Here is a 114,256-nt window from a genome sequence, read left to right on the forward strand (position 1 = left end):
TCTTAGCTCCATCCCTCCCCCTCCTGTCTTCTCCTATCATTTCAGATCTCCCCTCCCTCTCCCACTTTCAAATCTCTTACTATCTCTTCTTTCAGTTAGTCCTGATGAAGGGTCTCGGCCCGAAATGTCAACAGTACTTCTTCCTATAGATGCTGCCTAGCCTGCTGTGTTCACCAGCATTTTTTTGTGTGTGTGACTTATGTTATGTTGTTGTTAGTCTGTGCAGTTTTATGTCAAATATTTTGTAAACCTACATAAACTGTCCCATGTGCGCATTCAGTGCGTACATACTTTTGTCACAGGAAAAGAATTTGCACGTAAGATTTTTGCACTCACTGACTACTAAAAATTAGAGGGAACATTGTTGGCAGCTCATCTAGGTGAAGGAAAACTCTGATCTCAAACCTCTGCTGCCTTGAGGCTATACCCACTCATGAGGAAGGCTTCGGGAGCAAACCTCGAAAGGAAAGTCCAAAGCGGGAGTCCCAAAGCAGCCCTACCTTGAGTTCAACGCTGACTGGCCTCTCCTGCGACACTGGTTGTATCAAACTGTATTGGTCTCTGCTGTTCATTTGGGTTCATCAGTTGCGTGGAGAGGGAAAGCTTGCTAAATGGGCAACAGCTTGCTCTCCATATCGTACTGCCCAGGCTTGCGTATCTAGACAGCTAGGACACAATATCCATGGTTAACTCTGACCGACAGGGGCCTCAGATTTACCAACAAATCTCACCGTAAAATAATCTGCATACGATTAAAATAATGTTGCATAGGATCCAAGTGGTTTTACGAAGCATACTTAATTTTCTGTGCCTAAACTGATTTAAAATCGCGTTAAATTTTAACATACGTCATAATGAAATAGATCTTTAAAATACTATTAAACATTTATGATAAAGTACTGTTCAAGGTGGCAGAGAAAACTTACCAGGATGCCACCTGGAATGGAGCATTCCAGTTATGAGGAGAGATTGGAGTGGAAGTAGTTCGGAGAGACTTGACTGGCGTAAACAAAATTATGAGGGGTATGAGGGTCTTCACAGCTCCCCCTCCGAGTTTCACCCATCACCTTGTGTTTCTCCCTCCCCTCCTCTCACCTTTTAACTCTACTCCTCGTCTTTTTTCTCCAGTCCTGCTGAAGGGTCTCGGCCTGAAACATTGACTGTTTATGCTTTTCCGCAGATGCTGCCTGGCCTGCTGAGTTCCTCCAGCATTTTGTGTGTGTTGCTTATTGAGGGGTATGGGTAGGTAAACTGCAGGAAACTATTCCCATGTCAGAGGTAGATAAAGCTAATTGAGAGATTTAGGGCAAGGGTCAAAAGATTTAAAGGGGATTTGAAGCAGACCATTTTCCACCCAGAGAAGATCTGGAATACACTGCTGGAGAGTGGCTGAAGCAGGGTTACTAACAGTTGTTCAATGGAGAGTTATTAGTCATATATCTGCAATGGGTGAATTGTCACATGAGAAAAGGTTGGACAGCTTGCATCTGCTATAATTGAGAAAAGTAAAAGATTCATTAAAACGTTTACGATCTGAGGATTCTTAACTCATTGGATGTGGAAAGGATATTTCCTCCTCTGTAAGAACCTAAAGATCACTGTCTAGCACTTAAATTGTCTAGACAAAAGGCTATGAGCTAATTGCTGGGATTAATATGGTAGGTGCTGACTGGTGGCCTAATTCTATATTGCAGCTTCCCACTTAGCCCAGCGTTTTTTTCAATTTTATTGCTTTACAAGGTGTTTAAAGTATTAGTTGAAAATTATGCTTTTTTTCTTTCCTGGCTTGCATCTGAAAGAACTTGTTCAAGTAGTTGGTTTCAGATTGTTTAATGAAAACACAGTTGTTGAACGTATGAATTAGGAACAGGAGTCAGCCTCTCAGCCCTTCAAATGTGCTCCATCTCATGGTAAGATTCCAGCTACAAATCTGCATTCCAGTCACCTTTTATCCCTTTGCTCAACAAGAATCTGTTGCCAGCTGCCTTGGCAATATTCAAAGACCAAGCAGGAGTCCAAAGACTCTCAATCTCAGAAAAAAAAATTATCTCTTCGCCCCTTATCTTTAAAGAGTACCCCAAGATTCTTCCAATGAGGAAGGTACCTTTCCTCGTGGAGTAAATGGAATAAAGGGAAGATGATGAGGAAATCGAAGGGGAGGTGGTGAAGGCGGGGAAGGAGGAGGCCAGCAAAATGGAGGAAAACAAAAAAGGGTGGGCAGCAGGGGAGAACAGTCACTGGAAGTCAGAGAAAAGGACATTCATGCCATCAATTTGGAAACTACCCAGACAGAATATGAGGTGTGCTCCTGGGGTGGTTGTTGAAAATTGTGCTTTTTCCTTGCCTCGCAAGAGGAATGAAAGAGATTCTTGGAACATGGAGAGAATAGAAAGATACTCAAGTTCAAGTTTATTGTCATCTAACTGTACACATGAACAATCAAACAGAACATCTTTCCAGACCACAGTGCACCCACACACAGAATATAAAACAAAATATTACCAGAAGTAAGTGCATAAAATATATCTCAAAATGCTTGTAGTGCCCAGGACGGGTAAACTACAAACAGTACAGTAAATAGCTCGCTGTCTTAGTGACGAGACCTCGGTGTGGCAGGGTATTCATTAGTCAGCCTAAGGGAAGAATCTACTGTCCAGTCTGGCAGTCCGAGTCCTGATGCTCTTCCTGACAATAGTAGGTCAAAGGGATTGTGCGATAGGTGGTAGGGATCTTCAACAATGACACAGGGTAGGCAGAAAGGATTAGTTTCATTGGGAGTTTAACCAGTTCTGCACAACGCAATAGGCCAAAGGGCCTGTTCCTGTGCTGTAATGATCTGCGTTTAATTAAGACAAGAATAAAAGAATAGTGCAATGATTGTAGTGCAGTCGGGTAGCACATTCCAAATACTTACCACTCATGTAAAAAAAGCCTGCCCCACACATCTTCATTGAACTTAGCCTCCTCCCCACCCCACCCCGCCTCCATCTTAAACGCATGTTATTACACATTTCGATCCTGGGAAAAAGATACAAGTAGCCTACTTTATCTATGTCTCTCAGTCTTATAAACTTCCCCTTAGCTTCCACCATTCGAGAGAAAAGAACCCAAGTTGGTCCAACCTCCCTTTAAACCATCATCCCGAGTCTTCTCCAAAGCCCTCACATCCTTCCTATAATAGGACAAACGGAACTAAATGCATTTCTTCAGAATATTGTATAACCAGAGATTGGGTCTGAGGAGAGCCAAGTGTGAATGCAAGGAACGACCCAGGAACAGCATGGTTGGTAAGTTATTGGCTGTGGAGTGTGTTGCATTATAATATACAATGAGGATATCGGCGAGCTTCTGGTTCAGTAGCAGTGGAGTATGTTCTGCTGATAATTGCTCGCATCGTATTCTTTAGACTGGGCAAACTTCTCCACCAAGCCACCTCTAGCTGAGTGGTACAGTGCAGACACGATAAGTGTTATTCCATTAATTTCCAGGAATGATTGGAACTGTTCCCCCACAAGCTGTGGTCCATTGTCACTGACTGAGTATTCGGGAACAGCAGTCCTTGCGAAGAGGCTTCTCAACACACCAGCAGTGTGCAAAGCTGCAGTGGATGCCATTGGACACACTCCTAGCCGCTTTGTAGCTGCATCCACTACTACTGAGAAACATGCCCATGAACAGTCAGGCAAAATCCATGTGAATCTTCTGCCAGGAGAATGCAGGTCATTCTCAGGGATGGAGAAGTGCTGCTCTTGGCATCTTCTGGACGTGTTGGCATCCTACACAGTGCATAGCAAGCTGCTTGATCTGTTGATCTACTCCAGGCCACTAGATAAAGCTTCGAGCCAACACTTTCATTTTAACCACACATAGAAGGCCAGCATGCAACTCCTCCAACACTTTGGCCCTCAGCTTGGATGGTACAACAACTCTCAATCCCCACATAAAACAACCTCCACCAAAGGTTCATCTCAGCACTGGTAAACATGGGAAAACAGGAGTGTCTGTTGCACATTCCAGCCATTTTCAGTAGTAATGAAGACCCGAGACAGTGTGGAATCTTTTCTAGTTTCTCTTTGGATCATCTCTGTCGTAATAGGGAGACTTTTGATTTGCATTAGGGGAATACGTCAAGAGGAGTGTCTTTTTTAGTAAATATTTCTGGTACTTCCTTTTCCAAGGTAAACAGGACAATCCATCAGCATTTCCATGATTAGTTGTCCTGTTGAATTCAATCTTGTAATTGTATCCTCCAGGAAACAGAGCCCATCTCTGCATTTGTGCTGCTGCTGTTCGTGGAACACCCTTCTGTGGAGTGAAAATGGACACTCGTGGTTGATGATCAGTGATGAGGGTAAATTCTCTTTCATACAAGTACTGGTTGAAACATCTTATACTCCAAACCAGACTCAAGGTCGTTCTGTCAATCCGTGTGTAATTTTTCTCTGCAGCGGTAAGGAACCATAATGCAAAGGCCATAGGGTGTTCACTTCCACCACTCTTGACACGTGACATGACTGCACCTATAATATAAGAGAGGTGTCACAGGAAAGCTTCACTGGATGATGTGATCATAATGTGTCAATACAGCATATGACATTATCATTTCCTTACCTTTTTGAAAAACATCTCACAGTGTTTTGCCCATTGTCATTTCTTCCCAGTCTGCAGTAATGAATTTAAGAAGTGGAGCATAAGAGCTGGGTTTGGCAGGAACTTGTTATTGTAGTTGACAGATCCCAAAAAGGACCACAACTGTGCCATGTCCTTTGGCTTTGGGGCATCCAGCACTGCTTGAATTTTCTCAGCACACTTGTCTAACGCTTGTGCATCAATCATGAGACTATAGTAAGTGATAGTTGGTTTAAAGAATTCACACTCGTCGCGTCGTGCTCTAAACCAATAATCTTTAATCTTCTTTTAAACACTGTCTTGAGGTTTTGGAGATCGTCCTTGTCATCCTTACTGGTAATGAAGATGTCAGCCTGGTAACACTGAGTGCCTGGGCAGCCTTACAGCACCTGGTCCATAGCCTTCTGTCAGGGTGCCAGTGCAGGTGCTACTCCAAAAATAAGCCTATTGTACCAAGAAAGCTCTTTGTGAGAATTTAAGGAGAGAAACCTTTTGGACTCTTGCTCTATCTCCATCTGCAAGTAGGCCTCAGCTAAGTTCACTTTGCTGAAGTGTTTTCCTCCAGAAAGGTTTGAAAAGATATCCTCTATACTGGGCAGAGGGCATTGATTTACTTGCAGTACTGCGTTGATGGTGACCTTAAAATCAACCACAGATCCTGACAGACTCATTCTTCTTGGCAATTTGGACCACTGGCATTGCCGATGGGCTCCATTCAACCAGGAAATAATTCCTTCAGCCTCCATGTGCTCTAACTCACTGGCTACTTTATCACGGATGGTATAAGGAACAGGACAGGCTTTCCAAAACTTGGGTGCAGCATCTTCAGTTAACGCTATTTTAGGCTCGATATGCTTGTGATTTCCAATGCCAGCCTTGAACACTGCTGTGGCATTGTCCAGTATCTTTCTTAATTCACTTTTATATGGCTTCATTACAAGGGATGTGGCATGTAAGTTACAAATGTTATTCTCACAGGAGTTATCTTTTCTCCAGTACAAGCTCTTAGTTGGATATCTGAAGGCTTCAGTTTAATATCTTTGAAATGACCTTCAATCTCACTTTGTGGATGACTGAAACAACTCAGCCGCTGTCCAATTCCATTTTAATTAATTTGCCGTTCCCTCTGGTGTAAACCATATTGCTTGTTCATTGTTAATTTTCACACTGTACGTTTGCAGGTTACACAGTCCTGCGCCACTGGTATCATTATCAGATTTTTCATCAACAGTGTGCAGATCAGTGCTGTCTTTGAAATGCAACTTGACTTTTAGCTTTTTCTCTTCCCTGAGCAGTCCATTCATTTTTGTCTGCCCAACTCACTCTGTGCGTGTGTCCTATTTTGTTGCATTTTCTGCAAATTTCACCTTTAAATCTGCATTTGTTTGGTCTATGTGAGCCCCTGCCATAAAGGTAGCACAATTTGTTCAGCCAGGCTGGTTCCTGTTTAGATGTTGCAATTTTATCCAGGCTCATTTTCATTCCTGACTGCAACTCAATTGCCTCTCCCTCTGCAGTTTCCATTGAAACAGTGATTTTAAAAACTCTTTTAAATGTAAGTTGTGCTTCAGTTAGGAGTCATTTTTGAATGCTTTCTTTTAAGATTCCACAAGCTAGATGATCTCTCAGTGCATCATTAAGCCCATCACTGAACTGACAATGCTCAGACAATCCTTCAATCCAGCCACGTACACTGAAATGGTCTCCCCTTCCTTTTGAATCTGCTTATGAAACCTAAAGCATTCTGCAATCAACAATGCCTTTGTTTCCAAGAGTTCCTGCACTACTTTTACAATATAAGTAAAGCTGATTTCTGCAGATTTATTTGGGGCAGTCAAACTTCGAAGCATGCTGTATGCTTTTAAACCCGAGGCACTTAGCAAAATTGGCACTCGCTTCTCCTTGGCTATTTCACTTGCTTCAAAATAATGTTCCAATATCTCAGTATACATGAGCCAACTACCCATTGTTTAATCAAACATGACAATCCTTCCAATGTAGCCAGCCATTTCTGATTTTTTTAATAATTATTATCTCTGGGTACTTATAGTTTATGAACCCTGAATTCTTCTATTTATGGCCCTTTTTTTTTACTTGACATCTCTGCACATGCTGGGCTGCGTTTTTTACTTGCTGTGTTCTTTAAAGTTCAAACGTCTCGCTGCACTTGAATGGGTCAGTAGCTGTCTCGAGTTCGTTTTAAAAATACCTCATCGCCAATGTCAATGTTTTGTAACTTCAACGCATTAAACTGATTCGAGGAATACACATGAGTCCGAAATGCAGGTCTAACTTCGAGTTTACTTCAAATAAGGCGTGGTAGCGTGATAATGTATGCAATTCACATATTTATATATATAACCCATAATGAATTATTTAAACAAACAGGAAAACTTAATCAAACATATATATATATATATACACAAGATCGCTCAAATATAACTGAAATAGTAAATACACAACAGTCCCAGTACAGATTCCTGCAGCACGCCACTAGTCAGAAACCTGCAGCCAGAATATGTTCCAATGAGTATCTCCCTCTGTCTTCAAACCTATTCTGAATTAACCAGGCAAGTCACCCTGGATCCCATGTATTTAAATTGTTATTTTTATTACTTTAATGTACATGATTTATTCTGTGGGCTTTGTGGAAGCAAGGAATTTCACTGCATTCTGGTTTATATGACAATAAACTGAATCTGAAGCAACACTCTCAAAATGTTGGAGGTACTCAGCAAGTCAGACAGAAGGGAGTAAAAGTCGAAGCTTCAGACAGAAACCCTTCATTCAGAATCTGAAACTGGACTATGAATGACTGGTAAGTTAGAGAGAGTTACTGCATTTGCAGAGCACTTAATTGTTCAGTGACTACGTTCACCGCAAGAAAATAAGTTTAAATATGTAAGCTCCATTATTCAACTATCAATAATTTCTACAGTTACCAAATATTTACGTAGTGTTTGGTGATCCTGCCATAGAGTTTAAAGGCATTGTTGACTTATGCACTTCAGCATTTGTGTCGGAGTGTTTGTTTTACGGAAGCTAACATCTGTTTCACTATGAATCCACCTGCAAAAAGGGATGACAAAAGATTGATTGGTGTGAGTAGTCAATGAGTAGTCATTTGCACAATGGTAAAAGGTAAATTGGATGGACTTTGATCGTTCCAAATTCAACAACTCCTACCTTTTTATTCTTCGTCCCTTAACAATTTTGCTTTCTTTATTGTCTCTGCCCAGCCCTACCTTTAAATAAATTAGAAATGCAAAGTTATCCACATATAAAAAGAACATTTAGATGGGTAAAAAATATTAATACATTTCGAAGGCCTAGCAAGAAGAGTTTAGGACCTTTTGTTCATCTCCTACACAAGGACAATGTATGGCTTTGCACTATGATATACTTCACTCCAATATTCAGGGATATCCACTGCAAATGCACCTGTAGAGATATCTGGTTTGCAATCAATATGCAATGAAATAATCTATTAGTTTGAATTGGCAAAACTCAAAGAGCTTCTTGGTTGAGCAATGAGAGATCATAATCTGTAGAACCCCTGTACTTCTTGACTATCAAAGTTCAAAGTACATTTTATAATCAAAGAATGTTTAAATTATACAACCTTGAGATTTGTTTGTTTACAGGTAGCCACAAAGCAAGAAACTGGAAAGAATCCAATTTAAAAGAAAATAATAAAATAAAGACCAACACCCAATGCACAGAGAAATGGGGGGGGGGGGACACAAATCATAGAAACAATAGAAGCAAGCAACAACATTCCGAAACAAAATGAGTCCTTAGACCTGAACCCTGGAGCAGCGCGGGTTAAGTCCAAGCCTCGGTATCAGTCCGTCATCTTAGCAAGTACGGAGCACCACGGCCGGGGGTAGTCTTCATAACCTCCGCGCCATAGAGAGAGAGAGAGAGGAGTGAGCCTCGCGAGTGAAATTGATTCTCATCTCCGATCCCAACGCCCTGCCCTTCCAGTATAGTTTAAATCATTAATATAATACACTTGCAGAATAGAGATGAATTAGGTGTAACTGTTACCAAAATCAGAAAGGAAATATTTAACCGTGCGTTCAGAGGAGATGATACAAAAATTGCAATTTGTGGTAGAGGACGATGATTTCAGAGTGAATGGCTGAGATGTGGGAGGGAGCTAGTGGGGTATTATTTACTGGGGGAAACCAAGGAAGCCAGTCATAAGAGTACAGCACACATATTGGAACAAAGCTTGGAAAATGAGCCATGTTATAGAGAAGCATATTCAGTAGAATGAAACAATAGTTGTGAGCCAGTCATTGGGAGTATGGTTCCTTGGATTTCTTCCTCAATAGATCTGTAAAAGTTATCTTTATTCCTCCATTCCTTGCTATATTGGTTTAAAGAAAACATTTCTCCATATCTTCAAAGTCAGTAGTGCTTAATGGCATGAGTCAATTTAAGGTCATTATATTAATTTCAAATTACAAAACATTGGTTCCATTTTACATTTTGAATGAGTGGTTCTCTAATCAATTAACCTTTGCAACTTCGTAAAATCTACTCCAAATCTTCCCCATGGAAATTCCAAAAATATCGATTAATTGAAGTGACCAAAGTCAATCATTGCGAAAAATTGTGTTAACCAAGGAAGTTGGTGTCATGGCACACAATGGTATTCTTAATGCTAACAACGCTAACGTATTGGCAGTAGCAGTTACCATGGGAAAATGCACGTTGGTTCAAGACTTTGCTACTTACTGAAAGCAACAAACAATTACAGCATTTTAAAAAGCCTTACTTAGAAGAGGAATGACTTTACTAATAGGAATCCAGCTCACCAAGCACAAGTGCTAAAAATCAGTGGTACACTGAATTTTTTTCTGAAGCCTCTTAACATTATATTAAGGAAGCTGCTGGAGGCTTCATTGTAATAAGTCAAATACAAATGGCTATAGGTGTGGCTTCTCACCTGTAATACAAACATTGGATCTCAACCTAAAATATCCACTTTATTTCCCTCCATAGATGCTGCTTGACACTCTGAAATCCTCCAGCATTTTGTGTATGTTGCTCAATATTTCCAGCAACTGCAGAATCTCGTACGCTTATGGACATACTCTCCTCTGATACTCAAACATCAGAGAAGGACACACTATGAGTGAACAGTGCACTGACGATGTCTCCTCGTATGGTGACGAACCTCTTGCAACTGGATTGCCAAGGTTGGCGAGCAACTCAACCCAACCATATTCTCACCTCATTTCTCAAAAACTGTAAATGTATTGTCCACATATGTAACACTGGCATCTCAACTACCTTGTTTTTAAGTATGTAATAGACATTTTTCCCCCTCCAAATAAATGTTAAATTACACATAGAAGCTCAAACTGAAATATTTTTAGTGTATATCTGTTTCTGAAGATATCCTATTAAATCGGCTGCTATTATACAGTCAGATCATGAAGCACTTTAAGCAGAAATAATCACCTTACAAGGTGCCCCATTTCTGAATTGTGTAGCAGGGTGGGAATATTTTTAATATGAGAATAAATCATAAATTACTGGCCAGGATAAGTTAAACTAATGCAATGGAAATATGTAATTAAAGACAGTACATTATTATTGAGCCTATGCTCTAGCTCTGTAAATTGGTCATTTCCATTGGCTGGCTGGACTATTCTAATATAATATGTTCTTTGTAAAATAAATAATCAACTAACTAAGAGTAAGGATGATTGCTTAATATGTGGGGCAATATGCTAGACAAACTGACATTCCCAAAATTAAAGGTTAATATGGTTTTAAAACAGATTACTCATTTGATCATTTCAAAACAAAAACTGGTATTATTGATAAATTGAAGAAACTTGGGGCGAGGCTGGGGAGTTGAACACAAGTAAAGCAGTGGTGATAAAAACAATTCTTAGGAAAGTGACTCAAAAGCAGACTTTAAACTGGAATGGTTGGGGGGGGGTGGGAATCAAATTAAAGAGACTTGGAGAGAGGAGGTTAGGTCACAAATAGAGAAAGCTAGTAGGCAGTGTGTGAGGGAGGATAGGCAGGGGACAGAGATCAGGAGCACTCAGACCAAAGATGTAGGGGACAAGGAAGAAAAAGATAACAAAGTTGATTGCTCCATTAAAGATAAACAGAGAGTAAGAGGTGGAGAGTTTCTTAAATGCATCTATTTTAATGCTAGGAGCATTGTAAGAAAGGTAGCTGAGCTTAGAGCATGGATTGATACCTGTAAATATGATGTTGTAGCTATTAGTGAAACATGGTTGCAGGAGGGGTGTGATTGGCAACTAAATATTCCAGGATTTCATTGCTTCAGGTGTGATAGAATAGGAGGGGCAAGAGGGGGAGGTGTTGCATTGCTTGTCAGAGAAAATATAACAGCGGTGCTGTGGCAGGATAGATTAGTGGACTCATCTAGGGAGGCTATTTGGGTGGAATTGAGGAATAGGAAAGGTGTAGTGACGCTTATAGGGGTGTATTATAGACAACCTAATGGGGACCGAGAACTGGAGGAGCAAATTTGTAAGGAGATAGCAGATATTTGTAGTAAGCACAAGGTTGTGATTGTGGGAGATTTTAATTTTCCACACATAAACTGGAAAGCCCATTCTGTAAAAGGGCTGGATGGTTTGGAGTTTGTCAAATGTGTGCAAGATAGTTTTTTGCAGCAATACATAGAGGTACCAACTAGAGAAGGGGCAGTGTTGGATCTCCTGTTAGGGAATGAGGTAGGGCAGGTGACGGAGGTGTGTGTTGGGGAGCACTTTGGATCCAGTGATCACAATACCATTAGTTTCAATATAATTATGGAGAAGGATAGAACTGGACCCAGGGTTGAGATTTTTCATTGGAGAAAGGCTAACTTTGAGGTGATGTGAAAGGATTTAGAAGGAGTGGATTGGGACAATTTGTTTTATGGGAAGGATGTAATAGAGAAATGGAGGTCATTTAAAGGTGAAATTTTGAGGGTACAGGATCTTTATGTTCCTGTTAGATTGAAAGGAAAGGTTAAAAGTTTGAGAGAGCCATGGCTTTCAAGGGATATTGGAAGCTTGGTTCGGAAAAAGAGAGGGATCTACAAAAAATATAGGCAGCTTGGAGTTAATGAGGTGCTTGAGGAATATAAAGAATGTAAAAAGTATCTTAAGGAAGAAATTAGAAAAGCTAAAAGAAGATACGAGGCTGCTTTGGCAAGTAAGGTGAAAATAAATCCAAAGGGTTTCTACAGTTATATTAATAGCAGAAGGATAGTGAGGGATAAAATTGGTCCCTTGGAGAATCAGAGTGGACAGCTATGTGCGGAGCCAAAAGAGATGGGGGAGATTTTGAACAATTTCTTTTCTTCGGTATTCACTAAGGAGAAGGATATTGAATTGTGTAAGGTAAAGGAAACAAGAAGGGTAGTTATGGAAGGTATGACAATTAAAGGAGAGGAAGTACTGGCGCTTTTAAGGAATATAAAAGTGGATAAGTCTCTGGGTCCGGACAAGATATTCCCTAGGACCTTGAGGAAAGAGCCCCTGACAGAAATATTTCAAATGTCATTAGAAACAGGGATGGTGCCGGAGGATTGGCGTATTGCTCATGTAGTTCCATTGCTTAAAAAGAGTAAACCTAGCAATTATCGGCCTGTGAGTTTGACGTCAGTGGTGGGTAAATTGATGGAAAGTATTCTTAGAGATGGTATATATAATTACCTGGATAGACAGGGTCTGATTAGGAACAGTCAACATGGATTTGTGCGTGAAAGGTCATGTTTGACAAATCTTATTGAATTTTTTGATGAGGTTACTAGGAAAGTTCATGAGGGTAAAACGGTGGATGTTGTCTGTATGGACTTCAGTAAGCCCTTTGACAAGGTTCCACATGGAAGGTTAGTTAGGAAGGTTCAATCGTTAGGCATTAATATCGAAGTAGTAAAATGGATTCAGCAGTGGCTGGATGGGAGACGCCACAGAGTAGTGGTGGATAACCGTGTGTCAGATTGGAGGACGGTGTGTAATGGTGTGCCTCAGGGATTTGTACTGCGTCCAATGTTGTTTATCATATATATTAATGATCTGGATGATGGGATGGTAAATTGGATTAGTAAGTATGCAGATGATACTAAGATAGGTGGTGTTGTGGACAATGATGTAGGTTTTCAAAGCTTGCAGGGAGATTTAGGCCAGTTAGAAGAGCGGGCTGAAAGAGGCAGATGGAGTTTGATGCTGAAAAATGTGAGGTGCTACCCTTTGGTAGGACTAATCAAAATAGGACATACATGGTAAATGGTAGGGCATTGCAGAACAGAGGGATCTAGGAATAATGGTGCATAGTTCCCTGAAGGTGGAATCTCATGTAGATAGGGTGGTGAAGAAAGCTTTTAGTATACTGGCCTTTATTAATCAGAGCATTGAGTATAGGAGTTGGGATGTAATGTTGATGAAATTGTTTAAGACATTGGTAAGGCCAAATTTGGAGAATTGTGTACAGTTCTGGTCACCGAATTATAGGAAAGATGTCAATAAAATTGAGAGAATACAGAGGAGATTTACTAAAATGTTGCCTGGGTTTCATCTCCTAAGTTACAGGGAAAGGTTGAACAAGTTAGGTCTTTATTCTTTGGAGCGTAGAATGTTGAGGGGGGGGCTTGATAGAGGTGTTTAAAATTATGAGGGGGATTGATAGAGTTGACGTGGATAGGCTTTTTCCATTGAGAGTGGGGGAGATTCAAACAAGAGAACATGAGTTGAGAGTTAAAGGGTAAAAATTTAGGGGTAACATGAGGGGGAACTTCTTTACTCAGAGAGTGGTAACTGTGTGGAACGAGCTTCCAGCAGAAGTGGTTCGAGGCAGGTTCCATGTTGTCGTTTAAAGTTAAATTGGATAGCTATATGGACAGGAAAGGAATGGAGGGTTATCAGCTGAGTGCAGGTCGGTGGGACTAGGTGAGAGTAGCGTTCGGCACGGACTAGAAGAGCCGAGATGGCCTGTTTCCGTGCTGTAATTGTTATATGGTTATAAAACAACTAACTGCTGCAAAGTATTTTTTAGTAGCCATTGCTCTGTATGTGTGCTTGAACGTACGTGAGCAGAAATAACATGGATTAGTTAGGTTTAATGTCTTTAAAAGATGAATAGTTTGCAGTTATTGCTTATATTCACATGTGGAAAACATACCCAGGCTTAGCAGTGAATAACTGGTGAAGGCCAAGAATGAGCATCACCGTACTGTGAGAACCACTAAGCAAAAGCATAATTTTTCATTCTACAATTAAAACATTCGTATGTTATCTCTAGACCTTTGGGCAACCAGAATCAACCAGTTCTTCACAAACAAGAGAAAATCTGCAGATGTTGGAAATCTAAGCAACACATCCAAAATGCTGGAGGAATTCAGCAGGACAGGCAGCACCTATGGAAAAAAGTAGCCAACATTTTGGACAAAGACCCTTCAGCAGGACTGGAAAAAGATGAGGAGTAGATTTAAAAGGTGGAGGGAGGGCAGGGAGGAACACAAGGTGATAGGTGAAACTGGGAGGGGGAGGGGGAGGGGTGAAGTAAAGAGTTGAAAAGTTGATTATTGGAAGAGCTACAAGGCTGGAGAAGGGGGAATAAGATGGGAGAGGACAGAAGGCCATGGAAAAAAGAAAAGTGGATAGGAGCACCAGATGCAGACAATAAGCAGGCAATGAGATAAAGTTTAGAGAGGGAAAAGGGGATGGGGAATGGTGAAGGGGGGGGTCAATACAGGAAGTTCAAGAAATCGATGTTTATGCCATCAGGTTGGAGGCTACCTAGACAAAATATAAGCTTACCGATTTTGGCTATTATAAACCCATGGACTCTCACAGCTAGCTGGACTACACCTCATCCCACCCTGTTACTTATAAATATGCCATTCCCGTCTCTGCTGCATCTGCTCTCAGGAAAAGGCTCTTCATTCCAGAACGAGGGAGATGTCCTCTTTCTTTCAAGAAAGGGACTTCACTTCCTCCACCATCAATGCTGACATTAATCATATCTCTTTCATTTCACGCATGTCTACTCTCACCCCATCCTCCCGCCACCCTACCAGGGATAGGGTTCCTCTTGTCCTCACCTACCACCCCACCAGCCTCCGTGTCCAACACACAATTCTCCGGAACTTCCGCCATCTCCTACGGGATCCCACCACCAACCACAATCTCCAATGGGATACCACTCACTCTCTGTTTTCTGCAGGGACCGCTCCCTACATGACTCCCTTGTCCATTTGTTCCTCCCCACTGATCTTCCTCCTGGCACTTATCCTTGCAAGTGGAACAAGTGCCATACCTCCTCCCTCACTACCATTCAGGGCCCCAAACAGTCTTTCCTGGTGAGGCAACCACTTCACCTGATAGTTTGCTGGGGTCATATACTGTGTCCAGTGCTTCCACTGTGACCTCCTGTATATTGGTGAGACCCAACGTAAATTGGAAGACCACTTCACTAAGTACCTACGCTCTGTGTGCCAGAAGAAGCAGGATTTCCCAGTGGCCATCCATTTTAATTCCACTTTCCATTCCCATTCTGATATGTCCATCCATGGCCTCCTCTACTGTTGTGATGAGCCCACACTTAGGTTGGAGGAGCAACACCTTGTATTCCATCTGGGTAGCCTCCAACCTGATGGCATGAATATTGACTTCTCGAACTTCCAGTAACGTTCCCCCCCCCCCTCACCATTCCCCATCCCCTTTTCCCTCTCTCACTTTATCTCCTTGCCTGCCCATTGCTTCCTTCTGGTGCTCCTCCCCCCTTTTCTTTCTTCCATAGCCTTCTGTCCTCTCCTATTAGATCCCCATTCTCCAGCCTTTTATCTCTTTCACCAATCAACTTCCCAGCACTTTATGTCATCCCCCAATGCCCCCCCCAATTTCACCTGTCACCTAGTGGTTCTTTCTCCTTCCTCCCCTCACCCCACCTTTTAAATCTAATCCTCATCTTTCTTTCCCTCCATTGACTATACTCTTTTCAATGGATGCTGCCTGGCCTGCTGAGATGCTCCAGCATTTTGTGTGTGTTGCCAACAATCAATTAGACCATAAGACAAATGAGCAGAAGTCGGCCATTTGGCCCATCGAGTCTGCTCCGCCATTTTATCATGAGCTGATCCATTCTCCCATTTAGTCCCACTCCCACGCCTTCTCACCATAACCTTTGATGCCCTGGCTGCTCAGATACCTATCAATCTCTGCCTTAAATACACCCAATGACTTGGCCTCCACTGCCACCCGTGGCAACAAATTCCATAGATTTACCACCCTCTGGCTAAAAAAATTTCTTCGCATTTCTGTTCTGAATGGGCTCCCTTCAATCCTTAAGTCATGCCCTCTCGTACTAGACTCCTCCATCATGGGAAACAACTTTGCCATATCCATTCTGTCCATGCCTTTCAACATTCGAAATGTTTCAATGAGGTCTCCCCTCATTCTTCTAAACTCCAAGGGATACAGTCCAAGAGCCGACAAACGTTCCTCATATGTTAACCCTCTCATTCCCGGAATCATTCTAGTGAATCTTCTCTGTTCCCTCTCCAACGTCAGCACATCCTTTCTTAAATAAGGAGACCGAAACTGCCCACAGTACTCCAAGTGAGGTCTCACCAGTGCCTTATAGAGCCTCAACGTCACATCCCTGCTCCTATACTCTATTCCTCTAGAAATGAATGCCAACATTGCATTTGCCTTCTTCACCACCGACTCAACCTGGAGGTTAACCATAAGGGTATCTTGTACGAGGACTCCCAAGTCCCGTTGCATCTCAGAACTTTGAATTCTTTCCCCATTTAAATAATAGTCTGCCCATTTATTTCTTCTGCCAAAGTGCAAAACCATACACTTTCCAACATTGTATTTCATTTGCTACTTCTCTGCCCATTCTTCCAATCTATCCAAGTCGATCTGCAGACTCTCCTTTTCCTCAGCACTACCGGCCCCTCCACCTATCTTCGTATCGTCAGCAAGCTTAGCCACAAAGCCATCTATTCCATAATCCAAATCGTTGATGTACAATGTAAAAAGGAGCGGCCCCAACATGGACCCCTGTGGAACACCACTGGTAACCGGCAGCCAACCAGAATAGGATCCCTTTATTCCCACTCTCTGTTTCCTGCCAATCAACCAACGGTCTATCCACGTATGTAACTTTCCCGTAATTCCATGGGCTCTTATCTTGTTAAGTAGCCTCATGTGTGGCACCTTGTCAAAGGCCTTCTGAAAATCCAAATATACAACATCCAGTGCATCTCCCTTGTCTAGCCTACTGGTAATTTCCTCAAAAAATTGTAATAGGTTTGTCAGGCAGGATTTTCCTTTAAGGAATCCATGCTGAGTTCTGCCTATCTTGTCATATGCCTCCAGGTACTCTGTAACCTCATCCTTGACAATCGACTCCAACAACTTCCCAACCACAGATGTCAAGCTAACAGGTCTATAATTTCCTTTTTGCTTCCTCGCCCCCTTCTTAAGTAGCGGAGAGTCATTTGCAATCTTCCAGTCCTCCGGAACCATGCCAGAATCTATCGACTTTTGAAAGATCATTGCTAATTGTCATGTACCCCGTGACGGGGATAAAGAAACCAGAAATAGAAACTACTTTGGAGTCTAGTATTGCTATAAACTAATAATATTTATTAGTAACTACGCAATACAGTAATATAAAAGTGAATAAATCACACAGGTTAGCAATGATTATATATAAAAGTAAGTGTGGAATATATATGTATGAAAAAACCAAGCTTCTTTAAGTCAAGGGGTAAAAAGATACAGTCTTATGATGTTGAGTAAAGTTCGGTTCAGTTCGTGGTATTTAGTTGAGTAGTGATGGGGAGAGAGGGAGGGAGGGAGAGAGGGAGAGAGGGAGGGAGGGAGGGAGGGAGGGAGGGAGGGAGGGAGGGAGGGAGGGAGGGAGGGAGGGAGGGAGGGAGGGAGAGAGGGAGGGAGGGAGAGAGGGAGAGAGGGAGAGAGGGAGAGAGGGAGAGAGGGAGAGAGGGAGAGAGGGAGAGAGGGAGAGAGGGAGAGAGGGAGAGAGGGAGAGAGGGAGAGAGGGAGAGAGGGAGAGAGGGAGAGAGGGAGAGAGGGAGAGAGGGAGAGAGGGAGAGAGGGAGAGAGGGAGAGAGGGAGAGAGGGAGAGAGGGAGAGAGGGAGAGAGGGAGAGAGGGAGAGAGGGAGAGAGGGAGAGAGGGAGAGAGGGAGAGAGGGAGAGAGGGAGAGAGGGAGAGAGGGAGAGAGGGAGAGAGGGAGAGAGGGAGAGAGGGAGAGAGGGAGAGAGGGAGAGAGGGAGAGAGGGAGAGAGGGAGAGAGGGAGAGAGGGAGAGAGGGAGAGAGGGAGAGAGGGAGAGAGGGAGAGAGGGAGAGAGGGAGAGAGGGAGAGAGGGAGAGAGGGAGAGAGGGAGAGAGGGAGAGAGGGAGAGAGGGAGAGAGGGAGAGAGGGAGAGAGGGAGAGAGGGAGAGAGGGAGGGAGGGAGAGAGGGAGAGAGGGAGAGAGGGAGAGAGGGAGAGAGGGAGAGAGGGAGTTATGAGTCTTCAGGTGAGCTGATGCCGTCGATCTTCGCGTCATCCTCCGAAATCCTTTACAAGTCACTGACTGTGACTTTAACCAGGGGGACCGGTTTTCCTGTGGTGGAGCTATTACCCTGGCAAGGGTGGACACATAGACAACTCCCCACCAGTAAACCCCTTCTTCACAGGTGGAATAGCAAATTGGATCGATCCGCCTGATCGATCCTCCAAAACCCACTTTCTCTGCAGGCACAACAATGCTCATTCAGTGTCCAGATCATGTGTCTGAGGTCTGTATCATCTGACCTCCTATTTATCTCACCAGGCTGAGCATCACCTGTCATTCAAAGAGTCCCTCCTTCCTTTGTCTGTAAAGGAGTGCACAAATAGGCAACAAGTCCTTGAAGAAATATCAACAATCTGCTGAAAATCATAACATCGAGTGTCCATTAAATAACACTGCCTTTGGTCACCATAGCAACTTTCGAGCTGCTTGGTACTGTCTCCAACTCCAAACTCAGTAGAAATCCAAAGTTACTTCCAATGCCTTAAAGTGACAGTCCAACTGTTAATCTTCGTCTCTCTCTCCTTTCCAAGCAAACCATCAATGACAAATGTCTCTCTCTGTCTCTCTTCAAACAGTTAATAGGGGCACTCCTGGATCCCCTCACACTAATGCCTCCGCAATCTCCACAGCTACTTCCTCCAGAACACGAGGGTGCATTCCATCTGGTCTGGGAGATTTATCTATCTTTAGACTATTCAACTTCCTGAGTACTTTCTCTGTCGTTACTGTGACTGTGCACACTTCTCTTCCCTGCCACCCTTGAGTGTCCGGTTACTGCTGATGTCTTCCTCAGTGAAGACTGATGCAAAATACTTGTTCAGTTCCCCTGCCATCTCTTTATCTCCCATTACAATTTCTCCAGCATCATTTTCTATTGGTCCTATATCTACTCTCACCTGTCTTGTACTCTTTATATACATGAAAAAGCTTTTAGTATCCTCTTTGATATTATTTGCTAGCTTCCTTTCATAGTTTATCTTTTCCCTCTTAATGACCTTCTTAGTTTCCTCTGGTAAGCTTTTAAAAAACTTTCCAATCCTCTGTCTTCCCACTAATTTTTGCTTCCTTGTATGCCCTCTCCTTTGCTTTAACTTTGGCTTTGACTTCTCTTGTCAGCCACGGTTGCATCCTTTTTCCATTCAAAAATTACTTCCTTTTTGGAATATACCTGTCTTGCACCTTCCTCACTTCTCGCATAAACTCCAGCCACTGCTGCTCTGCCGTCCTTCCCACCAGTGTCCATTTCCAGTCAACTTTGGCCAGTTCCTCTCTTATGCCACTATAATTTCCTTTACTCCACTGAAATACCGACACATCAGATTTCGGCTTCTCTTTTTCAAATTTCACAGTGAACTCAATCATGTTATGATCACTGCCTCCTAAGGGTTCCTTCACCTCAATCTCTCTAATCACCTCCGGTTCATTACACAGTACCCAATCCATTGCAGCCGATCCCCCAGTGGGCTCAACAACAAGCTGTTCTAAAAAGCCATCTCGCAGACATTCTACAAATTCTCTCTCTTGAGATCCAGAGCCGACCTGATTTTCCCAATCCAATTCTTGCTGACATTTTTCATTGAGGAATCACTAAGCTTCCTCTGTTGTGAAGTGGTTGTAACAGATTTTCTAAGACTCGATCTTAGCCAAACAACTGACAGAATTTAAACAGATAGCATGATCACAGGAAATCTGTTGGTAAGCTGATTGGAAAACACTGCAATATTAAGTCATACAGAATAGAATATGGTTAATTTTCAGGGTGCAAGAGCAATAAAATGAAAGAAAAGAGACAAAGAGCACCAAGTAAAAACAACAATAAAGCATTCAGAGAGACGGATATCAGTGTTACCAGATTAAATGCAAGGTTCCTTTAGCGTACTACTGAAACTTTTTTCCCCTCTATTTTCACACCCAGCATGGACTGGGAAATATATACACATTTTCAAAAAGCATAAACAAGGATGCCAGTCTAAGAAAAATGGTTTAAGATCAAATTCAGCTTTTATTTTTCCTTTGGAGTCAAGGATCTCAAGTAGCAGAAGGTAAAAAAATGTGAACAGATACCTTCAAATAAATCTAAGCATATCTGCATTTGTTTAGGGACATGGAAGCCAGACATTACAAGATCTCCCTAAGTGCAACACCTCATGCTTGCCCAAATGAAACTCTACATGCCATTTCTCTGTCCATATCAGTAACTGATCTATAACCCACTATAATTGTTGATAGTTCTTTACACTCTCCACAACTCCACCAATTTTGGCATCATCTGCAAACTTGCTAAAATACTCATTAGATATTTTAAACCAAGGTTCTGATAAACATCACAGAGGTCACAACACTGATCCTTATGGGACACCACCGTTCAAGAACCCTCATCCAGGATAACAGCGTGATCTAGCTTCTATGGCCAATTTTTAATAAGTAATTTTTAGCACTTAACTGTATTTTAAAAGAAATTTGTGTTAAGTTAATTTAAAAATTTTAAGTCTCCACAATGACATTTAAAAATTTTTCAAAGGCTATCAAAGTCAGCAGAGTAACTGGATCTTTAGCTAGGGCTCCTGGAGGAATAGACTGAGAAAGGCAAGTGCAGCTTTGGGAAAAATGTGGGTTGTGGGGGATGCAAAGGGGTCAGCTGGCCAGATTATGCGCAATCCAGTCCAATACTAGATGTCAGCAATAATGGGCACCATCTAACATTTATAATCCCATATTTTGTCCTCTCCCTTTCTTAAATAATTGTGTCACAAGAAGCGAGAAGAGAGCACAGCCTGGATGGTGGGGTTCCTTGATGATGAATGCTGCTTTCCTTGTAGATGTGCTCAATGGTGGGAGGGCTTTCCATATTACTATTTAACTATTTATGGTTTTATTACTATTTAATTATTTATGGTGCAACTGTAATGAAAACCAATTTCCCCCGGGATCAATAAAGTATGACCATAACAAATCTGCGCAAATGTCTAAGGAAGTAGTGGCACTGTTGTGCCTTTGCTGTGATGGCACGTGCGTGCTAGTCCCAGGACATCCACTGCCTCTCCTTTGTCCACCCTGCTTGTTACTTCCTTGAAAAACTCTAATAGATTTGTCAGGCAAGATTTTCCTTTACAGAAACCATGCTGACTTTGACCTATTTTATCATTAGTCTCAAAGTACCTCGTGTTGTTGCATGAACGAAGTCACTGGAAAAAATTACTGGTTGATACAAAGCAGCTTCTTTATTTGACAAAGCAAGGTACAGTTGGCATCATATGGAGACGCTTTCAGTGGAAAGGTCTGCTGGCCCAACATGGGGCTCTATATTTTATAAAAGGACAACTCCATATTTACAACGTATGGACAACGCTTTCTTTGAAACTACATACAACCTTCACACCTCCTGATCCACATCCACACACAGATACCCAAATGAATTGTAATCAGCATTATCTGGATTAGGATTCACAGCTTTTAGGAACCCATTGTTTAGAGCTGTACTCCAAATTAAATCCACAATACATTTTCAGAAGTGAAGACTGGTAGCCGAGGTCAATTGTTAAATGCATATGCCCTAAACCCAAATATCACTCCAACACCTCGAAGCCTCATCCTTAATAATTTCTTTCCCTAGTTTATTAAATCTCATATGATCACTTGACTTCATTCCCCTCCAATGCAGAAGGCAATAAATATCACAAAATGAAAAAAAGTATTCTATTCGTAATTGAAAAGCTGCATATATGGAGGAGGAAAGCGTTACCACAGATCAATGATCAATCAGTGCTGACAAAGTGATAAAGTAAGCACATTTTAACTTGCAGAGGAGAATAGACAAAGAGAAAAGGAATATCTGCAATGGCTCTGGAGATGAAGTTTGTCTAGATGACACCGTGTGAAGGGTAGTGAATGAGTGTTCACCACAGCAAGTCCGTATGCAAGAATGCAAATGGTGAGATGAATGAAGCCAGAAGAGAAACCTAAACTAACAATGTTGAATCTGAGATGAAGGTACATAGCAAGCTTACACTGGGTGACATGGAATAGTGGGAAGAAATCAGGTGGAATGCAGGGTTATAAGGGGCAGGCAAACTGCATCTGGTTTCTCAAGTGTGAAGAAAACTGCATACAAACAAAATTTGAAGTCCAAGTGAAGCCATACCATTTGAAATGCTAAAAATGAGGGGAAAGGTATACAGATCTGTTGTTTTTCCCTTCCCACTTTTTTCTTTCCAACTTGTACTTATTTTCTCACTTTCCCAATTCTGATGTGGAGTCATTGTCCTAACATGCTGCATTCCTGGCACTTTCAGTATTAGTTAAATCTCTGGTTGAAAAGCAAAACAGACACTGACAATCCCTGCAAAGCAGAAGGAAAGGAAAGAAATAAGAAAAGTGAAGTAATGCTTAAGTCTAGTCTTCTTGTTGGTATTGAGTTCAATGCCTTTTGTGCTTGCTTTGACAAACAAAACATGAAGGCAACTTCACAAACACCCAAAGCCCCTAATGACCCTATGACCTGTCTCTGAGTCTGATATGAGATTATCCTTCAAGAGGGTGACTCCACAAAAAGTATCTGGCCCAGCTAGTGTATCTGACTGAGTCCTGAAGACATGTGCTAATCATCGGGCATCTTCGACCAGTAGTACTAGCATCCACCGTAATGAAGTGTTTTGAGAAGTTGGTCATAAGACATAGGAGCAGAATTAGGCAATTTGGCCCATCGAGTCTGTTCTGCCATTCAATCACAGCTGATCCTTTTTTTTTCTCCTCCTCAACCCCATTTCCTGGCCTTCTCCCCGTAACCTTCCATCCCACATCCAATCAAGAACCTATCAATCTCTGCCTTAAATACACCCGATGACCTAGCTTCCACAGCTGCATATGGTAACAAATTCCACAAATTCACTACCCTTTGGCTAAAAAATTTCTCTGCATCTTTATATTGAGGTTGTGCCCTCTTGTCCCAGACTCTTGCAGCATGGGAAACATCCTTTCCACATCTACCAAGTCTAGGCCTTTCAACATTTGAAAGGTTTCAATAAGACCCCCACTCATCCTTCTGAATTCCAGCAAGTACAGACCCAGGGCCATCAAACATTCTTCATAAAATAACCCTTTCATTCCTGGAATCATCCTTGTGAACCTCCTCAGGACCCTCCCCAATGCCAACACATCTTTTCTAAGATGAGGGGCCCAAAACTGTTCACAATACTCAAGGTGAGGTCTTGCCAGTGCATTATAAAGGCTCAGCATCACATCCTTGCTCTTGCATTCTAGACCTCTTGAAATGAATGCTAACATGGCATTTGCCTTCCTCATCGTGAAGCATATCATCTCTTGCCTGAGGAGTGATTTTGGATACACTACAGTTTACCATTACAAAAGTCAACAGCAGGTGCCATTTCATTTCTCAGTTCTGAAACACCTTGAAAATAAGGATGCAAACAGTATGTCAACACTATCATCCTCTCGAAACTCATCACTAAGCTCCAAAGCCTGGCCCTCGGTACCTCCCTGTGAAACTGAATCCTTAATTTCCTCAACCATGGATTGGGTGCTACAGTAGCACAATGCTATTACAGCTTAGGGTATTCCAGAGTTCGGAGATCAATTCCGGCATCATTCTACAAGGAATCTCTATACTCCTCCTTGTAGAATACATGGGTTATGTCCAGGTCCTCCACTTTCCTCCCACAGTCCAGATATACTATTCATTGGTCATTGTAAATTGTCCCGTGATTAGATTAGGGCTAATTAGCTTTGTCAGGGGTTGCTGGGGTAGCATGTCTCGAAGGGCTGGAAAGGCCTACTACGCACAGTATCACTGGATAAACAAACGTTTTTTCTGCCACCATCTTCAATATAGGTGACAAAAAGGCTGTGTATTTAGCCCCCTGCTCAACTTTATGATTGTGTGGATAAGTACATCTCCAATACTGTATTTAAGTTTGCTGGCAACACCACTGCTGTTGGCTGATTCAAAAGTGACAATGAATCAACATGTAGGAGGGAGAATGAAAATCTGGTTGAGTGGTGTCACAACAACCTCTCACTCAATGTCAGCAAAACCAAACAGCTGATTATCAGCTATAGAAGGAAGAAGCCCAAGGTCCATAAGCCAGTCCTCATTAGGCAAATGGCAATGGAGAGGGTAGTAGCTTTAAATTTCTTGGTGTTAACATATTAGAGGATCTGTCCTGGGATCAGCATGTAAGTGCAATTACAAAGGCACGGCAGCTTCTCTACTTTCTTGGAAGTTTGCATCAATTCAGCATACCACCAAAAACATTCAAAGCTCTATAGATGCACAGTGGAGAGTACCTCAACCGATTTCATCAGAGCTTCACATGGAAACATCAACAGAAAAGGCAACAGAAATGGGTGGATACAGCCCAGATCATCATAGGCAAAGCCCTCCCCACCATTGAGTACATTTACACGGAGCACTGTGTCATCAAATATCTCCTCCATTGAGGTTATGCCTTCTTCTCACTACTATTATCAGGCAGGAGGTATATGAGCCATAGGACCCAAACCACCATGTTCAGAAAACTTATTACCCTGCAACCATCAGGGTTCCTGAACAGGTATGGATAACTATAATCACTATTCTTCTGAACCGATTCTATGATCTACAGAAGCACTTTCAAGTACTCCCAGGCAGGATAAGGAGAAAATAAATTTGAATAACATTATCCATACAATTCTTTACTCGAGATACCAGTCAACAAGGTGGTGGTTTTTTTCACCTTTTTTTCTGCTTTTTTTTTGGAGACAATGATGAAACCATTCTAAAATAGAATATCATTGAGAGATGGTACTACAGGATTTCACATGAACCATCTGATGAAACAAAGAAAATTTTACTCATCAGTGCATGTACAAAGGGCTGAACACAGCCTTTTTCATGTTCCAACTAACATTGAATAGCATGAGGTCAGTGTACTGGAGCAAGGAGTTTGTGACAAACTATAGACAGTGTGGTTGCAAATTAATGACGAATTGTTGACAGATGTCCAATTGCCTATCAGAACCTAATCTTGAAATTTGTAAAGATTCTGCACATCTAAAACTTTGAAAAACCTCTATAAATGTGTGGTGGAGAGTATGCTGACCGGTTGCATCACAGCCTGGTATGGAAACACCAATGCCCTCGATTGAAAAATCCTACAAAAAGTAGTGAATACAACCCAGTCCATCATGGATAAAGCTCTCTCCACCACTGAGTTCATCCACACAGAACATTGTCACAGGAAAACATCCATTATCAGGGACCTCCACCACCCAGGTGATGCTCTCTTCTCGCTGCTGCCATTAGGAAGGTGGTACAGAGGCCTCAGGACCCACAGTTTTACCCATCAGCCATCAGGCTCTTGAACCAGAGAGGACAACTTCACTTCCCCCTCACCGAACTGTTCCCACAACCTATGAATAAATTTCAAGGACTCTTCATCTCATGTTTTCCACATTTATTGCTTATTTATTTATTTTCCTTTCTTTCTGTATTTGCAGTTTGTTGTCTTTTGCACATTAGTTGTCCATCCATTTAAGTGTGCTCTTTCATTGATCCTATCCTTTCATTGATCCAATTAGTAAATGAATAATACTCATTTATTGAGTATGCCTGCGAGAAAACTAATCTCAGGGTTGTATATGCTGACATAGATTAAATTTGATAATAAATTTACTTTGAACTTCAAACTGAATTGGGAAGCAATTTTCAACAGTATATCAATTACAAGAGGTGCTAAATAATGGCAACTTTCCAAATCCACTGCGGAGATGCTACAAGGAATCCCAAGAATACCCCTGGAGGAAAAAAAAACAATAATTTTCTCACTTATTTGTAATGGTCCCTGATCCAATATTCAATAAACGTGCCCAACTAACAATTATCCAAATATTAAATTTGAGAGTTGTACTTTAAAATGCACACTCCAACCCAGTTTCCTCGTTCACTGCCCTGCCATATCTAATAACGTTTAAGTTTATTGCACAAGTGCATGCAATCAAAACTTGATAATTACTGATAAACACATTTGAAGTAAAATAATGACCCCAGACTATTTATTCAATTGTTGATCTCATGTAAATATTTAAAGAGAACACAAAGGGCGAGGTTTTCAAATATATAAATATTTGCTGTTCATGGTTATACAGTAACTAAATTTTCAATTTATATTTCAATGTGAAATCATCTACAATTTCACTGCCTTTCAGACCCAGGTGCAATGTGTAGTACAAATGAGGAAATTATCACCAAACAGATGCACAGTTATCATAGAAACATAGAAAATAGGTGCAGGAGTAGGCCATTCGGCCCTTCAAGCCTGCACCGCCATTTATTATGATCATGGCTGATCATCCAACTCAGAACCCTACCCCAGCCTTCCCTCCATACCCCCTGATCCCCGTAGCCACAAGGGCCATATCTAACTCCCTCTTAAATATAGCTAATGTACTGGCCTCAACTGCTTCCTGTGGCAGAGAATTCCACAGATTCACCACTCTCTGAGTGAAGAAGTTTTTCCTAATCTCGGTCCTAAAAGGCTTCCCCTTTATCCTCAAACTGTGACCCCTTGTTCTGGACTTCCCCAACATCGGGAACAATCTTCCTACATCTAGCCTGTCCAATCCCTTTAGGATTTTATACGTTTCAATCAGATCCCCCCTCAATCTTCTAAATTCCAACGAGTACAAGCCCAGTTCATCCAGTCTTTCTTCATATCAAGTCATCAAAATGTCTGTGAGGATTCATCGCCAGCTAAAATATAACTAGAATTTTAAAAGAATTTTCAGATACTACTAGGATTCTTACTACACTGTCAGAAAATAAATCTGACATCAACAAGAAAAATAACTGTTCAGTTTGGAAAAACAGAAAAGCTTGAACTTCAAAGCAATTATTTCACTATGATAACATGAAATAAATACAAATATGAAGTAGTTATGACAGCAATCAAGTCAGAAAATTAACCATCGCAAGTATTATGGTTTAATCTTGAGCTCCTCTCCCAAATTTGAGAAACTACCAAAGTATCATAGCTATGCGATGTTCTACAATTTAAATATACAGGTACTCAGCATCTTCATATGAAAATGGTGATAATTAATGTGTTTCCACCACCTAGTGGCAAAGCACTTAAAACATCTGCAGATTTAACACTGCAGACAATATCTGTACAGTATTTCAGAATTGCTTATTTTCACTGTAATAACACACAAACCACCATCTATTGGCTAAGTCCATCATATAAAAATTGCCATGAACAAAGATGAACAAATATGCAATACAATTTGGTTCAGTGGCAGAGCAATGCCAAACAATGGGTCTCATTTCCTCAAATGGCCTCAACCAGGTCTTCTAAATGCCTTTAAACAAATTATTTTTTCAAATAATGAGCTACATTCTTTTTATTTATTGATAAATTTACAAACTCACATGTCACATTCAACATGATACAACCAGGAGCAATATTATCACTGATCTTAATTCTTGGATTTGATTAAGCATAAAAAAGTATGTAGAGCAACACATACCAAATGCTGGAGGAACTCCACAGGTCAGGCTGTTTACTCTTTTCCATTGATGCTGCCTGACCTGCTGAGTTCCTCCAGAACTTTCTGTGTGTTGCTTTGAATTTCCAACATCTGCAGATTTTCTTGTGTTTCTGAAAAATGTATAGACTTGGAACGGAGTAGGAACAGATTAAATGTGCCAGATTTCCTATCTCTATGTCCAATAAATAGAAGCTCAAGTCTGTTTAACACGTAACAATTGTGACCAAAACTGGCTTTAATTTACAAATATTTAACTTCCTTCTTTTACCAATAGCCTGAAAGTTCTTCATCCAAAAATTATTGGATGATTACAGGAAAAGTACTTTCTTAACACACTGCAGCAAAGAGAACTTTGTTACAACATGGGGTAACAAAAATAGTGTACACATACTTATTAAATACTACACTCATTCAAATATAATTGAATTTCTATAAAGGAATCATACAGTAACACAGCTAGTGACGTTTGTTTTTCCAAATTTACTTTCCCAATAGTCAACCTAGATTTTTCCTTGACTCTTAGCAGATTGCTCAGCCAGCTGGTGGAGATGTGAGGGTACTATGAAATGCTTGCCCTCCCTGTCAGTTCAAAGTGTTCAAGTTAAATAGAGAAAAGACAAAGTGATCTTTCAGAATAACACAAGTGAAAATAATAAGGGGAGAAGGTAGGAGACAGGGGTTGGGAGGAAAAATGGATCAGTCATGATGAAATGGCGGAGCAGACTCAATGGGCGAAATGGTCGAATTCTGCTCCTATATCTTATGGTCTTAAAATGCTGTACTCAGCAGCCAGGTTTCAGAGGGCATAGGTATGACAAAGGGAATCTCTCAGATAGAGTGAGATTTCACAACCTCCACAACACAAAATCAATTCGCTCTCCCTTTCCCAGTTCCAGCAAAGGATATACAACCTGAAAAATTTAACCATTTCTCTTTTTGCAAATGGTTTCTGACCCGCTAAGTGATCCTAGCACTTCACATAAAAGCTGCTGGTGAACACAGCAGGCCAGGCAGCATCTCTAGGAAGAGGTGCAGTCGACGTTTCAGGCCGAGACCCTTCATCAGGACTGCTGCGTTCACCAGCAACTTTTATGTGTGTTGCTTGAATTTCCAGCATCTGCAGAATTCCTGTTGTTTGCGATCCTAGCACTTTCTGCTTTTATTTCAGATTTCCAGCATCTACCATCATTTTTAATTTTCATGGTAAAACAAAGTCTACTTAGGAAAGGGCAATATATACAAAGACAACCATGTACAACCAATTAGAGGCAGCAGGAAAAAAATGAACAAAGACCAATATAATTGCTGTTCATCCGAATGTGTGCAGCATTCAAAAGATAGTTGAATTTATAGCACAAACAGAAATAAATAGGTTCGAAAAAACATTGCAAACTGTGATGACAAAGTAACCAAATTTGTGAAATAAACGTTAAGAGTATATTTAATGGACTGCAGATACTGGGATCTGGAGCAAAAATAAACTGTTCAAAGACTCAAGTGGTCAAACAGCATCATTGGAGGCAAAGAGAGACTTGATATTTTGGCTCAACTCCAAACATCTAATATCATTTTGCCTTTACAGAAGCTGCTTGACCGATTGAGTTTTTCCAGCAGTGTTTTCTCCCTCACAACAGGATATCTAAAAAAGAAGAAAATTGAGAACCAGGAAGGGCAATCCTGATATAATGGATAAAGGAGGGATCGCAACAAGCAGCAGTGGGGGGGGGGGGGGGGGAGAGACTACCTAAAAAAAATTGCAAGGAGCTGAAAACATTGGTGGTAGCTGAAAATAATCCCCCAAATAGTAATAACACTGAGCATAGTACCTGCTAGGAATTTAGAAATGCATTTAATAAGGATTATGCAATACTCATGGGAGATTTTAACCTATGTGGAGACTGGGCTAACCAGATTATTAGTTGTGTGGAGGATGAATTCATGGAATATCTCAAGCATGGTTTCCTACATCTGTATGTGAACAAACAACCACACTATAGCTCACCTAACAGCGAGACCATGGATCGTGCCTGAAAAGTCTTCACTCTCCAGGGCGCAGGCCTGGGCAAGGTTGTATGGAAGACTGGCAGTTGCCCATGCTGCAAGTCTCCCCTCTCCACGACACCGATGTTGTCCAAGGGAAGGGCATTAGGACCCATATAGCTTGGCAACAGTGTCGTCGCAGAGTGCTGTGTGATTAAGTGCCTTGCTCAACAACACAACTCACTGCCTCGGCTGGGGCTCGAACTCACGACCTTCAGATTGCTAGTCGAACGCCTTAACCACTTGGCCACGTGCCCACATCACCTAACAGCAGTATCAAGGAAAACACCTCTATTAGGGAAGTGATAAGCGGGCACATAGTGGATAATAATAAGATTGGACAAAGTCAACTTGGAGTCACATGATGAAAACATGTTTGACTAAATTGTTGGGACTTGGTGCTTCTAACTCGCAGAAAAGGATAAACCGGTTTTCATACTTGTTTTATTAAATTCCAAAAAGCTTTGGTTAAATATCAAATGAATATTAAACATGTTATAGGGTAACACCCTGAACCTGTCTGACAACTAAGACAAAACAGAAAGCTGCAACCAGAAGGGTACCACATGAAACCCTGCATTAAAGCTGGTCACATGACCTTTCCTGCATTACAGCAATCAGCAAATGATGCAGAGTCCACCACTTAGTCAGCCTGCCACCACTAGAGTCTGCTCCACCATCTCATCCATTTCCCTCTCAACCCCAGACTCCAGCCTTCTCCCCATATCGCTTCATGCCTTGACTAATTAAGAATCTATCAACCTCTGCCTTAAATATACCCAATGAATTGGCCTCCACAGCCATTATGGCCGTGAATTCTATTGATTCACCATTCTCTGGCTAAAGAAATTCCTCCTCACCTAAATCTTAAACAGACGTCCCTCTATTCTGAGGTTGTGTCCTCTGGTCTTAGACTCCCACACCATAGGAATCAGCCTCTTCACATCCACGCTAATAAGGCCTTTCAACATTTGAAAGGTTTCAATGAACTCAAGACTGGCAGTACTGTGGACATTTACTTAAGCAGCAAATACTGTGCGTTGCAAATTTATGAATGGGTGAACATTAGTTAGGTTATCTGGACTTGTACTTTGGATAAAGTTGGTATTTTACAAATATACACATTAAGTAATATCAATAGTTTATGTAAGCCAAAGAAGGTTCCTTTGAAGCAATTTCTTACTATTTTGTAGATTAGTAAGTTAGGAAGGGCAGTGGCATCAGCACTGAACTTCGAGGCGAATGGTCCCAAATTCAAATCTGTCCGGCTCCTTGCACACTTTCCATCCATGCTGGGTTGAGTGTCAAGCTAGCAACATGGCCTCATAAAAAAAGTCAAAACGCTATGGAAATGGTAAAAATGCGACCCAATGGACAAGGCATGAAAAGGAACAACACAACAAATTAGGCTTCTATCACAAGCCTACAGTTTTGAACCCTACAGTTTTGAACCCTACACTTTTGTATAGAACCTATTCCAAGATCAGAAAGAATGAAAGTAGTATGGGAACAGTGAGCTGAAGAGTTGCTCCTCTACCATTAAGTTCTAACAGACACATCCTTACAAAATCAAAAGACATCTAATGGAATCTCTCTTTTGGTCCTCCTATTCAGTAATAATTGCAGAGGTCCAAGTACATTTTATTATTGATCCTACAAAACACAATGTGGAGGATATTAAAGTTGAAAAAGAAATAATCATTCTCAAATGATACAAGCAATTCCTATTGAGCAACTTCATTTGCTGCGGTACATTTAAGAATAATTCACAAATACCATTTAAGTATATTAGAAACAAAGCTAAAATTGAAAACAAAAATTCAGCAGGTCAAATACCAGAATTCTCCTCAGCAATGATTCTGATGAAGCTCCATGAATCCATAGCATCAAAGCTGTTGAACCTACTGTGCATTTTGATACTTCATTTGCATTTCAGATCTCTAACATTTACATTTTTTTAATACAGTAACTTCTAAGTGTATAAATCTAAAAAGCATTACTAATTTCAGATGATTAAATAATTTTACTATGTAAAAAAACTGTACACACAACCTCCTCACCCCGATCTCATTTCATTATCACTTTTGTAAATCATCCAAATCAAAGGAAAAGGGTCGATCGTAACCCATAAGGTGATTATAATCATTTGGATGCCAGAAAAGCACTGGATTTACTAACATTGACTTCTTATTTGCATAGAATGTGGTGAACATCTTGCTGACTCCAGGAACTTCTATATCCTTTTGATGGAAAATGGTTTTCTTCTGTTGGAGGAGGGTGTTGTAAGTGACTGCAGTGTAATTGTCAGTTTCCGCATTGTGATATAGGCGAATCACGTAACCTTTAGTGAGGAGATGCAATACCACAGGATTTAAAAAAGTAAAGAATCCAATTATGCCACAGAATGCTGCTTGTAATGCAGGGCTCTGAATTCCAAGGCCAGAGTGCAGAATGACATAAGGCATCGTACAACAACTAAAAATGCTGGTGGAGTAAGAGAAGAACTTCACACCTGGAAAAATGAAAGTTATATATTTAAATGTTTAAGCAAGTTTACAATTTTAGTAGAAGGCTAAAAACATTTCTGCACAATCATACTGAACCATTTCAGCAAATCATAAACACAAGAAATTATACTGTTTTACATTTATTGAATGACCAAATACTTGAAATTAATTTGAGCAGGAAAGTTGTTACAAACTTTGAGAAAAATACAGGTAGCAAAAGAACTGAGTGATAGGCAGGAGGCAAAGAGTGGGCACAAAGGGAGCCTTTTTGGATTGGCTGCCGGTTTCTAGTGGTGTTCCACAGAAGTCTGTGTTGCGACCACTACTTTGTACATTATAGGTCAATGATTTGGATGATGGAATTGATGGCCTTGTGGCTAAGTTTGTGGAAGATACGAAGATAGGTGGAAGGGCAGGTAGGGTTTAGAAAGCAGAGAAGCTGCAGAAAGACTAAGACAGAAGTGGCAGATGAGATACAGTGTCGGGAAGTGTTTGGACATGCGCTTTGTTTGTTGTAGACGCAAATGATTATGATACAGTGAAAGATGCTGTGCTTAAGGTTTACAAGTTGGTTCCAGAGGCACACAGGCTTTCCAAGGCCAATCTTACTGTAAACCTCGCTAAAAGTAAGTTTGGACATGCTACTGTTACATATCTTGACTACGTAGTAGGCCAGGACCAACGGGCTCCTGTGCAGGCCAAGGTGCAAGCTATTCCTGAGGTTCCTGATCCGACTGGTAAGAAAGCTTTAAGAAGGTTTTCAGAAATGGTTGGGTATTATCGTAAGTTTTGTAAGAATTTCGCTGATATCACTCCCCCCCCTAATGAAACTACTAGGGAAGAGTGAAAGATTTGTATGGAGTGAGCTTCGCCAGGAAGCCTTTGAATGACTAAAAACTATTCTGTGTTACCAACCTGTGCTCAAAGCACCTGATTTTTCAAAACCATTCTCTATAGTGACAGATGCTAGTGACGAAGTTGCCAGGGCAGTACTGTTACAGAAGGTTAAGGATGACATGAACATCCTGTAGCTTATTTCAAAGAAATTTAATGTGCACCAGAAAAATTATTCCACTGTTGAAAAGGAGCTGCTATCAATTATTCTGGCTTTACAACATTCTGAAGTCTATGTTTGTCCTGCCCAGAAACCACTGGTGATTTACACAGATCACAATCCATTAGTGTTTCTAACTAAAATGAAGGATAAGAATAGTTAAGCTGGAGTCTGATCTTGCAAGAATATGACCTGAAAATAAAATATGTAAAAGTTACTGACAACATTATAGCCAATCGTTTATCCAGATGTTAAGTTAGAAGTTGTACACGTTTTGCTCTGTTATCTGATAATTATACATGTATTGTTTCAAACTTTGTAATCTACTGTTAGACAAAAACCTTGCTCGTTAGACAGACACACAGACACACATGGTTTTGGACACTGGATGAGCTTTGTTGTGCCCACAAAAAGGTGGGTTTTTGGAGGATCGATCAGTGGCTCTCGTAGTGCGGAAAAGGAGTGACCGGTGGGAAGTTATCAGTGTGTCCAATCCTTGCCTGGGTTGATAACTTAACCACAGAAGACGGTCTCCTTTTTGTGGTCACATTCAATGACTTTAAAGGATTTCGGAGGACAACAGAGGATTGACGGCAACGAACCATACCTCTCTCTCTCATCCCAACCATACTCAACTCAATCTCACAAACTGAACTGACCTCGCTTACCTACCACTATAAGACTGTATCAATTACCACCGGAGCTTGGAAGAACTTAAGTCCTATATTTCCATATATATATATATATATATATATATATATATATATATATATATAAATAATTGCTAACCTGTTTGATTTACCTGATTTTTCATTACTGTATTGTGTAGTTACTAATAAATTAACTTTAGTAAGTAGCAATACCAGACTCCAGCTGTTTTCCATTTCTGCCGGTTTTTTAACCAGTTACGGGGTACGTAACAGTAGTGAGGAAGGCAAATGCAATGTCAGCACTCACTTTGAGAGGGCTAGAATATAAAAGCAATGATGCAATGCTGAGGCTGTAAAAGGCACTGGCAAGGCCTGACGGAGTACTGTGAGCAGTTTTGGGCCCTTTATCTTAGGAAGAATGTGCTGAAATTGGGAGAAGGTTCAAAGGAAGTTCATGAAAATGTTTCCAGGATTAAAAGGCATTTGATGTCTCTCGGCCAGTACTAACTGGAATTCAGAAGAATGGGGGGTGTTGAAAAGCCTCACCTGTGCAGAGGTTGTTTCCTATGGTAGGGAAGTCTAAGACCAGAGGACACAACCTCAGAATACAAGGATGTCCATTTAAAACAGAGATGAGGAGGAATTCCTTTAGCCAGAGAGTGGTGAATCTGTGGAATTCACTGGCACAGGCAGCTGTGGAGACCAAGTCATCGGGTATATTAAATGGAGAGGTTGATAGATTCTTGATTAGCCAGGGCATAAAGGGTTACATGGGGCTGAGGGGGAAATGGACCAGCCTTCATGAAATAGCAGAGCAAACTAGTTGGGCCAAATGGCCTAGTTTTGCTCCCATCTCTAATGGATTTATGGTCTTAAAATGTTCTTATTCATATACACAATTGCAGGTATTCCTCCTATTCCAATAATTTGTCATCAACAATAATCAGCAAGTAAAGCTACCCCTTACTAAATACTGCCTTGGCCAAGTTTCCAGTGTAAATCAGTCGCTCCTCCCCAGTGCTTCCATCTGAACCAAAATGTTGACTGCATGTAAGGTTAACCTGCAAAAGAAAAGAAAAATTCCTACAGTATGAAATAGAATCAAACCATGTCAAACACAATAGCCAAGACCTTTCAGCTAGAAAACAAATAAGTGTGGATGCTGGAGAAAGAGTTAGCATTTAAAATTCATTCCAAAGAAAATGTCATTGGCCCGAAGAGTTAATGTTTATTTTTCATAAATGCTGCCTGAGCTCCTAAGATTTTCCAGGATTTTCCAGTTTTATTGAGGATCCCTTTAATTTCTTTAATTTACGTAACAGCAGTAAGTTACAAAAGTATTTAGAACTGCTTTTAACTAAATAGTATATGCTAGGAAACAGAATTTTAAGTCGTTACTCTCAACAGATATTCACAGGCTAACTCTAAAAAGGGAAATCTCCCCTTTTCCTTTAACATAGCCTCATTCTCAAATCAGAATGTCTTACCCATCAAGCTCAAAGTGAGTTGGCTATGTCTTTCAAGGTCCTGCCCAGAGTGAGTTTCTGATCTCAATTTCTCCTGCTCTACATGAACATATTTTTCCTTAGCTCAGCATCAATATTAAAATTAAAGAGCATGTTTACTTAGAATATTAGCATCAATATACCCTATTTAAGGTACAAGAGAGAAGGTTCTTGGGCGACTGAAAGGTCTGAAGCTGGATAGGTCACCTGGACCAGATGGTATACACTCCAGAGTTTTGAAAGAGGAGGCTGAAGAGATCGTGGAGGCATTAGAAGTGATCTTATACTTAATTGTCGCCAAACAATTGGTACTAGAACGTACAATTATCACAGCGATATTTGATTCTGCGCTTCACACTCCCTGGATTACAAATATTAAATATTAAAGATATTAAAAATAGTTTAAATTAGTAAATATTTAAATTATAAATCATAAATAGAAAATAGAAAAATGGGAAGTAAGGTAGTGCAAAAAAAAAAACTGAGAGGCAGGTCCGGATATTTGGAGGCGATGGCCCAGATCTGATTCATGATCTTTCATGAATCACTAGATTCAGGGAGTCAGGAAAATTGCAAAAGTCACTCCACTCTTCAAGAAGGGAGAGAAGCAGAAGAAAGGAAACTTTAGTCAGTCATTAAAGATGACTATAAAAAATCATTAAAGATAACTATTAAAAATCATCGTTAAAGATAAGGTCTCAGTACGTGGAGGCACATGATAAAATAGGCCATAGTCATCATGGCTTCCTCAAGGGAATCTGTTGGAATTCTTGAATGAAATAACAAGATAGACAAAAGGAAATCGGTTGATGATGTGTACTTTAATTTTCAGAAGGCCTTTGACAAGGTGCCACATGAGGCTGCTTAACAAGCTAGGAGCCCATGGTATGACAAGAAAGATAAAGCAGCAGCTGATTGCGGGAGGTAGAGTGGGAATAAAGGGAGCCTTCTCTGGTTAGCTGCCAATGACCAGTTGTGTTCCACAGGGGTCTGAGATAGGACCGATTCTTTTTACATTATATGTCAATGATTTGGATGATGGGATTGATGGCTTTGTTACAAAGTTTTCAGACGATATGAAGACAGGTGGTGGGGTAGGTAGTTTTGAGGAAGTAGAGAGACTATAGAAAGACAGACAGATTAGGAGAATGGGCAAAGAAATGGCAGATGGAATACAGTGTCGAGAAGTGTCATGCATTTGGGTAGAAGAAATTAAAGTGTTGACTATTTTGTAAATGGAGAGAAAATAAAAAACTGAGGTGCAAAGGGACACGGGAGTCCTTGTGCAGGATTCCCTAAAGGTTAATTTGCAGGTTGAGTCTGTGGTGAGGAAGGCATTAGCATTCATTTCAAGAGGACTAAAATATAAAAGAAGGATTTAATGTTGAGACTTTATAAAGCAGTGGTGAGCAGATTTGGGCCCCTTAGAAAGGATGTGTTGTAACACGAAAATGATTCCAGGATTGAATGGTTTGTCATATGAAGAGCATTTGACGGTCCTGGGCCTGTATTCACTAGAATTCAGAAGAATAAGGGATGAAAGGCCTTGATAAAGTGGATGTGGAGAGGATGTTTCCTATGATGGGAGAGTCTAAGACCAGAGGACACGGCCTCAGAATAGAATGGCATCTGTTTAAAAAGGAGACGAGGAGGAATTTCTTTAGCCAGAGTGGCGAATCTGTGGAATGCTTTGTCACCAATGCCTTTATGTATATTTAAGGCATGAAGGGATAGGGGGAGAAGGCAGGAAACTGGGGCCAAGGGGAAAATGGCAGAGCAGACTCGATGGGCCTAATGGCCCAATTCTGCTCCTTTTTCTTATGGTCTTAATGGTATTGCAATAGGGTAATTTACGTACAAATTATGTCACTGACATTACAGAAGTATTCACACAGGTCTTTTAGTTTGCATGCCCTGGCCAGCTCTTTGCGCACATATTCCAAGCATCCCTGTAGCCTTAAAATCATGTTCTGTTCTCAAACCTGCCCTCATTTAAGAAGCTCTTAAACAAGGGAAGCTGTATTAAAGTTCAGGACTGCAACTCTGGAGATATGGACCCATCCAGCTGTAGGCACTCTGCACTGGGAATACTAAACTAAGTCAGGAATATGCAAGGAACAAGAATACATCAGAATCAGTAATATCAGAGCTGAAATATTGACAGAGGAGAGATTTGTGAACAATGATTCAAAGATCAACAAGTGCAGGCGAGCAGAACTTTGCAGCGGTTAACCTCCATAGTAAGTCCAGCTCAAATGTAGTGGTAACAAACAATAAATGGCACTTGTACAAAGCTTTTAAATAACTAAAATATCCTTATGCACAGTTAAGACACCAGCTTTAAGGAATACCTTCACAAAGTGATGGACAGGTTTATGGATCCCCTCAGCAATTCCCCATGCAATCCCATCCCTGTATTTTGGCAATTGCCAATGATTCATCTGCAATATCTTCTTTTCCCCCTTCCGTCCTTTAACTTTAGAAATCCTCCAAAGATCTACTCTGGGACACATAAAAACATAGAAACATAGAAAACAGGTGCAGGAGTAGGCCATTCGGCCCTTCGAGCCTGCACCGCCATTCAGTACGATCATGGCTGATCATCCAACTCAGAACCCTGTACCAGCCTTCTCTCCATATCCCCTGATCCCTTTAGCCACAAGGGCCATATCTAACTCCCTCTTAAATATAGCCAATGAACTGGCCTCAACTGTTTACTGTGGCAGAGAATTCCACAGATTCACCACTCTCTGAGTGAAGAAGTTTTTCCTCATCTCAGTTCTAAAAGGCTTCCCCTTTATCCTCAAACTGTGACCCCTCGTTCTGGACTTCCCCAACATCGAGAACAATCTTCCTGCATCTAGCCTGCCCAATCCCTTTAGGATTTTATGTTTCAATAAGATCCCCCCTCAATCTTCTAAATTCCAACGTGTATAAGCCTAGTCAATCCAGTCTTTCATCATATGAAAGCCCTGCCATCCCAGGAATCAATCTGGTGAACCTTCTTTGTACTCCCTCTATGGCAAGGATGCCTTTCCTCAGATTAGGGGACCAAAACTGCACACAATTCTCCAGGTGTGGTCTCACCAAGGCCTTGTACAACTGCAGTAGTACCTCCCTGCTCCTGTACTCGAATCCTTTTGCTATGAATGCCAGCATACCATTCGCCTTTTTCACCGCCTGCTGTACCTGCATGCCCACTTTCAATGACTGGTGTATAATGACACCCAGATCTCATTGCACCTCCCCTTTTCCTAATCGGCCACCATTCAGATAATAATCTGTTTTCCTGTTTTTGCCACCAAAGTGGATAACCTCACATTTATCCACATTAAATTGCATCTGCCATGAATTTGCCCACTCACCTAACCTATCCAAGTCACCCTGCATCCTCTTAGCATCCTCCTCACAGCTAACACTGCCGCCTAGCTTCGTGTCATCCGCAGACTTGGAGATGCTGCATTTAATTCCCTCATCTAAGTCATTAATATATATTGTAAACAACTGGGGTCCCAGCACTGAGCCTTGCGGTACCCCACTAGTCACTGCCTGCCATTCTGAAAAGGTCCCGTTTATTCCCACTCTTTGCTTCCTGTCTGCTAACCAATTCTCTATCCACATCAAGACCTTACTCCCAATACTGTGTGCTTTAAGTTTGCACACTAATCTCCTATGTGGGACCTTGTCAAAAGCCTTTTGAAAATCCAAATATAGCACATCCACTGGTTCTCCCCTATCCACTCTACTAGTTACACCCTCAAAAAATTCTATGAGATTCGTTAGACATGATTTTCCTTTCAAAAATCCATGCTGACTTTGTCCGATGATTTCACCGCTTTCCAAATGTGCTGTTATCACATCTTTGATAACTGACTCTAGCATTTTCCCCACCACTGATGTCAGGCTAACCAGTCTATAATTCCCCGGTTTCTCTCTCCTTCCTTTTTTAAAAAGTGGGGTTACATTAGCCACCCTCCAATCCTCAGGAACTAGTCCAGAATCTAAAGAGTTTTGAAAAATTATCACTAATGCATCCACTATTTCTTGGGCTACTTCCTTAAGCACTCTGGGATGCAGACCATCTGGCCCTGGGGATTTATCTGCCTTTAATCCCTTCAATTTATCTAACACCACTTCCCTACTAACATGCATTTCCCTCAGTTCCTCCATCTCACTGGACCCTCAGTCTCCTACTATTTCCGGAAGATTATTTATGTCCTCCTTAGTGAAGACAGAACCAAAGTAGTTATTCAGTTGGTCTGCCATGTCCTTGTTCCCCATAATCAATTCACTTGTTTCTGTCTGTAGGAGACCTACATTTGTCTTAACCAATCTTTTTCTTTTCACATATCTATAAAAGCTTTTACAGTCAGTTTTTATGTTCCCTGCCAGTTTTCTCTCATAATCTTTTTTCCCCTTCCTAATTAAGCCCTTTGTCCTCCTCTGCTGGACTCTGAATTTCTCTCAGTCCTCAAGTGAGCCATTTTTTCTGGCTAATTTGTATGCTCCTTCTTTGGAATTGATACTATCCCTAATTTCCCTTGTCAGCCACGGGTGCACTACCTTCCTTGATTTATTCTTTTGCCAAACTGGGATGAACAATTGTTGTAGTTCACCCATGCGATCTTTAAATGTTTGCCATTGCATATCCACCGTCAACCTTTTAAGTGTCATTTGCCAGTCTACCTTAGCTAATTCACGTCTCATACCTTCAAAGTTACCCTTCTTTAAGTTCAGAACCTTTGTCTCTGAATTAACTATGTCACTCTCCATCTTAATGAAGAATTCCACCATATTATGGTCACTCTTACCCAAGGGGCGCCTCACAACAAGATTGCTAATTAACCCTTCCTCATTGCTCAATACCCAGTCTAGAATAGCCTGCTCTCTAGTTGGTTCCTCGACATGTTGGTTCAAAAAACCATCCCGCATACATTCCAAGAAATCTTCTTCCTCAGCACCCTTACCAATTTGGTTCACCCAATCTATATGTAGATTGAAGTCACCCATTATAACTGCTGTTCCTTTATTGCACACATTTCTAATTTCCTGTTTAATAACATCCCCAACCTCACTACTACTGTTAGGTAGCCTGTACACAACCCCCAACAGCGTTTTCTGCCCCTTAGTGTTATGCAGCTCTACCCATATCAATTCCACATCCTCCCGGCTAATGTCCTTCCTTTCTATTGCGTTAATCTCCTCTCTAACCAGCAATGCTACCCCATACTGTTAGGTGTATGTGTCTCTCTGGTGCTTCCTGCTCCCTGCCCTTTCCCTTGCCGTTTTCCCAATCATGATTCCCCTCTCCCTGCCCTATTTCCACTCTCAGTCCAATAGAGACTAATATCAGAATCAGGTTTATCATCACTCACATACATCATGAAACTAGTTTTTTTGCAGCAGCAGCAGTACAATACATAAATTACTACATAATCATGCAAAAGTCTTAAACACACCAGCTGCAGGTGTCCCCCGCTTTTCGAACGTTCGCTTTACGAAACCTCACTGTTATGAAAGACCTACATTAGTACCCTGTTTTCGCTAACAGGTTACTGTTACGAAAAAATCAGCGCACGCCCCGAGCAGCCGCTCTCCCCCGGATTCGGAACTGCAATCTCGCTGGCATTGCTTAAACATGTACCTGTGAGCAGCCGTTTGCAAGATGAGTTCTATGGTAACGGAAAAGCCTGAAAGAGCTCGTAAGGGTGTTACACTTAGCGTAAAACTAGACATAATCTGGTGAAGGAAGTAAGGACCAAGTGAGTTTGGCTTGTGGAAGCTGACGAAGAAGATATTGAAGAGGTTTTGGCATCCCATGACCAAGAACTGATAGTTGAAGAGCTGATGCAATTGGAAGAGGAAAGGATAACAATCGAAACCAAATGAGTAATGATAAAGTACGACTTTAATTTTGAAAGAGTACGTCGGTTTAGGGGATATTTGCAGGATGGTTTGAGTGCTTACAAAGAACTGTATGAGAGAAAAATGCACAAGGCTCAGCAGTCAAGCAAGCCTTCCACATCAGCCACAGCAGACGACGAACCTCGACCTTCGACATCGAGGCGGGCAGTCATAGGAGAAGATGAGCTGCCTGCCCTAATGGAAACAGACGACGAGATGACACCCCAGTGTCCCACCACTCCAACCTCCAGGCCGCGGACAGATATCGATTCGCAGAGAATGCAGCAGTAGCCGGGAGACACACAGCACATCTTTAAGAAAAAAGCCAAAATAAACATGCTAATTAATTAGGTGCCACCCAACACGTAATTGTCGGCCCAGATCAGAGCCGATGCAATCGGCATTGATCTGGGCTGACAATTACGCACCGGGCGGCACTTAATTAATTAGCATGTTTATTTCGGCTTTTTCCTTAAAGATGTGCTGTGTGCGTCCCAGCTACCGCTGGACCCCTGCATGCTTCGCGGCAATGTATCGGGTTGCTGCCCAGAAGGTGGGGACCACTGCACCACCTCAACCTCCGACTCAGCCTAACACACCATCATCAGTGTGCTCGGCGCTGTCCCAATTCCGGTAAGTGATACTACACTGTACGTACATTATTTCTACTTTATATCGTAAGTGTATTTTTAGGTGTTATTTGGTATGATTTGGCAGCTTCATAGCTTAAAGGTTACTGGAGAACGCTTGCGCCGTGTTTTTTGCTGACGGCGCTTGCATGAGATTTTCGCTACGGAGAACAGTTCAGGCAATGATTGTGGAAAAGTATTTCTACTTTATATAAGCTGTGTATTTATCATATCATTTCTGCTTTTACTATATGTTACTGTTATTTTAGGTTTTGAGTTATTTGGCATGATTTGGTAGGTTATTTTTGGGTCTGCAAACACTCACAAATTTTTCCCATATAAATAAATGGTAATTGCTTCTTCGCTTTACGACATTCCGGCTTACCAACCATTACCTTCGGATGGCAGGGGAAACCTGTATTTATATATGTGCTGAAGACTTTTGCACAGCACTGCAGGTCAGAGAGTACAGGAATAATGATTGAAAGAAACACGTTGTGAGTTGGATTACAACCTGCAGAATTTTGACTAAGAAACTTATGGAGAATGGAAGGTTTGCCAGCCCTGCAAAAGAATATAGCATTATAATCATTTCAGCAAGAAAAGTAGAGGGGTTAGTGATAGCAAAGCTCTCTCAGGCTCAACACCAACCAAAAGCCGCAACCTCAAGCAGTTGCCAGAAGATGTAGTTAAGAATGAAGTAATTGGAGTGCTAGGAAGAGATGGTAGACAAAAAGCAATGACATCAGCCTTCCCAACATGCAAGTGGCAAAATCTATTTAAGCTCTGAGACTATCTGAAAGTGTAGTATATCTTTGGAGGATTTCTAAAGTTATAGGATGGAAGGGGGAAAAGTAGATATTGCAGATGAATCATTGACAATTGCCAAAATACAGGGATGGGATTGCATGGAGAGTTGCTGAGGGGATTTACCACAGTTGTGCCTGGTTTGGAACATTTCAGCTACAAGGAAAGACTGGAGAGGCTGGGTTTGATTTTCCTGAAAATGAAGACAGTTGAAGAATGTTCTGACAGACACAAAATTATCAAGGCAGATAATCAAAATCGTTTCCCCCACAGATGCAGTGTGTAAACGTCACACAGAAAGGCTTTGACCAAATGCAGGAAACTGAATTAGGATAGATGAGAACAACGATTGGCACTGATACACTGGGTCAAAGAGCCAAATTCGGTGCTGTAAGTCTGGATAACTATGCATAAGGATGGAGACAGATAACAAGAGTACACAAAGCAGTGACAAAAAAAAGAAAATGTAGTCAACATTAAGACGCACAAAGATGAACAAGGCGAAAGGTGGTGACAGGCATAAAGCATATAATTTGCGCCAATATGTAACTAGAATGGTTCAGATAAATGCTCAGCACGCTGTGTTCTAACCTACAAATATACATCGTCAACTATGCCAAATGTTGATTGTAACCTCCAAAGATCAATGGTTCACCAGGCGTTAACGGGTGCTGAGTGAGACCCAGAACGGAACCGTGACCAGGACTCCTTTCTAACCTCTTTTACCTGGGCACCAATGCGGCTGGCTGCGACTTGGGGCCTTCCCAAACCCTCCGACCGCCCTCTGTCCAGGAGCCGGTGAATAGAGCGGTTTTTGTTGCCACTGATGACATAGAAGGATCTGGCGGCTGAGTACGCACATCCCGCCGTCGTCGTTCTCCCCGTAAAACCTGCACCAAACCGCAAAACCAGACCTAACGCCGCCATGCTCCCGCTGCCTCCAAGCACGCCACCACAGGATTGGCTACCGGTAATCACCAACCACGGGTTAGTTTACAGCAGTAGCTCCGCCCCCTCCCATTCAGACTATTTGGTGGAACGGGATCCAGCTTGCTCTCTTTCCACCACTACCGCCTCGGATCATCAAGCGGGAGAGTGTACGAATAAATTGGGATTAATGTAGTTAACTGAATGTATGCTATTTTGTACTGAGGTTAATTTACTTTCTCACATAAAGCAGTTTACATTCCACCTCAGGCCAATGTCAAGTAGGCTTTAGGTGATCTGAGTAATGGGACCAACAGGCACGAAACAGCGCATCCTAACGCCTTCACATCGTTTGGGGAGATTTTAACCAGGCCAGTCTGAAAATATCACTAAGCAATTACCAGCAACAGATTACTTGCAATACGAGAGGAACTAAACACTGGACCACTACTACACTATCATCAAGAATGCCTACCGTACTATTTCACACCCTCACTTCGGGAAGTCTGATCACCTGGCTGTACTCCTACTCCCTGAGAAAAGGCAGAGACTGAAGACTGCAACACCAGCAGTGAGGACCAAGAAGGTATGGACAAGGAAAGCACAGGAGCTCCTACAGGACTGCTTTGAATCGGTGGACTGGACGGTATTCAGGGATTCATCTTCGACCTTGGATGAGTATGCTGCAGTTGTTACCGACTTCATTAAATCTTGTGTGGATGAGTGTGTGCCAACAAAGACTTACTGTACATTCCCAAACCAAAAGCTGTGGATGAATCAGGAGGTACGTTGTCTGCTGAAGGCTAGATCTGTGGCATTCAAGTCTGGCAACCCAGGCCTGTACCAGAAAACCAGGTATGATTTGCGGAGGGCTATTTCAGGGGTGAAGAGAAAATTTTGAATGAGGTTGGAGGTGACATCGGATGCACGGCAACTCTGGCAGGGTCTGCAAAACATTACTTCCTCCAAAGCAAAACCCAATAGCATGAACGGCAGCGATGCTTCATTACCAGATAACCTCAACGCCTTATATACAAACTTTGAAAGGGAGAACGCAACTACAGCTGTGAAGATCCCTGCTACACCTGATGACCCTGTGATCACTGTCTCAGAGGTCGATGTTAGGCCGTCTTTAAAGAGAGTGAACTCTCGCAAGGCAGAAGGTCCCGATGGAGTTCTTGGTAAGGCTCTGAAACCCTGTGCCAACCAACTAGCGGGAGTATTCGAGGACATTTTCAACCTCTCTGTGGAAGTTCCCACTTGCTTCAAAAAGGCAACAATTATACCAGTGCCTAAGAAGAAGAATGTGGGCAGCCTTAATGACTATCATCCAGTAGCACTCATATCGACAGTGATGAAATGCTTTGAGAGATTGGACAAGACTAGACTGAATTCCAGCCTCCAAGGACCCGGACCCATCGCAATTTGCCTATCGCCATAATAGCTCAATGACAGATGCAATCTCAATGGCTCTCCACACGGCTTTAGACCACCTGGACAACACAAATACCTACCCCAGGATGCTGTTCATCGACTACAGCTCAGCATTTAATACCATCATTCCCACAATCCTGATTGAGAAGTTGCAGAACCTGGGCCTCTGTTCCTCCCTCTGCAATTGGATCCCTGACTGAGGAGTTGAACCAGAAGACCATAATCTGTGCAGATTGGTGATAACATCACCTCCTCGTGGATGATCAACACTGGCGCACCTCAGGGGTGTGTGCTTAGCCCACTGCATCAGTGGAATCTCTTGAGTTTACTTTCACTCCATTTCTGTGAGTTCAGACTGACTGATGGAGCCAATGTGTGAACCACAGACACTGCTGCAGTGGGTCAGGACTGCACGGGGTGGGCTCTATCATGCTCCTTCCACCACGTGTGCCTGCTGTCAACACATAGCCTTATAGTTCTCCACTTTTATGCTAGGCATTCTCAGAACCTACAATGATGTCTTATGTTTTCAAAGAGGCTTTCAGATTCTTAAATAAATCTTTTCCTGTCTACTCTTTGACAGAACTTGATAACAGACTATCCATTTGGTATTAGGCATGCCTGAGAATGATTTGAACCAATGCTAGGGCATTGGTCCAAAAAACTACATTGATATTGATTTTCTTATCCTGCAAGTGGATTTGAAGAATTTTGTGCCAACAGGGGTAGAATCTTTGAGATAAATATTTTTGGTAGTGTAATGTTCAGATGCATATAGGAATGCGGGGATTATTATAGCCTGGTAGATGGTGAGTTTTGTGCCCAATTTGATGACTTGAATACACTTTGTGTCAGATTACTAAAAGCTGGCACATTGAAAGTGATGATGAATTTCATCATCTGTGTTTGCTTTATGAACCAACAGCTCTTCAGCAGAGCCAATCTCGGAGCATACCAGTCTGAAGCAAAACTCAATCATTTCTCTGAGAGACCCTTTTTCATTCTCTTTTGCCTGAGTACTGCACTTCACCTCCAACAAACTTCCAGTTAACAGGAACTATTCTGGAGCACTATTGAGAAGCTGTTGAACTAGCTTCACCTTCACTCTGGATTCAATGTCAGCCAAAGTACTGTATGCAGACAATGCCTCTATGTGAGCACCTTTAAAGAGTGACACGCCGTAAACTCATCATGTAAATTTATTACCAAAGTACATACATGTCACCATATACAACCCTGAGATTCATTTTCTTGCAGTAAATACAAGAAACACAATAGAATCAATGAAAGGCCGCCCCCAACAAGACAGTCAAAGAACCAATATGCAAAAGACAACAGACTGTGCAAATACAAAAAGAAATAATAATAATTAATAAATAAGCAATAAATATTGAGAACATGAGATGAAGAGTCCATAGGTTGTGGAAACAGCTCGGTGATGAGGTGAGTGAAGTTATCCTCTCTGGTTTAAGAACCTGATGGTTGAGGGGTAATAACTGTTCCAAACACAATAAATATCCTTTAATAACCTTTACAATGTACCCCTTTATAATAAAGAAACCGGATGAGATCCACTTCCTGTAACAACAGTATGGAATCAGTCACTTCCTATAATAACAGTATGGAATCAGTCATCTGTATAGTAGTTTTTATAGACAGACTACACATCATTCAACAAAACACGTAGTATACAGCCAAAAGGATACAGAAGTTGTTGAGCTCTTACTCTGGCAGTCTAATTTTTATTTATTTATTGAGTGCAGCACAGGCCCTTCTAACTCATAATTAAAGCAAACAGGGTATTTAGCCAAAGAGGGATGTGAGCTCAAGCCGGGGTGGCATGGGTAATAGACTCTGTGGTTCCTGTCCTTACTGCTGCAGTCACTGTTCCCACTACTGAAATACTGTCCTGCTCTCACTCGGCACAAGACTTGAACTGAATTTGCAGGACTACCCAACTAAACTGGATCATCATTTGTTTCATACCTTAATGAAAGGGTCTTTAAGCGAATCATGACTGTTCTGTACTCTCTATATGCCATCAATGTTTTTTTCAAAGGGAGCTTCTTTGGTTTAGCTGCAATTCTGCCAAGTCTAAACCATTATTTTGTAACACACACAAAATGCTGGAGGAACTCTGCAGACCAGGCAGCATCTATGGAAAAAAGTACAGTTGACGTTTTGGGCCAAGATCCTTTGGCAGGACTGAGTTCCTCCAGCATTTTGTGTGTGTTGTTTAGATTTCCAGCATCTGCAGATTTTTCTCATTTGTGATTTTATTTTGTATCTTATATATCCCATTTTGTTCAGTTCTCGTTTCTCCCTTTTCCTAATTTGTTACGGCACTCAGTCAAATTCTTGGACCTCTTCATGCGCTGTAACTTAAACATCATATCTAGTCTAATACTCAGAGTCTGAGATTATTGGACATTGGCCCAAAATGAGCCCTCCTGTTCCCTGCCTCCTCTACTACTCTGACTGGGACCCACTATCCACAGGTTACTGCTAAGAACCTACAGTCCCAGTGAGTCAACAAGGGCAGTTAGGCTTTGGGGACTACAGGAGATATGCTATCCAGTAGTCTTCAGTGGGAACCTGAACTGCAGGGTATCATTTGCTCTATGGTCCCCAAACCCTAACTGCCAAAAAAAATTATTTTTGCATAAGGGGATGAAGAGTCACCTAATTGACAGCTAACCTGCAGAGCATTTCCATCACTTTTGCCTTTATTTCTGTTTCAAAACTCAGTTATTCGTTTCAGTTCCATTGGGTGAATGCTGGTACAATAATCCACAGAAGCACCTCAAGGATACAAGAGACTGTATATGCTGGAATCCAGAGCAACAAACCAACTGCTGGAGGAACTCAATGAGATGAGTTGGGAAAAGAACTGGTGACGTTTTGGGCCAAGGCACTCATCAAGATTTAGACAGAAGCAGGAAGTGTGTGGTTGAGTTGGAGCACCATCAGGTTAGAGGCTGTGAAGGGGAGAAAATGATCCCACCGTGAACAGCAGATGAGAATAGTCCGTTTGCATTAACTTGCAAATATGGAATGAAGGGCCCTGCCTATGTTTCAATATGAGGTCACTCACAATTTCCCCCATCCCAACCTCTCTCTGAGCAACAGTGATCACCCTCTAGACAATAACTCTCACTACAACCAGTCTGTGTCTGCAAGAATCCTCCCACCAGCCAGTACAGGCCAATAATAACCCTTAGTATACCCTGCTCTGCCATTGCCCAGCTCTGAATGTTTACCTTAAGTGACCTCCCTGATCAGCTCTATTTACCACCTGCCTACCTCAACCCCTTTCCCATCTGCTCCCCCCACCTCATCCACTCCCCCCTCTGTCCTACTCCCCACCCCTCACCCACTCCCCCTGACCCTCTCCCCCACCCCTCACCCCAACACTCCCCCACTTGCCTCACACCACCCCACTCCCTCCATTCACTCACCTCACCCCCTCTACACTCCCTCACCTCCCTCCCCCTCTACACTTCCTCACCTCCCTCCCCCTCTACACTCCCTCACCTCCCTTCCCCCTACACTGCCTCACCTCCCTTCCCCCTACACTCCCTCACCTCCCTCCCCCTCTACAATCCCTCACCCCCTCCACTCCCTCCCCCTCTACAATCCCTCACCACCTCCCCCCTCCACACTCCCTCCCCTACACTCCCTCCCTCCCCCTCTACACTCCCTCACCCCCTCCACTCCCTCCCCCTCTACAATCCCTCACCACCTCCCCCCTCCACACTCCCTCCCCTACACTCCCTCCCTCCCCCTCTACACTCCCTCACCTCACCTCCCCCCTTCCCCCCTCCCCCCCTCCTCCCCCCTCCCTCCCCCCTCACCCCCTCACCCCTCACCCCCTCACCCCTCCCCCCTCCTCCCTCCTCCCCCTCCCCCTCCCTCCTCCCCCTCCTCCCCCCCACCCCCCTCCCCCCCTCCCCCTCCCTCCCCCCACCCCCTCCCCCCTCCCCCCTCCCTCCCCCCTCCCCCCTCCCCCCTCCCTTCCCCCCCTCCCCCCTCCCCCTCCCTCCCCCCTCCCTCTCCCACCCCCTCCCCCCTCCCTCCCACCCCCTCCCCCCCTCCCTCCCTCCCTCCCTCCCTCCCTCCCCTCCCTCCCTCCCTCCCTCCCTCCCTCCCCCCCTCCCTCCCCCCCTCCCTCCCTCCCTCCCCCCCTCCCTCCCTCCCCCCCTCCCACCCCCTCCCCCCCTCCCTCCCTCCCCCTCCCCCCCTCCCTCCCCCTCCCCCCCTCCCTCCCCCTCCCCCCCTCCCTCCCTCCCCCTCCCCCCCTCCCTCCCACCCCCTCCCACCCCCCTCCCCCCCTCCCTCCCACCCCTCCCCCCCCTCCCTCCCACCCCCTCCCCCCCTCCCCCCCCTCCCCCCCTCCCTCCCACCCCCTCCCCCCCCTCCCCCCCTCCCTCCCACCCCCTCCCCCCCTCCCTCCCACCCCCTCCCCCCCTCCCTCCCACCCCCTCCCCCCCTCCCCCCCTCCCTCCCACCCCCTCCCCCCCTCCCTCCCACCCCCTCCCACCCCCTCCCCCCTCCCCCTCCCACCCCCTCCCCCCTCCCCCTCCCACCCCCTCCCCCCCTCCCTCCCACCCCCTCCCACCCCCTCCCCCCCCCTCCCCCCCTCCCTCCCACCCCCTCCCACCCCCTCCCCCCCTCCCTCCCCCTCCCACCCCCTCCCCCCCTCCCTCCCACCCCCTCCCCCCCTCCCTCCCACCCCCTCCCCCCCTCCCTCCCACCCCCTCCCCCCCTCCCTCCCACCCCCTCCCCCCCTCCCTCCCACCCCCTCCCCCCACTCTCCCTCCCCCCACTCTCCCTCCCCCCTACTCTCCCTCACCTCCCTCTACGCGTCACTTTCCGCACAGCCCCACCGCAGTTAACTGGTAACCGGGCGGAACTTGTTTCTGCGCTTCCGGGTCAGCAATCTGGCCGCATCTTGAGGACGAGGGACCCGTGGGTCTTCGCGGTGTCTCGGTAAATGTTCGGGTCTTCCTGGCGGACTGAAGGGTGAGGGAGGGGTAAATGTTATTGCCGTTCCGTTTCAGGCTCCTAAAGAACCGAGCCTCGGTTTCTCTTAGTGCTGGAAACCAGTTGGGTGTTGACTGAAACGGGGACCATAACTGGGTGCCCCGGGGATTGGCTCTTCGGCCCACTGCCTGGGGCCTGGCTCACCCCGATGTTCATCCCGAGTCCGATCCTTGTGTCCTGGACCCCGAGCCAGTTATTGAAGGTGCAAGGGATCACAGTTTTTCCTCCTTCGGCTGGGTGGGGGCGATTTCAACCGGTATTGGCCTTTGGTGACTTGTGCTCGAGTGTTAAACCTCGTTAATTATCGTAAAGTTCCTGAAATTACACGGAATCTGATGCTACTGCGTGTTAACCCGAGTTGATGCTCTTTAATTTTTCAAGGTTTATCACATAATGTACTACTCAAGGTATAGGAATCATGTATGGTTAATCTGAATAGAAGGTCTTTCGTCCCGTTTGAAAAAGAGCTGTTTTGCCTAATTTCAGCCTCTGGTCCGTAGTCTTGGGTGCCATAACTGTTCGAGTTCATGTCAAAGTCTATAAGACATGGGAGCAGATGAGGCTGTTCGTCCCGTCAAGTATTACTGCCATTCTATCACAGATGATTTATTTTCCTTCTCAGTTTCATTTTCTTGCCTTGAGCCCATAATCTTTAACACCCTTACTAATCCAGAGTCTTTCAACCTTTACTTTAAATATACCCAGTGACTTGGCCATCTCTGGCAATGAATTCCACAGATTCACCACATTCTCGGCTAAAGAAATTCAACTTCGTCTCTGTTCTAAATGGATGTCCTTGTATTCTGAGGTTGTGCCCTCAGGTCCTAGACTCTGCCACTATTGGAAACATCCTCTCTGGATCCATTCTATCCAGTTCTTTTAGTTTTCAGTGATATTCCCCCTCATTATTCTAAACTCCAGTGACTGCAGGCCCAGAGCATCAGCCATTCTGATCAATATGCTCTGCTACTGCTAAACATTTGTGGAGATATATTGCAGGGTCCCATTGTTCTTCCATGTTCCATAATTTCCTCCGATTTATTCCATTGCCCAGTGACACCAGAAATGCAACAACCTTGTACTCCTTGGACTGAACTTATCTGTGGACTGAATGCTCAGGCTCCATTTCTGTTGCTACAGAAATGAAAAATTTGCTTCCTCCTTTCAATATTATGGGTTGTCCTATCCCTGCATTTGTATAGACATAACTGAAACTTTCTTTATTAGTTTAATGTATTAAAAATATACTTTGTCATATTACCATTTAAGAAATGGAGCATTTGATTTAAGTTTGGTTTTCTTTACCCTTCTGAGGGGTGAAATATTGTAGTCTCTGAGATTTTTTTGGAATCCTTGGTCAAAAAATATTGAAATAACATACACAAAAAATACAATTCATCATTTGGGTCAGATTAATTTGCTAACACAGCAAAAACTGGTAGAGTGATTTTCTGCTTTCCTCAAATAATGATGTTATTTCAACATTTTTTAAATATGGATTTTGTGAAATCTGGTTAAAAACTCAAGATGCAGTGGAGGCCTCTTTTGATTGAAAATAATAATATGCTGGGTTGTGGATTGACAGCATTGTCTAATGTATCCAAATAACTATTCCTGTGTTTAATTGTATTGTGACGTAAACCTAGTCCTGATCTCGCCCTCAGACTATATACTCATACAGCGAGAGTGATTGAGTTACAATTATATCTGGAGTATAATTTTAAATTGTACTGACTTATTTGAGATCAAACTGCTCAGTGATGTGGCATGGGTTAAGGGCAAAAGGTGAGAAGTTTTAAAGGGGAACATGAGAGGAAACTTCTTCACTCAGAGGGTTGTGAGAGTGTGAAATGAGCAGCCAGCACAAGTGGTACATGCGAGTTCGATTTCAACATTTAAGAGAAGTTTGGATAGGTACATCGATGGTAGTTGTATGGAGGGCTATGGTCCCAATGCAGGTCAATGGGAGTAGGTAGTTTAAATGGTTTGGCACAGACTAGATGGGTGAAGGGCCTGTTTCTGTGCTGTTTTTTTTATGACAATGAAGTTCAATATGTATATGTGAGAGAGTCTGCTTTGTGTAATATATTTTAATGCTGTTTTGTGAAGAATGAGGAAATCTGTTTGTTCACAGCAATGCCTGTACACATTTATGACACAGCTGATATGATAAAGAGGGAGGGATGTCAGCAGAAATTTTCATACTTGTAAATTGATGGGTTGCTTTGTGACGTAGATTCGTGTGAGCAAGTAACTGTTCAGATAGAGGAGCATTAGCAGTGAGACATTAAAGAAGGTCATTTGTAACAATATCGGGATCCTTGATTCAAAGCACAATTTTTTGCATTGACATATTTGAAAAAACTATTCAGAAGCAAAAAAAACAATAAGATGTTTCTGAATTGTGCAAACAGCGTAGATCTGTTGTATGGTGTTAGATAGTATTCTACTACAGTCCGTATTCTATTGCATTGTTATTTCAGATAGCAAATTGAATGAGCTAAATGTTATCTCTGTAGTTACCTTAGCAAGTTAAATACAATTACAATAATTGAAAGACTGAAATGAAGGAAGGATTTTGTGTGGTACAGTGTGATTGTACAGTCATTTTGGGGGTTTCACTTGCATCATCCAGTAACCTGCATGATTTAAAATAAAAGCAGAAAATTCTGTTTCAGAATACTCACCAGGTTGGGCAGTATTTAAAGAAGAACCTTCCAACCTGGTGGAAAACTTCTTAAAATCTAGAAACAGTGGTTGGTTGGCATCCGTCTGTCTCGAAGGACAATGGGTGATGATCATCATCACAAGCCTGGGTGGAAGGTATGGAGATCTTGAGGTGCCCAGTCGTCAAGATCCTCCTCTCGGCCTCACCCATGTAGTCCAGAGGAAAGTTTATGAAATAATACATTTGGCCGCAGCTTCGCTGCAGGAAGGATGTTCAATTACGTCCAGTGCCTCAGGGGCTTCACTCCAGATTTGCAGTCTGGCTTTATTCCCATTGCCTTTGTCAATCCCGAGGCTGCCCACAAGACAATGGGGCTATTTACCCATCGCTGGGGATCTGATTCACGAGCACCAGGGCATGTCCACACACTGGTGGGCCTGCTATGTGTGGAGGGGGCAGACCTCCTCCCCATCCTCTGTATTTCAGCCTGAGTCCAAAGAGTTCAGTTTCTGTGTGTTGCCAATGAGGAGGCACTACATGACGCTTGCTGGTGGAGAGGTTGTGTACCAGCAGAGAGAGACGGACACATTCAGCTCTCCTTTCCACAAGACCGATAGCCAGCGGTGGAAGTGAAAGTAAGAGTAACAAGCATTACCCACCACACTACCGCACTAAACACGTCACAACAGCCATTTTGACAGATCTAGAAACAATATGTCCACTGGTTCCCCCTTACCTACTTTACCAGTATAATTTTCGATGAATTCAAATAATTCGGTCAAACACAATATCCCTTTTATATATATCCATCCTGACTCTGTGCAATCCTGTTTTGTAAGTGTTCTGCGATTGTAGATTCCAGCAATTCCCTCCTATTGACAAATTTACAGATTGGTCGTTTCCTATTTCCTCCTTTCTCAAATAACGACCACATTTGCTACTCTCTAATCTCCAGGAACCATCTCAGAATCTGTAGAAGTTTGAAAAATGACACCCAGAGCATCCACTAATTCTACAGTCAAATCTTTCAAAATTCTGGATGTTGGTCGTCATATTTTTATTTATTTATTTATGGCATACAGTGTCTTTAGGATTAATCGGATTTTGGTCTCAGCAACTTTTCTAGTGCTGTTTTCCTTAACCATGACAAATTTCCTTCAGTTCCCAATTTTTGCAAAACCCTTGGTTCCCAAGTATCTCTGGATGAGAAACAGCTGAAAGTGTTTGCTTAATTTCTCTGATAATTCACAAGACTGTAAGATGTAGAAGCAGAATTAGGCCAATTGATCCATCAAGTCTGCTGTGCCATTCTGCTGTGGCTGATTTATTATCCCTCTCAACCCAAATTTCCTGCTTCCTCCCTTTTTCCCATAACCTTTGACCATAAATGCATGGTCATGCGCTTTGGTAGTAGAAGTAAATGTGCAGACTATTTTCTTAACGGGGAGAAAATCCAAAAATCTGAGATGCAAAGGGACTTGGGCGTCCTTGTGCAGAACACCCTAAAGGTTAACTTGCAGGCAGAGTCGGTGGTGAGGAAGACAAATGGGATGTTAGCCTTCATTTCAAGATGTCGTGAATACAGAGCAGGGGTGTGATGCTGAGGCTTTATAAGGCACTGGTGAGGCCTCACCTAGAGTATTGTAAGCAGTTTTGGGCTCCTCATTCTCAGAAACGATGTGCCGGCATTGGAGAGGGTCCAAAAGCAGTTCACAAGGATGATTCTGGGAATGAAAGGGTTATCATACAAGGAATGTTTGAGGGCTCTGGGTCTGTACTCGCTGGAATTTAGAAGGATGGGGGAGGGGATCTCATTGAAACCTTTCGAATGTTGAAAGGCCTAGACAGAGTAGATGAGGAAAGGATGTTTCCCATAGTAGGGGAGTCCAGGACAAGGGCGCAGAGCCTCAGGATAGAGGGGTGTCCATTTAAAACAGAGATGCAAAGGAGTTTCTTTAGGCAGAGGGTAGTGAATCTGTGGATTTTGTTACCTGGTTCTTGATTGGACGCAGCATCAGAGGTTAATGGGAGAGGGCCAGGGAATGGGGTTGAGGAAGAGAAAAAAAGAATCAGCCATGATTGAATGGTGGAGCAGACTCGATGGGCCAAAAGGCCTAATTCTGCTCCTATCTCTTATGGTCAATCAAGAAACTATGAACCTCCGCTTTAAATGTATTTACAAACAAGAAAATCTGCAGATGCTGGAAATCCAAGCAACACACACAAAATGCTGGAGGAACTCAGCAGGCCAGGCAGCATTTATGGAAAAAATTACAGTCAACATTTCGGCCTGAAATGTCAGCTGTACTTTTTTCTGTAGATGCTGCCTGGCCTACCGAGTTCCTCCAGCATTTTGTGTGTGTTACTTTAAATATATTTAATGACTTGGCCTCCACAGGCATCTGTGACAATGATTTCCACAGATTCACCACCCTCTAGCTGTAGAAATTCCACCTCATCTCTGTTCTAAATGAATGTCCTTGAAATCTGAGCTGTGCCCTCTGGTCCTAGACTTACCCAGTATAGGAAACATCCCCTCTTTTTAGGCCTTCCAATATTTGATAAGTTCCAATGTGATTTTCTCCCTCCCCCATTCTTATAAACTCCAGTGGGTACAGACCCAGAGCCATCAAAAGCTCCTCATATATTAACCCTTTCATTCTAATGAGCCTCTGCTGGACCCTCTCCAATGATCATACATTTTTTTTAGATAAAGGGCCAAAAGCTGCTCACAATACTCCCAAGTGCAGTCTGACCAATGCCTTATTATGCCTCAAGATTACATCCTTGCTCTTATATTCTGGTCCTCTCAACCATGAATGTAACATTGCATTTATCTTCCTTACTACCAACTCAACCTACTAGTTAATCTTTAAGGAATCATGCACAAGGACTCCCAAGTCCCTTTGCACCTCTTATTTTGAATTTTCTCCCCGTTTAGAATATAGTCCACCTTTATTTCTTCAACCAAAGTGCATGACCATACACTTACCAACATTGTATTCCATCTGCCTTTTCTTTCCCATTCTCCCAAACAGTAGAAGACCTTCTGTAGACTTCCTGCTTCTTCAACACTACCAGCTCCTCCATCTATCTTCATATTGTCGCAAAGTTGGCCACAAAGCCGTAAATTTCGTCATCCAAATCATTGATATAACAAGAAAAGAAGCGGTCCCAGCACCAACCCTGTGGAACACTACTAGTCACAGGCTTCTTCGGTTCTCCATCGAAATCCGATGACGACGTCCACTCTTTTAACGGTGAGATCTTTGATGACCATTCAGTCCTATCCTGGACCCAGAAGCTCTATTGTAGGTGGGACATGTATATGTAGTAGTGGTGGCAACCATGGCTGCATTTCTCCTGGCTCTCTTCTGCTGTCTCCTGGTTGTTCTTTCCATCTCCAGAATACAAACCCCAGTCCTACACAGCTGTCGCCAAGTGGTATGGTCAGCAGCAACCTCAGTCCTCGGGTCTGATCTTGCACTTCCTTAAAGCATTCTTCATCTGATCCTTATAGCGCTTCTTCGGCCTTCCAGCTGAGCATCGACCATGATGTAGCTGGCCGTATAACACTCTGCGGGGTAGCCGACATGGGGGCATCCTTATCACGTGCCCCAGCACTGCAGCTGACACTGGGTGATCATGGCCTCAATACTCCTGCAGTTGGTCTTTACAAGTATTTCAGTGTGAGACACCCACTCACGCCAGGTAATTCCCAGGATGCTGGAATGTTATGATGAGGTTGTATAAGGCATTGGTGAGGCCGAATCTCGAGTATTGTGTTCGGTTTTGGTCACCAAATTACAGGAAGGATATTAATAAGGTTGAAAGAGTGCAGAGGAGGTTTACAAGGATGTTGCAGGGACTTGAGAAACTCAGTTACAGAGAAAGGTTGAATAGGTTAGGACTTTATTCACTGGAGAGTAGAAGAATGAGGGGAGATTTGAGAGGTATACAAAATTATGATAGGTATAGATAGAGTGAATGCAAGCAGGCTTTTTCCACTGAGGCAAGGGGAGAAAAAAACCAGAGGACATGGGTTAAGGGTGGGGGGGGGGGGAGTTTAAAGGGAACATGGGGGGGGCTTCTTCACACAGAGAGTGGTGGGAGTATGGAATGAGCTGCCAGACGAGGTGGTAAATGCTGGTTCTTTTTTAAAATTTGGGAATAAATTGGACAGATACATGGATGGGAGGTGTATGGAGGGATATGGTCCGTGTGCAGGTCAGTGGGACTAGGCAGAAAATAGTTCGGCACAGCCAAGAAGGGCCAAGAGGCCTGTTTCTGTGCTGTAGTTTTTTTTCTGTGCGCCTCCAGGTACTCCGTAATCTCATCCCTAACAATCGATTCCGACAACTTCCCAACCACTGATGTCAGGCTAACAGGTCTATAGTTTCCTTTCTGCTGCTCCCACCCTTCTTAAATAGTGGAGTAACATTTGCAATTTTCCTGTCATCCAATACAATGCCAGAATCTATCGATTCTTGAAAGATCATTGTTGATGCCTCCGCCAGCTCTCCAGCAATTTCCTTCTGAACCCGAGGGCGCATTCTATCAGGTCCAGGAGATTTATCCACCCTCAGACCATTACGCTTCCTGAGCACCTTCTCAGTCGTAATTTTCACTGCACATACTGCACTTCCCTGACACTCTTGAATGTCCGGTATACTGCAGATGTCTTCCATTGTGAAGACTGATGCAAAATTCACATTCAGTTCCTCTGCCATCTCTGCATCTCTCATTACAATATCTCCAGCATCATTTTCTATTGGTCCTATATCTACCCTCGACTCTCTTTTACCCTTTACTTAAAAAAGCTTTTGGTATCTTCTTTGATATTAGTCCCCAGCTTCCTTTCATAATTCATCTTTTCCTTCCTAATGACCTTCTTAATTTCCTTCTGTAAGTTTTTAAAAACCTTCCCAATCCCCTATCTTCCAACTAGCTTTGGCTTCCTTGTATGCCCTCTCTTTTGCTTTTACTCTGACTCTGACTTCACTTGTCAGCCACGGTAATATCATACTTCCAGTCGAAAATTTCTTCTTATTCAGTATATATCTGTCTTGCACTTCCCTCATTTTTTGCAGAAACTCCAACCATTGCTGCTCTGCTGTCCTTCCTGCAAATGCCCCTTTCCAGTTAACTTTGGCCAGTTCCCCTCTTATGCCATTGTAACTTCCTTTATTCCACTGAAATACAACACGTTAGATTTTATTTTTTTCCCTCTCAAATTTCAGTGAACTTGATCATATTGTGATCACTGTTCCTTAACCTTAAACTCTCTTATCACCTCCGGATCATTGCACAACACCCAATCCAGCACAGCCTAGTGGGCTCAACAGCAAGCTGTTCTAAAAAGCCATCCCTTAGACATTCTACAAATTCTCTCTCAAGATACAGTACTGACCTGGTTTTCTCAATCCACTTTCATGTTAAAAATCCTCAACAATTATGCCCTTCTGACATGCCTTTTCTATCTCCTGCTGTAATTTGTAATCCACATCCCGGCTGCTGTTTGGAGACCTGTATACAACTACCATTAAGGTCCTTTTACCCTTGCCATTTAACTCAATCCATAGAGACTCTACACCTTCCGATCCTGAGGTGTATGGAGGGGTATGGTCTGTGTGCAGGTCAGTGGGACTAGGCAGAAAATGGTTCAGCACAGGCTTGTTTCTGTGCTGTATTTTTTCTATGGTTCTTTTTCTATGGATGCGCTGGAGGCAGCTTATGTGGAAGCGCTCCAAGGACTTGATGTGACGGCTGTAGGTTACCCAAGCTTCACAGCTATAAAGGAGGGTGGTGACACAGACCACTTGGTATACGGCCACCTTTGTGGAGGGATGAAGGCTCCTGTTCTGAAAGACTCTACACCGAAGTCTCCCAAAGGCAGCTAATGCCTGTTCAATTGTCGTTGTCAATGCCGCTATCCTCAGAGAGAATGATCCCCAGATATTTGAAAGATGGCACTACTGACAGCTTTTCATCACCAGCAGTGAAGGCAGGTAGAGTGGGTGGGACACTGGTGCTCCATTGACAAACCACTTCTGTCTTGGTGGTATTGACAGTCAGCCCCATCCTGCTGTACACTGTCACCGCCACAGCAAGGACAGTCTGAAGATCCTCTGGAGTATGGGCCACAAGAGCACAGTCGTCTGCATACTGCAGCTCCAGGACCCGCCCTCTATGGAGTTTGGTGGTTGCGTGGAGCCTCCTGATGTCAAAGAGGTTGCCATCTAATCTGACGTCCACTGCCACACCGCTGCTGTCTTCAATCTCGTTGTGGAGAAGCTTGGTAACACACGAGAGAGATGTTAAAAAGCACTGGCGCTAGTACACACCCCTGTGCGTACAAGGAAGGACTCGGACTCTTGTCCTCCTATGGTCACCCGAGCAGTCATCCCATCGTGGAATTGGCGGAGGATGTTAACAAATTTATTGGGACGGCCAAACCTAAGGAGGACATCCCATAAGAGCTCTCTTTGCACAGCGTTGAATGCTTTAGAGAGGTCGACAAAGGCCATAAACAGGTCCTGATGTTGCTCCCGGCACTTTTCCTGAAGCTGCTGGGCTGTAAAGGTCATGTCGATCGTGCTCCTGTTCTTCCTAAATCCACACTGCAATTCAGGCAGCACTGACTCGGTGATGTTGCTGATGAGTCTCTGAAGCATCACCTTAGCCTGGACCTTTCCAGCAACAGAAAGAAGTGATATGCCCCTACTATTGCCACAGATAGCCTTGTCACCCTTGTTCTTATAAATGACAACGATGTGTGCATTTCTCCATTGATGTGGGATGTTCTCATCAGTCCAGGCCTTGATGATGTACTGGTAGAGGGTGCGCATACACATGTACCCTCCGTTCTTCAGTAACTCAGCAGGGATATTGTCAGTACCAGGGGACATTGTTCTTAAGGGAATAGACAACTGATAGAACCTCCTGGAAGGTTGGTGGTCTAACATTTCTGAAGAATCAGAATACCATTCTGATGAGGTGAGCTGAGCATTTTAACACCCTGCTTAATCAGGACTCTGATGCAGACCCCACCATCCTGGATGAACTGCCTGAACTTCCTCCTATCCACGACCTCAGTCTACCACCAACCTTCCAGGAGGTTCTATCAGCTGCCTACTCCCTTAAGAACAACAAGTCCTCTGGCACTGACAATATCCCTGCTGAGTCACAGGCAGCCAACCAGAAAAGACCCCCTTTATTCCCATTCTTTGCCTCCTGCCTGTAAACCAATCTTCTGTTTGTGCTGGTATATTTCCTGTAATACCATGGGCTTTTATTTTTGTTAAGCATCCTCATGTGTGGCACTTTGTCAAAGGTCTTATGAAAATCGAAGTACACGACATCCACCAATCCTCCTTTATCTGTCCTTGTAATTTCAACAAAGAATTCCGACAGATTTGTCAGACAAGATTTTCCCTTAGAGAAATCATGCTGACTTTGACCTTTTTAAATACCCCAAAACCTCATTCTTAATAATGGACTTCAGCTTCACTAAAGCTACTGAAGAACTCACCTGTTATTTCTTTTCTTCTGCCTTCTTCCCTTCTTACAGAGTGGAGTGACATTTGCAATTTTTCAGTCCTCTGGAACCATTCCAGAATCCAGTGATTCTTCAAAGATCATTACTAATGATCTCTTCAGCTACTACTTTTAGAACCTTGGGGTGTCATCCATCTGGTCCAGACAACTTATCTACCTTCAGATCTTTCCAGCTTCCAAGCACCTTCCCCTTAGTAATAGCAGCTATGTTCACTTCTACCCTGACACTCTTGAATTTCTGGCATACTGCTAGTGTCTTCCACAGCGAAGACTGATGCAAAATCCTTTTTAAGTTTGTCCACCATTTCGTTGTTCTTTGTCCTCACCCCCACTACTTCTCCAGTGTCATTTTCCAGTAGTCCGCTATGCATTCTCGTCTGTCTTTATGTATTTTTTTGATACCCTCATGTATATTATTGACTGGCTTACCGTATTTCATCTTTGCTCTCCTTGTGTCATTTTATGTTGCCTTTTGTTGGTTTTTGAAAGCTTCTCAATCCTCTAACCTCCCACTAATTTTTGCTGTCTTTGACTTTCCTTGTCAGCCAAGGTTGCTTCACTTTCCCTTTAGAATACCACTATTTCTTTGGGAGTTATCTATCCTGTGCCTTCCGAATTGCTCCCTGAAACCTCTTAACCTTGGGGTATAGTACATCTGGTCCAGGGGACTTGTCTACCTTCAGAGCTTACAACTCACCAAACACCTTCTTACTAATAATCCAGTCCAGAATTGCCACTCCCCTTGAGGACTCCCAGAAGCTACTTTAAAAAGCTATCTCATAAGCATTCTTCAAATTCCCTCTATTGGGATCCAGCACCAACCTGATTTTCCCAGTCTACCTGCATTGAAATCCCCCATCACTATTTTAACATTGCCGTTTTTACATGCCTTTTCTATCTCCCATTGTAATTTGTATCCCACATCCTGGCTACTATTTGGAGGCTTTTATGTAACTGCCATCAGGTTCTTTTTACCATTGCTGTTTTTTAACTCAACCCACAAGAATTCTACATCTTCCAATCCTATGTCTCCTCCTTCTAAGGATTAGATTATATTTTTTTTAATCAACAGAGCTACCCCATCTCATCTGCCTAGCTGCTTGTCCTTTTGATACAATGTGCATCCTTGGATGTTAAGCTCCCAACCATGATCTTCTACCTAACATTCTATATTCTAGCTTCAAGATCTCATCTCTTTTCCGACCTATGTCATTGGTACCACGATTCCTGGCTGTTCACCCTCGCCCTTTAGAATGCTGTGGACCTGATCTGGGATATCCCTAACCCTGGTGCCTGGGAGGCAAAATACCATCCGGGTTTCTTCTCCACGTTCTCAGTCTCCAGTCTGCTCTTCTAACAATGGAATCTGCTATCACAACTGCACTCCCCTTCTCTCCTCTTGCCTTCTGAGCCACAGAGCCACTCATTGTCAGAGACACAGTCACTGCAGCTTTCCCCTGGAAGGTCGTCTCTCTCCCCCCAACAGTATCCAGAGCAGTATAATTATTATTGAAGAGAACAGCAGGGTACTTGACACTGGCTGCCCATTCCCTTTCCCTTTCCCTTTCCCTCTCCCTCTCCGTTTAGTCCCCTGCTACCTGTCTCCTGAAACTCAGGGGTGATTCACTCCCTTCCTGCTGCTCCTATGTAACACTTCCTCATTCTTGCACGTGAGCCGGAGGTCAACGAGTTGCAACTCCAATTCCTTAAGGCAGTCTCTAAGGAGCTGCAGCTCAATGCACTTCGTACAGATGTGGTTATCATGGCGACTTGAAGTCTTCCAGGGTTACGACATCTCACACAAAAAACATACCACTAATTATGGATCCATTCTTAGCAAGAATTTCCATTTTTTACAATAAATTGTGAAAGTTGGTGAGGTGTACAAGATGATAAGAGACTTTTTCCCAGGACAGAGATGTCTAATACAAGGAAGCATAACTTTAGGGTGTTGGGAGGAAAGTATAGGAGGTTGGCAGATGCAGGTTCTTTACAGAGTTGTAGGTGTGTGGAACATGCTGCCAAGGTTAATGGTAGAGCCAGATTGATTAGAGACATAGGGACTATTAGGCACATGGATGAAAGAAAGATAGGAGACAATGTGTGAGGGATCTTGGAGTAAGTTAAAGGGTCAGTACAACATTGTAGGCCGAGGGGTCTGTATAGTTCTGTATTCTTTGTTCTATGTTAATTCTTTTACATCTCCATTATCCAGATTCTTTCTTTTCCCATTTCTATAGAAGCTCATGCTGTCTGAAGAAAACATTGACAATAAGTCATAGGAGTGGAATTAAGCTGTCTAGCCCAACGAGTCTGCTGTGCTATTCTATCATGGCTGATTTTTTTAATCCCTCTCTCCCCGTAACCTTTGATGTCCTTACTAATCAAGACCTATCAGCCTCCACTTAAAATATACCCAATCACTTGGCCTTCACAGATGTCTGTGGCAATGAATTCCACAGATTCACCACCCTCTGGATTAAGAACTTCCTCCCCATCTCTGTTCTAAAGGTGTATTCTTCTGCTCTGAGGCTGTGCCCTCTGTTCTTTGACTCCCTCACTATAGGAAACATCCTCTCCATGTCCACTCTATCTTGGTCTTTCAATAATCAGTAAGTTACAATGAAATCCCCCTCCATTCTTCTTAACTCCAGCAACTACAGACTTGTTATTTTATTGGCTAGTCATCTCAAAGTTCAAAGTAAATTTATTATCAAAGTACACATGTGTCACCGTGTACAACGCTCCGATTTATTGTCTTGTGGGTATGCTCAATAAATCCATAGATTAATGACCATAATAGAATCAATGCAAGACTGCACCATCTTGGGCAATCAACCAGTGTGCGAAAGGGAGCAAGCTATGCAAATACAAAAGGAAAGAAATAATAATAATTAAACAAATGATCATTATTGAGAGCATGAGGTGAAGAGTCCTTAAAAGTGAGTCCATAGATTGTGGGAACATTTCAATGATGGGTCAAGTGAAGTTGCATGAAGTTATCCCCTTTGGTTCAGGAGCCTGATGGTTGAGGGGTGGTAACTGTTCCTGCACCTGGTGGTATGAGTCCTGAGGGTTCTGTTCCTCCTTCCTTATGGCAACAGCGAGAAGAGAGCATGACCTTGGTGGAGGGGGTCCCTGATGATTGATGCTGCCTTCCCACAACAGTGTTTCATGCAGATGTGTTCAATGGTGGGAGGGCTTTACCTGTGTTGGGCTGGGCCAACCACTTTTGGTAGTATTTTCTGTTCAAGGGCATTGCTATTTCCATATCAGGCTGTGATACAGCCAATCAATATACTCTCCACTACACATCTGTAGGAGTTTCTCAAGGTTTTAGATGTCATACCCAATCTCCGCAGATTCCTAAGGAAGTATAGGCACTGCCGTGCTTTCTTCGTAATTGTAGGAACGTGCTGGGCCCAGGACAGGTCCTTCGAAATAACACCGAGGAATTTAAAGTTGCTGACCTGCTTCATCTCTGATCCTCCAGTGAGGACTGGCTCATGGACCTCTGGTTCCCTTCTTCTGAAATCAGCTCCTTGGTCGTGTTGACATTGAGTAAGAGGTTTCAATTTGTTCTTTTGGTATTACCCTGCGATTGTAGTGAAGACCAGCGGTTCTAAGGTGAAACTTTATTTTAACTAATCAATACAGTCACTAGAAACAGAGTGCTGGCTAGTAAATAGAGTATGATCTAAAATGCCAAGACACAAAGTTATGTTCATTTCATTAAGTGCAAAGCATTCAGTTTGAATGGATATTGAGATTGCATCGTTGTAAAATTCAGTATGAACTCTCCTGTGAACCGTGGACTTTCTGATGTCTTGGAGAAAATATAATTCTACAAATTAGGCCAAACAAGAAATGTAACAGTGAAAAATTAACCAAAGATATAACCACATAACAATTACAGCATGGAAATAGGCCATCTCGGCCCTTCTAGTCCATACCAAACTCTTACTCTCACCTAGTCCCACCGACCTGCACTCAGCCCATAACCCTCCATTCCCCTCCTGTCCATATATCTATCCAATTTAACTTTAAACGACAACATCAAACCTGCCTCAACCACCTCTGCCGGAAGCCCGCTCCACACAGCCGTCACCCTCTGAGTAAAGAAGTTCCCCCTCATGTTACCCCTAAACCTTTGCCCTTTAACTCTCAACTCATGTCCTCTTGTTTGAATCTCCCCCATTCTCAATGGAAAAAGATGAAGTCCCAAAGTGGACTTGCATGTATAATGCTGGAGATAGCAGGTCAGTAGTTCACAAAAAGGTCAGAAATTAAAACAAAATGCTGAAAATACTCAGCAGATTTGATATAGTATTCATAAAGAGAGAAACAAGAGTAAATCAGGTCAATGACCTACATTCAGAATTGAGAAACATTTAAATTTGCAGAGAAGGGATGGAGAGAGTGTTAGAGCTTTATTGTCGTTGCTGAGTCCAACGAGATTGCAGCAGTACTCAATTCAATTACTAAAAACACAATGACTGAATTTAGAATAATGTCCAAGTTATTTAGAGTGATATCTAAGTTACAACTGAATTTAAAAACAAGCAACTCTAAAATTAAGATATAGTGGCTGCCCCATCAAATACAATAATTAAACATAGTGTAGAGAATTATATACATATAAAATCATGTATTGCACTTATAGATTGTCCATAGTGCCTATGGACTATGGGTGGGTGGTGTCATTATTCAGTTGCATGACAGCCCTGGGGGAAAAGCTGTTTTTTTTTCAGTCTGGATGTCCATGCAGAGATGTTTCTGTGTCTCCTGCCAGATAGTAGGAGATTGAATGGGTGATTACTGTAGTGATGTCGTAAACTTCTTTCGATCAACCCGACGCAAAGACACCACACACTACGGTGAATGTAACTTCAACACTTTATTAGCAAGTTACCAGAGAGAACCCTCCTTAAGCAATCTCTTGGTCTGCTCCGGGGGGTCTCTGGCTTCTGAAGCAAATACAGTGCTTTTCATACATATGCAGTCACGTACATAGATACAGGTGGGTTCACCCCCTTAGTTTCTGTACAGATGAGTATCGTTTAACTTAGCCATAAATTGTTTGTGTAACAGCTAACTACCCTTATACAGCCAGACATAAGCTTACCCCTCAGAGCTTCCCACCCTTGAAACAGGCATTCCTTGTAATGCTTATCTAGCAAGCGCTATGTTTCTTACAGCAGTTAATCAAACAATGGTATAAGTTGTTCTTAAGCAAGGACTGAAGTTACACGGGTTGCATACCAAGAATAATATCACCTGCTCAGCTTATCTTGTGAGAAACACTTATGATTCTATGCTTTTTGTCAAAGTCTTAGCCGCTATGACCCATACAAAATAGCCAGGGTCACAAGAGGTCTGTGAGATGATAACTTCTTAACATTACATTACAAGAGGCCTGCGAGATGCTAACTTCTTAACATTATATTACAGTGAGATGAGTCCATCACGATTTTGCAAGCCCACCCCATAGACATTATGAGTTGTAGATGGTTTTCATACTGGTACAGGTTTCCCCCGCCATCCGAAGATAGAGCGTTCCTATGAAACGGTTCGTAAGATGGAATGTCGTAAAGTGAAGAAGCAATTACCATTTACTTCTATGGGAAAAATTTGTGAGTGTTCGCAGACCTAAAAATAACCTACCAAATCATGCCAAATATCACATAAAACCTAAATAACAGTAACATATAGTAAAAGGAGGAATGATATGATAAATACACAGCCTATATAAAGTAGAAATACTTTTCTACAATCATTGCCGCCCTGTTCTCGGAAGCGAAAATCTCGCGGAAGTGCTGTCAGCAGAAACACTCTCTCCAGTAACCTTTAAGCTATGAAGCTGCCAAATCATACCAAATAACACATAAAAATGCTGCCTCTGGGTGTGTAGTCCCCAGCGTGCTGATGATCTCATACATACAGTTCCTTGAGAGCCAGGTCAGTATCAGCCTGTGGCGGAATGTACACCGCTGTGACGATAACAGCCGTGAACTCCCTAAGCAGCCAGTAGGGTCTGCACAGCAGCACCAGGTATTCCAGGTCTGGGGAACAAAAGGATTTGAGGGCATGCACATTCTGGGGGTCAACCAAGCATTGTTGACCATGAAGCATGCCACTCCTCCTGTACTCTTCCCAGTGAGGTGTTTCGATCTGTCTGCCCGGAACAGGGAGAACCCAGAGGGCTCAATGGAATGATCCGGTATCTCCTCTATCAGCCAGGTCTCCACGAAGCACAAAACATTGCATTCCTTTGTTTCCCACTGATAGGAGATTCTGGCTCTCGGTTCACAAAGCTTGTTATCCAGGGACTGAACGTTAGCCTGGAGTATGCTAGGGAGTGACGGTCGATTTGCACGCCGTCTCAGCCTCACCCTTCCCCCTCGCCTCTGGCACTTCTTCTGAGGTAATGGCGGTGTAAGAGATGTGTCTCCCATGGAACGCCTAAGTGTAGGAAAGACAGCACATAGTGGGTAAATGCCATCTTTCCGATGTACAGAAGGGTCAGTCTATCGTATCTGATGTGACTATCAGCTACTTGAACAGAAAATGCTAAGACAATTGTAGAAATTAGTAGTATACTGTAGATTTGGAATAGAGCTCGCAACATGGCTGGCGTATGCAGTGCCATCTTGAAAAGGAGAATTTGTGGAATTTGTTGCCACATGCAGCTGTGGAGGCCAGGTCATTGCATGTATTGAAGACAGAGATTAATAGGTTCTTGATTGGACATGGCATCAAAGGTTACGGGGAGAGGGCCAGGAACTGGGGTTGAGGAGGTGGAAAAAAAAGGATCAGCCATGATTGAATGAGGGAGCAGACTCAATGGGCTAGATGCCCTAATTCTGCTCCTATGTCTTGTTGTCTAACTTAACGTTCCAATGCTTCAGTGTTTGAGCCTGTTCATACCTTCTGATTTCCTGAAGTCAATAATAATTTCTTTGTTCTTTTCTTAAAGTTGAGTGAAAGATTGTGGTGATTGCACAATTTGGAAAATTTCTGTCTGAAATCTATTTCACCTCCCTATAAACAACAGGAATTCTGCAGATGCTGGAAATTCAAGCAACACACATCAAAGTTGCTGGTGAACGCAGCAGGCCAGGCAGCATCTCTAGGAAGAGGTACAGTCGACGTTTCAGGCCGAGACCCTTCGTCAGGACTAACTGAAGGAAGAAGAAGGGTCTCAGCCTGAAATGTCGACTGTACCCCTTCCTAGAGATGCTGCCTGGCCTGCTACGTTCACCAGTAACTTTGATGTGTCTCACCTCCCTATATGCTGTTTTATTGTTGTTTGTAATTAATCCAATCACTGTAGTGTTGTCTGTAAATCTGATGATGGAGTTAGTGGCATAGGCAGAGGCACAGTCATGGGTGAAAGGAATATAAAAGGGCTGGGCTCAGTACACATCCCTGTAGTGCACCAGTGGTCAGGGACAGAGAAGTTGATGTGTAACTTGCCTAGTCTGATTGTCTGGGTGCAATAGGTAAGAAAGTCTAGAATCCAGTTTTAAGTTGGCATATTGACAGATTGTGTAATGTAACAGTCAACTAGCTGGGGAGTATAGTGTTGAAGGCAGAACTGTAGTCAATAAAAAGCATTCTGGTGTATGTGTCCTTATGCTCCAAGTGTTCCAGTACGCTATGGAGATGGCCTCCTTGGTTGATCTGTTTGTCTTGTAAGCAAACTGGTGCTGGTCCAGAGTAGCAGGGATGGCGTTCTTCATGTGGTATATAACTAGTCTCTCTAGGGACTTGACAGCTCTAGGGATAAGTGTAACCAGTCTGTAGTCGTTCAGGCATATTACCGCTGACTGCTTTGGGATTGGTAAGATGGTTGCTGTTTTGAAGCATGCAGGGACCAGAGCAAGGGACAGACAGAGTCTGATGGATTTCAGTAAAAACCTCTACTAGCTGGTCAGCACATTCCCTGAGGACCACTTGGGTATGCCATCTGGTCCAGCTGCTCTGCGTGTCTTGACACTGCAGAAAGTACATCTCGCCTGGTGTGCACAGTGTCAGCAATGTGTGTACTCCTTAGGTGTCAAAGCCTTCATCGCCAGTTCATTGTTGCTCCTGTCAAACTGAGCAAGTAAGTTGTTCAGCTCCTCAGCTGGTGTGGCATTACTGCAGGGCAGGAAATCTTTCCTTTATAGTCAGTGATGGACCTGATGCCTTTTCACATGCATCAGGTTTTATTTTTAGCGTTATTGAAGTGTATCTCTATCTGTTGTTTGTATCTTTATTTGCTGGTTTAATGCCTCCTTTAAAGTTTTACCTGGTCCCAACCCTGAGTAGGTTCCGGACTCCATTGTTCAGCCATAGCTTCTGATTCGTGAATACACGGATGTTTTTATTGCTGGCGACTTTGTCTACACAGTAATTTATATAGTGCATGTGCACGGTGGTATATTCCCTCTAAATCAGGGATTCCCAGCCGTTTTTATGCCATGAATCCCTACCATTAACCGAGGACTCCAGGTTGGGAATCTGCTCTGTCAGTTCCTAAATGGTGTGTTGCTTAGCAGGCCAGCAAGTTCTACTCTGTGAACTTGAAGCAGTCCTGAAGCCATGAGATGGCTCCCTCAGGCCATACTGTCACTTTTTGGTTTTGCCTTACTTATCACTCAGCTGTAGGCTGGAATTAGGAATAAATAAATAGATCAAGTGGTTAGAGTTGAGAAATCGGCAGATGATGGAAATCCACTCAACACAGATAAAATGCTGGAGGAACTCAACAGGCCAAGTAGCATCTGTGAAACATAGGAAACAGTCTACATTTCAGGCCGAAACATCAACTGTTCACTCATTTCCATAGGTGTTGCCTGGCTTGATGAGTTCCTCTGGCATTTTGTGTGTTGAGTGGTTAGAGATGTAATGATAGAGACTGGTATGGATGAGGAGAGGGCACTGAAGGCTTGTTACTGGTAATTAATCCTTCTGGAAGAGGTGTAAGTGGAAGGACAGCAGGGAGCAGTAACTGCTGGAACAGTGAGAAATGGAATATAACAGCTGCCAGAAAACTGAGCAATGCTGGTAATACACCAGGTAAAGCTTTGGTCTAGCCAGTGAGCTAGATCAAATGGAAGCTGAAGAAATTCTTTGCATGTTTGAGTGGAGCCACGGACAACACCAGTGTTGCCAATAGTCAAGAAGCATCTGTCAGGATCTGTAGTGATTTTAAGACAGGGGTCCCCAAACTTTTTTGCACCACGGACTGGTTTAATATTGACAATATTCTTGCAGACCGGCCGACGGGGGGTGGGGGGTGGGATGTTCAAGTAGGGTTGCCAACTTTCTCACTCCCAAATAAGGGACAAAAGTAGCAGCCAAATACAGGACACTTGTGTTTACCCCGAGAAAGACTACCATGACCACAAAGCCTTGTGCGGGCACCTGTGTGCGCATGCGTGATGTGCGCATGTGTGTACGTGCCAATTTTTTTCCTACAAATCGGTTTTGGCTTACACTGTACATACATTAATTCTATTTTATATAGGCTGTGTATTTATCATATCATTCCTGCTTTTACTATATGTTAGTGTTATTTTGGGTTTTGTGTATGATTTGGTAGGTTATTTCAAGTTCAACAGTGCATGACAGGGAATGAGGAAAGGTGCAGCTGACTCATATCATTTCATATCGCCAAATCATATCGTTTCCTCGCAGCCCAGTAGCACATGCTTTGCGGCCCGGTGGTTGGGGACCACTGTTTTAAGGTTACCATCAGCTCAGTACTGAAAGTTGATCAATACCCCTCTGCCTAGGATAGAGGATATCTTTGCAAGCCTTTCTAGAGGGAAACACTTCAGCAAAGTGGATTTAGCTGAGGTCTACCTACAGATGGAGATGGAAGTAGCTTCCAAAGTGTTTCTCACAAACACTCAAAAAGGGCCATATTTGGATTTGTCAATTACTATAACAGGTTCCTGTCAAACCAGACTACTGTTCTCCACCTCTTGAACTCATTACTACAGATCAGGAAGAAATGGCAATGGAAAAAACATCGTGAGGCAGCTTTCAGAAAAGTAGAGGAAAAGGTGATGTCAAACACTGTACTCACAGTTTGTTTCACAGCCACAAGTTTCACCTGTCAAGCAGAATGACTCCCCGTATCAGGAATGAAATTATCCCACAAGAGTAAGAAATCGTCCACAGTGATTGAATCTTGATGCCTGAATTGGACAATTAAAAATTTTAGAATTGGTAGTTGTATGTGTAGTATACTGTGTATGGGGTGTCCAGGGAGGGGTAGCACCTCTGGTGCCGGTTTGTCGTACTCCACCCAGGGGCAGCTCATCTACCTTTGGTTCCCACCCACCACCTAGCTCTCACCTGTGGCTCCGAGTAACTGCAACAATGGCCACACCCTGGTACACCGCTTCGAAAGGCAGACTAAACAAGGTGAGGGTGGCGAGGAACTTCTGACCCCGGTGAGATAGGGGTGTGCCTAACTCAGCATGCGAAGCCAGTTGCAGCAGACTGGGTGAATGAGATCAGCTACAAGAACCAACAGCCAAGAAGGAGGTGCTGCAACGCTTCACGGGAAGTGAAGGGCATGACAAGGCACAGAAGCTGTCATGGCTATCCACTGCTGCAGAGGAAGTCTTCAGTTGCGACGATTTTTTGTACCATTGGACCAAGATTTTTGAGGTCCAGGTTGTGGAACTGTCCCAGTGCAATGGCTTTTTCACGATAAAACTCCTCCTGCACGGGTTTACGTCATCGTCTGAAACGATGGACAACCGACACACATTCAGTGTAACAGATGAGATGTATTCTATATTGAATTGGAGTTTATAGCTAAGCAGGATGGGGTGTTATTTAATGTTTCAGTACTATTTGAGTATATTGTAAATACATTGTTTGATTAAGCGTTCTTGGCTGTTACAAGATTCATTACAGATTATATGTAAATGTACATGAATGGCATACGTCAGCAAGCCAACACATCATATGTGTACACCTCACCAAACCAAAAATGGAACATACACTCTGTCCTAGCTCCCATATTTTTATTTCAAGAGACAGTGTACTGTTAAGGACAAGACTCAAATCAGTGTTGATGAGCTGAGGGATCATAGCTCCCTAAAAGTGGCTGCACAGCTCGATAGGGTAGTTACAAAGGCATATGGCATGCTTGCCTTCATTAGTCAAGACATTGAGTTCAAAAGTCAGGAAGTTGTGTTATAGTTTTATGTAGCTAGGCCACATCTGGAGTTTTGCATACAGTTCAGTTCGCCCCATTATAGGAAGGATATCAAGGCTTCCAAGAAAGTGCAGGTTTACCAGGATGTTGCCTGGATTAGAGGGCGTGCGCTATAACAAGAGTTTGGACAAATTGGGTTGTTTTCTCTGGAGCAGCAGAGGCTGAGGGGAGAACTGATAGAGGATTATAAAATTTTGAGAGGCATAGAGTAGACAGACAATTTATATTTTGTACGGTTGAAATGTCTAATACCATAAGGCATGCATTTCAGGTAAGAGGAAATAATTTCAAAGGAAATGTGAGGGGCAAGTTTTTTTTATACAGAATGATGGGTGCCTGGAATGCACTGCCTTGGGTGGTAGTAGAGGCAGATACATTAGGGACTCGTAGATAGGCATATGAATGTGAGAAAAATGGAAGGACATGGACATTGTGTTGACAGAAGGGATTAGTTTAATTGGCCTTTTAAGAACTATTTGGATTGGCACAACATTGTGTGCTGAAGGGCTTGTTCCCGTGCTGTACTATCAAAGTCATTGGTATGTAGCAAAGAGTAACATCTGCAAATATTTTGAGAAAACAAAAGGAACAACAGTGAGATGATATATTTGCATCCCTGATTAACCACAAGCCACTTGTGTAATACTTCTAAAAGTTGCTGGTGAACACAGCAGGCCAGGCAGCATCTCTAGTAAGAGGTACAGTCGATGTTTCGGGCCAAGACCCTTCGTCAGGACTAACTGAAAGAAGAGATAGTGGGAGGGGGAGGGATGGAGCCAAGAGCTGGACAGTTGATTGGCAAAAGGGATATGAAAGGATCAAGAGATGGGAGGCCTAGGGAGAAAGAAAAGGGGAGGGGGAAGCCCCTTTTTTCTTAGTATTTCCGTGATAATCAGTTCCATTGCAGAGCATACAGTCAATGGACTTTGCAGTTCTCTATCACCAACTTTTTTCTTTTTAGTGAATAAAAATATACTGAGTCCTCCATTGGTCGGGGTCAACCATAGATATTGCGTGCCAGTTGTCTATGTGACATGCAGGCCAGCGCAATATGATATGGAGAGCTAGCTGTTGCCCATGCAGCAGGCTCCCCCTGTCTTGGCAGCTGATGAATCCAAAGGAACGGCAGAGACCGATACAGTTTGGCACCAGCAGTGTCACAGAAGTTACCAGTCATCATTGAAAACAACTGAGGATTGTCCTAGGGACTCCAGCTCCGGATTTTTCCTCAGGGATTACTCCCGAAGCCTGCTCCATAAGCGGGTATAGCCTCAAGGCAGCAGACGTTTGAGATCAGAGTTTTTCTTCTCCCAGATAAGCTGCCAACCACAGCTGACGAGCCCCATCTGCCTGAAGATAAAAATATAAACACAAGAGATTATGTAGATGGATTCCACAAATCCAGAGCAAAACACACGAAATTCTGGAGGAACTCACCATCAGACCCTTCAACAGAATAAAAATGTAAGGCTTTATTCAGCTGTATGGCTCCATTTGAAACAAAATAATTGGAAATGGAGCTGCAGTTGTAATTTGTTTACACTATTTTTAAAAACCTAGATAAGTTGTCAGTATTTGGATTTTGAATTGGACTTGGGGAAAGTTTTTAAATGTTTAGCAATCACTAATCAAACATTTTAAGCAGTGGTATATACAGGTTCTCAATCAAAATTTCTTTTAAGTAACAGTTCAGGTTTTGTATTTGAGCAGAGACTAATATGAAGGGTAATTATAATGTATCCTTGAAGTTACCGAGCAGTAAAAATTGTCATCCATGTTGGATTGTCTGTACAAAATAATTCTAATTCTGATAATTACCATTTGAGACAATTTTAGACTGCTAACACCGACTATCTTGCTGGCAAACATACAGTCTCTAGTAAATAAAATCGAAGATCTCAGAGCTAGAGTGCTGGACTACATGCGTCCTTTGTTTCACAGAATCCTGGTTAACCCCTTCCGTACCGGATTCAGCGATTCAGATCGACAGGTTTTCTGTACACCATCAGGATAGGACAGTCGAGTCTCTCAAAAACAGAGGTGGTGGTGTATGCCTCATGATCAACGCCTCTTGGTGCACATTTCTGCTCACCAGACCTGGAATGTCCCACAATTAAGTGCCATCCATTTTACCTACTGCGAGAGATTTCAGCAATCATTTCGGTAGCGGTGTACATGTCACCTCAGGCCAATGTTAAGCAGAATCTAGATGATCAACATGCAGGAAACAACACACCCTGATGCCTCCACCATTACTTTGGGGGATTTTAACCAGGCCAGCTTAGTGAAAAAAATCACTAAATAATTGCCATTAACAAATCACTTGTAGTACTAGAGGAAACAACACACTGGACCACTGTTACACCACCATCAAGAGTGCTTACCGTGCTATTCCGTGACTCATTTCAGAAAGTCTGATCACCTGGCTGTACTTCTACTTCCTGAGTGTAGGCAGAGACTGAAGTCTGCAGAACCAGTAGTGAAGATCAAGAAGATATGGACAAGTGAAGCACAGGAACACTTACAGCAGGGGTCCGCAACCTTTTTTGCACTGCGGACCGGTTTAATATTGACAATATTCTTGCAGGCCGGCCAACGGGGGGTGGGGGTGTTCAAGTTCAACAGTGCGTGATAGGGAATGAGGAAAGGTGCAGCTAACTCATATTGTTCCATATCGCCAAATCATATTATTTCCTCGTGACCCGGTAGCATGTGCTTTGTGGCCCGGTACCGGTCCACGGCCTGGTGGTTGGGGACCACTGACTTAAAGGACTGGTTTGAATCGGTGGACTGGATTGTGTTCAGGGATTCATCTTCAAATCTGGATGAATATGCCATAGATGTTACTGACTCATTAAAACCTGTGTGGCTGAGTGTGTGCCTACAAAAGCGTGCTCTGCATGCCCAAACCAAAACCCATGAATAAACTAGGAGGTATGTCGTCAACTGAGGATTAGACTTGTGGCATTTAAGTCTGGTGATACAGGTCTTTACAAGAAAACCAGATATGACTTGTGGAAGACTACCTCAAGAGCAAAGAAACAATTCTGAGCCAGGCTGCAGGCAACACTGGATGCAAGTGAACTCTAGCAGGGTTCGCAGGGCATTACTTCCTACAAAGTAAAACCCAGTAGCATGAATGGCAGCGATGCTTCACTACCTGAGGAGCTCAATGCCTTCTATGCCCACTTTGAAAGGGAGACTATAACTACAGCTGTGAGGATCCCTGCTGCACTCGGTGACTCTGTGATCTCTGTCTCAGAGGCTGATGCTGGCCTGTCTTTAAGGAGGGTAAACCCTTGCAAGGCTATGGAGTACCTCGTAAGGCTCTGAAGACTTGTGTCAACCAACTGGCAGGAGTATTCAAGGACATTTTCAACCTCTCACTGCTGCAGGCAGAAGTTCCCACCTGCTTCAAAAAGGCAACAATTATACCAGTGCCTAAGAAGAGTGGTGTGAGCTGCCTTAATGACTATCACCCAGTAGCACTCACGTCTACATTGATGAAATGCTTTGAGAGGTTGGTCATGGCTAGAATGAACTCCTGCCTCGGCAAGGACCTGGACCCACTGAAATTTGCCCATCGCTACAATAGGTGTATGGCAGACACGATCTCAATAGCTCTTCACATGGCCTTGGATCACCTGGACAATACAAACAACTATGTCAGGATGCTGTTCATTGAATATAGCGCGGCGTTTAACACCATCATTCCCACAATCCTGATTTTAGGTTACAGAACCTGGGTCTCTGAACCTCCCTCTGCCATTGGATCCTCGACTTTCTAACCGGAAGACCACAATCTGTATGGATTGGTAATATCTGCTCCTCGCTGACTATCAACTTTGGTGCACCTCGGAGATGTGTGCTTAGCCCACTGCTTTACTCTCTTTATACCCAAGACTGTGTGGCTAGGTATAGTTCAAATACCATCTATAAATTTGCTGATGATATAGCCATTGTTGGTAGAATTTCAGATAGAGATGAGAAGGCGTACAGAAGCGAGATTTACCAACTAGTTGAGTGGGTGTCGCAGCAACAATCTTGCACTCAGTGTCAGTAAGACTAAAGAGCTGATTGTGAACTTCAGGAAGGGTAAGACGAGGGAGCACAGTCCAGTCCTGATTGAGGGATCAGGTGTCGAGGGTGAGCAATTTCAAGTGCTTGGGTGTCAAGACATCTGAACATCTCTAACCTGGTCCCAACGTATCAATGCAGCTATAAAGAAGGAAAGACAGTGGCTATATTTCATTAGGAGTATGAAGAGATTTGATTTGTCAACTAAAACACTTGAAAACATCTATAGATTACCCTGCAGAGCATTCTGACAGGCTGCATCACTGTCTGGTATGGGGGGTAGCTGTTGCACAGGACTGAAAGGAGCTACAGAAAGTCGTAAAATTGGTTCCATCATGGATACTAGCCTCCATAGTATCCAAGACATCTTCAAGTAGACATCCATTATTAAAGACCCCCATCACCCAGGACATGCCCTCTTCATTGTTACCGTCAAGAAGGAGGTGCAGAAGCCTGACGGCACACACTCAGTGATCCAGAAACAGCTTCCTCCCCTCTGCCATCCGATTCTTAAATGGACATTGATCCCATGAGCAGTGCCTCACTTTTTAAAATATATATTACTTCTGTTTTCACACTATTTTCAATCTTTTCAATATATATTTATATATTTACTGTAATTAATTTATTTATTTCTATATCATCATGTATTGTATTGAACTGTTGCTGCTTGGTTAAAAATTTCGCAACACATGTCAGCGATAATAAACCTGATTCTGAGTTAATTAATACTATTCTAGAGTAAGATAACACATACAATAGTATTTATTTTCTGTTTTATACTTTAGATGCTTTCCTTTGGATGAGTGAAGACATTTAAAATCACTATTTTTAAATCTAGCTAGTATCACTCCATAAATAGGATTACATAAAAAGATGTACCGGGAATGGATCTGCAGTTATTACTTATGTTACTTTGTATGTGATAGACACACAAAACTAATTTGACAGATTTTTCAGGTCTAGTCTGGAATCAGCTTGCTCAACATTGGGTTCTAAAATGTGATTAGCTCAGCCATTGAAGCTTCCTCAAATAGTTCTGTTTGATTAGATGCTTCAAATTTTGTATAACTGGATAACTAAATGAGTGGAAGATTCAACCCACCTCAGCTCATTATTCCAGAAAGACTCTCCCAGGGTATTAATACTAAAATTCCCATGATAGAAAATGATAGATTATTGACCAGGAATGTTGACTCTGTTTCTCATTCCACCAGTATGATACAGACACAACCTGCTGAAGGCTCTAGCATGACACATCAAAGTTGCTGGTGAACGCAGCAGGCCAGGCAGCATCTCTAGGAAGAGGTACAGTTAACGTTTCAGGCCGAGACCCTTCGTCAGAAGGGTCTAGCATTTTCTGTTATTACTCCATATGTTCAGTATCTGCAGCTTTTCAATTATTTAGACTATAATTATTTTCTTCTTCAACTTTGTAAAAAACACATGCTGCTACCTACTTCTAATCCTTTTGATCCTTGCAGTCCTTAAGAATGATATTTGTACCTCTTCTATCCAGCACCAAAGTTGGATGGATCTCTTTAAACTACTTGCCTCTCCTTCATTTTTAAAATCCAAAATATGGTTGAAAATTTATCTAAAGAGACCTTAGAAGCATGGAAAGGAGTAGCTGGCAACTTCTTTGGCTAGACACGGTTACAAATAAAGCCAGAAATGAATGCTTTAAGGAATTGCATGAACTTGAAAATCTGAATCAACTAATAATTCTGGCTGATGGAATGGAAGGAGAAGAAAGATGCATTGCAAACTGAAGATAAAAATTCAGAACATGATGCAGGATGTTAGACGGAGTGGTAGATCTGGAAAACGTCAGAAATAGGAAAGGTTGAACCCATAAAAGGATTTACATGATGGGATGGGAATTGAAAGTTTGTTTTTATTTAACACAATTGGATGTGATGTATGGGTTGGATAAAGGCAACAGTTAACTTTCAAAGAGGCTAGGAAGCCAGGTAAACAACATTTTTGTTTACATAGAAGATGTAAATTTCAGCATGACTTAAACTGTGTCTTCAGTCATTCACCCAACTTACTTTTAAGCCAATCAACTTTTAACCCTCTGGAATGAAGAATTTACAAAGTTACAAGTTCTGCTTGGTAGATGTGTTGGCTAAAAATGAATTCACACCTTTAGTTACAGTAATTGCTCTTGTATATACATTGAAGGTTCATAATTCCATGGAAACAACTCAACAGTTTACGGGAAACTTACCATTTTGTTTTTCCTCCTTTTAGGGCCCCAGCAGAAGGTTTGCTTTTGAAGAATTGGTAGCACATCTCTGAGGGAAATGGGCAAGTATTTTCCTGGTGTTTTATTTATTTTTGTATCAGTATTTGCTAGATGTACAAGGTGAATCAATGTGCAATAAAATCATATAGTGGTCTAAGCCAAGGAAGTATCCTGCAAAATAAATTTTATATTTTGTTTAATATTACACAGTTTTGATCTTGTTGAATGTTTTGTGCTGATTTGAATGACAAATAGGATGTCAGATGGTAACAGCAAAAGTGTTATATGATAACCTAAATTTCATTGCTCACATTCCCCAATAGGTTGATTGCCAGATTTCTTTACTATCCTTGATCAATTTTTGTCATGTTTTTTGTAAGTTTTTTTAAATTGCTTTCAGGCAACGAGTGTTTGAGTTTTCAAACACTTGCTGCTTGCCCTTTTGTTTTAAAATTGCAGGAGGAGTGGAAGATAGTTATGTTTGTTCTGGTGTTTAAGAAAGGCTTTAACAATAAGTGAGGAAATTATAGACCAGTAATCCTGACATAAGTTGATGGATAAATTATTGAAAGATATTCTAAACGACTGGATATATAACTATTTGAATAGACAGACTGATTAGCGATAGTCAGTAAGGCCTTGTGCATGCAAGGTCATGTCTGACCAACCTTGTACAGTTTTTCAAGGCAGTTACCAGGAAAGCTGATGAAGGCAAGGCAGTGGATGTCGTCCACGTAGACTTTAGAAAGGCTTTTGACAAAGTTCTAATGGGTGGTTGTTCAAGAAAGTTCAGTCGCTTGGCATTCAAGATGAGGTAGTAATTGGACGTTGGCTTCGTGGGAGAAGCCAGAAAGCAGTAGTAGATGGTTACCTCTCTGACTGGAGGACTGTGACTAGTGGTGTGCCACAGGGATCAGTACTGGGTCCGTTGTTGTTTGTCATCAATATCAGTGATCTAGATGATGGTGTGGTAAACTGGATCAGTAAATTTGCAGATGACACCAAGATTGGAGGTGTAGAAGACAGTAAGGAAGGCTATCAAAGCTTGCAGTGGGATATGGACCAGCTGGGAAAATGGACTGAAAAATGGCGGATGAAATTTAATGCAAACAAATGTTGCATTTGGGAGGACAAACCAAGGTAGGTCTTACGTGGTGAAAGGTAGGGCACTGAGGAGTACAGTAGAACAGAGAGATCTGGGAACACAGACCCATAGGTTCTTGAAAGTGGTGTCACCGGCAGATAGGGTCATAAAGAAAGCTTTTGGGACATTGGCTTTCATAAATAAAAGTACTGAGTATAGGAGTTGGGTTGTTATGTTGAAGTATATAAGACATTTGTGAGGTAGTTTTGGTACCTACCTGCAAGCAAGATGTCAATTTCCCTGGAGCATAGAATAATGAGAGGAGATTTGACAGAGGTTTGACAAAATTCTGAGCGGTATAGATAGGGTAAATACAAACTAGCTTTTTCCACGGAGGTTGAGGGATACTGGAACTAGAGGTCATGGGTTAAGGGTAAAAAGTGAAATGTTTAAAAGGAAAATGAGGGTGATGAGAGTGGAACAAGCCACCAGTGGAAGTGGTGGATACAGGTTCGATTTTAACATTTAAGAGAAATTTGGATAGGCACGTGGATGGGAGTGGAATGGAGGGCTACGATCCAGCAGATAAATAGGTTGGTGCAGACTAGATGGGCCACAGGGCCTGTTTTTGAGCTGTAGTGTTCTATGACTCAGTTGTATCTGCTTTGTAGTAGCCTCTGTCTCACAAAGTAGAAATTAGAAACACAATACTAGTGAATTCATTCTTACAGTATTAAACATTTTCAAATCTGATGAATTTTAGTGGATTTAAATTGATTTAATTAAATGAACCATAGAATTTTTAAGCTAATATTATTTTAACATCTTACAGATGGCGAAGAGAGAACTTATGGAGGCTGCGAAGGCCCAGATGCTATGTATGTGAAGTTGATTTCATCTGATGGTCATGAATTTATTGTGAAAAGAGAACATGCACTGACATCTGGCACTATTAAAGCTATGTTGAGTGGCCCTGGTAAGTTAATGATTTGGATTTAATGATGTAAGGTACAGTAGCTGGATCTTATACATTTGGAAGGCGCAATCCCTTCAGTCACTTTCTTTTCAGTTACTTCCTACTCCCTCCTGTGGAATAGGAGACTATATAATTTCCCAGTGTTATTAAATGAACTACCTTTATTCATAAGACAGGTTCCAAGAATATCACAACATTTGAACGATTTCTGCTATAGTTGTAAACACCGAGCTTTACAGAAATACTTTCAGGACAAAATTTTCCTTAATCTTTCAGCAATGAAACTAACTTAAATTTAGTGGGGAATAAAATCCATAAGATGGGGATTCCAGATAAATTTATTTTTGCTGAAATGCAATGATTTTACAGTGCAATTTTGCAAAGTTAAACAAAATTTAAAGTATGGGTTTTAAAGCCTAGGATAAACTTCAAGTTAGTATTTGGATTGTAACTTATCATTTATAAAACTCTACCACTAAAATTAAATTTTGAGGTTTTGCTGTAGAATGAAAGTACCCCTTTACTGTCGGAATACAGCTGAAAGTCGGAATGGTTAAAGCAACATCATGGTGAAGTTGCTAGGCAGGTATTCTGGCAGAGTTCTCAATTATAGCTGTCTGAAAGGATAACCAAGTTAACTTGCCTTTCAGTCTTAGAGTTGCCTTTAGGGTTGTTCCCACTGCCATCTCCATAAGAAAGACGAAGCACAGAACAGGTTGCTGCCAAAGCAACGGTGTGGGAAGGCAGATTTTTTTTTATTGCTGGCTTGTTTTGATTATGTATTTGAAAACAGTAGAAATGTGCATCCTTCCAATTTGTTGGTATAACTTATATTTATATGGGTTTCAAAATGAGCAAGTCTTTATAGTTTTTTTTGAAAAATAAAGAATATCCATCTAAAGCAGATGTTGAGAATTAATTTAACACACTATTTTGATATTTATTTTTAATTTTTCAGGTCAGTTTGCTGAAAATGAAACAAATGAAGTAAATTTTCGTGAGATTCCATCCCATGTGCTGTCAAAAGTATGCATGTATTTTACCTACAAGGTTCGCTACACCAACAGTTCTACAGAGATTCCTGAATTTCCAATTGCCCCAGAGATTGCACTGGAATTGCTGATGGCTGCAAACTTCTTAGATTGTTAGAAAATAAAAATGTAACTTATAATCCAATGTGAGGTGTTAAACTTCTGTATTTAACTACTTGCAGAATTAATAAGTGACTTTAAAATGGTGTTGCATTTATGTCTTGATAGCTCACCAAAATTTTTTCTTTTAATGGAGATGTTTTTTTTTCAAGCGTAAAGTAAAGGTAATGGGATTCCTTTAGCTTCTTGTACATGACGTGAATTAGTTGTTTTCTCCTATCTCATGATGTTCCATATTGGTGTGCAGATGGTTTCCAGCTTCCCCGTTTTTCAAGAAAAATGAACAATTGTACCGCAAATATCCACACTTTTCTGTTATGATGTTGATACAAACTTCAGCTGAATTTCTATCCGGTACCCCTATAGGATTGACAAGTAATAAACTGTCTTTAAAAACGGTAACCATATTGTATTAGTATGTAACTTTGTTTGTGCTGCACCACAACATGAGACTTCTATCATGAATGAAATCTCAGTTTTCTAGTAGGTTGACAATGCAACAAGTTTATTTTATGTATGTCTTTATACTGCATATGAAATTTGCTATTAACTGCATTTATCTTGAATTTTCATTTCTCCATGTAGATGGCAAAATATTTCACCAAAAATCTAATCTTTCCACAAAGGGAGAGCATGCTCAAAAGTTAAATGCAAAAATTATCAGAAATGCTTTAGTTTCATTTTGGGAAAAATAAATCTTTGACCAATCACGGACTTTTTTTGGTCGGGGTGGGTGAGGTGGAATTGTGGAAGAAAGCAGGATATCTTGATGTATTCGTCCATTACTTCTGATAGTATCATGTAGATTTTTTTTATGGACGTGGTGAGCTTTTGTTTACAAGTTGAAGAACATCAGTCATACAGAATGGAATGCACCTGTTTTTACTCCATCAGCAGTGTCATACATGTAACTAAGCTATGAATATATGCCAAGAAGAGGAAAACCCCTTTTTGGCTCTTGTTTGTTATGTGCCGTGTTGTATGACGTAATGATCATGGTCTTTCTATGACTATGATTGTTCTTGGCAAATTTTTCTACAGAAGTCCTTTGCCATTGCCTTCAGAGCCTATCTGCCTTGCGTCAGTGGTTGCTTAACCAAGACTCGTGATATGTGCAGCTGCTCATATGACCATCCATCTCCTGCTCCCATGGCTTTGCGTGATACTGATCGGGGGAGAGGGGGGCTAAGCAGGTGCTACACCTTGCCCAAGGATGACCTACAGGCTAGTGGAGGGAAGGAGAGCCTTTGGTAGAGACGCATCTCCACCCCGCCACCCAACCAGTGCAAAAGATATATTTATTCCCCATGCTTAAATGCCCTTGAGTAGTTGATATTGGGGCACCTTCTTGAATTGTTGCTGTCCTTCTGTGGAAGTTACTTATACAATGTTGTTGGACAGGGAGTTCCAGGATTTAGACCCAGTGACATTAAAGGAACAATGATATATTTTGAAATCAGAATGGTATACTTCAAGAGCACATATAGGTGGTGCTGTTCCCATGGATCAGTTGCCCTTGTCCTTTAAGATGGGGGCCACGGATCTGGAAAGTGCTGTCAGACCACCTAAACTGAATACCTTAAACAACCACAATAATATCTACCTGTGGGTTACTACAACAATTAGAGTGTTTTCTTCTTGATATGCTTTGAATTAAGTTTTATTTGGACTTGTTGATACCACACTTAGTCCGCTCCTACCTTGATAATATGGAAAGTCACACTGTCATATGACCTCTGGATTCATCTTTCAGATCAATGTTTGGACAAAGACTATGATGAAATCTCGAGTTGAGTGCTCCTTGTGAAACCCAGATAGGCAGTGGTGATAGGTTATTTGTAAATGTCACTTGACAACACTGTTGATGATATCTTCCATCACAATGCTGATCATTGAGAGGAAAATGAATGAACAATAGTTAATTGAATTTAACTTTTCCTCTATTTTTGAGGACAGGTCATAACCAAATTCCACATTGCTGATTGCAGCTCTTTTTATTATATACTTTCTCTGGAAGGACAACCAGATCTTTCATTCTGGATGTGGCTTTCCGGTCCCTTGGTTTTTGTGGATAAAATCAATAATTTATGCATACAACAGTAATTCTGCAGATGCTGGAAATTCAAGCAACACATGTAAAAGTTGCTGATGAACGCAGCAGGCCAGGCAGCATCTCTAGGAAGAGGTGCAGTCGACGTTTCAGGCCGAGACCCTTCGTCAGGACTAACTGAAGGAAGAGTGAGTAAGGGATAGCCCTTCCTAGAGATGCTGCCTGGCCTGCTGCATTCACCAGCAACTTTTATGTGTGTTGCTTGCAATAATTTATGCATGATGGGTTTGTAGCAAATAGTTATTTGAATTGATACATAAGTCTGCATATACTACACAAAGCTTTATGTAGGAACATCAATTGGTTGCACCAGTTTCAAAGGGAGGGAAAACTACTACACATGCTACATTTAACAGGACTAACTGATTTATTGGAGGACCCGTCAAGAATCTGAATGAAAGCCTAACATTAGAACTGTCAGACACACACCCAATTGAATCTGCTCAGTTTTCAAATTTGACCAGCATAGGATCTTGAACACTTCAATATGCTGTTTGTCTTTTTAAAATGTTTTTGTCTCTGTGCTGTTAGTGTGATGTGCTTCTTGCATGGTTATATACTATTGAAATTATAGAACCTCCTTAAAAGAATTATGTAGTAAGGCAATTGAAAGCTGCGTGATTATATAACATATAAAGAAAATGTACAAGTATAAAAAGAAGTTTTGATGTAACATTGCTTGCAGCACAGGGCAATGGAAAAGGAACTCCATGACACTAGGCCGAAGCTTGGCTCAGGAGAATGACGAACCTCTGGACACATGCACTGAGCCAGTACACTCCTCATTGAATTGAGTGGAGCAGAAATAGGTTCCTCATGTGCCTGCTAAATCAGATGGCACAAGGACAGAAAACCCATGGAAAGGAATCAAGGAAGAGTAATAACACCTTTTGTTGTTTCTCTGTTTAAGTCTTTTAAATTATTTTAACTGAGTTAGTGTTTTAATTCCTGAAATATTTCTAATAGTTCTGAAAAGTTTTTGAATGCTTCAATGAAAAAAGACACGATATTTGATATCTGCGTTGATCTCGAGAGTTGGCAAGCCAGTGTTAAGGCATTGCTGGCTGTTAAAGCCATTCTGGGAATGCAGTCAGCCCCTTGAAAGGTCTAGTAGTAAGATTTCATCTTAGTATTTTCACATGTTTACTATTGAGATGGTAAGTTGATGAACCATGCTAGTCACTCAAGTAACTTCAAAAATAAGATGCCATTTTATAGAATTTCTGAACAGCTAGCGTGGAATCTTAGGCCACGAATGAAGTTATGTTTAAGCAAAAGATGCTTCCTGCATAAAATCTCCACTAGAAGACCTCAGCCTTCATTTCTCCCAAGAACTAAGGATTGAATTTAACTTTTTTTAATGGTGCTAGCAACTATATTTGGATGTAATAGAAATGGTTAACAGGAAAACTAAAGACTCTAACAAATTATTCTAATGCTTGATCATCTTCATTCTTCATTATGTCATCTAAAGTTCTACTGCATCTTGACTTGCAGTAATTCACTCATCACTCATTACCCCAAGGTTTTCTGTCTGTCTTTGGTACTTGTATCTCCTTATCTCTGCTGTTGCTTTCTGGAATTCTACAAATTCTTAATAGCGATAAATTTAATCAGTCACTTTCTGTTGGTAGATAACCTTTTATACAAAGGCTCTGGAATAACACGTTAAGAAAATGGAAGCATCTCAAGCTTTCCCTGCCATCAGTATGGCTGTATTCCTGAAGCCTTAACTCCTTTACAGTTTTCCAAAGCTGTCAATTCCCAGATCTTTAAATTCTTTTTTTAAAAATCCAAGAAAATTTCAAAGACGTTTTTCAAACTTTCAAGCAAAATTTCAAAAACTACCTCATCTTTTAATAGTTTCAATGTTCTAGCTTCCACAACCCTTCTGGACAGCAAATTCCATAGATTCACTACCCCCGCCAGGAAAAATCTCTAGCACCTCAGTTCTAAATTACTCTCTTCTTGCAATTATATCTCCTTGTTTGAGGCATTCCTGCTAGTGGGAACATTTTTGTCCTGATTATCTTATGTTTCAGTAAGATCAACCTTCATTCTTCTAAACTCCAAAAAGTAAAGACCCAACCTTCCCAGTTCATGCTCGGTCAGCTCTCTCATGCCCGAAATTAACTGAGTAAATCTGATTTGTACGACCTCCAATGGCAGAATAATTGCATCTCTGTCTCCACCCCTTAAACTCTTTTCAATTACACTCCTTAAAAACTCACATTTTACAGGCATTTAGTCAGCCATTCTAACATCTCACTGTGAGGGGATCCTGAAGTAGCCCTATTAACTGTACTTTTGAAAAGAGAGAGAGAGAGAGTTATTTAACATCGATAGCTTGTTTGTAAAAGAGAGAGAGAGAGGAAGATTAACTGGACTGTCACTTTAAGGCACTGGTTAACTTTTGAATTTCTGCTGGAGTTGGAGACAGCACCGAGCAGCTCAAAAGTTGCTATGGTGACCGAAGGCAGGTTGTTGATACTTGTTCAAGGACAGTTTGCCTGCTTGTGCATTTCTTCACAGACAAAGGAAGGAGGGATTATTTGAATGACAGTTGATGCTCAGCACAGGAAGATAAAATAGGAGGGCAGGTGATACAGACCTCAGACACATGTTTGGACACTGAATGAGCATTGTTGTGTCCACAGAAAAAATGGGTTTTGGAGGATTGATCCATCGCTCTAACAGTGGAAAGAGGAAAAGGGTTGACTGGTGAGGAGTTGTCCATGTGTCCGCCCTCGCCTGGGGGATAGCTCCACCACGGAAAACCAGTCCCCTTTGTTAAAGTCACAGTCGGTGACTTTTAAAGGATTTTGGACAACGAGAAGATTGATGGCGTCAGCTCACCTGAAGACTCAAATTTCTCCCTCTCTCTCTCTCCATCACTATTCAACTCAATACCATGAACTGAACTTTACTCATCATCGTAAGACTGTATCTTTTTACCCTAGACTTAAAGAAGTTTGATTTTTCATAACATATATTTCCACACTTACTGATATACTTACTCATACATATAATCATTGCTAACCTGTTTGATTATCTACATTTATATTACTGCATTGCATAGTTACTAATAAATATTATTAGTTTATAGCAATACTGGGCTCCAAAGTGTTTTCCATCTTTGCTGGTTCTTTAACCCGTCATGGGGTTCATGACATCACACAGCTTGGTGTTTCATGTTTTTGTGAACTGTGTTAGATTGCTATATTAAAGGGAGGTGTGGAATGAAAAGTTGAGAAATTGTAAAAGCTTGTTTTATTTTCCAGTTTGTCTTGGAGAGAGGAAATTGTTACTGTTAAATATTTTGTAATACCTGTATATTAAAACACATTAAACTGAAAAACACAATCCTTTTCTGACCAGATATATTACATCAGCTAAGACAGACATGAAAATGGTTAGGTTAGATTATCAAATTAATGATATTTTGAAATCTAATAATCAGCACTATTAATCTAATGTTATTGCCTGCTTCTATCTTCTGTTGCTTTCTTTCCTGACTACTATCTCTTCTATCCTGCTGGACAAAGTACAGTCTCTGGAAAATAAAACTGAAGACCTCAGAGCAAGACAGTTGTACCAGAGGGATATCAGGAACTGCTATGTATTCTGCTTCATGGAAACGTGGCTCACCCCACCTTTTTGGATACGGCAGTGCCTCCCGAAGGCTTCACCGTTCAGTGCAGGACAACCAAGTCTTTTAAAGGTAGAGGAGGTAGAGTATATTAATTCATCAAGGTGCACAGATTTGACAGTTCTGTCTCAGTCCTGCTCACCCAACCTGATCATATGTTGTATATTTTATCTGCTGAGAGAGTTTTTCACTGACATCCTGGTAGCATTGTACATTGTACCTCTGGCCAATGTCAGAGAGACACTGGAGGAGCTGAGCACCATGATCAGCAGTCATGAAACAGTGTACTCTGATGCCTTCCCTATCATTGCACAGGATTTCAACCAGGCCAGCTTGAAGTCTCTGAAAACTGCCACCAACATATCACCTGTGGAACCACTGTTTCATCACAATCAAGAGCGCTTACCATGTCATCCCATATCCACACTGATCACCTGGCTGTACTTCTACTTCTGGCATATAGACAGAGACTAAAAACTACAGCATCAGTGGTGAGGACCAAACAGGTATGGACAAAGGAGGTGGAGGAACACATACAGGACTGCTCTGAATTGGTGGACTGGACAATATTCAGGAATTCATAATCAAATTTGAATGAGTGCCACTGTGGTCACCTACTTCTTCAAGACCTGTGTAGATGAGTCTTTGAGAGCACACTGGAGATACCCAAACCAAAAGCTATGGATGATCCAGGAGATTCGTAGTCTGCTGAGGGCTAGATCTGTAGCAGTGATCCAGTACTATACAAGAAGTCCAACTATAACCTACAAAAGGGTATTTTAAGAGCAGAAAAAAACCAATTACCATTGAAGTTAGAGTCAGATGCACATCAGCTCTGGCAGGGTTTGTGGGCCATTACTTCCTATAAGGTGAAACCTAACATCATGAATAGTTGTGAAGCTTGACTCCCAAGCTTTGAAAGGGAGAATAAAACTACACTGGTGTGAATCCTTGCAGATGCTGGTGACCCCGTGAAGGTAGATGTCAGAATATCTTTCATGAGGGTGAACCCTCGCAAGACTTCAGGTCCTGATGGGGTACCTGGTAGGACCTGAAAACCTGTGCCAGCTAATTGGCAGGAGTGTTTAATGGCATATTCAATCTCTCATTGCTGAAGTCAGAGGTTTCCATCTGCTTTAATAGGGTAACAATCATACCAGTGCACCAGATGTCGTGGTGCACATCAGTACCAATGATATAGCAAGGAAGAGTGAAGAGGTCCTGGACAGTGAGTATAGAGAGCTTGGTAGGAAGTTGAAAAGCAGGACCTCAAGGGTAGTAATCTCAGGATTGCTACCTGCGCTAAGTGCCAGTGAGGGTAGGAATAGGACGCTCTGGAGGAGGAACAAGTGGCTGAGGAACTGGTGTAGGGGGCAGGGTTTCAGATTTCAGGATCATTGGGACCTCTTCTGGGGCAGGTGGGACCTGTACAAGAGAGACGGGTTACACTTGAACCACAGGGGGACCAATATCCTTTCAGGGAGGTTTGTTAGTGCTATTGGGGAGGCTTTAAACTAGATTTGCAGGGAGATGGGAACTAGAGTGCCAGAGCTGACAGTGGGGCTGGGGTGAAAATAAATGATGTTGAAAGTTTAAGCAAATCTGAGGTGTATATATTTCAATACTAGGAGTATTGCGGGGAAGGCGGATGAGTTGAGGGCGTGGATTGACACGTGGAATTATGATGTTGTAGCAATTAGTGAAACTTGGCTACAGGAGGGGCAGGACTAGCAGCTTAATATTCCAGGGTTCCGATGTTTCAGATGTGATCGAGGCAGAGGAATGAAAGGTGGGGGAGTAGCATTGCTTGTTAGGGAAAATATTACAGCAGTGCTCAGGCAGGACAGATTAGAGGGCTTGTCTACTGAGTCCTTATGGGTGGAGCTGAGAAACAGGAAAGGTATGGCCACATTAGTGGGATTGTATTACAGACCACCCAATAGTCAACGAGACTTGGAAGAGCAAATCTGCAGAGAGATAGCAGGCAACTGCAGGAATCATAAAGTTGTGGTGGTAGGGGATTTTAATTTTCCATACATTGATTGGGACTCCCATACTGTTTGGGGTCTAGATGGTTTAGAGTTTGTAAAATGTGTTCAGGAAAGTTTTCTAAATCAATATATAGAGGGACCAACTAGAGGGGATGCAATATTGGATCTCCTGTTAGGAAACGAATTAGGGCAAGTGACAGAAGTCTGTGTAGGGGAGCACTTTGTTTCCAGTGATCATAACACCATTAGTTTCAATTTGATCATGGACAAGGATAGATCTGGTCCTAGGGTTGAGGTTCTGAACAGGAAGAAGGCCAAATTTGAAGAAATGAGAAAGGATCTAAAAAGCGTGGATCGGGACAGGTTGTTCTCTGGCAAAGATGTGATTGGTAGGTAGGAAGCCTTCAAAGGGGAAGTTTTGAGAGTGCAGAGTTTGTATGTTCCTGTCAGGATTAAAGGCAAATTGAATAGGAATAAGGAACCTTGGTTCTCAAGGGATATTGCAACTATGATAAAGAAGAAGAGGGAATTGTATGAAATGTATAAGAAACAGGGGGTAAATCAGGTGCTTGAGGAGTATAAGAAGTGCAAGAAAGTACTTAAGAAAGAAATCAGGAGGGCAAAAAGAAGACATGAGGTTGCCTTGGCAGTCAAAGTGAAGGATAATCCAAAGAGCTTTTACAAGTATATTAAGAGCAAAAGGATTGTAAGGGATAAAATTGGTCCTCTTGAAGATCAGAGTGGTCGGCTTTGTGCGGAACCAAAGGAAATGGGGGAGATCTTAAATAGGTTTTTTGTGTCTGTATTTACTAAGGAAGCTGGCATGAAATCTATGGAATTGAGGGAATCAAGTAGTGAGACCATGGAAACTGTACAGATTGAAAAGGAGGGGGTGCCTGCTGTCTTGAGGAAAATGAAAGTGGATAAATCTCCGGGACCTGACAGAGTGTTCCCTCGGACCTTGAAGGAGACTAGTGTTGAAATTGCGGGGGCACTGGCAGAAATATTTAAAATGTCGCTGTCTACGGGTGAAGTGCCGGAGGATTGGAGAGTGGCTCATGTTGTTCCGTTGTTTAAAAAAGGATCAAAAAGTAATCCGGGAAATTATAGGCCGGTGAGTTTAACGTCAGTAGTAGGTAAGTTATTGGAGGGAGTACTAAGAGACAGAATCTACAAGCATTTGGATAGACAGGGGCTTATTAGGGAGAGTCAACATGGCTTTGTGCGTGGTAGGTCATGTTTGACCAATCTGTTGGAGTTTTTCAAGGAGGTTATCAGGAAAGTGGATGAAGGGAAGGCAGTGGATATTGTCTACATGGACTTCAGTAAGGCCTTTGACAAGGTCCCGCATGGGAGGTTAGTTAGGAAAATTCAGTCGCTAGGTATACATGGAAAGGTGGTAAATTGGATTAGACATTGGCTCGATGGAAGAAGCCAGAGAGTGGTCGTAGAGAATTGCTTCTCTGAGTGGAGGCCTGTGACTAGTGGTGTGCCATAGGGATCAGTGCTGGGTCCATTGTTATTTGTCATCTATATCAATGATCTGGATGATAATGTGGTAAATTGGATCAGCAAGTTTGCTGATGATACAAAGATTGGAGGTGTAGTAGACAGTGAGGAAGGTTTTCAGAGCCTGCAGAGGGACTTGGACCAGCTGGAAAAATGGGCTGAAAAATGGCAAATGGAGTTTAATACTGACAAGTGTGAGGTATTGCACGTTGGAAGGACAAACCAAGGTAGAACATACAGTAAGGCAATGAGGAGTGCAGTGGAACAGAGGGATCTGGGAATACAGATACAAAATTCCCTAAAAGTGTTGTCACAGGTAGATAGGGTCGTAAAGAGAGCTTTTGGTACATTGGCCTTTATTAATCGAAGTATTGAGTATAAGAGCTGGAATGTTATGATGAGGTTGTATAAGGCATTGGTGAGGCCGAATCTGGAGTATTGTGTTCAGTTTTGGTCACCAAATTACAGGAAGGATATAAATAAGGTTGAAAGAGTGCAGAGAAGGTTTACAAGGATGTTGCCGGGACTTGAGAAACTCAGTTACAGAGAAAGGTTGAATAGGTTAGGACTTTATTCCCTGGAGCGTAGAAGAATGAGGGGAGATTTGATAGAGGTATATAAAATTATGATGGGTATAGATAGAGTGAATGCAAGCAGGCTTTTTCCACTGAGGCAAGGGAAGAAGAAAACCAGAGGACATGGGTTAAGGGTGAGGGGGGAAAAGTTTAAAGGGAACATTGGGGGGGGGCTTCTTCACACAGAGAGTGGTGGGAGTATGGAATGAGCTGCCAGACGAGGTGGTAAATGCAGGTTCTTTTTTAGCATTTAAGAATAAATTGGACAGATACATGGATGGGAGGTGTATGGAGGGATATGGTCAGTGTGCAGGTCAGTGGGACTAGGCAGAAAATGGTTCGGCACAGCCTAGAAGGGCCAAAGGGCCTGTTTCTGTGCTGTAGTTTCTATGGTTCTATGGTTCTATGCCCAAGAAGAGCAGGGTGAGCTGTCTCAAAACTATTGCCAAGTGGCACTCACATCTGCTGAGATGAAACTCTTTGAGGAGGTCGGTCAAGGCCAGAATCAATTCCTGCCCAAACAAGGACCTGGATCCGCTATAATTTTCCTTTTGCCACAATATGTCCACAACGGATGCAGATTCTCCACTCGGCTTTACTTTACCTGGATAAAAGCTATACTGTACCTGCATCAGGCTGCTGTTTATTGACTACAGCTCAGTGTTCAACACTATAATACCCTCAGCACTAATCAACAATTTCCAGAACCTGAGCTTCTATACCTCCCTCTGCAACTGAATACTTGACTATTTCATCAGGAGACCACGTTGAAAACAACACCTCTGTCTCACTGACAATCAACACTGGTACACCTCAAGGATGTGTGCTTAGCCCACTGTTCTGCTCTCTACACCCATGACTGTGTGGCTAGGCACAGCTCAAACACCGTGTATATGTATTTGCTGACAACACAACTATTGTTGGCAGAATTTCAGATGATGATGAGAAGGCACACGGTGAGATCAGCTGATTGAGTAGTGTCGCAACAACGACCTCACACTCAGCATCACTAAGGTATTGACCAAGGTATTGAATGTGGACTTCAGGAAGGCGACGTCAAGAGAGCACACACCTGTCCTCATCGAGGGATCAGAATTGGAAAGGGTGAGCAGTTTCAAATTCCTGGGTGCCAACATCTCTGAAGACCTGTCCTGAGCCCACCATATTGGTGCATTTACAAAGAGGACACAACAGTGTTTATATTTCATTAGTTTGAGGAGACTTGGTTTGTCATCAAGACTCTCGCAAATTTCTATAGATTTACTGTGGAGTGCATTCTTACTGGTTGCATCACCGTCTGGCATAGAGGGGCCGCTGCACCTGACGGGAGTAAAACGTAGAAACTTGTACGCTCAACTAGCTTCCCCAGCATCAAGGACATCTTCAAAAGGTAATGCTTCAAAAACGTGGCATCCATCATTAAGGACCCTCATTACCCATGACCATGACATGTCCTCTTCTCGTTGCTGCCACCATCACACACTCAACATTTTGGGAACAGTTTCTTCCCCTCCACTATCAGATTTCTGAATGGACAAATGAACACATTCACTATTTCTTTTTCTCTTTTTTTGCTCTCTTTTTGCACTACTCATTTATATTTTATTTATATTTCTTATTTTTAGTTTCTCTTTTGCTAATATGTATTGTAATGTACTGCTGCCACAAAACAGCAAATTTTGCAATACATGCCTGTGATATTAAACCCGATTCTGATTCTGGTTCTGCCTCTGCCACCCCACTCTCTACTCAACTTGGCTTGGTTTGCTGTGCTTTAGCTGTTGAAATTCTTTCTTGTATAGGGTGCCAAATCTCAGGAATTCTCTCCCCTGGTGGGTGGTGGAAGCTGGAGTATTAGAAGTATTTAAAGTGGAGGTGGATAAAATATTCAATGGATCAAGGAATAAAGGGGTATGGAAAAATGTCACAAGTTAAGTCCAGTATAGATTAGCTTTGATTCTAAAAACTGATAGAGCAAATTTGAAGAACCTGAGCAGTCTACTGCCGCTCCTGTTTTCTTGTTTCTTGTGTCAGTGAAGTGTCCAATCATTTACATGTGGAAAGATGAACAAATAGTTGCAAATCCCACACTGGATGCAAATATTGTCATTTTTGAGCATTGAGTCAGCACTTAGAGATTAATGGAAAGGAAAGCACTCTGTGCAAAGCTTACAATAGCAAAGTTTTTATTTTAGAAATACGGGTTTTATTGATTAATTTTTATTAAATTGAAAGTTATCTCCTGTTCATTGATAATATTAAAGGAGTCCGTAAACTGACTTAAAAATCTAAGTGTTGGAAATCTGAAATAAAACAATGCTGGTTAGCAGTGGGCCACCGATTGCCTGTATCAGAAAAAAAATGATTTACATTCTACATTAGTATCTTTCATCAGAGTACTCTTTAATTCTGATATGGTTCACACTCCAACTATCTGCTGTGGGGAGCTAAAAGGGATGACTGTGCACAGTTCCAGGGTGTTGCAAGAGACGGCGTTGAAACTCATATTTGGGTGCATGCAGCAAACCGGCGTCAGGTGCTCAAAAAGCTGAAAGACCTAAGGGTACAAGAGTCACCCGAACCAAATGAACTGCACTCTAGGATTCTGAAAGAGGTAGCAGAAGACATTTTGGAGGCATTAGCAATGATCTTTTAAAAACCATTGGACTCTGGCATGGTGCCAAAGGACTGAAAAATTGCAAATATCACTCCACTCTTTAAGAAAGGCAGCAGAAAGGAAATTATGGACCAGTTAGCCTGACCTCAGTGGTCAGGAAGATGTTGGAGACAATTGTTAAGGATGAGGTTATGGAGTACTTGGTAACACAGGACAAGATAGGACGAAGTCAGCATGGTTTCTTTAAGGGAAAATCTTGCCTGATGAGCCTGTTGGATTTCTTTGAGGAGATTACAGGTAGGATAGATAAACGGAATGCAGCTGATTTGTATATTTGGACTTTCAGAAGGCCTTTGACAAGGTGCCACACATGAGGCTGCTTACAAAGTTAAGAGCCTATGGTATTGCAGGAAAATTATTAACATGGTTAGTAAGAGGGTGGTGAATTTGTGGAATTTATTACCACAGGCAACTGTGGAGACCAGGTCGTTGGTTGTATTTAAGGCAGAGATTAATACCTTTTTGACTGAACGTGGCATCAAAGGTTACGGAGAGAAGGTCATTTAACGGGGAAAAGGATCAGTCATGATTTAATGGTGGAGCAGACTTGGTGGGCCAGATGGCCAAATTCTGCTCTTATGTCTTAATGGTCTTATGGTTGGAGTTCCACCCAGCCATGTTGCTCCTCTACACTATTCACTTAGATTGAAGTCAATGGAGCTGAATAACAGGGCATATAACAGACTGATATCCTGACACCCATTTAAAGCTAAAATTAAAATCTCATTCACCTTGGTGGAGATCAGTGCAACTTCCAAAATGATGCCAGCTTCATCCTATGGTGCGCGGGGATGAGACAGGTTAGCTGGTTGAGTGGTGTCACAGAAACAACCTTGCACTCAACACCAATAACTCCAAGGGGTTGGTTGTGGACTTCAGGAAAGGGAAGTGAAAAGAGCACACACTGGCCTTCACTGAGCGATCAGCAGCTATACATCGTTAGGAGTTTGAGGAGATTTGGTATATCACCAAATTCCTATAGATGTAACTTGGAGATTATCTGACTGGTTGCATTGCTACCAGGTACGGAGGGTCCAAAACACAAGATCAATAAAAGCTGTTAAGAATTGTGGACTCAGCCAGCTCCATTATGCACACTAGCCTCCTCACCACCCAGGACATGTCCTCTCCTCATTACCACCACCATGGAGGAGGTTCAGGAGCCTGCAGACACACGGGAACAGCTTCTTCCCTTCTGCCATCAGATTTCTGAATGGTCCTTTAACAATACTTCACTATTTTACTCTCTTATGGAATACTTATTTATTTTTATTGTTCTTATTATTACCTATATTATTTTTTATGTATTGCAATGGTACTGTGACCAAAAAACAACAGATTTCATAGTATATGTCAGCGATGGTAAATCTGATTCTGATTACATTCTTTCCTTCTCCTGGCTGTTACATTCCACCTATGATCTTTGCTCCCTGCGCTAACCCCTGCCCCACAACTAATAAAATGATCCTATTATACGTCACACCAGCAGACCCAGGATTCACTTGAATGCTGATATAAATTATATTTGTTGGTCTTTGGTCATTCTCATTGAAACTTTTCTTTTAATCTTACTGCTCTTTATTTCTCAGTATGTATTTACAGTTTGTATCTGAGATCAATAATATGCTATAAATAACAAGTGATTAGGAGACCTAACAGAATGTCAGAGGCATTAAATACAAAAGTAGGGAGAATATGCCTACATAAGGAATTCTGCAGATGCTGGAAATTCAAGCAACACACAACAAAGTTGCTGGTGAACGCAGCAGGCCAAGCAGCATCTCTAGGAAGAGGTACAGTCAACGTTTCCTGACAAAGGGTCTCGGCCTGAAACGTCGACTGTACCTCTTCCCAGAGATGCTGCCTGGCCTGCTGCATTCACCAGCAACTTTCATGTGTGTTGTGAGAGTATGCCTAGGTTATATAGGGCATTAACGAAACCAAATCTGAAATACAGTATTGATATTGTATCAGAAAGAATCTTAATGATGCAGTTCGGAGAATATTTAACGGGAATAGCCTGGTTGAGGGCAGGTTGGGCAGGCTAGGTTTGTATCTGCTAAAGTTTAGAAGAATGAGACAGAACTTGTTTGAAATATTTCGATCCTGGAAGGTCTTGATTGGGTGGATGTGGAGAAGATGTTTTATGTTGTGAGTGAACCTTGAACCGGAGGTCACTGTTTAAAGATAAGGGTTCCACACTTAAGGCAGAGGCAAGTTTATTTATTTTATTCCTCACGGGGTTGAGACTTAGAGATCTCTTCCTCAAAAGGTAGTGCAAACAGAATCTTTGAGTATTTTTAAAACAGCGGTAGCTAAGCAAGGTTGTGAAAGGTTAACTTGAGTAGATGGGAATATACTCAGATCAGTCATTAAATAGTGGAGCAGGCTGTAGGGGCCTGGTGTCCTGCCCCTAACTTGTGTGTTCTTCAATATTCTGTTTCCCATTTCCACCAATTGTATATCGCCTGAGAAGAGGAATATTTTCATTATTTTCTATTATTACTTAAAATTTCTTGCAACTGTGATATTTTGTATTCCTAGCTTTTTTTTTCTCTATTGCTTGCTCCTTCAAAATCCTTAGCCAGGTCCACCACAGCACAAGCTATCAGCAGAATCAGAATCAGGTTTATTATCACCGCATGTGATGTGAAATTTGTTAACTTAGCAGCAGCAGTTCAATGCAATACATAATCTAGCAGAGAGAGAAAGTAATAATAATAATATTAAATAAAATAAAACATAATAAATAAACAAGTAAATCAATTACATATATTGAATAGATTTTTTTTAAATATGCAAAAACAGAATACTGTATATTAAAAAAAGTGAGGTGGTGTCCAAAGCTCCAATGTCCATTTAGGAATCAGATGGCAGAGGGGAAGAAGCTGTTCCTGAATCGCTGAGTGTGTACCTTCAGGCTTCTGTATCTCCAACCTGATGGTAACAGTGAGAAAAGGGCATGTCCTGGGTGCTGGAGGTCTTTAATAATGGACGCTGCCTTTCTGAGACACCGCTCCCTAAAGATGTCCTGGGTACTTTGTAGGCTAGTACCCAAGATGAAGCTTCTGCAGCTTCTATCGGTCCTGTGCAGTAGCCCCTCCATACCAGACAGTGATGCAGCCTGTCAGGATGCTCTCCACAGTACAACTACAGAAGTTTTTGAGAGTATTTGTTGACATGCCAAATCTCTTCAAACTCCTAATAATGTATAGCCGCTGTCTTGTCTTCTTTATGACTACATCAATATGTTGGGACCAGATTAGATCCTTAGAGATCTTGACACCCAGGAATCTGAAGCTGCTCACTCTCTCCACTTCTGATCCCTCTGTGAGGATTGATATGTGTTCCTTCGTCTTACTCTTCCTGAAGTCCACAATCAGCTCTTTCATCTTACTGACGTTGAGTGCCAGGTTCTTGCTGCGGCACCACTCCACTAGTTGGCATATCTCACTCCTGTACGCCCTCGCGTCACCACCTGAGATTCTATCAACAATGGTTGTATTGTCAGCAAATTTGTAGATGGTATTTGAGCTATGCCTAGCCACACCGTCATGTGTATACGGAGAGTAGAGCAGTGGGCTAATCACACACCCCTGAGGTGCGCCAGTGTTGACCGTCAGTGAAGAGGATATTTTATCACCAATCCGCACAGACTGTGGTCTTCCCGTTAGGAAGTTGAGGATCCAATTACAGAGGGAGATACTGAGGCCCAGGTTCTGCAACTTCTCAGTCAGGATTGTGGGAATGATGGTATTAAATGCTGAGCTTTAAATGATGAACAGCATCCTGACATAGGTGTTTGTGCTGTCTAGGTGGTCTAAAGCCGTGTGGAAAGCCATTGAGATTGCGTCTGCCGTTGACCTATTGTGGCAAGAGGCAAATTGCAATGGGTCCAGGTCCTTGCTGAGGCAGGAGTTCAGTCTAGTCATGACCAACCTCTCAAAGCATTTCATCACTGTTGATGTGACTGCATGACACTCTTCTAAGTTATGTGGTGGCTATTGTTTAAAGTGAGTGATGGTGCAGTTTTATTTTTATTGTCTTCTTTCACTTCTGCTCATTTCCTACCTCACTGCCCAGTCAGTCATTTGTCTGTTTGAAAGGAGAAGGCTTTGGGTAAGGTTGTGGTGAGTATGGTGTGGCAAATTATGCACACTTGCATCATTACCGTTCATAAAGACCTCATGTAATGAGGGGAGAATTTGATACGAGATGGAGATTTATTATCAAGATACTGTTTCAGTTCCTCTGCTGGCCACAGCCTCAGTAGCAGTTGCTCTGATGTAGCAAAAGCTGTCTCCACCATCTCCAGCTTGCTTCTCTAGTTAATTACTAGTTAATTACATCGAGTTCATATGCAGCGTCTGATCAATAATAGACTGGGGAATGTGTAATCTATGCCTGGGTGTGTTCTGGAGCTCTGTGGATATAGCAGATAACAATTCAAACAAGAACCAGTCTTCAGTTCTTACTGTAAATGTAAAAAGTTCAGGGCAGTTGCAATTAGCCTTCTGTTCTTATAGTAAATTGCAAGCTGTAAATTGAAGTTAAACTGTCCCACAAATTGATTGCATAAGCAAAAGCCAAATATTAGGACAATAGAGTTGTGTTAATTGGCTGGCATCAAACTAGACAATGTGGCTAAGTTATTTACATCATTGTGACTCATGTTCAGGCTGGCAGACCAGACGGATGTTGTCACTTAGCATAGCAAACGTCGTCACAGGTATAGGCAATCAATAGTATTTGTGTACTTATGATATTTGTGTACTCAGAGACAGCCCTGACAAAATTAATTGTGGGTGCCTGGTGCTCTGTTGTCAAAACTTTTTAGAATATCTGTGCTAATCATTTTCTCCCAAAGGTGTTTGGACTTTCAGAGGTGTCTTATCAGTTACAATGTGCTTCCACTATGTATCTCAAAGGAAACGTTTGTCAACCCAAAGTATAGAAGTAAACAATGTTATTGTAACTGCTGAAATTGTATTGAATCACCTACTGTTACCCTTGATCTTAAGGGTATAAAATGAGATATACCTTAATGTTTGTGAGCCTCTACCAAGAGTGTCTCCAGAATGATGCCTTATTGTGACAAATAGACTTCTAGTTCAGCAGCTTCTGTGTCTCTCCAGTGACTTTGATCACAGTCATAACCATGGGTATTTATGACTAATCTGTGCATGTCCTCATAAAGATTCTCAATCACAAACAAGAGAAAATCTGCAGATGCTGAAAATCCAAGCAGCACACACAAAATGCTGGAGGAACTCAGCAGGCCAGGCAGCAACGATGGAACAGAGTATAGTCGGTGATCCGGGACAAGACCCTTTGGCAGGGCTGGAGAAAAAAAACTGAGTAGATTTAAAAGGTGGAGGGAGGGGAGAGAGAAACACAAGGTGATAGGTGAAACTGGCAGGGGGAGGGGGAGGGTTGAGGTAAAGAGCTGGGAAGTTGATTGGTGAAGGAGATACAGGCCTGGAAAAGGGGGAGTCTGATAGAAGAGGACAGAAGGCATGGAAGAAAGAAAATGGGGAAGGAGCACCAAAGGGAGTCAATGGGCAGGCAAGAAGATAAGGAAAAGGAGATGGGGAATGGTGAAGGGGGGCATTACAGGAAGTTGGAGAAATCGATGTTGTACGGATGTATCACATTTGTCAGCATTTGAGGCTAGTAGCACAGGCAATGGGATATACCATTTGAAGACACCTTAACTGACAATTTTTATATACATGAAGCTGTTAAACTTCTTGCAACATTGCATCTGGTCCTCATGACTTGACCCCTGATTGGCATGGTTATCTGTTCCCATTGTCTTGGAGGCTTTGCCTGAAAGACCTCATAGTTTCTCAGTGGTGAGGACACACCATGCTCTCCTTAATCTTCTACACTGAGGCATCAGTTCCAGAGATCATACTGCTCACAGTATAACCTCCCTTCTACACCATCTCCCCATGTGCGTGCTTTAAGCGCTCAGTTGTTAATTTAACTGTATGCAGCAATCGTGTAGTTTAGTTGATAACATATAGTTGACATGCTACCTGTATAGAAAGCAACATATGAAAGATTTTCACCTATTACAATGCTGCCATTTGTTTTTGGAGGCAATCTAATTAGACTCCCATTATGGTCAGTTACATTTTCATGATTGTAAAGACCTTTATAAATCTTGAAAGCATCAGAACATAAGAAATAGGAGCAGGAGAAGGCCATCTGGCCCGTCAAGCCTGTGTCGCCATTTAATAAGATGGTGGCTGATCCAGCCATGGACTCATCTCCACCTTCCTACCTTTTCCCCATAACCCTTAATTCCCCTACTGTGCAAAAATCTATCCAACCTTGTCTTAAATATATTTACTGAGGTAGCCTCCACTGCTTCATTGGGCAGAGAATTCCACAGATTCACCACTCTCTGGGAAAAGCATTTCCTCCTCTTCTCTGTCCTAAATCTACTCCCCCGAATCCTGAGGCTATGTCCCAGGTTCTATTTTCACCTACCAGTGAAAACAATTTTCCTGCCTCTATCTTATCTGTCCCTTTCATAATTTTATAGGATCTCGTCTCATTCTTCTGAATTCCAGAGAGTACAGTCCCAGATGACTCAATGTCCCCTCATAGTCTAACTCCTTCATCTCTAGAATCAACAATATCAAGTATCTATTTGAACAATAGAAATTAAATTGATCATAAATTGAAGGCAAGTCCTTGTGTTCATTATAAAACGATGAATCATTTTGGTATCACTCTTATTTATTAAGTTTCACATCAGAATGGCTTTTCCCAAAAAAACATTAAGCACACTGGAATAACTTCCAACAGCGTCACACTTTAAGGAAAAACATGCAGTCAAAATGTAAGTTTTAAATTATTTGTTTTATCATTTCTTTCCCAAAATGCATGAATTATGTACACTGAAGAACAACAAAAATAAAAATAAATATTTTCTTTCATGACCTGCATTTTTTTTTACAAATGGAGCAATAAATTCACTGTAATATTGAACAAGTTAAGATCATCTACAGGCATGATTAAAATAACATGACAGTGAGTGATATATTCAAAAGAAAATATTGCACAACCATTTAATTGGAAAAGTTTATGCTATAAAATACTTGAACTGTAGACTAAATAAAACAGTTGTCTTTAAATTTAACAATGATTGGAGCATTGCACAATATTCAGTCCTGCTCATGAGCAGACACTACTCCCACTGTATGGTAATATCATTGGTCATACAGTATATACAGTAAGTTTCAGGAACTGTAGGAGGAAATTCTCAGGAGCAGATGCATGATCTGAATCAGATTTTTGAAACATGATCAGGCTATGAACAGCATTTTGGGACAGAACGAATCCTTCAGCAGAATGGTAGAGCGAAACAAGAAGAAACAAAATTCAGTGAAGCAGGATTATAAACATATTTATCTATCACCTGTCACCAACACTTTTTTTTTCCTCAACACAACTTTAAATTCCTCAGTTGAGTAATGGAATATTCTCGGCAGTGTCTGTTTCCAAAAGATCAACCTTTTTGTAAACAGCCCCATTTCTGAATATGAATAAGGTGAATTGCCTTTTGCACTAGTTCTTATTCCGTATAGTTTCCATCTGAACAATTTAGAGATGGTAAATGCTACTACTGCATAACATAATTTTTTGGATTTAAATTGGTTAGCTGGTTTATTCTTGCCACAGTTACCGAGAGACATTGAAAAGCTTGTCTTGCATTCTGTTCATGCAGATCAATTCATTACAACAGTGCATTACGGTAATATAAAATAAAACAATAACAGTTTGCAGAATGAAGGGGAACTGTGACAGAAAAAGTACACTGCAGGTAGACAATAGATTCGATTAGATTAGATTATGAGGACATGCAGTCCTCTTTTATTGTCATTTAGTAATGCATGCATTAAGAAATGACACAATGTTCCTCCAGAATGATATCACAGAAACACAAGACAAACCAAGACTGAAAAACTGACAAAAACCACATAATAAGATGTCAGGTAAATTGAGAGGTCACAAATCCATCTTATTGTACAAGGAAACCATTCAATAACCTTATAACAGTGGGATAGAAACTGTTCTTGAGCTTGGCGATACATGATTTCAGGTATTTGCGTCTTCTGCCCATTGCTGAGGGTGGCGGTCAGGGAAGGGAGAATTCGTTTAATAATTTATATAAATGATCATTAAACTACTGGCTTCTAGGGCTATGTAGTCATGTTGTTCTTTAAATTTAAAACAAAAATGAAACATCTTATTTCAATTTGCAACCACATTTGAAGCTTTCACAGCAAGGTCTACATTTGATAATGAAGTTGTCTTTCTAATGAGCAATGGAAGGTTTAATACAAAGAAATTGCAGGGGCCCTAGCAAAGATATTTAAATTATCCTTAGGTGATATACTGGTGGATTGGAGGATAGCTAATATTGTTCTGCTGTTTAAGAAAGGCTCTAAAAATAAACCGGGAAATTATAGGCCTGTGAGCCTGACATTAGTAATGGGAAAGTTGTCAGAAGGTATTCTAAGGGAATGAATATATGAGTATTTAGATAGACAGGGGTTGATTAAGCATAGTCAGTATGGCTTTGTGTGTGGTAGGTCATGTCTAACCAATCTTATAGAGTTTTCCAAGGAAGTTACCAGGAAAGTTGATGGCAGTGGATGTTGTTCACATGGACCTTAGCAAGGCATTTGACAAGGTCCCGCATAGGAGGTTGGTCAAGAGGATTCAATCAACAGGCATTCAAAATGAGATAGTAAATTAGATTAGACATTGTCTTTGTGGGAGAAGCCAGAGAGTGGTAGTAGATGGTTTAAAAGCCTGTGACTAGTGGAATGCCTCAAGGATCAGTGCTGGGTCCGTTGTTGTTTGTCATCTAGAGCAATGATCTGGATGATAATGTGGTTAACTGGATCAGCAAATTTGCGGATGACTCCCAGATTGGGTTGTATTGGACAGCGAAAAAGACTATCAGAGCTTGCAGCGGAATCTGTACTGGCTGGAAAAATGGGCTGAAAATGGCAGATGGAATTTAATGCAGACATGTGTGAGCTATTGGAAAAGTACAGAGAACATTTACAAGGATGTTGCCGGATCTAGAGGACCTGAGTTATAAGGAAACATAGAAACATAGAAAACATAGAAAATAGGTGCAGGAGTAGGCCATTCAGCTCTTCGAGCCTGCACCGCCATTTATTATGATCATGGCTGATCATCCAACTCAGAACCCTGCACCAGCCTTCCCTCCATACCCTCTGATCCCCCTAGCCACAAGGGCCATATCTAACTCCCTCTTAAATATAGCCAATGAACTGGCCTCAACTGTTTCCTGTGGCAGAGAATTCCACAGATTCACCACTCTCCGTGTGAAGAAGTTTTTCCTAATCTTAGTCCTAAAAGGCTTCGCCTTTATCCTCAAACCATGACCCCTCGTTCTGGACTTCCCCAACATCGAGAACAATCTTCCTGCATCTAGCCTGTCCAATCCCTTTAGGATTTTATACGTTTCAATCAGATCCCCCCTCAATCTTCTAAGTTCCAACGAGTACAAGCCTAGTTCATCCAGTCTTTCTTCATATGAAAGTCCTGCCATCCCAGGAATCAATCTGGTGAACCTTCTCTGTACTCCCTCTATGGCAAGGATGTCTTTCCTCAGATTAGGGGACCAAAACTGCACACAATACTCCAGGTGTGGTCTCACCAAGGCCTTGTACAACTGCAGTAGTACCTCCCTGCTCCTGTACTCGAATCCTCTTGCTATAAATGCCAGCATACCATTCGCCTTTTTCACCGCCTGCTGTACCTGCATGCCCACTTTCAATGACTGGTGTATAATGACACCCAGGTCTCGTTGCACCTCCCCTTTTCCTAATCGGCCACCATTCAGATAATAACCTGTTTTCCTGTTTTTGCCACCAAAGTGGATAACTTCACATTTATCCACATTAAATTGCATCTGCCATGAATTTGCCCACCCACCCAACCTATCCAAGTCACCCCGCATCCTCTTAGCATCCTCCTCACAGCTAACACTGCTGTCCAGCTTCGTGTCATCCGCAAACTTGGAGATGCTGCATTTAATTCCCTCATCCAAGTCATTAATATATATTGTAAACAACTGGGGTCCCAGCACTGAGCCTTGCGGTACCCCACTAGTCACTGCCTGCCATTCTGAAAAGGCCTCGTTTATTCCCACTCTTTGCTTCCTGTCTGCTAACCAATTCTCTATCCACATCAATACCTTACCCCCAATACCATGTGCTTTAAGTTTGCACACTAATCTCCTGTGAAAGATTCAAAGGGTTTAGAATTTTTTCCTTGGAATGTAGAAGATTGCAAGGAGATTAGTTAGAGGTAGACTAAATTATGATTAGATTAGATTATGAAGACACGCAGTCCTCTTTTATTGTCATTTAGTAATGCATGCATTAAGAAATGATACAATATTTCCTCCGGTGTGATATCACAAAGCACAGGACAGACCAAGACTGAAAAACTAACAAAACCACATAATTATAAGGTATAGTTACAACAGTGCAACAATACCATAACTTGATGAAGGACAGTCCATGAGCACATCAAGGTCTCTCAAATGTCCCACATCTCACGCAGACGGGAGAAGGAAGAAAACTCTCCCTGCCATGCCCGACCACAGTCCGACTCTGAGTCGTCCAAAAACTTTGAGCCTCCGATCAGCCCCCGACACTGAGTACTGAGCACCATCTCTATCCGAACGCTTTGACCTCTCAATCTCGGTCGCCAGCAGCAGGCAAAGGCGGGGATTTTGGGGCCTACCCTCCGGAGATTCTCGATCATGCAGTAACAACAGCAGCAAACGGGCATTTCAAAAATTTCTCTAGATGTTCCTCTGTGCTTTCACATCTGTCTCCATCAAATCAGAATTGTCTACGGCCCCTACTTAACGGATATGATATAATTTTCACGGGAGGGCTGCGCACACACGGCACGCTGCTCTCTCTCCTCCCGCCTTGAGGGGTATAGATATGGTAATTGCAAGGCTTTTTCCATGATGTTGGGTGGGACTCATGGGTTAAGGGTGAAAAATAATATGTGATTAGTCTGCAAGTACTTTAAGTTTATACCATGTGACTTTTTTTCACTCAACTGCAAACAGAAGTGCTATCTATTATTTAGACACTTTGCTGCTTTACTCAGCTCAAGGATGTCTCCCTTCAATATCCTACTTTACAGAGAAAACAGTCCAAGCTTACCTAACCTTTTCTGGTCATTCCATTTTACAATCTTGGCAACATCCTTGTTTATATCTTCTGTACTCCCTCCAGTGCAGTCAGATCCTTTGTGCAACCATATCTATCGACACTATCTCAAGTGCGGTCTAACTGGCATTCTATACAGTTCTGCCCTAAAGTCCCTATACTCATGACCTGTGCTTTGGCTAACGTAGAATCCTCTATGCCTCATTGCTATCTTTAAATATTTGTGGACAATTCACTCTTTCTTTACACCACCCAATATTTCCAATTACATATTTCCCTTGTTGTTGAACCACCACAAATGCAATACCTTACACTTCCCTGCATCGCATTTGGGTTGCTTTTCTAAATGATGTTTTATATTGTTCCTTAGAAATGATTCCAATAACTTTTTCACCACCAAAGTTAAACTAACAAGCCTGGTGTACTTAATTTTTGCCTTCCTCGATTTTGGATGTGAAACACATTGGCAGTCCTTCAGTCGTTTTGTGCCACTGCCATTGCCAGGAAGGAATGGAAGTGGCACAAAACTGGTAGGCGCTTTAGATCACTGTATGCCAGGACAAATAGGTACAAGAACAGTTTCTTTCCGTATGCCATCAGTCTTACGAACACTTGAATTTTAGTCTATTATAAACCAAGTCTACCTGTACATACACAGGTATACCTCATTGTATATAGTTCACAATTATTTGCATTATTGTTTTGTTTGCTTTTTGATTCTGTACAGTGAGAGCTCAGGGAAACCAGCATCAAATTCCCTGTATGTGTCCACATACTTGGCGATAATAAAGGATTCTGATTCTGATTCTGAGTGAAAAATGATGGTCAGAATCTCCACTATTTCTTTCATTTCTTCTTTTTAACAGTATATGATATATTGTAAGTAAGCCCAGTGATTTAGTCACTTTCAAAGGTCACCTCCTCTTTTAGAATATTTGTCCCAACTGCTTTTTGTTCTCCCTCCTGTAGAATTATACACAGTCTTAAATTAAAGCATGTGTTATGTTTACACCACACAGAATGCTGGTGTTTAATCTTGCATATTTTTGCCTACTGGTGCCAGTCCACACTTGCAATCTTCTCAATGAATAGCAGGGCAGAGTAGCAAGATTTGGATCATATTCATTTAAGGACAACATGACATTGTCAACCAGGAACAGAGGACATGAAGTCTGAAAGAATTCAAATTGACTCTGGGTGATGGTGGTGAAGGGGACAGTAAATCACAGAGAGCATGGTTCCAAATTGAAGCCAATGAAGGCTGAACAATTTCCCACTCAAACTGCTGATTAACTCCAATCCTGCTGGGAAATTATTGCAATTGAGAAGTATGTCAACAAGGAAGTTTGGGAAGTGCTGATATGGTGACTCAACATTACTTGATCACAGTCTGCATTAGGATTAGGCCAATGGTGGATCCATTGATAAGTGTCACAGCCTTTATGTTATTTGTGAAGCAGACAATGAATGACGGCAACATTTCTGAGGACAGCCAAAATGTGTACATCTACATGGAGCGCTTTCGCAGGAAAGCAGTGTCCATCATTAAGGACCCCCGCCACCAAGGCTATGCTCTCTTCTTGCTGCTGCCATTAGGAAGAAGGTACAGGAGCCTCAGAACACAAACTACCAGGTTCAGGAACAGTTATTACTCCTCAACCATCAGGGTCTTGAACCAGAGGGGATAACTTCACTCAACTTCACTTGCCCTATCATTGAAATGTTCCCACAACCTATAGACTCATTTTCAAGTTTCAACCTATAGACTTTCACTTTCCATAAGGTCAGAAGATATAGGAGCAGAATTAGGCCATTTGGCCCATCAAGTCTGCTCTGCTGTTTCATCATGCCTGTACCAATTCTCCTCTCAGCCCTAATCTCCTGCCTTATCCCCATATCCTTTCATACCCTGACCAATCAAGAATCTATCAATCTCTGCCTTAAGTATACATAAAGACGTGGCTTCCAAAGCTGCCTGTGGCAAAGAATTCCACAGATTCACCACTCTCTGGCTAAATAAATCCCTCCTCATCTCCATTCTAAAAGGATGCCCCTGTATTCTGGGGCTGTGTCCTCTGATCTTAGACTTTCCCACCATAGGAAACATCCTCTCCACACGCTATCAAAGCCTTTCACCATTTGATAGGTTTCAATGAGGTCACCCCTTCGTTCTTCTGAATTCCAGTGAATACAGGCTCAGAGTCAACAGATGCTCTTCATATGACAAGTCAATCAATCCTGGAGATCCTTTCATGAGATCCTTGAAAGTGATCCTTGATCACTTTCAATGGTCTGATGTTCTTGATATTTATTGCTTATTTATTTTTTATTATTATTATTTCTTTTTCTCTATTGTATTTGCAAAGTTTGATTTAATTTCCACATTGGTTGTTTATCCGTCCTGTTGGATGCAGTCTTTCATTGATTCAATAGTTCAATTTCTCAATAGTTGCATTTAATATCAGAGAAATGTATACACTATACATTCTATTCTATTATGTTTCTTGGATCTACTGAGTATGCCCTCAAGAAAATGAATCTCAGGGTTGTATACGGTGACATATATGTATCTTGATAATAAATTTACCTTGGACTTTTTTGAACTTTGAACTTTGAAAAGAATGCTCCATAACCTCCCTCATTCAACCACAATGAAGTGCTTGTGAAGTGATATAACATATTGGTACTGATCCCTACAATTTTCTGGAATCTGTCATGTGGTGATGATATCCCTTTCTTGCTTGTTACAATCCAAGTTGCAGCTTTGGGAGGGGCTCTGTCCATCGAAAGGAGTCAGTTGAGGATGATCTTATTCGCTCATTTTTTGAAGAATCTGGGCACTGCTAGCAAGGTCACTATTCGCTACCAACCCCAAATTTTTTCATGAGAAAGTAGTGCTGAAGTCTTCTTCAATCAAGCAGTCCTGCCAGACACCAGTAACCACAATACTGTCAGATAAGCAATTCCAGGTCAAGATCCAGCAAAGATGAAGGACTAATTCCAAAATTAGTTGGTGTACAGATGAAGGGAACCTGTAAATACAAAGTAAATTCATTATAAAAGTACATACTGTATACATTACCATATACTCCTTTGAGATTCATTTTCTTGTAGGCATTTACAGGAAAAAAACAATAGAATTTATGAGAAAGCTATACCTAAATAGAAGAAGTCTGACAAACAACGTATGTGCAAAAGATGACAAGTTGTGCAGATAAAAAACAGCTGAGAAGATGAGCTGTAAAGAGCCTTTGAAAGTGAGTCTGCTGATTGCAGTATCAGTTCAGAGTAGTTGCGATTGAGGTTATCCATGCTGGCTCAGGAGCCTGATGTTTATAGGGGAGTAAATGTTCCAGAACCTGGTGTGAGGAACCTGAGGCTTCTGTTTCTCCTGTATGGTGGTAGTGGGTGTATTCCCATGCACCTGCTGTCCTAACCTGGGAGCGCAGTTTCCAGCTTTGGGAGGTACCATCAGAGTAGCCAAGGTGAGTGAAAATTATGGATTCTGAGCGTAGTACTTACTGCAGCCAATGCATACTGGTAATGCAGAAGGTAACTATTTTGGGTGACTAATGCAGTGCACTCCGAGTCTTAGGTTCACGTCTGGTCTAGGAAGGATGCGGAAGCTTTAGAGAGAAAAGATTTAGCAGAGAAGATTTACCAGGATGACTTTTGCCCAGGTTGGAAATGGCTAATACACCAGGGTATAATTTTAAAGTCATTAGAGGAAAGTATAGGGTGGAGTCAGAGGTAGGTTTGTGTTTTTACACAGGGAGTGGTAACTGCATTGCTGGTCTGGTGATAGAGGCGGGTACATTGGGGACTCTTAGATAAGCACATGGATGCAAGAAAATGGGAGGGAAGGGTTAGATTGATATTGGAGTAGATTAAAAGGTTGGCACAACATTGTGGGATGAAGGGCCTGTACTGTGCTATGTTCTATGCCTTCACTAACAAGAGAAGTCCCTTCTTTATTGGGTATCAATTTCTGTATCTCTAAATTTCATTGGTTATCCACAAGGCATTCATGAATGCTGGGAGGAGATCCAGTAAACGTATTAATTTCTGAGTAATTAATTAGTAACCACTAATTCCGTAATTTCTGAACCACTAAACGTGTTGGATATAATGAATGAAGATGAAATATGCTGCCATATAATGCTTGTATGGTCACCTAAAAATTCACAATTTTTTTCTTTGAATTGAAAACAGAGCAAACAGACTTTTTTTTAAACCAGCTTCTATTAACACAACAATGACAAAAGACAGGAGTTAGTGGAAAACAAAAAAAGACAGCAGATGCTGGAACCTGGAACAAAACAAGAACAGAACCCTAGAAGGTGGGTTAAGCGGCGATCTGTGGAAGCAAAAGGTGCATGTCAACCTGTTGCATTAATTAGTGGGAAATGAAAGAGGGCATGATTCTCCTTTCCAAGGAAATATGGATGAAAAATTGTAAATCCATCTGATATGAATGGGTGCTCACTGGCGTATTTTACTGTTTGTTTTGATGTGTATGTGATAAATAAGTAAAACTGATCCTGGAGTTTGTGGGTCCAAAGACCAGTCACAATGCTGCACAACTCTAAATTGGAAATACTTACTACCTCAACAAATATAGTTAATACAAGGTTTTGGATAGATTTTTGCATCCTGGGGTAATTAAAGGTAATGGAGAAAAGGCAGGTAGGTGGAGATGAGTCCATGGCCAGATCGGCCGTGAGCTTACTGAATGGTGGAGCGGGCTTGACAGGCCAGATGGCCCCCTCCTGCTCCTATTTCTTATGTTCTTATGTTAAGCTTTGGGTTCTTAACTGGGGAGCCATGGATAGATTTCAGAGGGTCCATGAACTTGGATGGGAAAAAATTTACATTTTTATTTTCACTAACCTCCAATTGAAATTCAGAATTTCTTTCAATTATGAATGTAGGCGACAAACCACAGTAGTATTAGCAGTAGCTGCGACTTGGTCGCCAATAGAAATCACAAATATTTTCATATGGCATTACAGTTGTTGCAAATATCTCAAAAAAAAACGGTCGGGACCAGCCTGCAACACATACCTTCAAGGTCGGCAAAGGTGTGGCAAGTGAAACGAATTAGTCAATTTAGATAGATAGATAGATAGATAGATACACTTTATTAATCCCGAGGGAAATTTGGTTTTGTTACAGCCACACCAACCAAGAATAGAGCGTAAATATAGCAATACAAAAAACCCCAACAATCAAACACCAAAATGCAGACTATGCCAGATGGAAAATAAGTCCAGGACCAGTCTATTGGCTCAGAGTGTCTGACCCTCTACGGGAGGAGCTGCACGTTCGATGGCCACAGGCAGGAACGACCTCCCCTGCCGCCAAGTGTTGTATCACGGTGGAATGTGGCCGAAGTCCAACAGTAAAAAGTTCAATATCCAGTCTGCAAACACGTTCCTTGATCGTAATATGCCCCGGATTGCACCAACTGTTGTTAGCCAGAACAGTAAGCACCCAACTCCTTTACGCTTACCGCTCTCAGTGCACTTCCGGTCAGCCGGAACGGTATTACCCACTGAACTTCTCTTCTCCAAAAATTTATCAGCCAATATAAGCAAGGTTTGTTCTTGGGGAGCGGCCTTGTCGAGGGAAGTGCCTTGTGAGAAAAGTGCAAGTCTTTGGCTCGAGAGTCTTCGGCGAGGAGGCCGAGGGAGGAGACTACGCCACGTTTGGAGAGGGTGAGAGGTGGTGAAGAAATGACAGGTAAACTGATTCAGTGTGATGCTTGCATGATGTGGGAGGTCAGGGACACTGATGGTGCCTCTGGCTGCTACAACTGTGAAAAGTGTATCCAGGTTCAGTTCCTGAAGGACCATGTTGGGGCACTGGAGAAGCAACTGGATGACCTCAGGTTCATCCAGGAAAGCGAGAGTTTTCTGGCCAGGACCTACAGTGAGATCATTACACCGAAGACACCGGAAGAGAGAAGGGGGGCAATGATGAGGAATGGATGGAGGCTTGGAGTACAGGAGACCCCAGGGGATGTACCTCTTGAAAACAGGTTCACCCTCTTGGAAGCTGTCGAGACAGAAGACACTGCCAGTCTGAGAGGCGGACAGGTCTGTGAGTCAAAAACTGGTGCTGAAGCAAAGCCGAGGAGACAGACGTCAGGCAGTGCCGTGGTAGTAGGGTACTCCATAGTGAGAGGTACAGAAAGGGGTTTCTGCGGCAACAGGCGGGATTTAAGGATGGTGTGTTGCCTCCCTGGTGCCGGAATCAAGGATGTCACGGACTGATTGCAGAGCATCCTCAAGGGCGAAGGTGAACAGCCGGAATTGGTGGTGCATGTCGGCACAAATGACGTTGGGAAGAAGAGGAAAGAAATTCTGCAGCGTGACTTCAGAGAACTCGGAAGAAGGCTGAAAAGCAGGACCTCTAGGGTGGTTATCTCCGGTTTGCTTCCAGTTCCTCGTGCTGGTGAGGGCAGGAACAGGGAGATAGGGATCTGAATGTGTGGCTGAATTTTAGGAGCTGGTGCGGGGAGCAGGGATTTAGATTCTTAAACCACTGGGATCTGTTTTGGGGCAAGGATGAATTGTACGAAAGGGATGGGTTGTACCTTAACGGGGGGGGGGGGGGGACCAGCATTCTGGCAGGCAGGTTTGCCACTGCTGCACGGGTGTGCTTAAACTAAGTAGTGGGGGGGGGGGGAGAGGAAATATAAGGATGGAGTTAAAGGGAAAGGGAGAATAAGGAAAGTTAAGAAAGACAACAGAATTAACGGGGCAGAAAGCTCAGGAAGGGATCGGAGAGTATGGCCAAGTGCAATAGGAATCGGTGTGAAAGGTGAGGGGAGTAATGGATTAAAAGTATTATATATGAATGCACGAAGTGTAAGAAATAAAGTGGATGAGCTTGAGGCTCAGTTGGAAATTGGTAAGTATGATGTTGTAGGAATAACAGAGACATGGCTGCAAGTGGACAGGGCCTGGGAAATGAATATTCAAGGGTATACGTCCTATCGAAAGGACAGACAGGTGGGCAGAGGGGGTGGGGTGGTTCTGTTGGTGAGGAATGAAATTCAGTCCCTTGTGAGGGGTGACATAGAATCAGGAGATGTAGAGTCAGTATGGATAGAACTGAGAAATTGTAAGGGCAAAGAGGCCCCCAAAAAGGTCCCCAAAATGGGAGTTATCTACAGGCCCCCAGATAGTAGCGTGGATATAGAGTGCAAGTTGAATCAAGAATTAAAATTGGCATGTCACAAAGATAATGCTACGGTTGTTATGGGGGATTTCAACATGAAGGTAGACTGGGAAAATCAGCTTGGTACTGGACCCCAAGAAAGGGAGTTTGTGGAGTGTCTCCGAGATGGATTCTTACAGCAGCTTGTACTGGAGCCTACCAGGGAGGAGGCAATTCTGGATTTAGTGTTGTGTAATGAACCGGATTTGATAAGGGAACTCGAGGTAAAGGAGCCATTAGGAGGTAGTGACCATAATATGCTAAGTTTTAATCTACAATTTGAGAGGGAGAAGGGAAAATTGGAAGTGTCAGTATTACAGTTGAACAAAGGGGACTATGGAGCCATGAGGGAGGAGCTGGCCAATGTTGACTGGAAAGATACCCTAGCAGGGATGACAGTGGAACAACAATGGCAGGTATTTCTGGGAATAATACAGAAGGTGCAGGATCAGTTCATTCCAAAGAGGAAGAAAGATTCTAAGGGGAGTAAGGGGTGTCCGTGGCTGACAAGGGAAGTCAAGGCAGTATAAAAATAAAAGAGAAGGAGTATAACATAGCAAAGATGAGCGGGAAGCCAAAGGATTGGGAAACCTCTAAAGGGCAACAGAGGATAACTAAAAAGGTAATACAGGGAGAAAAGATGAGATACGAAGGTAAGCAACACATATCAAAGTTGCTGGTGAACGCAGCAGGCCAGGCAGCATCTCTAGGAAGAGGTACAGTCGACGTTTCAGGCCGAGATCCTTCGTCAGACCCTTTGTCCTGACGAAGGGTCTCGGCCTGAAACATCGACTGTACCTCTTCCTAGAGATGCTGCCTGGCCTGCTGCGTTCACCAGCAACTTTGATGTGTGTTGTTTGAATTTCCAGCATCTGCAGAATTCCCCTTGTATACGAAGGTAAGCTAGCCAAGAATATAAAGGAGGATAGTGAAAGCTTCTTTAGGAATGTGAAGAGGAAAAAATTAGTTAAGACCAAGGTTGGGCCCTTGATGCTCGTGCAATGTAGCCGTCCAATTATTGGGCAGGCCTGCTCCTCTAGTCTTTCAGTCGCTAAATGGTGAAGTCACTCGCTCTCACATTTGTGACCCAGACATCTATATTGCTCTCCATATTTCCCTGTCTACAGTTGCTTGTTAGTCAATGTGTAGGAGTAAGTGGGTCACTTTAAAGCTAAAGTTTTGCACAATTGGACAGTTCAAGTGAGAATCCTCAACTCCCTGTAAGGCCGCATGATTCCATGAGCAACAATAGCCAAATTCCAGGAAGGACACGATGTCTGAGCTACTGCTGTAATCCTTGTGTCTATTCAAGTATCTAAAAGCTATTAAAAGTGTTAAAACTTTGGATAAATTGTAAAAACCTGTCTTATTTTACTTACTTGGCGTACAAATTTCTTGAATATCTTACACTTCACTTAATTAACATACAGAAATGTATGAAATGTCAAAGAAAAGGAAGGATGGTGAAAACTGTATGGGGGGTTTCACTTGAACTAATGGATGTGACGGACACAAAAGCCACAGTGCTTTTGTGCGGAAAAATCCTTGCCAACGTAAGTTATGAAGCTAGCAAAACTGAAAGAGCACCCCACGTCCGAACATCCTGAAAATGCATCTGAAGATGTGGGTTTTTTTCATGCGAAGAAATCTCAATTTGAAAAACGTTCCAAAACCTGGATTTCCAAATCACAAAACCCTTTTCTTAAAGCATCGTAACCAGTTACTTAATGGGTTGCCAAACTAAAAAAGTTCCATGCTATTGGAGAGATTTTAGTAAAGCCATACGCACCGGAAATAGTTGAGCTGGTCTGAGGGCTGGAACAGAGGGAAAAACTGGAAATAGTTTCCTTATCAAATGATGTGATACATTCTAGAGTAGTTGACATTTCTTTAACATTCTGAAGCAGATCATTGAGGAATTGACAGTCTCACAATTCCAATTCAGTATGCAACTGGATGAAACTACAAATATCTCCTCCTTGTTTTTGTTCATTATGCACATGCTGATGCCATTAAAAAAGGATACTTATT

General features: G+C 42.2%; 2 protein-coding genes and 1 long non-coding RNA gene across 8 annotated transcripts; 1 reads left to right on the top strand and 2 right to left on the bottom strand.

Moving 5' to 3' along the window:
- Positions 1-500: 500 nt before the first annotated feature.
- On the bottom strand, positions 501-43,796 carry tmem70 (transmembrane protein 70). Of its 3 annotated transcripts, XR_011885451.1 has the most exons (5): positions 43,576-43,796; positions 34,972-35,065; positions 7,816-7,874; positions 7,583-7,698; positions 501-666 (listed from the first exon to the last, which is right to left on the bottom strand). XR_011885451.1 is itself a non-coding variant. In XM_072253582.1 (4 exons), the coding sequence occupies exons 1-3, from the start codon at positions 43,774-43,776 to the stop codon at positions 7,852-7,854; spliced, it is 318 nt and encodes a 105-aa protein (XP_072109683.1). In that variant the 5' UTR covers positions 43,777-43,796; the 3' UTR covers positions 7,065-7,698; positions 7,816-7,851. The 3 variants fall into 3 exon arrangements, 2 of the variants coding, with proteins under 2 accessions (XP_072109683.1, XP_072109675.1); XM_072253582.1 differs by lacking the exon at positions 501-666 and having other exon boundaries at positions 7,065-7,698; XM_072253574.1 differs by lacking the exons at positions 501-666; positions 7,583-7,698; positions 7,816-7,874 and adding an exon at positions 27,117-32,305.
- Positions 43,797-46,428: 2,632 nt separating this feature from the next.
- Positions 46,429-50,098, bottom strand: LOC140195399 (uncharacterized). Its single transcript, XR_011885463.1, has 3 exons — positions 50,063-50,098; positions 47,909-48,188; positions 46,429-46,788 (listed from the first exon to the last, which is right to left on the bottom strand). It is a non-coding gene; the product is annotated as an uncharacterized lncRNA (long non-coding RNA).
- LOC140195382 (elongin-C) lies at positions 50,095-81,643 on the top strand. Of its 4 annotated transcripts, none has more exons than XM_072253615.1 (5): positions 50,107-50,199; positions 76,997-77,087; positions 78,036-78,092; positions 79,947-80,090; positions 81,049-81,643. In XM_072253615.1, the coding sequence occupies exons 3-5, from the start codon at positions 78,089-78,091 to the stop codon at positions 81,237-81,239; spliced, it is 339 nt and encodes a 112-aa protein (XP_072109716.1). In that variant the 5' UTR covers positions 50,107-50,199; positions 76,997-77,087; positions 78,036-78,088; the 3' UTR covers positions 81,240-81,643. The 4 variants fall into 4 exon arrangements, with proteins under 4 accessions (XP_072109699.1, XP_072109716.1, XP_072109708.1 ...); XM_072253623.1 differs by lacking the exon at positions 76,997-77,087 and adding an exon at positions 55,960-56,181 and having other exon boundaries at positions 50,143-50,199; XM_072253598.1 differs by lacking the exon at positions 76,997-77,087 and having other exon boundaries at positions 50,095-50,199.
- Positions 81,644-114,256: the final 32,613 nt, after the last annotated feature.

The sequence above is a fragment of the Mobula birostris genome, chromosome 1, assembly GCF_030028105.1.
Source record: "Mobula birostris isolate sMobBir1 chromosome 1, sMobBir1.hap1, whole genome shotgun sequence".
Classification (NCBI taxonomy): domain Eukaryota; kingdom Metazoa; phylum Chordata; class Chondrichthyes; order Myliobatiformes; family Myliobatidae; genus Mobula; species Mobula birostris.

Bases quoted from the DNA above. Each gene is read 5' to 3' on its own strand.
- tmem70 (XM_072253574.1), bottom strand. From the start codon at position 43,776: ATGGCGGCGTTAGGTCTGGTTTTGCGGTTTGGTGCAGGTTTTACGGGG. The intron at 35,066-43,575 runs GTAAAAGAGGTT...TTTCTTTTGCAG, and splicing joins CCAGCCGCATTGGTGCCCAG to GTTAACCTTACATGCAGTCA. The intron at 32,306-34,971 runs GTAAGGGGTAGC...TCATTTTTCCAG, and splicing joins CTTGGCCAAGGCAGTATTTA to GTGTGAAGTTCTTCTCTTAC.
- LOC140195382 (XM_072253598.1), top strand. The intron at 80,091-81,048 runs GTAAGTTAATGA...TTAATTTTTCAG, and splicing joins AGCTATGTTGAGTGGCCCTG to GTCAGTTTGCTGAAAATGAA.